Source organism: Argiope bruennichi, chromosome X1, assembly GCF_947563725.1.
Source record: "Argiope bruennichi chromosome X1, qqArgBrue1.1, whole genome shotgun sequence".
NCBI lineage: Eukaryota > Metazoa > Arthropoda > Arachnida > Araneae > Araneidae > Argiope > Argiope bruennichi.
Genome location: NC_079162.1, coordinates 55,323,548 through 55,465,899, shown reverse-complemented (window position 1 = coordinate 55,465,899; position 142,352 = coordinate 55,323,548). Strand labels below are relative to the sequence as shown.

At 29.0% G+C, this 142,352-nt stretch overlaps 2 protein-coding genes across 4 annotated transcripts; one reads left to right on the top strand and one right to left on the bottom strand.

The window, feature by feature from the left end:
* The first annotated feature begins 53,537 nt into the window (after window positions 1-53,537).
* Window positions 53,538-70,076, top strand: LOC129958223 (serine beta-lactamase-like protein LACTB, mitochondrial). 2 transcript variants are annotated; one of them, XM_056070508.1, is made up of 7 exons: window positions 53,538-54,565; window positions 57,413-57,479; window positions 58,193-58,383; window positions 59,219-59,296; window positions 59,919-60,054; window positions 61,284-61,449; window positions 62,330-70,076. In XM_056070508.1, the coding sequence occupies exons 1-7, from the start codon at window positions 54,272-54,274 to the stop codon at window positions 62,922-62,924; spliced, it is 1,527 nt and encodes a 508-aa protein (XP_055926483.1). In that variant the 5' UTR covers window positions 53,538-54,271; the 3' UTR covers window positions 62,925-70,076. The 2 variants fall into 2 exon arrangements, with proteins under 2 accessions (XP_055926483.1, XP_055926484.1); XM_056070509.1 differs by lacking the exons at window positions 53,538-54,565; window positions 57,413-57,479 and adding an exon at window positions 57,482-57,619.
* A 9,699-nt stretch (window positions 70,077-79,775) lies between these two features.
* LOC129958148 (alpha-mannosidase 2x-like) lies at window positions 79,776-132,240 on the bottom strand. Of its 2 annotated transcripts, XM_056070372.1 has the most exons (22): window positions 131,964-132,240; window positions 120,047-120,280; window positions 119,400-119,547; window positions 119,112-119,283; window positions 118,903-119,030; window positions 118,385-118,558; window positions 117,931-118,117; window positions 117,136-117,313; window positions 115,166-115,368; window positions 114,441-114,629; window positions 113,386-113,497; window positions 113,235-113,305; window positions 112,985-113,147; window positions 110,256-110,386; window positions 102,811-102,907; window positions 101,723-101,848; window positions 101,511-101,622; window positions 101,299-101,435; window positions 100,936-101,077; window positions 98,385-98,518; window positions 95,034-95,366; window positions 79,776-82,772 (listed from the first exon to the last, which is right to left on the bottom strand). In XM_056070372.1, exons 1-22 carry the CDS (start codon window positions 132,132-132,134, stop codon window positions 82,620-82,622), a joined length of 3,495 nt encoding a protein of 1,164 aa, XP_055926347.1. In that variant the 5' UTR covers window positions 132,135-132,240; the 3' UTR covers window positions 79,776-82,619. The 2 variants fall into 2 exon arrangements, with proteins under 2 accessions (XP_055926347.1, XP_055926348.1); XM_056070373.1 differs by lacking the exons at window positions 79,776-82,772; window positions 95,034-95,366 and adding an exon at window positions 97,166-97,267.
* Window positions 132,241-142,352: the final 10,112 nt, after the last annotated feature.

Here is a 142,352-nt window from a genome sequence, read left to right as displayed (position 1 = left end):
TGACAATGTATCTTGATTAATGCTAAGTTTCGAAAAATCTCATTGATTTCTTGGAAAATTTCAAACAAAATTCATACATTTCTTACTTTTTTATTATTTACAGGATATCAAATTACTGAAATGGTGGAAAGCAAATTTTAACTTTTTAGAATATTTGGGATTAAATTTTCTATATTAGCTGAAATACCCCATTAAGAACTTACAATACTTTTCGCTGAGTTTTGATTCCATTTTAATGAAATTTGGAGTTTTAAACTTCTAAAAACTTATATAACTAGATTAAATCAGCACGAGTGTTTTCTCCCTTCCATTTTTTAGTGTAAGGACACAATATGGCTCGTAGCGCTATGTAGAGGACCGAATAGGTATTTTGACTTCCGCCCTTCGGAACCAAAATAGGATAAAGAACTTCAATTTTGGTGTCATGAGCACATAACAAACTTCACTAATCGAACTTGTTCCATTTGTGAGTTATCTCATTAACATAAATGAAATCCGACAGATAATCAATCTTTTTAAGGATTTAGTACATATTTGATACACATCTAAGTTCAAGTGATAACACTACATCCCGCATTTCATCTGTCTAGCGCTTTTGAATCATTGTTTTCACATGCAATCGAACGGAACCATAGACAAACTTCTCTTCCACACATTTTAAAGAAAACTATGATATTGGTATAAATACACACGCCCAAATTTCAACCTTCTAAGTCATTGGGTTTTTGAGTTACTGTGTTTACAGACAAAAAAAAATTACTCTTTTTTTTACACAGCAGGTAAGGAGAGTTCCAAAGTTTGCAGATTTTCTCATGGTTTTTATCTTCATCATATGCCAATACTTTTTCTTTGTTTACTTATTATGCGAAAACGCAAAAAAAAAAAAAATTGCCCACGTAATAAAAATTACTTTATAAAATGTTAATAAGCACTAAAACAAGCAATTTTCATCATTATGAAATTTCAAAATACTAATGGTACTTTCCTAGTTAGCAATCAACTGTTCCACAAATATAAAAAAAAGCAGATGTTTTACAAACTCAAAAAAGCAGCTACTTCACAAAAACAAAACTTTCTGCCCCGGAGTTAAAAACATACACGGTTTTTAAATTTTGTCTGGAGAAAAAAATCCTTGGTCAAATTTTTTGAAATTTCAACTTCTTTAATAATATAGGAATTTCACAATCGATAAACTGTTTGAATATAATACAAAACTTCAACTGGTGATAGCAAAGAGGCCTAATGATTGTGTTTATAAGGTTTCTCTGAAAGACCTTATCCAGTTTTAAATCATTTGGGTAGTTGTATCTTCAGTTGTATGAACTAGAACCCCCCCCCCTTTTTTTTATCCAGGTGTTTTTATAGGGGAGTCAGGTCACCAATGAATTGAACTCTTAGAGGTGGTGAGGTATTACATTTTGCTCATCTTCTGCTAAAGAGACATACGTCTTAGGTAAACCTTAAAAACCAACACTAAAAAAACTGCATTAAGGCAATAAAAATATGCCTTGTACAATTAATGCATGATCTACAAATTTGATTCTTCTCCATAGGAGCTCTGAGTTCTTGCTTTACATGAAAAGACCAAATCAAAAACGAAGAAAGACTCAAACAAGACAGTCTCGAATGAGACTGCTAAAAGAAATCGAAAATATTACCAGAAAGCCCCCCTTTTTTTTAAATTAATTTTTCTTCATTTGTTTTTGCTTTTCTTTAGAAATGTATTATTAGAAAATGTGGAACAAATATATATATTATTAATGCGGTTTGCCAGAAATACAGAGAAATATTACAAAAAAAATGACGTGAATCCTCTATCTCTTTAAAAGTCATATACAAAAATTAATATATTCAGCTCTATACTCATCAATATCTTTTAAATTTTTATAAAATTATGAATGATGTGACGTTCTAACTATTTCGCCTTTTCAGAGGAATGTCTCAATTATTTAAGATTATTTTTCAAATTGAACATTGTTTTTTAATCTCATTAATAACCTGCTATTTTCAAATGCAATAGGAATGTGAGAGTTCAGTCTAAAGGCATCTTATCCGAATAACAAGGACGATAAATACAACAAAGCAAACTGAAAGAAATTTAATTTATAGGTTTCATACAAATGGCACTAATATTAATTTCTGCGAAACAATCAAACATCTCTTAAAGACTATACATTAAATTATTAGGCCGATAGAATAAAATTATGTTTAGCGAAAAAAGTACAATGTAATCCAAATGCACATTGGTTGTTTAGGCACCTTTTGTTCAAAAACTAGAACCTTGATCACATCCAAATTTTGTACGTGCCCTTCTGAAGAAAGGAGAAAATAATCATATATTGGCTGGTAACTGAATAAAGGGGAAATTTAGCTGCTCTAAAAAGAAAATGTTCTTTTATAAGTTTTGGAAAGTATGTACAATAATTTTTCAAATAAGAAAAAACGTGGACATTATTAAATTGCTTATGCAGTACTGCTATTATACACATTCGTTATTACTAGTTCAGCAACTACATTGGTAATTTCTTCAACTCTCTGCATTCCAAGTAATTTGCGTTTCCATCAAGGTTTCACTCCAAAAATTTCAGTCTCTTTAAAAAGCAAAATCATTCGTCAAAAATTTCTAGTATAAGACGCCCTTGCCTAAAGCTTTTGCTTGTTTAAATGCTTCGAATGTGAGCGAGACATTGTTATTTCCTTGATAAAAAAATACAAGTAATGCTCGATTTGTTAAAGTTAATACCATAATTGTTAAAAACGTATTTTGGTTTTTTTTAAATGCTTCATGCTGAAATATATAGGCTGAAGAATTTTAAATACTTTCAATTTTATATAAATTATTAGCACATCAGCTTCATTTCCCATCTATCAGCCACAATAATTTTTTTTCCTCTTCAGAAATCGAAACAGCTTTCTGAGGAAAATACATATACCATATATGTGTGCGATCTAATTCACAGAAAGTGCCTAAGTTCCTCTTGTTTAATTTGATTCACCCTGTACTTTAAAATTTAAACAACATCATTTGATTCATGAGTCAGAATGTATTTTGAAAAATGACGTTTGTGATCATCTTTGAATCTTTTTCAAGTGTATAAGACTGAGAAATTTAGAATTACAGATAAGCACTTATTCACTTTTCACACATTAGCATAAATCTTATTAATGCGCTGTATAATTCATAGGCGAAGAAAGCAGGACAATTTTTTTCAAATTCTCTTTTTTTGTATAAAAGCAATAATGATATATCATATCTTTTGAAGATAATACCAAATTTCACGCTTTCTACTATACTGTCTAATTAACAGTTGCTTGAGGAAGCATGGCAAATTTTGACTGATACGCAAATGAGCTCCACAATCTATTTTACAATACTGTTTTAAAAATTTGAGGAACACAAATTTTAAAACAGTATTTTTTAAATGTAATATATGTAATTTAAATGTAAATAGTTTTTTTAAATATATTTACAAAATTTTAATTTTTCGAATGCGATTAAATCTATGGAAACCAAATATAGGTATCTGAATTTGACAAAAATTTAATTTTCCAGAGACCTGAAAAAAAAATTTTTTTTTTTCGTATCTAGGGCTCTCAAATTCTACCAACTGCCGCTGATAATTTGTAAAGAATTTTTATCTCATTTTAGTTATTAATTTATTAAGTACTTAAAAGTGCTCAAAAAGCCCTCTCTTTGCTTCATTTATACGTCTGAAAAGCTGGAGTTCTATAAAACTATATATTCGTGATAACTACTCATGTGCAGGGTGATCAAGAAATAACAAGAGGTGTTCGGAGCCCTGTAGTGCTTCCCTTTATCTTCAATGTCATGTTACAAAGTAGCCGTATAAGCAGGGCCGCCGCGTGGGTATTAGGCGCCCTTGTCAAATTGAAATCTGGCGCTCCTTCATGGGGTTCTGTTGCACTCTTATAAAGTGCTGCAAATTATATGTGAAATACTCTTTTATAGTATTCAAAATTTGACTTTCGAGCTGAAAAGCTTTAAAATTATAAAATTAAAACACGCTTATCTTATTATTTTTTATTATTTCATAAATTTTAAAAACAAAATAATGATAAAACATTTTTTAAATAAAATATAAAAATTGGAAGATATATTCAAATATTGATTCTCCTAGCTTTAGCAGTAACAAACGCTCGTATCAATTCCTTTATATTTAATTTATAAGTATTAATAATTAAGTCCGATAATCTCTCCTGTGCCATGGTAGATCGCATATAGTTTGTTTTATAATTTTAAGTTTTGAAAAACTTCGTTCTCCAGTAGCCACCGAAACTGGCAGGGTTAAAGAAATCCGTAAAGGTATTGCAATATTTGGAAATATATCAGTAAGATATTTTAATAAAATCTCATTTTATTGCTTAGAAAATATAAAATATGCAAAATTGTAAGCGTGTAATTGAAAACTTTTATTTAAGTTACATAAAATTAAAAAACAATAAGTACTATAAATTTTGGTGCCCCCCTGGCACAGGCGCCCTTGTGCGGTGAACAATTTTGTCACCCCCACTCGGCGGCCCTGCGTATAAGCAAATTACATAATAAAGTTTTCAATCGTAGCGCCAGGATTTCCCTTATCGGCGTTTTTTGGCACTAATTTTTTTCTTGATAAATAAAAACCGCATACTTTAATGTAAATGGTGACCGAATTGTGTTATATTTCGCCCAGTACATAACACGCTACAGGGCTCCGAACACCTCCTGTTATTTCTTGATCACCCTTTATTTAAAAAATACCAAAAAAATACTGTTTCTGTGTAACTTAGAAAATCTTAATTATATAGAAATTAATGAAATTATGTAAATGATGAAGGAGTATAATTTTAAATTTTATTTTTCTCACTATGTTTTTCGTTGATATTTACATAGATTTTACCCTACAATCAAATGTTAATAACAATTTTCTTAAAAAGGGCTGTCTATATGCTGCAGATCAATGTCTTCAATATTTGGATTATATATATCTTAAAAAGTATCATAAAAATGATGGTAAGGTGACACATATTCTTAATCAATTTTTGATATCCTGTTAATTTCATTAAAAAATTTCTGCACCAAAGTGCTGCTAATTTTATTAATTTTATAATAAATTATCTACATTAAACGTTGGTGAAAATTATAGGAATATTATCTCTATCCGTCAAATGGTTTGAAGTACCGATATGAAACTTATCCAAATTTTTTATCTATACAGTTATCAATTGTAAGAAGAATATTGAACGATAGATATGTATGCATGCATGAATTATTACCTCATTTATCAAACATTTTGAAGTATTGAAATAAAACTTATCCGTTTTATTTATCTATTCCATTATTCGTTCAGAAAAATGTTGACGGAGGAAGATTTATATATGAATTATTGTGGATAGAAAAAAAGTTTGGACAAATTAGGAAAATTCTTCAGCGGAATTAATATAAATTCGCATCCAATATCCCATCGAAAAATATATCCAGTTTTAATATATAAATAGTTTGAATATAGCAATTGAAATTATAGTAACTATTTTTAATTGCTATACTGAGCAATGTAGGAGTTAAATCAGCTCTTGTCCATTTACTTTTTTCTTCTTGTTTGTCAAAGCATTTTTCAATTGTTCACTTTTAAATATTTGTGAAACTTTAAGCTCAAGAAAAATTTACTGTCTGCAAATTAATTATCATCTGTATGAAAATTCCTGTTTTGCGTGTAAACCCATTATCGTATCGTATAAATGCTTGTTATGTAAAGAAATCAATATTCCTATTCATTAATCATATTGTCACTGTTATAAATGGCATTTCCCCTAACTGGTATTGGAAATTGACAGTTATTGAGGAAATTTGAAATAATTAAATAAAAAAAATGAAAGAATACAAAAACAATGAAAAATATCCATATTAGGCAAAGTTGTCTGACAGTTTTTAATGTCATTGCTTTCTCTTTCCATATAAATAGGGAATTCCTTATTCTTGACGTGCCAGTTCATGCAGCTCGAAATCTATATAAGTTTACCTTACACTATTTTCATAATATTGTTTTATTTTTTGGAGCACTACTGGAATAAATTTTAACTTATATAATTTAAAAATACTTAAAACTTTTGACTAAATTTTTCGAAAGAACGGTAGTTTTAAGAATTCTATATAATTACTCACGTTATGTTGTTTAGGCATCTGCTATTCCATTATATTTCCCATTCTTCAGATTTATCTGAATTATCAAAGGATGCTACGTTGCCATTATGACAATTTCGTTTTGCGAATTGCCGCAAACATTTCACATTAAATTATAGCATCTCATCACAGTACATCCGACATTCTTTGGTAATTTAAAATTAATTTAAAAAATAAACCTATTTTGAATAATACAAAAGTAGTTTTGAAGATATAAGAATATCTAATTACTGCAATAAATGTTTGATATTATTTAATCGTTTTTATGGGTATGATAATTAATGTCAAATGAAAAACTTTATTCTTATGAACAATTCTTGCATTTTTCAAAGTGTATTCAACCGACTAGTCTTAAGTACAAACTCTTTTGTTAATATTCTCGTATTCTTTAGTACAATATTCTGTAGTTTTGAGCAAAAATATTTTGCTATTCTTTAGGATTTAAAAGGAGTATTTACTTTATCTTATTCTACTTCGTATATGAATAAACTCTTCACAAAAATTTTACATTTTTCAGATATTTACGAATGAGGAATCTATAATAAAAAAAAAGAATGCGGGAACTATATCTAAGTGAAAATTAATTGTTTTTATATAAAACATTTTTTATGATGTTTCTCATTTTAAAAATTAATCGTCACTTAAAAAGATCGTCACTTCAAAAATTTCATTTAATCAAATAATGACTGTAGGTTAATAACCTTTCTTACTTAACAAACAAAAAAGGCTTTTTTCAGTTATTATTTATTCAGTTATTATTATTCAGTTATAATAATTTAATTCGTTTCCATAACTGAATTTTATTTTTCAATCGCAAATTTTTATTTCTCCTGAAACCTGTTTCTCTTTTTCTTTGAAAAATTTCCTGGAATATGAAAAAAAAAGCATGAAGAGTAAACATGTTTTGTACTTGTTTTTCGAATATCCCAGAAAATATTTTGATATTTTTTTAGAAAGAACAAAGTTACAACTCTATAGGGATTTTTTTAATTCTGCTTTTTTTTTATTTACCCATCATATTAATGATACAATAACAAGATCTTGAATATCAAGGTTAACTGAACAAAAAAGCTATTGTTCACATCTTCTATAATCATTTATTTTATCTGTATGTTCTATTAAAAATTTTCAATTAGCTATTGACATGGATTGCTTTTTTGTTGCTCTGAATATGAATTTATTACGTTTTTACAATATAATGATATATTTCAAATTCTACAATTTATCCTTATATCAAAATGCCTTACGTCAAAATACAGAAAAATTTTAAAATCGGAAAACAGAAAAAATTAATGCTACAACTATAATCATAATCGACTAATGATATTTTGTTACCATACAAAAATCACATTCATATACAATAATTTGAGAATTAACCGATGTATGCATTTTGCATTAATAAATTGTTTTGAAAAATTTAGCACACACCATTTTGATCTAACAGTAGAGATTTGTTATTTTTACTTGTTTGACATATTAATTTAATTGCAAAAATTTAATAACAGCGAAAATCATATTGAGATGCCAAATAATAAAAATTCTAAATTGAGCGAATAATGTTCTATTTACGATAAATTCATTTTGCGCCGATTGCTTAAAAATACTTCTTTTCCATCGCACGTAGAAGGCAGACACAATACAAAATGAGTTTATGTGATATACGACTGTCTAAGAAAAAATATGAGTATAACAGTAGAAGATTTATTGAAAATTAAAAAAGATTCACTCAAACCAAAGCTTTCCAGCTAAATACCTGTCACCATGTGCTATTTCAACCGATTCTTCATCTGATTACTAATTGTTACAATACAACGAATGTTTCTCAAAGTTTTAACAGAGACGGCCCCCAATTTCTAAAAATGCTTCCATATCTACAAGAAGTTCTACTAATCTCTGATCACTTCTACTTTTATGTTCTAGAAGGAACGTAATCTATGAGTGGTTGATTAGCTTTCATCAATGGATGCTCTGATTAAGATAAATTTACACATATTGAGCGTTTGACCTTGATTTTACTCTCGACCTTCTTTCAGGAGAAAACAGCATTTTTTAATTGTTCAGCATTCTGAAAGCAAGATGCTGACTCATATCATCTCTCGCTCTTGATATATTGTTAACAAAACGTTGTTATGACAAATTTGTTAAAAACTTTTTATTTATGCAAAACATTTGCGTATGTTAGCAACACCTGCTCTGATATTGTTATTTGTGATATTTGACTGTTGTATATCCTCACAAAATGCCAAATATCGCAAATAGTTCCAGCTGTTACATCAAAACCTCGTGTATATTTTACTAAGCACTTGGCTCTTGACTTAAGACATTTTGATATAATAGCTACGGTAATATTACATTTTCGTTCTAGAGCAGAATATCTTTCGAAAATCAAGAAATTATTTTATTTTTATGAAATTTTTATTAGTGAACATATAATACTATACATTTGAGGGAAAAAATGTTTGTGGGTCACCATTGAATTTAGATGGGAGCAAAACAAGGAATTAAACATGAAATAATATTGAAATTCATTGTTTGTAAAATTTACATAAGTTTGTAAAACGCATTGTTGCTATTTTGCAGAAACAGCAAAACTCTGAATAATAATTATTTAATGAAAACATTTTCTTGTAATCCCTTGTATTCTTTAACACAAAATCTTTTTTGTCAAAATTTAATTTTTTCGTATTATATGTAACAATTTTTTTAATATATATATACTTTTTTAACCCACACAAATCATACTTTTTTTTAACCTGTACTATTCATTTTCTATAGAAAATGTCTTTTGAGAAACACGATTTTGCTTTGCTCGGAATCTATTTGACATAAATTTAACGTTTGACAAATGTTTATTTAAATGGTCTCTTAGATTAATGAAGAATTTTCTAAGGAGCCAATTCCCAATAATCCACTAAATGTCTTTGGATCGTTTTATATCACCGGGAATAAGTTTATCTGAATTTTTATGAAAATCAGAATGAGAAAATTTTGATCATAACTGAATTATGTATTCTCATGTGTTTTCGTAAGGATAGAAACCCGCCACTTATTTTCTTACTTATCCAGGACCCAGGAATTCTTATTTCTTAAAATATGAATCGCTGCAATCATTAAAACTTGCCTAGAATCAAATGTTCCAGTACATAATGAGTAATGAGGAATAAAGTCAAGTTATACTAATGATATCTTTATTTACTGAAAAATAAAGTCATTAATTAATGTCTGTTATAAGTAGTAATTCCGTCAAAAAATCATTTTCGGACATTAAGATTTCTGATTAGAAAAGAATTATCATTTGTTAATTATTCTAAAAGTGAAGGAGAAACTGAAAAGTCTAAGCTCTTGCTTTAATTTTAAAAAAAAAGACTTATTAGAAAATTTCTTTTAAAATTATCTAATTCTTGGCATAAATATTAATATTTAACAATTATTGACATTGAATAAGATTTAACGTTAATATTTCACTTTGAATAAAATTTAATAATTGAAATAAATATTTAGTAACCATTTTTTGTTAAGGTTTGATAAAGATGCTTATTTTCAATTTCTGGAAACAGAATATGGTATTCAAAACAAGTAATCAAAATACAGTTTTTTCACATTAAAATGCATTAATATGTTTTTAAAGACAATTAAAAAAGAACATTGTTTGTTTTTCCGAATACTTACATATTTTTCATATTTCTCAATATAAGCAGTAAAAAATTTGCACTGATTTATCATATCAGCTGCTCGCTGTTCTGAAAATGAAAGAAAAATTGGACATTTTAGAGTAAAGAAATTTAAACAATAGAAACTTATAAAATGATAACCTAATAAGTGGTGTAACTTTTTTGAAACATAAACCGACACTTATAATTTTTAACAAAATTTCATGTTAAAATTTGCTGAATTCCTTTATTTTCATTTTTGAAAATATGCGAATACGATATTAAAAGTGAAATATCAAAATAGCATTCCACGGTAACGTATATTAATAATACTTGAATAGCATTTAAAGAAGTGTAATGTTTATTTTTTCGAATGTTTATTTAATGTATTATATTTATCAATATTGCAGTAAAACGTCTGAACTCAGTTTTTAGCATGATAGTATGTTTAACAGTTTTTAGCTCAGTTTTTTAAATGATTAGAATATCACGCTAATTGGGTAGCAGTACCGTTAACTATCACTAAAGCATTGTTTCTAGCATTCTAATTGGTGTTAATTTATGAATTTCTAATGCAAGTATTCGTCAATTAATGAAACAAATTCGATATTCAGAGAAAAAGAATTTCTTCTATTCAATACATATCAACAAGTTACATTCAAGCATTTAGAAAAAATATTTATTGATTTACCAGTTTCTTTCGTAAAAAAAATTCCTTCCATTAATATGAGGTACTATCGGCAATAAAGATTGCAAGGAGCTTTATTTCAAAAAAAATCATGCTGGAGAAAAATTTCTCTCTTCAGAGGAGCAATAGATGGTATTAATTGTCCCATTGAATTTTTTTGGCTACATTCATTGAACTTTAGATGAATTACAACAATTGGAATTCCCAGCCTCTTTGACTATTGATCTTTCGCTAAAGCATAGAAATTTAATACGCTTCTTAGGAATTAGGAAATTTCAAGTACAGATTCTTATCTGAAATTTATAGTACAAATGATTAACAGTTAAGTAATCTTCATTTTCTTGCTTACCAAAACCAGGTTTCACACATACCCCCTCCCCCGTATTCAAGATTTGACACTAAACATCAAGTGGGAAATGTGGTGCCATTGCCCATGTGGACCTGGCTTGGCTTCTTGTAATTACTTTCTTTCCGACAAATGAAGGTGCATTTATCAGGAACATGACTCGTTTCCGACGATGAAGTCAAGGTAGCTACCAAAAAGAGGTTAATCGAGCAATGACATAATTTTTGTGTAACAGGAATGGACAATTTGAACCTGCAGCCTGAAAAAGACTCAGTTTACATGGAGATATCATGGAAAAAATCACATGTTATCAGCATTTTTTATCCCATCTTTTACTTTATAATTTTTATTGCATTGTAATTTTTAATTACTAATTTTTATCCAATTTTGAGTGCTGTGAAAGTTTTGATGTTTTTGCTTTGAAGAATTCTCATTAACTTATACACAAAGCACTTTGATTACTAAAATCTTCATTCTTATTATATTAATTGAATCAAGTAGCAAAACATTAAAATGAGCACAAGCATATTGTAGGCAATCTCTCTCAATATCCTAGGTATGCTATTTTTAGATATAAGAGTTCATTGAGTCTGTTGATATCAGCTTTATTGAAATGATTTCTCAGATACTTTGTAGTACGACAAGGCCAATGAACTGCAATTAAAGCCCTTTGAACCAGTCAGCGTTTAAGAAGAGATAGAGCATCTGAAATCTTTCAGATGCTCTAAACAAGTAGAATTCAATGCTACAATGCTTTTAAAAACTTTTCTTTCCTTTAAACACATAACTATCAGTTAATAAAAAGTCAGTTGCTTTTTTTTCATTCCATTGATCATATACATTCTTGAGGGTAAACTATACCATCTGTAATTTGTCATAACAAGCAAAAAATTCGATAGAATCAGAAAAATCAAACAAATTTTTCACATCCCGAGTTATACACACATCAAAAAATTTAATTTAATTTTTAGATTAACTTGAAGTTATTTTACTTTTTTGTGCCTATTGCAAGAATTATCAATAAAGAAAAGGTTAAATATTGCTTCTATTTTTACATTTTAAGCATGCCAAATTTCTGAAAAAAAGATATCTTCTTGTATTTAAAATTGCTTAGTGTAAAATAAAGTTAAACAATAGCGTTGAACCGGTTGTTTTATTTTTATATGGAATTTTGTCGCTGAATCATTATAATTTGAGACACTGCTGTTTCTATCAGTTTTTTTTTTTTACTTATCCTAATTTCCGTATTAGCAAACTTTAGTTTTTTTAATTTTTCTTCTTTTTTATAATATCTTATGGCCTGCAGAAGTGGTCTCTCGAAACATTCTAGCTTAATCCGTAAGAAATGTAATATCCAACCTCCTCCCCCACCCCTTAATGCATTAAAATTATGGAGCTTGGATTAGGCTGTGAGTTCCACAAAAGTTGTGCTTTGTAGTATAGCGAAGAAAGCCGAATATGCATTTTGGACCAAACATAGAAATTTTTTGGGGCATTTTATTCGACCGATAGAAACCAAACATAGAAATACAATAAGATATAGAAATACAACTTTAATAACAACACATATCAAATTTCATTCATCTAAGCCATCATGTCTGCATGCATAAAAATATACAGACCAACAGACAATCAACCCCTTGACGTATTTGGTTCGAAACTTGATATTGATCTACATTTTAGATGCTAAAACGGTGTACCAAATTTTGCCCATTTAGCTGTATATTTTTTTATGGTTATTGTTTCTTTTTCACATGAATAAATAGACTGATAGACAAATTTCCTATGTATGGCCAAAATTTGAAAGAAATCTACAAATTTGATGTAAAGATTGCATACCATATTTAATCCGTCTAGTTTAAGGCCCTTTTGAGTTATAATATTCACAGACAGAAAGACAAAGAAAGAGAGGGAGAGGGATATAATTCCAAAAATTGTATTTTATGGACTCAAGGAGTTTTGTTTCGTCAAAATACCGAGATGGAATTGTTGATGATTACAATACTTTTTCTTTGGATGCTTTGCATGTGAGAAAGTAAAAATAAGTTTGCGAAGGAATGTAGAGTGCTTTTTTCCCAGAAATCATGTAATAATAAGTGGTTTCAGGGAATACATTTAAATGACTTCTTATCCATCCTAATAACTTTCCAGTGTAGATCTTTATGTATCAAGTAACTGTAGTAAAATAAATCTTTGTTAAGAGATAAGATCGTTTGTAGCAATCCAACGTTAACCTTGGCCAATATTTATTTTATGTTTACAAATAACCTCGAAGTAAAGGTGTAAAGGAAGCGCTATCAGCATTCGACTCTCAAAAACGTTATATCAGGCAATCTTAAAGCAGTGAGCAAACAAAAAAAAGTCCCATTTTGTGTCTTATGCTTGTATATATAAATAAAATGTATCACATATTGCATTAAGTAATGAACATAAGAAGAAAATTAGAAGCCATTTTGACCATTTGATGAGCTCCTTGTACCCACTATCTGCCACAATGTACTTTCATATCTCTAGCAGAGCTACTCTGTCTTATTATCAGTGTTCGTACAGATTTTGATAATGTGACATCGTGTGGTCTGCAGTATTGTTTGATATGCCTTTTCTTTGACTTAGCTCCAGAACCAAAAGACCAATGGAATAGGGTCCGATTAAGGCACTTCTACATGGTAATCGGCTGTTACCACAGACCATCTCATGGTCGCTGACCATATTCAGTAAATGCCTTTTTATTTCTTTTAGATAATGAAAGAAAATAAACAGTTATCATATGCGTTCTATATGAGCGTATTTCGAATGCACGCATTACGAAGAGAAATTGCGAAGAAGCATTCAGAGAAATGGAATGCCAAAAAATATTATTTGCTGCTTTTTGCTGACTTTATGTATGGAGAATGATGTATTATTCAGTAAATGCCTTTTTATTTCTTCTAGATCATGAAAGAATACAAACAGTTATCAAATGCATTATACATGCGCATATTTGTAAGCAATACGTGCTGGAGGAACTACCGAAGAAATGTCAGAAAAATTGAATGATAGAAAATAGTATTTGTTGTTTTCTGTTAACTCTGTTTACGAAGAAGGATATATTGTTCCTAACATGGTAGCACTGGAAAATTTCGTATTGATTTTTTTAATTTCCATAGTTTTTGATACCCGAATGCTGTTTTCCGCCTTCAGAAACTTTGCAAATAATCAAATTCTTTTAAATATTTGTTATTCACTTGACAATATTTTAATCACAGCTTTCAAACCATTTGATATTTTTGATTGATAAAAGAAGATGTTGAGTGATTTCTGACTGCATAATCATGACTTATTTTTTGGTATGTTGTTGTAAGTTCCAAGTCTATAGATTGAAAATCAACTTATCTCACATTTTTAGTCATACTTATGAAACTCAGAATAGTTCATAATTTCTTTCAGATGATTTGCTTCTAAAGGAATGTAATTCACCGCTTTCTTTCAGACAAATAACGACACATTGATGAGACAATGTCTGAAGCAGGTCAGCTAGTAGCTTTGAAATCAATCGCATATAAAAGATTTTGATCAAAATTATCAAAAAAATTACCAAATCATCAAAAATGACAACCGCCCAGTGGCTTGATGGCATATTTTAGAAATCCTGTCAAATAGGATCTTTGGTAGCTTGGCGTCAGAGTCTGGATTTCCAAAGCAGAGGGTGACCAAACCGGCACTCATTTATAATGTTTTTAAATTTATAAATGTGGATGATGAATGATTTCTGATTGCATAGTTAGAATTTTTTTTGTGTGTATTGTTGTAAATTTCTCGTCTATAAATTGGAAATATGTTTTTTTTTTACATTTCTTGATCAAATTGGTGAAGGTCAGAATAGGCAATATTTCTGTCACATAATTTGCTTGTGAAGGAACTGAACACAATTCTTCTTTCAAACATGTAATTGATTCATTGATGTAACGATGTCTACAGAAGTTTTGTTTTTGGCTTTGAATTCAGTCGCATATTGTCTGCTTTAAGTCCAAATTATGAAAAATGGTAACTGCATGTTGGTTTGGGGAATGGCTATCCCATGAAGTAGGATCTTTGGTAGTTTGGTGGAAAAGGTTCGACTTTCGATCCAGAGGAGGACCAAATATACAATTTGTGCAATGGCTTGGTACTCGCTGAATCTTTCGAAATCAAATAGCCGTCCTCCAGTATAGCTGTTTGAAAAAGGGGTGCTTTTTTGAACCATATGCAACATTTGACCACGTTCCAAAATTAAGAGATTAGACCAAACATATCATCAAACAGGTTCTAATGAAGGTATTTGTAAAGTTCTTGTTTAATTTCAACCTGATTCTTTATATTAAGTGACAGATTATTGTGATTTTCAAAACTTATGAAGATGACTAACTAAACACATTTGCTAGTGCCGAGCGATCTTTACTATGTCAGACATATTTGAAATTCTTTTATGAGAAATTATTTTTATAAATGTCCGCCTTGGAAATCATTTTCATGGTTTCCTTATTCTTTAAGAATTGATAGAAAAATTTGGCATTCAAATTTTATGCATTGTAAAAAAAAATCTTATTTTAGCTGATTAGTAAAAAAAATCTTATTTAGTTGAAACAAAAATGGCAAGTAATGTTAGAAAAATATTATAGTTATTTATAAGAAATACTTATTTACAATAACTTCCTTTTAATCTCTTATTTACCATCAATTATATTTGGAATTTCGGAGAATTAATATCAAAACTTCTTTCATATTACTTATATGAATTAATTTATTCTTTAAAATTTCATTTTATTTACATATTAACGCAAAATATCTTTTCTTATTTTAATTCTAGAAAATATGCCCTTTTCTTTTCGTATCGTTTGCTGCAGTTCCGTTTTGTTAGCAGGGCATTTCTCTAGGAAAGGAAGGGGCCCTGCAGATTTAAATTAAGTATTTCTTTCTGAACAGCCAGCTCAATGATGCAAAAAAAAAAAAAAAAAAAAAAAAATGTCATTATTTACTACCATGATTATTCAACTCTATTAACGATCATTTAAGTAATATTTAACGATATGTAAACTATATTTAAATGTGACTGTTAGTTATATCCTAATCACGTGATTCAATTTTTAAAACTTCATTCCTTTCCCGCTTGTTAGTTTATGTCCTTGTATGTGGAGACTCCCTTTAGGTTTAGCCTAACTATTTCCTTCTGAGCTACAGGAAATTCAAACAGAAGACTCATGCAAAGGTTTTCATTCTCCTTTTTTTTTTTTTTTTTTTTTTCCCTACTTGTAACATAGGTTATGAAATATATATATATATATATATATATATATTTAAGCGTAACTATGAGTTGCTTTTTGATCTCACTCATCAATTTTTTTTTCTTTTATTTCTTGCCATCCTCCCTTATGTGTGTTCAAACCCTCCTAAGGGGAAGTACTTTACCGGTTGAAACTAACCACTTCTTCCTCAGTTACAGGAAGTTCAAACAGAGGACTCGTGCTCAAATTTTCATCTTTTTTTCCGTGTTGTAACTTAGATTCACTAGAGAAACAATATTTAAATGGACTATGAGTTGTTTTCTGATCTGTTCTAGTTCGACGTTATCAGATAAAACTGCAGTGACTATGCCACTCTCCCATTACGCGAAATAATGTAAAACGTTAGGGCTGATAATGTTTGTGGCGTGAGAGACGAGTGTCACTTGACATATTGGACTTTTTCTCCACTCATCTACTATCCGTTAAATGAAGAAATGATAGGCCAAGGAGAGGGTTCCTAGATATCTGGGCAAAGTGATTGAAACTTTTTTTTATCTAAGCCACAGGTAGCAGTTTCTGGGGTGTACATGTAAAAAAAAAAAAAAAAAAAAAAAAATGTAAGAATGTGTTTGATTAGTGTGCGTGCTGGCTCAGAGATTTTTTTAAAAAAGATCCAAGATTTTTTATTTCTATCCTGATTTATAAACAATTGTGCTATTATATAATAGTTAAATGTGATCCCATTTGGCAATTTCACTTAAATATGTGAGGTCCCTAAGGAATGATGCTAATCATTTTTGTCTAGTATTTTTTTTTCTTTCTTTCTTAAGGATATTCCTAGTGACTGTGCTAAATCCAGTTCAATCTGATTTTTATATGTGTGATCCCTAAGTGACTATGCTAAATTGAAACCTATTTGACAATTTTTCATAGATGTGTACTATTCTTATGTGACAGAGATAAATGCATCCCTATCTGTTAAATTTTCATAAATATATATGTAATGATATTTTAATTTTAATTCTAATTTCAATTTAATTAATTTCTAAGATTTTATCTTAATTTAGCCCATCGTAACTTCATTCTAAAATACTGTCTTATTCCGTGATCCAATTCCACTTTCAATTTAATTAATTCCTCTGTAAAAATAATGCGCCATCAGTACTACGTATCAAATGAAAATAATATCTTCTGTGCCCTTGAAATGGTGTCAAAGGTCACCACGTTTATTGAATTGGTGCATGGCCAGAAATCCAATGTTATATAAGGTTAGTGATCATTTGTTCGTCCCTTTTTACTCTGCTTTACTTCTGCTTTTGTGTAGCACTGCGCCTTCTTGTAAATAATCATGTTTGTCTCCCGGGAGAGAAGAGAGAGAATAAAACGAAATTAAAAACTACAAAGTCTCTTCACTGCTTCGAACCTGCATTCTACTTAAACCAAAATATGTTACATATTATTTAGCCGACAAGATTCAAAATCTATTATATATATTATTTTGTGTGACAGAAATAGCACAAAGGCATTATTTCACCAAAAATGAAAGACATGATATTTACTATAATAAAAGTTCCATCATTAAAAAAACAAACATTAAAAGCAGCATTAAAATGAAATTTTTATTAGTAATCCAATGAAAAGGAAATTTTGTTCAGTTTATGAATTTTAACTGTCATATGCTTTACTGTCTGCAGGCAAAATCTGAATACATGCTGAAAACGTGTGTTTAAACTTTAATGGTTAAAGAATCAAATAGGAAGGAATAAAAGAACTCAAGGAATAAAAAAATATATAAGTAATTTTACTTTATAAATATCTCATCAAAATAAATCATGATGTTGTATTTTAGAAAAATTCACAAGAAATCTAGAAAAATCCGCACCACTGATTTTGAAAAAAGAATGGAAATCAATTGAAAGAATGTTTTTCAAAGTATTTTTGATTTTCATGTTATTTATAATTGATGCTCGAAATTTCTGTTTGTAAATTATTAATTTTGCTAAATACCTACTCAATATTCATAATTTGAATAAAGACAGAAAGTTAATAAAAAAGTATAATACCATATTTTTAAATGTGGAAAAGCAAACTCAAATTATGAATCAAAATATTTGTTGGCTGTATAAAAATGCACAAAAATACATTTAATTAAATAATTATTTCAACTGATATCGTAAGTTTCTTGAGACAGTGATGATAAATAATTTTTAAATATATCGTATATATTTCATGCCGTGAGCAATAGTAAATTTAATAATAAATTTCTTTCACTGAAGCTGTGGTCCTTCCTGTTTATATCAGGATTTAAATCTGAAATATTTTGTCATAAAAATTTTATTTAAACGTCTTTTTTTTTTTTTGAAAAAAAATATGCATATATCTGGATTCTGTTTAAAGAGTATTTTCTAAATTGATAATATGGGAATATAAAAAGAATATTCACCAAGAAAAAAAACTTATTTAAGAAGTACTTCGTCATAAGAGAATAAAGCCCTCATCAAAGTAATAAATAAATAAGACTGAAATTATTTTGTTAAACAAAATAAATATTTTTATATCAGAAAATCGTTGAGGAAACGTATTATTAGCAAAGTACATATATGATTTCTGACTTCTCAATTATTTTCATTGAAGCGTTCGAAAAAATACCGTTTTTAGATCAAACGTTTTCTAAGAATATGAAGAAAACATTTATTTTATCTTATTAATATTAACCCTCCAATACTCTTAATATAACGATCTGAAAAATGGATCACTTTGACTTCTTAGTACTTTCTAGTTCATGCTGATGTGACACAGTTCAATTGCCGTGTGCTTCCTACTTAAGTAAAAAGGAAGGTTCATCGAGAAACATAGCAGGACGTGCGTTGAATGGTAGAACACAGTGACATTTACCATACAAAGGTGATAATAGATAAATTGACTTCATTTTCTAATATATTCCTTCAAAATGAAAAATATTTTCCTCTCTATATTTTATCCTCCGTGATAATTTTATTCTGTTAAAAAAGACCTCATTTCTATGCCATAAATTAATTACAAAACAGAAAGTAATTTCACTTGAAAATTTACACAAAATTTTTAGACATTTTTAGTTAATGCTTCATGTTGGTAAAGATGGGATTTATAACTGATTTTACACTCAACGCCAGATTGGAACTTTGAAATTTTGTGCACTCGTTTATCACCAGTGAAAACAAACTATTTTTATGATTTTAGAACTTGATTATCTATAAATTGATTAATTTAATTAAAGTTTGATTTCAAACACGTAACGCCACCTTGTTGGGAATTACAGCAAATGATTAATGCAAGATCTTATAATATTTATAATAACTAATTGGAAACCAAAAGGCAGAAAATAATTATAGAAAGGATTTCCTTCTTTTTATAGTACGTAAATAAAAATGCATTTAAAAAACTATTTTTATTCCATTTATTATTCATAATAAAAAATCTGAACAATTTTACAAAAAAAAAAAAATGAAATTAAAATAAACATTAAAATAAAAACTATCCAAATTTTAACGTATTGCTCGTCGGATAAAAGCGTCGCTTCTCCTTATCACCTCCTTCAAATTTTTACCGGAACCTCCTTGAAAGAGGCTTCATCTCCTCCTTATACTGAAGGAGGACTATTGTGATGTATCAGTGAAAGTAAAACAGCACAAAACTAGCGATTACTACAAAGGATGAAATCTTAAATAAAAAATCGGATAAGAAATCTTCTTATAAAATAAACACATCTGAATAAGCAAAAGAAGTTGTGATGCCATGACTATTTTTAAGGGTGTGACAGTTCCGATCATGATGTTTTTCGATGCTATATATATAATGTTTTTATAAAAATTTATTTTATATTAACTTTATAATAAATAATTCATTTTTTTCAATTAACAATGATTTTTTTCGACGAAATAGAACTATACGCTTATTAGTATAATTTTTGGAAGTGATTATAATTTAATCTTGCGTGTGAAGCAATATTTAATGGGATCCATGCGCATATAAATAAATGCATCAATGATAATAATTTCTCTTTCTTTATATATATATTAATGTTGTTTCAATATTATTTTCTATAACAGTCTTTTTTTTTTTCATCTACATTCAAATCCCAAAATACTTTACCTAGATACATAAAAACATCATGAGAAAAATCTCGTCCCATGGTTGATAGAAATATTCAAAATTTGATCCCCTCTTTGCAACTGTGTTAGGCGGATTCTGTATCAAATTTTATTTATTTAGCTTGACTCGTTTGTGAATTCTCGTGTTCATATGCATACTCATAGATATTTAGAAAAAGTATCTTTCCATTAAATTTGTACAAAATTTAAAAAATATCTACGATTTTTTTTGCAAAAATAGCATATCGAATTTTAAATATCTAAATATATTTTTCAGTAATCGCGCACGAGCATAAATGCAAATATGTTTTTAGTTGACTTATTTGATCCAGAATTTAACACAGATCTACTATTTTAGTGTAAAAACTATTTAGCAAATTTCATATGTCTAGTTTGCATCGTTTTTGAATTATTGTGTTCATATGCCCGGATGGTCCTTTAGTGCTATAAAAAGCACAATTTTATAATACTGGCTAGCCTACTTTTTACTTTTCGGCTTATATGATGTTCGAGATCCTACTAACCTCTGATGAACATGATTATAAGTATTTTATTTACCAGATCTTTTTTACTGATATAGGGTTGTAATAATAACTGATGCACACGATCATAAAAAAATTATTTATCAGGTCTCTGTTTTTCGGAATTAAGTGGTCAGGATAACCTCTAATGCTCATGATCATAGGTACTTTATCACAGTTGTGTTCTAGATACGGGCAGTCCAAATAACCTCTGATAAATAGAATTCAATACGTTTTACTTATCAGTATTATATTCTGGATTTAAGTGATCTTTGAATATATTGCATACTACACAGTTAAGAGTCGTGATTTCGTATCGATACCTATCGTAATAAACACTGATAAACAAAAATAAAACAAACATTAGAAAATTGTATTTCATTCAATCATATTTAAGTGCCTGAGATTATCTCTGTTTATGAAAAGACTATACCAATTTTAACAATTTAACCTATTGTTTCTCAATAACATCGGACTGATAAAAGTTCTTGGCTCATGCTATTTTTATTAAACTTTTTAACAGTCATTTTTAACTGAACATAAAAAGTGAACAGGAAACATATTTTTACAAAATATAGTTCATCTATAATAAATGTATACGAAACATAATGACACATTTGGTATTATCTTTGACATGTTATAAGCTTGCGAATATTTTTTGAGATTATTTAATTCTAGAAATGTAGTATGCAGTCGGTGATAACAAAAGAAAATAGTATTTATTTTAACACGAGCATAATTTATTATTCCGGGAAGAATTTTTGTTATAAAAGAAAGATCTTTACCGTACATTTAAAAACAAATGACAGGACTAAATACTCAAAATCTGCTATATTTAATGCCGAATAAATTTTGTACTAAGCACGCCTCCAATAACGTATTTATTTGTTACCACAAAATCTTTTGTAGCGAAGCTAATTATAAATATCTTTATTGTCTAAAGTAATTATCAGCAACATTTTCAGAATTATCGAATATTATTGCCTTACTTTTCCGGAGAATTAAAATTTCACTCTTATAAATGTCTAAACGTGGTATTTTGAATCAGTCTAAAAGTATAACAGTTTTGATAGTCGTCATATACATAAAATTGCAAGTCTTTCGACGTCCTACAGTAAGTTTGTTAACAACCATTCAGAGGTCACACAAGGACCAGAAGAAAGGTACAAATGTTATAAAGTACTGGTAATAAATTGGATCTTCATACCGTTCTCAGATATCATACCACAGCAATGTGAGATCAATAACCTCGGATTGAATTCTACAGACTGTTTGAGTACAATTGACAACCTAACAAATGAAGGCCATAAGGCTGCTCTATCGAAAACGAATTAAGAAAATTATCACTAATGTGAAATGAAGAGATAAGTATTTTAAAACAAAATTAAATGCTAATATTTATTTCAAATGATTACTTTTAGTTCTCAACTACAAAAAAATCTAGTAGTTTTTTATTACTTGATTTTTCTAAAAATTTTGATTGGATAAATCCCTTAATTAGTTTATTATTATGGCTCAAGCTTATAATTTGCACCTTCTATCTAATTAGAGGATCTCCTTTTTACTACCGTTTATTATAGTAGATATGACGTAACCTAATCAACTTGTAAGTGTGAATCACATGTGTGAATCAAATGGCAATCAGCGTATTATCGGGTGTAATGTTTAAATTTTAACTATATCAGCAATAGTTAAAATTTAAACGACGTTGATTTCAAAATAATTACAATAACTTTAAATTTAATTCCTAAAGGAAAATAATGCCGTAATTAATATAAGAGCTGATGAAGTGTTCTTTTTGCTTTCTGGTGTGCGAAATTTAAAGAACGTATTGTAATCGTCAAAAAAATTCGAACTCGAGATTTTAAAGAATCTCCAGATTTCAGACCTCCCTCAGTTCGAAAAACACATTTTTGTCATTATGTCTGACTGTCCGTCAGTCTCTCTGTGAACGCGATAACTCAAAATCGCTTTAAGCTAGAAAGATAAAATTTGGTATATGGATTTACGACAAAATGTATAGATTTCTATCAGATTTTGAACGAAAGTCATTCATTGGAGGTCAGTCTGCCTCGCTGTTCAATTAAAAGCAAATTCAATAACTCCACACCGCAAAAAGCTAGGTAGATAAAATTTGGCGCACAAGTTTAATATCAAATCCATTCATTTTGAACCACATCTGCCAAAGGGTTATCGTCTGTTGATCTGCGCTTTCATATATATGTAAACGCAATAACTTAAAAACGAAATGACTTAAATCAATAAAATTCGGTGTGTTATCTTGTAGCTATAGCTGTAGTTCCGTATCAGATTTTGGTTTCATTCGGTTCGCAAAAAGGCGTTCAAAATGCATACTCACAGGATAAATTCAGTACAAATTTTAGATTTATGCCCAAGTTCTATATTTCGTATTGTTCCATAGTTCCATGAAAAACATTTAGGGTCATAACGAAGGTTTATAATCAGAATAGAAAAAATATATATATCATAGATATTTATTGAAAATACTACTACTGTTAAAAACCACACCCAAATTTTGAAAATTGTTGCAACCAAGTTTAAGATGGCTACGCAACTTATATTTTTGCTAGCGTTTTTACCCAAGAAACTTTATTCACTGGTTTTTACCTATTTGAAGAGAGATACTGGTTATCTCTCTTCAAAGCTCCGATATCGCGACGCCGTTCTAGAGTTACTTCAAATTAACAGGGCCAAATAGACAACCCACGTGCTCATCTCACAAATACAATTTTATTGATGTATTTACTTAGAAAAGAGAGAGGGGCTGAGAAAGGAAAACTTCGATAAGAATATTTATTCGGTACTCTAAATAGCATACATTTTTATACTGTTTAGACAGCTTTCCAAAGATTTGAAAGGTCAGGATTGATAATAAAAAAAAGACAATATATGATTGAACCGATCTCTCAAATTCATACTTGAAAAATCTCAAATTTCGGTCCAAAGAACGTGCATTATCTATACTTAAATGGATCGAGGCATATGCGCGATTTTACTTTAAATTCTTTTACCATGTCTAAAAATAGCTTGGAATCCAAGCAACAAGAAGGAGTAACAATTTTTCCAAATAATAACATTTTAATAAAAACTTGAACTCGTGATAAAATTAATAGAGATAAATTACTTTACATCTTAATTTCGTTATTTAATTAAAATTGTAAAATAATAATAATGTTTCACAATGATAATTTAAAAGTTTCATGCGCTTTGTATTTGCCAATTACAGATGATACAAGTAATTAAGTTGAAATTCTGATCTGCATACAAGAAAGCACAGCTGGTTTTATATTTATTTTGATAGCGACTTTCAACAAAAAAATAATTTTTTAATGTAATTACTTAAAACAGTGTGAAAGAAGATTTTTCTGACTCAGATGGGAATTAATTTCCATTGCATAATCGTTGAAAAATATTTTTTCTGAATATCAGATTCAGGATAACACCAAGAACATATTAATAGTCAAAATCAGATTTTAGTGTAATTAAGACTAATATTTATTAATTGAGTTTTATTGCAGGCTATTTTCATACAGTGAAATAAAACGCGTACTATGAATAATATATTTAAAATGCTCATATTTAACATCAAATGTGCCATACCTCAAAAACCCTTTATAGAAATTATATATGCTTGCGATCAAAAAATTGCCTTAAAAATAGCTAGCATTTTATATGGCTTTTTGGATGCTGATTCCAGAAAAAATAATTAAAACATTCCATCACATACAATTTTATCAAAAATCACAAGTCTAATGTACGCATATTTTGCATATTGAAAAGCAGCGTAATATTATTCGTATGAACTTAGCATATTTAGATTTTAAATACGTTACGATATACAATTTCTATCGAAGAAAGAATTAACTAGTATTTACTTATGAATATGAAACATAATAGTTTAGTAAACATAATAGCAAGGCAGAGAAGACATTAAAATCGGATTACTAGCCTGTTGATGTACTGTTATCATCCCATCCCCTTCCACTTCCTATCATTTTTCCTACCCCTCATCAACGCCTTTCTTAGTTATAAAAAGGATTGTTGTACGATTTTTGAAATGATATTTCATAAATTTTCTCATTCTAGCTGTTGACGATGGTTTGAAGTTGATATCTGTCTTATTTCCATAAAGTTACAAAGTTACCAATTCTCTTTAAGAATGGGATAGTCTTCCCCTTGATCTGGGCGTCCCGGGTTCGAGTCCTGTTCGGGCATGGTTGTTTACGTATCCGTAGGTATCCGTGAGGTATGTGAAAGAGCCCCCCCCCCCCGTAAAAAAAGGTTGTGCAAGTGAGTGTCATTTTCATATGAGCTAGAAGTCAGATTTTTCTCCTCGGGTGCTCAGGGGTCTTTACACTCAGAAGTTACTGCACCCCTCTTTCCTCTGTAACGCGGACACGCTATCATCATCATCAATGGGATAGCAGTGATACGAAAGAACACAGTGATACAAAGGCTAGTCAAAACAGAGGACACTCAAAAATATTTAAAGGGAAAGTTTTATTAAGTAAAAAAGTTAATTAATTAAAAAGAACTTACTCTCCCGGTCTTCTAAAATATTAGACAAAAAAGGAGAACGTTTCAAATATCTTTGTGAACAGTTCTCAGGTTTATGGGAAGAAAAACTGAAGAAAGGGATATTTGTAAGATTTGACATTAGAAAACTAATAAAAAAAGATAAATTTTAGCTCTTAATATAAAATAAATGAAAACAAGAAGTTGAAAATCTTTCTAACTAGCTTTCTTCAAAGCCAGAGACTCATCATACAAATCTAAGATATAGAACTTCTTAGAAGAGATACTATCAAATTTCAAATTATTAAGGTGTAATATGAGATTTGAAGTCCATTTCCTGATTTTGTACCTGGGCTATTTTCCAAAATATTTAGATCCAGTCAAAGAGGAGCACGATGAAAGATTTCACCAAAGAGAAAGACGATATCAAGAAACGTGCAATTTCAGTAGGATAGCTGACTACTGCTGAATTTTTAAGAAACTATTCCTGTTAAAAACTATATTTAAACAGATCTATATATCCTATATTTAAAAGAGGAGAAAACGTCTCTATAATAACTTATACCATTTTCACAAGCTCGTTTATTCTTTAAATTATGATGGAGTTACGGTATAAATACAAAGCATAAAATTATGTTCTGATAAAAAAAAAAAGTCCAAATATTTTGATTTGAGTTATTTGCATCAAAATATGAAATCTTTCTATAAAAAAATTGTGCGATAAAAAAAATGGAAGCCGTATAAAAATCAGTTATCAATCTTAAAATAATTTACTGAAAGGGCTTCTTTTTATAGAACTGTGAAATCGCGTAAAATGTGAAATTGTCAAACGTCACAGAGATAATATATTTAATAATATATTTTAAAAATCGTACAAACAATATCAATATAGCCTTTATATAGAATGCCATTAAAAGTTACTTTGTAAATGGAGTGTATAAGGAATGTTAAAAATATCGTTCTTATATTGAACAATGTACAGCCTATCTATTGCAATCACTTTCGAATTCTGAAGTCGTCTAATTATCCTCATTAATTTAATTCATCTGGTATGGCATCCTATTCCATTAACTAATGAGGTTAGAAAAGCATTTTTTGAATTTTCTGAATTCTCACCTATCTGTGACAAGAATTCTGATTTTATTATCTTGGAAAGAGATAAGAATCACACATATTTCGAATAATTCAGATTTTTTAGTTAAAATAATTTATACCTTCACTTTCACTCCTATCTTGCTGGATCAAATTATTTATTTAAGAGAATAAGGCACAAATATTTTGCATTTAAAAGGTATGAATAAGTTTACATTAAAACAAATATTGCCATTTATATACGTTATAGTAAATATAGTATAAAATTCAGTAGGAATAATATTAACTTTATAAATAAATGATTAATTTTCATTTACAATCTGTTAAAGAATATATCTGTTTTATGATTTATGGAAAATTATTAAATAAGCTTTGATCTATGATAAGCGTAATTTAAAATTTCATAATGATTCAAGAAATATGTAAAATAAACTGCAACCATGCGTAAATAAATTTAATAAGAATATACTTTCTTTTTTTTTTTTCAATTTAATTCTGAAAGTATCTATTAGTTCTGTTCATTTGAATATTCGGAAGTTTTTTATTACTATTATTTTTGTGGTTAGATTTCTGCAATGATCTCTGAACTAAATCCATCATCTTTTATTTATCTTTCAAAATAATTATTCCGAAGTTTTAACTTCTGAAAAGACATTTACTTTTAAAATTCAGAAAACCCTTTACTTGTCTCAAAACACGAGAAAAATTTCACAGACATTTTATTTTCTAGTTGAATAATAATCATAATCAAGTCATTGACAGCATTTCTCTTTCAAAAATTTGATCCTTCACTCGAAGCTGGAAGGGGGGGGGGGGAATTAACACTTTTACCTATCTAACTAGTTTCCTATGATTTTCATGAAAATTTTTATCACTTGTATCTCATTTCTGTCATCATAATAATTTCATGAAGAAAGAAATTATTATGATGTCAATATATATTAAATACTAGCCGCCTTTGGCGACCAGCCGGTTCGCCAATCTTAATGTTCGTTAAAATTTTAATAATTAAATATTTTATGCAATTCCAACTTTAATAGATTCTTCAGCAAAATATTTTAAAACTTCAAATTTTGATAGTCATATAATTCACTCATAATATTATAAAGGCCTTCAGTCATAACGTGATATGTATCTCTCTAATTTTCTGTTACCCCTTCCTAGAATTTATGCTTTAAATTAAAGTGTAAAGGATTAATCTGCAATTAATATAATAATATTTTCTTCTGAAACAAAGCATTTTTTTTAATAATATGATTACTGATAATAGAGTCACTGAGCGTTTAAACTTTATGGGCACTAAAGAATATCTTTCTTAATTTATATAATATCTCAAGAATTTGTCAACAAAATTTTCTCAGATTCATCATGAACGGATCGATTCATTAACAATGTTTCATTTTAAATGCATCAAACACTAAGATAATAAAATGAATCGTTTAAAATAATCGGTCGAAAACAGGTTTAAAAAAACTACTTAAAAAACGATGTACTTAAAACTATAAGCATATACAAAAAATATATAACTAACATAAATACAATTTAATTACAAAAGCATTCAATTAGCCTAAAAATAATTTAAATTATTGAAAACAGGTTAAAAAAAACTACTTAAAAAACGATGTACTTAAAACTATAAGCATATACAAAAAATATATAACTAACATAAATACAATTTACTTACAAAAGCATAGAACTAACCTAAAAGTAATTTAAATCGTCCGTCGATATGGTTGCCATGCCAACAATCAGAACACAATGCGCATGCGTGAATTTTCTTCGCCTTTTACGGTAACGCAAATGCGTGAATTTTTCTACGCCAGTTGGGGTAACGCTATGCAGATTATACATTTTTAATTTCCTTTATTCTGTGTTATTTTAATTCAAAAGTACTTCAGAATGAATCTGAAACATGGATTAATTAACAATGTTTAATTTTAAATGCATAAAACATTAAGAAAATAAACAGAATCGTTTGAAATAATCCGCCGAAAAATCTTAACCCTAGCCTCATTACTGTTGGGAGAAAAAAAGAACTAAAACCTAAATCATTTGGCGTTGATGAAAATGGAAGATTATTTTGGCGGAAAAGTTGGCGGTGGGGAAAATGGAAGATTTGTTTGGCGGGAAAGTTAGTTTTTAATTAATAATTAAAATTCTAATTAAAATTTCAAAAAAAGGGACCCCAGGTGCACATTCCCGACCTCTAAGGTATACATGTACCAAATTTGGTAGATGTAAGTTGAATGGTCTGGCCTGTAGAGCGCCAACACACACACACACACACACACACACACATTGAGCTTTATTATAAGTATAGATATATGTTATAACAATAAATATATATTTAATATATTTATTGTTATAAGTATATTAAATACATTTATAACAATAAGATTAAAATATTTTTCATATTTAACATGAAAATTTCAATAACACTCCATATATCATTTTTATATATAAAGCAAGAAAAGAGTTCTTCGTTTCGTCATCTAATCTATTGCAGGACCATATGAAAGATCTATACTCTAAAAACTATCTCCAACAGATGCCGAGAGGCATGTGTAGTATGCAACTGGAATTGATGATAGCTTTTTCCTGTCTTTTTGATGATGTAATTAGAAGACGCCAGATGGCCTTTGTTAGACACTGTCCTGACGCTCAATAACAACCCCCAGGAATGAGCGAATTCTGCTCAATGAATCATAAAGGCAGGCTCTAAATGTTTGGGGGAGAATGGGGTCTCTGGAGAATTTGCTAAGCTGAGGGCAGGAAACCTTTCATGGTTTCGGATTCTTTTATTGTCATAAGGTTGGAACGAAAGAAATGTCAAGCTTTTTATAAAACATCATGAAAAAAAACAATGATTCTTCACAAAATGTAACACATTATGAGACATTGATAGCTGTGGTAAATTATGAATTGTTTAAAAATGTACAAATGGAACGTTCAGCTAAATTACGAATTGTTCAGAAATTTTTGAATGAACCGTTAGCCGGATTAGGAATTGTTTAAAAGTATATAAATAAATTGTTCAATAGGATTACGAAGTGTTTAAAAAATTATAAATGTATTATTCAGCTGGATTAAATAAGTACTTCAAAAAAGTTCCTAATTTATTTTTTATATATATTTATTTTTTAAAAAAAGCACGTCGCGTGGACTATTATATAAAATACGTACTTTTGAACAGAAAGATTTTTCTTGTATACTTGAAACATCCATACAAATATGCATGTTTTGCATTTTACATCCACTAGGTGAATAAAATCCGTATCAATTTATTGCAAATAATAATTTAAATATTTTGCGCATTTTAAAGAATTATTTACTTGCTTGCAAACCATTTCTACACTTTTACTCTCAAATTATTAATACTTTCAAAAATAATGTCAAAAAACTGATATAGCCGACAGCATTTTATGATGTTTACATAGGGAATTATGAAAATGTTTTCTGAAAAAAAAATTAAATAAACGTTGTAAATTATGCAAAAAATGCTAGATACACAATTACCAAAGTTTATAATCATTTAACTAAACAACATAATTTCAAAATTCAAACAGTAAACAGTAACAAAGGATAAAATTTAGCAAGTTGTAACTGTTTACTTTTGTCCTAAGCTTATTTTTACTTTATTTTACAACCATTCATTTAAGTTAATCTACAAAGATGTTTGGTAGTCTATATTTTGATCTCGAATTTTTATTTGTTGACTGCAAAGCTGTGTAATCAAAAGTAAAAAACAAATTTTATAAAAACATTCTTTTATTATTCTGCCAAAAAGCAAATTTTTTTTATTTTATTTATTTTCTACTTTTTAATCTGTAATTTATTTTTATTTTTATAATTATTATACAATTTTGAAATCAATTTCTTCTAAACGAGGTGATGCCAATGATAGGAATTCATAAAGTAATGAGATTAACCCTTTAATAACAAGTTGAGTTCTCGAAATACTAAACTTTCATCGAGAATGCTTAAGTTTACAAAATTTCAAAGCTAAAGCACATCAGGAAGTAGGTGTAAAATTGATCACAAAATTCCATTCTTTCAAACATGAAACAAGTAAAGTTAAATAAAAGTGTAAAAAAAAATGAAAAATAACCTAGAAATTGAAAAAAATACTTAATAATAAATATTTATTAATTCTTTTAAGTAACATTATTAAAGAAATAAGTTAGAAAAATTCGATCAGTAACAATGATCATCTTATAAGATTGGATATTAAATATACTAAACAGATCCAAATATATTTTCATCAATATATTACAGAATATATTAATTTGGACATTTCTAAGAAATAAAAGGAAAATATTTTTTAGAGTGACCGGTCCTGCCAAAACCCGTTTATATTCATGATTTCACAACTGTTTCTACAGGCCAGTACTATATGAAATCTTACTATAGACTGTACTGTACATTTTTGAAATGTACAGTCTGTATCATTTACTGTACATTTAGAATTATAATAAAAAAAGTCCAAAAATAAAAATATTGTGCTCAGTAAATGATACAGATAGAGCACAGAAAAGTAAAATGTACACTGTGCAGAATTAATATATTTAAATTAAGCAAAACTTCAAACTTAGGCTTGTTTCTAATAGAAACTATATAAACTTATTTTATTGTTCATTGATAAGTAATCAGTATCGTATTGATCGTCTTATTCAATTGGCCTAAATGAGCTATAGCCAGGGACACCTAAAAATTTAGTGTACTCAAATCAATTTTGAGCTGAAAATATTTAATTATATTTTAAATATGACCTCATTAAATATATGACTAAGGCTCATAAACTTATAACAGCCTTCGATTTTGTAATATTACATAAATATGTATATCAATTCAAAAAATATTTGTGCAGAAATGATACATTAGGTAGTTGCACGCTGTTACGTAATATCAGGGTAATACATCTGACTTAGTTCTTTAATCATTCTACAAGGCGTTTTTGAGTTATCGTGTTCATAGACAGTCAGGCAGAGAGACATAATTCCAAAAAATGTGTTTTTTGAATGAAATGAGATTTGACCATTCTAAATCTCGAGGCTGAATTTTTTAACGATCACAATACTTTCTTTTTGTATACTTCGTTCTCAAAAAAGTAAAAGTAAAAAGAAAAAAAAAATTATCTTTATTAGCAAATATTACATTAGATCTTAGTTGCAATTCCGAAATCCTGAAACCATATTTAATCTGGTGACAATTAGTCCTTATTTTGTGCATAATAGCAAAAATAACAAAGATAGCAAATTCCTATATTAATTTCACTCTGTTTATAAACTTATCTACGTTAAAACATGGATATTAAAAAAATATGCTATGCATTTAAGTTTAAAGTTTGTGAAAAACAACTAGCAGCATACTAATTGTAACTATAGCATAAAATAAAAAACATACATGTCTGTCTGAAGATTTCTACAGAAACGGCCATGAAATTATATGTAGATAGATTCTCACACATGTAGATAGTTCTATGTTAAGCTTTGAAAAGGATGGGGAATTTGAAAGCAGCAAAAAATGACCCAAATGTAAAACTCGGCTTTTAACATTTTATCGCCAAAATATATTCTTATATTCGAATGAAATAGCATTAAAACATATAATGTTAAATAAAATAAATAATTAATGGGTACAAAGGAGTAAATATGTCCTTTGTTACATTTTCTCAAAACATTGTTTTTTCAAAATTTCAATATCTTTGAAATGTCCTGGCATCTTAATTTTTAAGAAAATTATATAAAATTTATAATAAGAATTTTCGTTATACTATAAAATAAACCTTGATATTTATTTTACGTTCCGACTACTTTTAAATAGATATAATTCAATTTCAGTTCTGAAAAATACAAAATTCTGTTGAAAATTCAGTAAATATGCATAAAATAATTCCAGAAAATTGATTTTTAAATGAAATTACAAAGTAATACATAGTTTTATTTCAAATGTTTTTATATAATAATAATAAAAAATGAAGTAAATAAAAATAAAAACACATGAAACATCCAAAAAAAATTTAAAATTTCAGTAAATTAAAAAAATGTATTATTTGAAAACAGTTTTAAAAATATTTAACGAATCTATATTTCAATATATGTATATACAATATTTCAAACACTAATTTCGAAATTCGAAAAAAAATGTCCAACAGAATTCACTGTCCTTTTAAAAGTAATTATTCTATTATTGATTAATGTGAGCGAAAGGACTGATAACAAATCCTTAAATATAAGTCCTTATTTAAGTGAAAGCAAAATAACAGTATAATTATTATTATTTTCAGTGTGATGAAACAAATATTTGTTTTTCCAACCAGGCACGGAAGCACCTAAAAAAACAAAGCGATCAGGACAAGGAAGCTAGGATTTGGAGTAACTTCAGACTGTTGTATATAGCGAAATCATGATATAAAAATGTCAGAATAAATACAATAGAGCTTCAATTATTCGAATTAAATGGGGTCAGATCAATTCGGATGATTCCATAAAACTCAAAAATTAAATAAAAATAACGTCAGGTACTGAAAAAAACTTTACTAGAATCCATGAAATTAAGTTTAATAAATGCAAGCTGCAGAAAACAGTAAATTTTGTAATAGAAAAGAAACACGACTGGCTTTTAGTTGATTGGACTAATTGCTTCAAAATGGGTCCTGCGGTTAATGGAATTCACACCAGAAAGCTGTTGATTCTCAGCTCATTTCAACAGTGTTATCAAGGTAAAATTAAGCAGGGCAAATACCCTGAACGCATATTCAGAGGGTGCAAAGTTTGATTCAAGAATTTATCAGTTACTTTTTAGCAAATGAAATATATGAAAGAAAAATATTGTGATCCTCAGTAAATTCAATCTCGGAAGTTAGACGAATCTCCACATTTTAGACCTCCCTCATTCAGAAAAATCTTTTTTGGAATTAAATGAGTCTAATATGGTAACTCAAACGTAACGGATGTAATTTGGTCAAGCACCAAAATTACAAATTCCGATCAAATTTTGAATAAAATACATTTACAGAAAATCCGTCTGCCCGTCCATTAGTAAGTAGACATAGTAACTTAAAAACGAAAAGAGTTAGATAGATTAAATATAGCCTATGGCTCTATCATCATAATTGCAGATCTATATCATTTTTTAAATCAACTCTATCAAAAATTTGACTCTGTGTTAGTCTGTTTGTTCGTAGGTACGTGAAAACTATAAATGAAAAATGTAAAGTCTTGGATAAGTGAAACTTGCTATACATTCTAGTCACCAAAGCTCTACATTTGTATAAAATTTTGAATTTTAATGGAAGAAGAGAATTACTTACATGTATGTCTTAACAATATTACGAAGTATATAATTATAACATGTTATATTAGTAAGTACACCAGAAAACCGGGAAGAAAATACTTTCATTGATTTCTTTTTCTGAATTCCAAACCCTCTGATTATGAAACTTATATATATACTAAAAAATTTTAGTAATAAAACCCTGCTAATCTTAAAATCGGTCCTGAAAAGAAACAACACATTAAATTATGCATGAAGGTTCTTTACACAGTACATGTGTTAAAATTATATAACTATTTTAATTGCTTAAAATAACTTTTATCCATTTTAAAAGAGCACGTCAAATTCACTGACTCCCACTATTTTAATTTCAATTTCGACATTTTTCATTGTTTCTGTTTTCTTCCAAAATTGATTCGTATAATTGGAGATTCGTATAATTAAGTTTCGAATAATTAGAGTTCTACTATATGTCCATAAGTATTGATCTTTTGATGTTAACATTAAGTTGATCTGAACCCAAATTCTACATCGACCTTTATATTTCAATTCTATCGACAGCGGCACTGACTTTTCAACTCTAAATGGCCTTCGAAGGGAATTCTGAAAAGCATAGCTATTATGGATTCATCTTTTAGCAATGAAAGGAGAGCGATTACAAAGAAAATCCGGAAGCCCTCAGCAAGTAATTACTTCCTGCCAGGAGTCTTTGAAGTTCTGAAAAGAGGAGTATCTATCGTTCTGTTCTTTAGAGGGAAGGGGGTACTTTTTCCACTTGTGCAATTCAGTTTCAATTACGTGTATGGGGTCAAATTAAAAGGAACAAATGATCATTAGCGTTGTTTTGCGACGTTTAGCAGTCTTTTTTAAACCATGAGTTAACCGTGGCACGGAGAACAACCATAGTTTAAAGAAGAGTATAAATTCAAACGTGAGATGAAAAATTATAAATTTGTTGAGCAATTTTCTTTTCATTCAGGATGAAATATTTCTTCTAAATAGCTTTTATTCAAAAGTTCTTATTTTCTAAAATTCTATGGGGAATTTTTTTGAGCTCTTCTTTAAGCTGGACTTATTATGTAAAAAATATAATAAAATTGGAAGTTTTATGTACATTATTTTGTAATACTTAATTGCAGCTAAGTAGAAATATAACTTTGTATTCATTCTCCAATCCTTAAGGACTGCCAACTATAAAAATATTTAATTTTTACTTTGAAGTTTTATAACAACAGAACATTATCAAATAAACTTTGATTATATTTGCTTCTTTTTGCATTAAACGAGAAAATAAGAACATCGAGCAATAATTTATTTTGATAAGAAAATAAATTATTGTATAAATTAGTTTCATCCAGTGTTGTGCATTATTAAATGATTCTGAATTCGGGCATTACAAGAATTTATAATACAGAAATCTTTCAATTATTGAAATAAAGCCTTGAAGAATTTATTAAATAATAATCTTATTATTAAAATTGTAGTTTTGTGTCAAATATTGATTTCAATCGGTTGAAAAAATGGTGCTATTAATAGAAATTAAGTTTTTTTTTAACATTGCAAATGGATTTGTGTGTGGGGGGGGTGATTTTTCAATCGATGGACATATATTCATTCTTTTAACTTGCACCATGAAATACAATTTACTATGTAATATCGAATGCTTGGCATTTTTAGACCCTTCAAAATACTGGATCAATATTTTGGTCTTTTTGTAGATGGTGGTGGTGATAGTATATTCGCGTACCAAAATAAAAAAAAAAATGTGATCATTTATTTTCTTTTTTTTTTTTTTTTTTTGCTTTAAAATCTTTTCTAATAATCACAAATATTCGCACCTCTAAAGTCAAATAAACTGTTCTATGAAAGTTTATTTTTCTTCTGATACATCAACAATATTCTCCTTCAGCTTAAGGAGGAGATGATTTCTTTCAAGGAGGTTGCTGCAAGAATTTGAAGGAGGTGATAAGGAAAGGAATACGGTTTTTCAATCGATATAAAATGTTAAATTTCAACCTTCGTTTCCTTTAATTTGCAAGACACGCTTATCGCAAGGATTCTTTTCATATCTTGTTATTTGAAGTGAACAAATTTAAATTATTGGTTCCGACCTCGATGTTTTTAAATTCTTTAGAAACTAATTTTAAAATTCAGCAGTAACAGAAAAAAAAAGAAATAGGGGAAAAAATGCCTAAATTTCGGAATTTAAAAATATAACCGAAGTAAAGCGAAGAGAAATAAAAGTACGCTTGCAAAAGAGTATGGCATGTTTATTATTTAATTTTTATAATTTATTTTAGATTAATTATTTTTCTTTTAATTTCTTTGCGATAAAATGTATATTTATGTATTTACTATAATTCATGCCCCATGTTTACACACAATATTATTTTAGTAGAAGTTCGGCATTTGTAAATAATGTAATAACTAAATGAACGAAATTAAATAGATAAGAACTTAACCGTTTATACTTGACAAAGTATTAGTACAATCCTAATACTTTATAATTCAAAGAATTTTTGTTTTTTACAAATTCCTTTATTTCTCAAATCGGCTAGTAAAATATTTTTAATCAACCTGCATGTAGCTAATATTAGCCTAGTCTGCTACTGAAATACCATCGCCTCTTATATCCACATGGGAGTCACTGCTCAGTTTTCAACTAAAAGGACAATGATTGTCTTTGTTAATACCACTTGATAATAAATACTAATCAGTTAATAATATCAAATCAGCGGGAGTGATTTCCACGAAATTTCCTAATAAAGTATTATCTCCTTCCCCCCATAAAAATTTCTGATCGGATTTTGAGCAAGACCGTGACCGCCGCCAGTACTTTGATTTTTATTTTCAGAGTCCCACGCAAGAGCTTTTTGTGCTCCATTATATAATGAAGAAAACTGTATATTCATTTTGGATCTTTTTTGTTAACCGATTTAAATAAAAATTTAGCAAAAAGATCCCATATCAAATTCTATCTAAGTCTTTGCATTTTTGAGTTATCACTTTATATGTATGCTGATGCAAGATAGACAAATGGTCAACGTACTGGCAAACTAGAAATCAAAATCCGATATGGATCTATACTTTGGATACTATAGTTATATATCAAATTTTATCTATCTAGATCTTAACCTTATCGAGTTCATTTGCATTTGAACAGAAGGATAAACTTTCTGTGAATAGATTTGTTCAAAATGAAAATCTACAAATTTAGTGCAATGACCAGCTAATAAATTTTATTCATCTTTCTCTAAGTGCCTTTGAGTTATTGTGTTCCTAGACAGAGCAATAAACAGCATAATTCCAAAATTCTATGTTTTTAACCTATTTATATGTTTCAAGCGTCGCGATTTTAAAATTCAGGGAGATCTAAAACATTGAAATTCCTCAAAATTTTGAAATCAAATTTTTGACAATTACAATATTTTCTCATTGCATGCTTTATATATAAGAAAGTAAAAATGCAGATCTTAATGTGATCATTTAACCCTTTAACTACTAATGGAATATATACATCCCACTGGCCTTGTAAAAGGATTTTAAACCGTTCTTAATAAAAGTAGCTTTTTTGGGGAGGAAGATAAATTATTTGATCATTATATCCAGTATCTAGATTTAAAATCATTTAGGAAAAAAATTCGAATGAATTTGTCTTATTCAGAACATATTCCCTTTACTTGAGTACAAAATGAAGAGGAAAAGATTTTTAAATACTCGCAGTCAAAGGGTTAAACGAAATTTATCATATATCACATTACAAGATTTCTCGCAATGTAATTTGATTATACTCAGTTTTGGTGCTGTCTTTTAGACTTATCAAGTTTAGGCATCATACAATTTTTACTAACTTTAATCTGCTTAACAGACTATTAACAGGAAAACAGTACTGTTATATCTTCGAATTGATGTTTTTTTATTTTCTGACTGTTAGTAATGGAAGACACTATTTCTTCTTTTTGGCAAGTCATACTGCAAATACGTAAATTTAGACCATATACTTTTTATAGCATACTCTTATCAATGTATAGCACATAACAAGGAACTAATATTTACTCAAATGTCATTTTTTAATAAAAAAATATTTAAATTAAAAATATTGAATTTATGTTGGCAGAGTATGAACACCTTCGTTGCACAAAAATAAAGCTTTAATGGATTTCGTAGATGCTGTTACTTAAATTTTTTTATTTGTTTAAATTGTATAGGATCCAAAATCCATATTCATTACATTATTATTTAATCAAATCGTAAAACGCTCTACATGTAGTTAAATATTTCAAAATGTAATAGTTACTATTAATGTCGATAAAAGTTTCTTCTAAATCGATTGCCATTTATAAATTAACTAAACGTTTATAAAATTTAGAGTTAAAGGTTTGCCAGAAAAAATTTATTTCAGAATCTCAATTTCAAAAAATAAGAAAAAAAAAGTATTTTTCTCTCTATATATATATATTCTTGTTCAAGAAACATTATTGAAACATTTTTGTTACTCTTTTTACTATTTGAAGAATTTGAATTGAGATCTCGCACAATCTAATGCAGCATGAAGACGCATATCAATTTTTTGTTTATAGCTAATACTCGTAAGCACTTGAAAACATTTCGCTGCCATGCGCGTATCAATTCGAACGCTGCTTTTCAGGCATATGTAGTTCCTTTGTTACTGAAGACTGTCCTGATATTTCGCAAGCAGCGAAGGCAGTTATATCTGCTGGTAACAATGATATTTCATTGATCGGAAGTTGAATAGTCAGGTGTTTTCAACATGGCCGCCATAATCGGAGAGCTGTAATCACACGAAAAGGTAAAAAATGTATTTGTTTCGAGCGCAGAAAGGTGAACTCCAGACATTCTTATAAGTGTTTGTAAATAATCACGGACCACTTATCACTATCGTGGCTCTTGAGGGCCGTTTCAATTTCCCGTTGAGCTTTACAAAAACTGGTTTAGAAGGTACACATAATCTGAAAGCCGGAGAGTACTTAAGATTAGCAGTTTATAAACTGACGCCAGAGGATATAGAAAAAAATTGATATCTGCTCAAAAACATACCTATGTATTTTCCCCCTCTCGGAGTTAAGGAGTCAGTCTGAAATCATGAAATAGGCCTACGTAATTATTCTCAGAATTTAAAAAGTCAGATTGAAGTCATAAAAGCTTTTTTTTTTTTTTAAATAAACTAACGCTTTCAAAGAAAAACGATGAATCATAAGCGATTTTATAAGCGTAAGATTAAAGCACCATTTACTCGGCAACGAGTCTAATATCAAAGTCAGGTTAAAGTTTTAATCTATTTATTTTCTTTAAAATCATTCATATACATTCAAATGTACAAAAAGTAACTAATAAAAGTAGGAATTATTTCATTTACCCTTCAATCATTTAAGTCTAATCATCAGACATAATTGTTGCATCAACATTGTATGCCAAAAAGATTGACTTTTTTTTTTAACGTATTGACACTATAAATTACAAAAGTATCCAAAATAAGGCAGGGAAAATCCGATTCTTTTAACGAAACATATCAGCAATTAGTTTTTGAAAAATTATATATTTTTTAATATTTTATACGACCTCCAACTCTACCCGGAACAAAATTGGTTAATAAGAAAATTATTTCCTTTGCTGTAAACAGATCATAACAGAAACCAGTGGGAGTGGTCTTCCTGAAACTTTCCCGCATACTCTCCAATAAAGGTCTTATCCCCCTCCTCGATATAAAACTGTGGATCTTGGATAACGCCACTGATGCTTTGTATGACATTCACAAAAAATACGAATTTACGAAATGTAAATTTTTGACGTGAATCTAACCCTTTTATTGAATCTGTCATGCGAATATGTATTTTGGATGCCTTTTTGCCTACCAATTAAAACCAAAATTTGACATGGAACTGCAAATCGCCCCAAGAAAACATACCGAATTTCATTAATTTAAGACATTGTGCTTATGAGTCAATGTGTTTATATGCATCCGAAAGTACTGACAGAGATCGGTGGCGGACTTGGTTTATAATTTCATAAGAATCGATATTTTAGATGCTAAACCTGAGAACTAAATTTTATCTACCTAGCGTTTTGTAGATACCGAAATCGATTGTATTAGAACAGACAGACTTCTTTTGAATGAATTTCATTCAAAATTTGACAGAAATCTACAAATTTGGTCCCAAGTCCATAAACTGAATTTCGTCTATCTAACTCAAAGCGTTTTTGAGTTATCTTGTTCACAGACAAACAGACGGAAGGTCAGGCAGGCAGACATAATGTAAAAATTTATTTTTCGGACTCAAGGAGATCTGAAACGTAAGGATCCTCGAAATCTCCAGTTCGATTTTCTTGAAGATAGCAATATTTTCTTCTTATATACATTTTATACGAGAAAGTAAACAAGTTACATTCTTGCATCTTTGAAACTGAATTACAATAAAAGTAAATGAACAACTTTTAATATTTTTCATTGTCATTGAAAATGCAATTTATTAATGAGAATAGAGAGTATACACAAACTGAAGCTGACATTCTTTAGGTCAGAAATATATTTTTTTTAAAAATATGACAAATTTTTAGCAAACAAACGTATGAAAAAATCAACAAATATGCTAATAAATATGAAAAGATTATTAAAATAATTCTCAAAAATATGCTACAGAACGAAAAAATAATTAACAGGTATTCAAAACTTTGTTGAGATTATATGAAAAAAAATGTATTACAAATATATTCACATAACTTTATATAGGAAGAGATCTTGTAAAATTCCAAGTAATAGCTATAATAATAATATAATAGCTATAAATAGCTATAATTATAGAAATGTTACTTAAAGAAATTCATAAAACGGTCTCAAACTGTTTCCCATCTATTCCAATTCATAAATGTCCCACAATATTAAAAATGTGTCTGTAACATTATGGAGCTCGTCACCATTAATATCGTTCTTAACTTTAATTTTCTTTTATTTTATGCCAACTCCATTTAGCGGGCGATTAGCATAAACCAATGTCCGAAGCGTGTCTCATGAGTAAAAATCAAGCAGAATAAAATTACGTAATAAGAGGTGAGTTAGCATACTATGATTCTTTTCTAACCAATTTAATGTATGTTGAAACTCTCAGTTTATTACATATGATTGTTTAAGCTTATCTAAATTCATTGGGATTAAAAAAGTGAATTTATTCTAGAATCGATTTGTTAGATACATTTTACAAATGTTTCTCACATTTTATACATGGATACCGTGTGCAAGAGTATATGCAATGAGATTAATGAAATTGAGAAGAAAAGTAAATCATATTCTATGTCTCATTTTGATGTTTCTCACTTAGAAAGTGAGTACCCATCAAACAATTTTAAATGCGTTTTTGCTGAGGGGATTTCACTTAACTTCATTCAATATAATTTTCGAACGGGAAGGGATACAACCACTAACTGAATATTCTGACCCGCCCGTAGGCACACAGGTAAAACTGAATGACCTAAGTGAAAATTGTCAGCCTTCTAGAAAAAAAACCTACTGTGTGAAGCAGTAATAATAATCCTGAACATATGTTTTATTTTACCCTTTTAATTACATCAATATTTAAATTATTTCTTGATTTGAACTTAACTAAGTCATATCACTGACTCTCCGCCCCGTCCGAAGGCACACGGATAAAAATTACTGAATGACCAGACCGCTGCTGCAGCAACACTGGCGGAAACTGTGGTTGAGTCCTAAGTGCGTCACCAGCCACTGCACAACTCTTCACTAGGGAAGTATGTCCCGTCATTGATAGGAGGTAGCCAAACCCCACCTCTTTCTATATCCACCAAAGCGGCAAGAGCCAACCACCATACCGGAAGCTTCTTATTCTCATTTTTGAGATGGAGGGATATAAGAATATCTTTTTGCGATTGTGTTTGGATCCAAAAAAATTTGCTTTCCCAACGGATATAAGAAAAATACGTAGGATTAAATCAATTCGCCCAGCTCAAGGATAACTTCCAAAAATATTGTGCAAGCACAAGTACATTCGTTTAGCAAAAATTAAAAAGCTCACAAAAGAGGGACCTGGAAGCGTAGTCCCCCCCCCGACTATGAGAACATTAAAATAATTCGCCTTTAGAGCTATGCCGATTTTTCATTTATTGAAAAAAATTGAATTTTGGACATTCATTTTTACAAAAAATTCATTTATGGATATCGTGACGATCAAAACGCAGGATGAGCCTCGATACAATGACGGAAAATAGGAATTAATTTAATGAAAATTTAGATCTTTTTTCTCTTCCTTTTTTTTTTTTTTTTTGTGTGTGTGTGTGTGTGTGTGGAGGGGGGGGGGGGACTACCACCTACTTTTTATGAGGCTTGAAAAAGATTTAAAAAAAAAAAAAGATTATATGAATTGAATGTTTGCATGAGAAGAAAGTAACTGTCCGTGAGAGATCGGGGTTATTGTATTTCTTTTCTTTTCTTTTCTTTTTTTTTTTTTTTTGAACAATTTTTGTTAAAATTTCCATAAAGATCTTGCCACTTTTAATATATTAAAATACTTGCTTTAAGCAAGTCATTATGAAATAACTTGTTTTTTGTTCCTTATACTGAAAGATTCCAGAAACTGGCTACTTAACTTAAACATTAAGAAAATAATTAAATGTATAGTATTTTTGGATATTTTTACAATTCAAGAAAAAAAATTTATGTTCTATTGTATTTAAATATACGAAATATCTTCCAAAAATAATGATAAAAGTAATAAATATTGGTTTGAGGTTAGTTTCAATATTTTTATACATTGAGCTTAAATGTCATGTAAATATCTGAACTCCAAATGTTTTCCTTCGGCAACAAATATTAAACATTATGTAATTTTAAACGCCTGTTATAGCATTTAGAAGATGCTTCTGTCAGTAAAAAATTCACTAATTTAAATCTGAGATTTGAAGAAAGTATGCTTAACGAAGCATTCGAACATTGCCTTCATTTTGCAAAACACTTTTTGTTTAATTCCCTCTATAAGAGTTTGTATAATTCCCAATTTCGTAATTCATTTCAAAAATGTACATAACGTATATTTTTTGTAAAGCACTAAACTAAATTCTTGATAAAAATCCATTTAAACGAGAATCCGGGATTTTCAATCCAATGTAATGACTTAAATTATCATAAAATATTTTTAATATTTTTGTTAAATTAGACATTTGTAATCTTTGTATTGTTGCTTATAGCTGCTTTCTATAGTTGCAGTCAAGGGGACGAATGTTGAAGCTTCAAAATAAAATAAAACTTCCTTTACCAAGGAATACAGATATTATATCTTATTACAAGATAATAGATTATTAACAACTAAGAATAGCTGATATTTGAAGAATAATTGTTCCACAAAAAAAAATAAAAAAAATAAATAAAAAATATTCAAACATTATTGGTACTACCTATCTTATTCTATATTCAAGATGTAATCAAGTACAAAAGCAGCAGGGCAAAATTGAGATTTTCATTACGCATTGGAGTGAAAAACTATTTGCATGAGGATGAATATGGTCACATTCTATCTGGAATAGAAGAATAGACTATGAATTCTTTCAGATCGCCTGACAATAATTGAGGTATTTATTACTTCAATTTTAACTGTAGGTAGGAATCTTTGGCTGCGAAATTTTTTTCTTTTTGCGAAAAATGGTTTAATGCCGCTTGAAACTCGTTTTATGAATTTTTCCATTTTTCAAAATTCGGATAAATGTAAATTTAGGATCTTCAATGGCATGAGGTACTGCTCTTATAATACTTCTGCTGTTGAGAAGAATATGTGTAAGCCTTTCAAGTTTTACTCCATTCTCTTTGCATTTACGCCTTATTTAGCCTTACGCCTTAGCTTATTTTTAGCATAAGATTCACCTACACAATTTTCGAAAGCAAGTTTCTAAATTCTTGTTATGGTCATTATGTCGAAAATATTTTTGCAACTTATATGATTGCATCTTACTGTAACTTTTCGCTTCTCTTTTGATGCATCAAGAACTGAACAATCTCAACTGGATCTTTGCTTGAAAACTCTTTCTCATTTTCTTTTACAATGGGTCAATTGAAACAAATGATTTCGATCAGCAGATAAAATTATAAAAATAGTTTTAATTCATAATAGGCTAACCTAAAAATTGAAAGATGTGTTAAAGCAAATGATAGATACCATGGAATATTGATTTTGATTGAAGGCTTAGCAATTTTGTGATTCAACATAACTTACAGCTGCATTAGCCAATAATTCCCGTTTAAATATCCACTTGCCTCTTTTATTATCGGATAAAGGGAGTAACTAATTTCTTATTTTTTTATATTTAAAACAAATGTAATTTTTAAAGTTAGAATGGCTTACCCGTCTTTTGTTGACTGTAGAAATTTTGATGCTCATTGTTCTTAATCGATCATCCGATACTGATCGATCTTTCGATGTTGACTGATTTTGATCCAAATTTCATAACTACGAATCAATCTTGGTAGTATCTCCCAATTTGATTCGGCAGCATTGTTTTAAAACCTGTTTCGGAAAGGGGTATATTTGTTGATAGAATGATAAATCTTTATTATTCGGATTTATTTCAAATTGAATGTGAGTGGAATGTATGAATCGTATTTGATTCGGAGCATGGCAGTGAAATTGGTTCTATATTGAGGGAATTTGTGGAATTTTTTTTTTTTTATTTTATTTTTAAGATAAGGTTTATTTTTATTGGCAGTTTTTCAAACTATAATTATTTTTTATATATTCCTTTTTCATATTTTAACTTTCAGGTTTTAAAATTCAAATTTTTTGATATACCTAAATGTTGAAAGTATAAATTAGCAATGGTATTGATATTCAGAAACAAGCTTTTTATATGAATATTGCTGCTAATTTCGATATTAACGATAATGTACGATGGCGTAATTTTCTTTCATTTATCCATGCTGTTCCGTGATTGCATGAAAATTATGAGATTTTTTCTAAAATTTTTAATGGAGTGAATTATTTTTTCCATAAATGTGCATGCTATTCATGTTTTTACATGTCGGAATAATATTTTCAATCGCTTTTTTATTTCTGAAATTACAAATTGCATTACAATTTTATTAGTTGTAATAATCTAATCTACCATTGAGTCAAAACTCAAGTTGCATATTTAAATTAAATCTGCCACTAATATTTTTAAATAAAAATCAAAATTTATATCATTCATGTACTGAATTAATTTTTTGGGACAAAAGATTTCAAGATTCACTAAAATTATTTAATTTTGCTTGTGAAAAGCAGAAGGCAAAATTTCAAAAACACTCCTTTAGTGAAGAAATGAAATATGATTAATTGTAAAATGCAAATGTTGTTTCGACATACTTTACTGAAAGGATTTCAACACGATTCTTTTTTTTTTAATTCTTTTATTAAAAAGAAAAGAAAAAAATATTTTTATTATATAAAAAGGAAAATTCATCAAAATGAACTGAGATTTCCTTTCATTTGGTGGAGTTCTGATAATAAGAGAGTTATTGGTAATTTATAATTGCAATAAATTAATTGTAAAATCACAATATATCGAGAAAAACCGTTTTATGTTAGACGAAATATCGCGATGATGAAGTTCGGTCATCGCTCAGCCCTATTTGTTGTTGATGAAGTCAAAAGATACCCTGTAGTATATGCTGCATTAGAAAATCCTTTTTGTATGTAAAACATATTGTTTGGCTATGATGAAGCACTCCATCTATGAAACATATTGTTTAGCTATGAAGAAATAAGTGATGTGTTGTGGTGGAAAGGCGCTGCATAAGTGCTATAGTAACACTACTAAGCTAGCAGTAAATAGCGAATTATATCTCTTTTCCAAACCAGAAGAGACTAAAGCGTACCGTGTTGTTTGAAAATCAAATCAGGATTCGAAAACTGTGTAGTAGCTCGATGGAACTTTCTGCGAATTAAGAATGAAATACTATTGATCATGTGGCATCCTTTTAAAAGACGAAAAAAAAAAAATTATAGTGTAAAAATATTTTTCACTAAATTACTCCTTTTTTTTACAAGAAAATGTGTACTAAGTTATATTTTTATCACTTCTGTTGATGAAGTAGGGCATTCTATGATTGATTGCCTTCCTCTGGGGATGAAAAAAATTTCTTGGGGCTAAACATTTCGTTTCAGCATCGTTCTTTTATTTTTATCAACATATGCTCTTTCGGTGTTTTCCTATTTTTTTATTTATATGACTTCTGTGACGTTTTATTTGTTTGCAGTCCCAAAATGGACCTTCTACGGTCTTGAAGGATACGTTATGATATTCTTTATTTAATTATATTTCAATCCTTCTCTTATCAATGTGCAGGAAGATTCGAAATGGTTCCAACATGCTTTAAATGTTGGCGAAGAATTGCTAGCATATCTGTTTTATTCAAGAAAAGATAGAAGAAACGACATCATGAATGTGTTACAAATGGCTTTGCCAATCCTTAAGAACTCAGATAACACAACAGATAATTCCAGACAACACAAACCATAATTACTCTGTTTCATGACATGAAGTAGGAAGAAATACGCAACAATGTTGAACGCAAAATATGGGGAATTCAATGGAAATTAGTGAACAAGGACTCCTTTGTATTATGACACACTTCTAAAAGGATGTACTTTCCAGTATAGTTTGTTGGCATATTTGTACTGAACGTTATGTGAAACTGGTTCCTTCTCAATCAAAGCTCATCGTGCTCAAGCACTTGTTTATAACACTAAAGATGCACTGTTTATCAATAAAGCTGTTTTGTAAATTCCAACAATAGTAATTATTTTTGCATCGTTATCTAATGCATATGATATTCCCAAATCTGTGTTTTTATGTAAAGCTGATTTGTTTAGATATGCTTTACCAATACGAATTTATGGGAGTGTTTTTAAACTCTCTGTTAATCATGTTGAAATAAATTTTGGAATTGAAATAAATATTGTTGAAATAAATTTGTTGAAATAAATTTAATAATTAAAATTAGTAGTGGAAGAAGTGGGGATCAGAATATATATGAACAAAAATTATCCGAAATTAATTTTGAAGATGCTTGTTTTTTAATAACTTTACTTGTACGAATTCAGTTATATACCATTAAAAATCACAAAATTATCTCTTAGAAGTCTAGTTCCTATTCGACTTAATACTGCAGACTCATGAGCTTTAGATTTGTAAAAAAGTTGCTGAAGTGAGGTTTTTTCTCTCAATATCATATATCAGTTTAGTTAACTTACTGGATTAAAATTAAATGTATAAACTCAAATAAAATTACTAAGTGTTATATAGATAATATTATTTATACACCAGAACATAAGTTGAAACTGAATAGAAGCTACCAAAATTCAAATTAACATTTTTCGACTGATGAATTTTATTCTTAATCTTATAAAATATAAGTAGCTGCCAAATAAAATTCCTAACCGCAAAAGTAATCGCTATTTTTATAGATAGCACAAATATGACATGATTTCTAAATTTTAAACATTAGTGTTGAATTTTTAAAAATATACAGGGTATCCCAAAAAGTTGAGAAAACCTTTATTTTTTAAAATATTGCATCTAGGCATGTACTTCCAATTGCAGAGCTTCATTAAATAAGGTGGACGACTTACGAAAACACTTTGGATTCTATGGAGGTTTATAGAAAATTTTAAAAAAATTATACATCCTCCATAGTGTAAAAATTTCAATTTGTAAATTGTTTCATTTACGTTCACCTACGCACACACAATTTAACATTTCTCTCTGCAAAATCTTCAGCGATATGCTTATTTTTAAATTTAGAGGGCTAATCGCAAATTTAGATGAAAACAATTATTTCAGAAAAGCAAATTTATGCAATACTGAAAAGCTGCCATATAAATATTTGTTGAGTAGTGCATCATCCAATAATCATGACTTCAAAGAAATTTGCTAATTATGCGTAATATTGCTCACTTCGATTCGTCAACAGTTGTAGCTTCGACTTTATAAAGAAGGAATGAGAAACTTGAGAAATTGAACATTTAAAACGGAGAAATGCCGGAAGGCCGATAAGAATTTTTGCCGTGAGCAAGAAAATAAAATCCTTGTTCGCCTTTGTGTACTTTCTGAAAGACTGACATATTCAGTAGCGTGAAATGTTTTGAAACGTTGATGATGTGTATTGTATGTAATCGTAATGTCGGCCTAGATGCAACGTCGTTTTCCGCATACTTGGCATTCTTCCATGAAGTATTTTTACAGAACAGTTTGATTATCCATTACAGGATCCTGACTTTCTCTGAGAGGAACGTAAGGATGAGCGTTATTAGAGATGCATAATCCACGATTTTTTGAATAACAAATAATATTGCTATTGTTATTTTTAAATATGAGTTCCAAATATCTTTATTTCAATCATATTATTAATTAAAAATTATTACTTAATATTAAATATAAAATTTATTAATTGTAATTAATACTTAATTTACTAATTTAATTAACGTGTGATTGAATTAATTTATCTGTTTCAGCTTACTTCTTAAATTTTATTTTTTTTCTCAAAACTATTTATTTAATTTATTTATTAGAGTGAACCATTTTCTGGAAAAGATGAGTTAACAATATGTCATTTCTTTAAAATGTTTACTTTAGTCCTATATTCTACCAATAGATGGCGCCAGCAGTAAACATAGTACATGTAATTAAAGTCAATCATATCACGAGCAATTAAAAATGATCTGTATGGAATAGTGCATCATCAAATACGAATATCGGTCACTCCCGTAAAGTGGAGCGGTGACTTCGCACTTTCCAGTGAAGACTCGCACTCTCCGGTGAAATCATCGCTCCGATAAATTTCGGTGATATGTAATTCAATGATACGATACGATAATTCCAATAACCGGTCCGTTCACTTTTCAATCCAATCACAGATTACTTTCGAGAGCTTCCATTGGACAGATCGTATCGATTGTTACTTTCCAGTAAAGTCACCGCTCCGGCAAATTTCAGTGATATCGTATCGATTGTTAGTTTCTATCGTGATCCAAAACCTGTAATCGAAATATCATCAGTAATATCGTATCAAGGATTTGAATCACACCCCTCTTTGAAAAGTATTGATCACTTGTATTTGTGACTTTTTGATATTGGTTACTTAATAACCGCTCTGAAAATATTCGTCATCCCTAAGTTTTATACATGCGATATATAAGTTATCGTCATACACGAACAGTCAATCTAGAGCTCAAAATTTCAAAGAAGGCAATTTAAAGAATATTTCAACGTAATAAGTGGCATCTATACAGTATTCATAAAGTCCATAAACTATTACATCAATTAATTGGACAACTACACGATCGACATCTAGAATTTTGCATTTGAGACCTATTTTAACTGAAATGAAATCCTTCTATTCTGAGAAATGCAATTTAGGTAGATGAATATTGTTTTAATGGAGATAGAAGCATGATTTTTCAAAATTATCATCTTAGGAGCTGTAAAAATTTATTTTTAGTATACCAGATTCATGATCAGTAGCAATTTTCTATTAATGCTTGGTGTAGCAGTTTTTGAAATTTTTTGGTTTCTTTCCATTTCGTACAGCAGTATACTGAATGGTGGCCGATATATTCAATCAGTTTTAATTGGCATTATGTCTGAACGAAGGGATGAATTGGCTTTGGCAATAGCTGTAGATCTCTGCCGAGGAATTCAAAAATAATTTACATTTAATTCACAAATGATGAACTTGATCACATATGTAAATTGTTAAAATTATGCAACTTTGTACAAGTGTCGAAAAGCTTCATTTTCAACAAGTTTTAAGCAATTCAATTAAAATATTATCTGCCCATTTTTTAAAAATTTAATGAATACTAATAAATGCATTATTATTATCTGAATCTGTCTTTTTAATAATCTTTCGTGAAATATATATTATCTCTAAAAATTACAGCAAAAGTCTCGCTGAAACACCAGTCAGAGATATAGAAAAATGGTCTAATTTAATTTATTATCATTTCAATATCTCTGCTAATTTTGTAGATAGAAGCATGAAACTGACCTTATAGAGAATTATAAGAAAAACAAAGTGAACAAACTACAGGATTTTTTTCGCTATTATTAAATTTTGTACCTTTTTAATATTCCCCTATGCAGAAGTCATAGGAATTTCATACATTTCAGTATCTTATTTAATGAAAATTTGTAAGTAGGTCTAATTTCAACAGTCAAGGAAATAAATGCTCGTTCCACATTTTGGGAACATTTTGTATATCCATTAACTGACGCAAGATAGATAGGCATAAGTTTTTCTAAACATTGCTGCTTTATATTTTTTTAAAAAAAATCAAATAATGTGAATTTGTGTTACATTATACATTTATTTTGCTTTTTAATTGAATGCACATATTTTTATAATGAAAATATAAATATATACGAGTACAAACATTTTGAATAATATTAATTCAAATTGATAAAAAAATGTGAACGTTTAAAAATGTTTCGGATAACAATATAATATTAAAATAATTTATCATCTGTATAATATTAATAAATTATTTCAATTAAAATATATATTTTTTATTTTTCTCTCAAATATGTGTGTTTCAAAATAATTATTCATTATGTTCTTCAAAATATATTATTTTATGCATTATTTATCCATTTCTTCATTTATGTATTTCTTTAAAAATACTTTATATACAACGGTAAAATGTGTGAATACCAAAGCATTTTAAATTTTTCAAAAGGAAATTATAGTATCTCATGCATAAACTCAATTAAAAACGTTTCAGTGAAATACCTACAACAATGAGGACATTGTTGGAGGGGACTGGACATTAACTTATATAATGGACATTAACTCTATATAATATTCTAACCATGTAGTATAGGAAAATAAATCGCTTAAAATAAAATAAAATTGTCTTCTAATGATTCCAGTCTGGAAATCTGTATAAAAAATAAAGTTGCAATATTTTTTCCTTTGATTTAATTTCATATTTATGATTAGGGCATTGGCAACTGACTATGCTTATATTTATTCAGAATTAGTACATCTATTTATGAGAATATTGCGCATTTTGAAACGGTTCTTAAAAGTATTTTTTTAAGAAACGATGAAAATCAGTAGATTTACATTTCTTTTCAATAGTATAAAAATACATTAATTTTTATTGGACTTTTAATAAAACTTTAATTAGCCTTTTAAATAATCACACTATTAGAACTAAAATCTAACAGTATTCGACTTTATAGCAGTATTCTTTCAAGAGTATCATTGACCTACATAAAATATAATTAATTTGTAACTTTAAAAACTAGAATACTGTATTTTATGTATTGTAAAACAAAACCATAATATGATTATTAAGTAATAATATGGTCGGATTATCAGATGGGCAAATTCCTAAGGGCCTCGCAACTTCAGGGGCCCCAGTATTTTTCTTTTGTGATATCTTCAGGATAATCAATTTTTATATTTTATTTGATTTTAAAGGGCTGTGTGCTCGAGTATATTGCAATAAAAATCAATTACTATTTCAGCTTCAAAGCATTATTCTTTGAATTTTTCATGTTTTCAGATTCACTTGGAAATGAATGCCCTTAATTTTTTTAAAAATTAGCTTGCTGAATCCCAAGTTAACAGGCCAGGAAAACATTGCATTTGACCATTTGATTTAAATATATTGTAGTTTAAAACTTCTTATGCACGACTGCAGAACCACCACAATATAGAATAATGTTTGGGAAATATTGAACAATATTGTGAATACCGTAAAACACCAAATACCGAATAAACAATATTGTACAATATGTAACAATACTCAAAAGGCACAGAAATTTTTAAAAGCATTAATGCAGTAAAATTCCGGTACAAAAAATTCAGTTACCCTTTAATTTGAGATTTTAATTTGAGACTCATTTAATTTGAGATTTTATTCTAAAGTATTTAAAATATTCGATATTGTGAAAGCAATATTAAAATATCAACATTGATATCGTTGAATAATATTGTGGAAACTATATTGTATTGTAGTTCTTCATTCATCAATGATTATCGCTATTGTGAAGATACTACTATCAATTAGGTATTTACAAACGATATAATAGTTTAGTATTCATTTTTATTGTTTTACCTGATGTGATCAGACAATATGCATACATTTTTTTTATATCTTTTATTTATTTAGTTAGTTACCGTCAAAATTGATATTAGAAAATGAAATAATAATAAATATAAAAAAATTAAAAGAAGTAAAATAAAAGTAATTAATTAAGTATTAAAAAACGCTGTTTTTTAAAAAAAACTTTAGGACAATTTTTAAAATAAATAAAACCTTCTAGAATTATTATATTTAAGCAGACTATAAGGGCCATTCACCAAAATTCTTATTTTACAAATTATTTTATTTCTCAGAATTGAAATTTTAATTTTCATAAATTAAGAAAAAGTAAGAAATTAGTTTCGGAAAGGTAACTTTTTTTATTTCTCATATTATATTTGAATTTAACTTCAATAATTTATTCTAATATTAATTCTTAGTTACAAGTGAAATTGCTTCCACTTCAAATCGTATTCGCAACTCAGCATTTTAAAAAAGATATTGAATTAAAAGGACAATCCAAAATTAGATATAGAATTACAAGATATTCCTTTCGAGCCAAACGCCAGATTACCATACCTGACACACGCATTTTAAGATCTCGCTGGTTTATTGAATCAAGCATCGTTTGCAAACCAAATGCTCAAGCGTTTGAATCTCGAGGTAAATGAAAAACAGAACCATAACAAATTTAGGTTCAAAAACAATTAAATGATTCTCTAAGAAAAATTACGGATTTTTTTCATCCTCGAATATGTAATAAGATAATTTTAAGAATATTTATAGCACTGGAAACTAATTTGATGAATGCTTCTATTAGAATAAAATATTGTACGATATTCCCACGATGTTTTGAATGCCGTCCAATTTCAGAGAGATATCATAATACTGTTGTTTGGCATTGTGTTCTAATAGGGTCCGTCGAAATTATACAATATATCCTCAATATTCATCAATATAGCAAATATTTTACATTTTGCACTATTCAAATATTATAATAAATACCGTACAATATTGTTTCTCCACATTTTATATTATTGTGTGCTTCTTGGCAAAATTCTGAATTAAATTCTGTTAAAGGTAATTCGTAATTAAATGTTTTGTTACTTTAGTTTATTGAAATGTTTGTTACCTAAAACCAGCTTATATGAGTATTAAATTACAATAAAATAAAATAAAAATACTCAGGGTAGGATGTTTGGAAGAAGAAGAATTCTTCTCCCCCTCCCCCCTCTCTATTGAGCTAAAATTTCATTGCCTGTACACCTTTATGTGAAAAGCATTATAATCTGCTGAAAATTTTCAATGTTTTCGTTTCCCCATTGGTAAATTGTCTGTATTTTCTGACCGATGATTGACGCATTCTTTATTATCAATTCCCAGATTGGTCAGAAAAGTAAGATTTCGCGTACTATTTTAAAAGACATCTCTTTGATATTGAATTCAGACAGAATATTGCATTTTGATATCTTTGAGTATTTAATATGTTTTTGATTTTCTTTAAGGTATTACTTCGATATGATAGATGAATTTAGCAATATGCTTATATGTCGTGGGACCTATTTTTACTTTGCCAACTAGGCGTCATTTCTTGATTTATTTTCATTCTTTTTTAAATGGAATTTCCTTTTTGTTTCCTTGAGTCATTTATGATTAGAATATTTAAACGAATTGCCCTTCTTGACTATCAATTTTATAGGATTTTTATATTTTAAATTAGATGCCTATAAATTAGTCGGTGAAGTTGAACTGTTATCGTAATCGTTATTGAAAGCGCGTGCTTTATGTTTATTTTTATTGTTTGTATCGGGAAAAGAGCGCTTCCAAATTCTTGTTTTTTATTTTCATGTTGCAGATGCATAAAAAAAAATCTTTGCATCATTAGGTCCTTTTTATTTTCTTTTTTAACTCTTTAACTGCGCAATAAAAGTAGCGTGCGTTTGGCTTATTAAAGAAAAATCTTTTTATCTTATCAAATCTTTTTGCATGTCTTAAAAGTTTAGTATTAACCTAAACGATAATATATTTCATTTAAGAAATTACAGTTTTTATTACGAAAGTCGAATAATACTTTGCGACTTTACTCCAACCTTCAAAGTTTTAATTCTGCATATTTTTTCCATCTATATTTGAATTCTTACTGTCCTGCGTTATTTTTTTGATTGAGGGACCAAATTTTAAATTTTTGGAATCATTTTAATATTTTACAAAATTATTGCATTCCTTGTAGTGTGAGAATTACGAATTTTATTGCATATCATAAATTTGCAAACTTTGATTCTTTCCGAATTTTTGACTTCATAGTATACCTAGAGAATAAAATAACATTACAGAAAACAATTAGCATCGATAACTATCCATAGAAATCAGTAACGTAATTTATATAGTACAGGAAGCGAGTAATAAATTAATTAAAGAAGCTTTGATTGTCATTGCATTCAATTCTAGAAGTTCTTTATGCACTTACTTCATTAGACATTTCAATCAACAGTTTAGAAGTCAATTTACCTTTAAATTTGTGGAAGAATGTTTCGTAAGAAAATTTATTATTGTGTTGAAACTGTTAGTAGTAAACTATGGTACAAATCAAGTAGACCTTTTTTTAAACATTCACATTCAACAAATGGTCAAACTTTTCCTTTCACACAAACTCTTGTAGCATCTGTTGCTGCCTTTGGCATAACTCTATACATTGCTCATAAAAATAAAATTTCTTGCGAGCTTGACTTGAACCCAAGAAATGTCATCGAAGTAATTGATGAAGATGAACTTTATGATAAAGCTATTAAAAATAGTCGTGATATTCTACAGCGTGTCAAGGTCTGTTTTTTTTTTTTGTAATTTTTTATTTTTCTTTTATCTGAGATTTTGTTTTTTAAATTATCAAAGTGTTGTTTATGATTTTAGAGTTTTATTTTTAAATTTTTTGTTGTTTTGCTTTAAAGATGTTCTTCTCATGATTTGTTGAAGTAATCTTTCTTGATTTATTGCCTCCAATAAAAATTTTACATTTTTAATAGGTGAATTGTTGCATTTATCAAAATTTCATTAATGAAATTTATTGAACTATGAATAAATAATGAATGTTCTTAAATTAGTAGTACCCTATTCAGGTTAATGGGCATTTCTTATTCCATGTGAAATAGCACTTTAAACTATGTCAATTCAAAATACCTGGAATAATTGTACTATGTAAATATATTTCTATATTCTATGTCTTATATTTCTTTAAAATGGTGTTGTATAATAGTAAAGAAATATGCAGTTCTTGGCTTTGAATAAGATTAATATATCATTTACTTAAATAAGGAAATTCCTTTAGTTAAACAAATTGTCCATTAGTTGATTCCTTCTTATTGTTATGGAAATTTTAACAGAAAATCTATTTTTGAGGATTATATAAATCTTGCAAAGTAGAAAAATGAAATTAATGCCTTTCTAACTGTTGTAACATTTACTCCTATAAAATCATAAGGACAAATTATATGCTGGTAGACAAAAATTAATATTATGTAGTTTCTTATTGCAAACTAGTATTTCTAGTACTTGCATGTTAATCATATGCCATTAGCGAACATAGTCAAATTTTAAGTACAAAAGAACCTATTAGCCTGAGATTCATCCCTGGTATGCCGTTTGTACATGATGACTGTATCTCCAAATAGTGATATCAACAAGATTTGCATATTCTGAAAGTTTTTGAAATTAAGTTTTTTTTTATTGCAACTTTTTTTTTGTTACTGTTTGTGATGAGTCAAAATTCATATGCGTTCTCAAATAAAAATGATGCTAAGATAAGTCTTAATATGTAAGCTTTATTTAGAACATTATACATTATCAGAAATAAAACATTTTACAGAAGTGTATTGCTAGTTGTGATAACTTCCAAGGGAAGAGGGCAAATTATAATTTGACAAAGATTAACTTTAATCATGGAAATTTAAAGAAAACAAAAAATATGCTTGAAAAATTTAGAAATTTTGGAAGATTATGAAACATCCAAGTAATTAGTATGTTAATTATTTATGTCATATAGTTTGATTATTACTTAGTATGTAATTTTTTGTTTTGCCTTTAATTGATTCATTAACACTCTTGCATTCTATTAATATGAGTTTTAAGAAAAATTTTACTGATACATTTAATCTAAGAAACTAATAATGTAACATTAAAGTGTCCGAAAATCATTTAATTTATGATGAAATGTTGGGTGATTGTATAAAATAAAATGGAACTAAAATTTAAAAAGGGATATTGTATAGTAAATATCATAAAAAAAAATATCTGTTAAAAACTGATTTTCTGCTTGATATAAAACTTGAATAATTGGTGAGACCAGAATTGTGATGTCTTGATTTTATTATTTATTAACTAGTTAAACTAAATTTTTACTAATTAAATACATTTGTACCAAAGGTTGTTAAGTTGGATTGGTTCATTCATTGCATTAGTATTTCAGTTTACATTGTGCTGTATAATATGCATTCAGAAAACTTTCAAAGAAAATATTTCATTTGTTGTCTGCTGCTCATCATTTGTTCATCAGCTGCGTAAATTTTGCCTTATATTGTTCATGAAATGTAAATTAGGCTCCAACAATTTGAAATAATAAAACTAATACAGATATAATATTTGCTCCCCTTTTGTGAATAAAATCTTATTACATGAAAATTTAATTTTATAATGTAATGCCTCCATTACATTATGGACATATTTGTTAAGATGAAGTTAGGTTTTCATTATTTTGCTTAGAATAATTATTCTTATCTTTAATTCATAAATATTTTTGGGAGATTTAGGATGTAGTGTTAATTTTATAAAAATTATAATGATGGAATAGAATTGGGGTGAAAAGTGTAATGTTTTGATAGGAGAAACTGTTACGAAATATGTCCGATCAAGTTTTAATGATATTAACATTATTGAAACTGACTCTAACATCACTTCTAATGTTTGAGGATGCAAAGAAAATGCACAAAGAGATTTTACCATTATATGTCCTTTTGTGGCCACAACAATTTAGTGTTTTCCTTTACACAAAATTGTCATTTGTTCATAAAACTCTGTACCAAATAATAAATTTGGAATTGTTGAATATGTTTATTTCTAAATATATAATTATGCATGTTAATAAATTATTGATGTTTAAAATGCAAGTTAATCAATATTACTGATATTTGTTTTTCACTTTAACACTATTTAATGCTTTGTTAATTTAAAAAAAAAAAAAGAGATATTATATATCGAATTTGTTTATAATAACTATGTTGATGTTTGGTTATGCTTGTGAGTATGTAAATGATATATGGTGGTAAGGATGTATCATTTTTCTTTGACTTAGGATGCCAGATACCTGTGCACTGACTGAAAATATATCAGAAAATAATAAAAAAAAGAGTTTTAAGAAGGGGGAATGAAGTTCTCAATTACCAGCAGTTAGGAAAAATATGATTAATTCTTTTTATTATATGGAATTTTTTACTAAATTATTGGGCTTTTCTTTTAAGAAGTAACAACTAATACATTATAAATATCTTATGGTATTCTAGTTTCCACGTTAAATTTTAAGTTAAAATTTGATTTAGAATATTTTTAAATTGCTAAAAATTACATTAAAAACTAAAATTTTATGTAAAATTATTTTCATTTCTTGCTTATGCTTTTTAGGATGAATGTGGAATTCCTGGTCTTGTTGTTGGTGTCAGTATTGATGGACGAACTGTATGGAAAGAAGGTTATTGCTGAAAGTTTTTATAAGAAATTTTCCTAAAAAACTTTGATTTTCCATGAAATAATATGATGGCATTCAGTGCTGAATTTTATACCTGATGAAAATATTATGTGATCTGAAAAAATGTCTCTGGCTAGTTAATGGTACTGAAATAATATTTTTATTACTATAAATTAAGATTTTTCTGTTTATGTCTACAAAACTAACTTCCATTATAGTCATTGTAAGTTTGAAGTATTAGCTAAGAATAATTTTGGTAATAGCAATTGAAAATTTGTGAGTCTTGTTGTACAGGTATTTTAAATTCCACAAAGAATAAGAGAGTATGTAATATCAGCTCTGAAAATCATAATGATTTATCTCATTATTTTTCATACACTGGGATAATGGCTTATAGAATTTGTTCTAATAGGAGAGAAGATTGCATTTGGAAAAATTGCTTAAAAGTAGAGAGAAAGAGCGTTACAATGATTTTCAAAAATTAAAATTTTTTAATAGTAATGATATGAAAGAAACTTTGTTAAACTTAAGTAAAAGGATAATAATTTCTTTTAAAACCCATAAACTTTATAAATGTTTTGATATATTTTGATGAATTAGTTTTTATGTTAACTGTTATTTTTTTAAATATAATAATTTTATTTATTGCTTTTTTGAAAAATCATTAAGTACCAAATGCTATTGAAAGGAGATTTTAAAAAATATTATTTTTGTAGGTTTTGGATATGCTGATGTCGAAAATAGAGTTTTGTGTACTTCTGACACCGTTATGAGAATTGCAAGCATTAGTAAAAGTATTACCATGGCTGCTGTTGCTAAATTGTGGGAGCAAGGGAAACTAGATGTTGACAAACCTGTGCAAGAATATGTACCATCTTTTCCACCAAAATTTTATGGTGGAAAACCAGTAATATAAATTTTCATTCTTAATTAAGATTTTCTTTTTAGATTATTTGCTATAATTATTTTAATTAATGGCAGTTATTTATGGTAATGCAGTTTTTCTTTAAATAATCCATGTTTATATCAATCTATTTTTTGGTTGTATTTTTTATTATTTTTTGTCATTATTTCCTTTTGAATTTTACAGTTTTGTGATTTAGCAAAAGGCCATGCTATGATTATGTTGTATAGAATAGTCATCAAAATTTGCTATTCATCATTAAAGAAAAATTATATTGATCTGTGTTTCAATATTCCAATAAAATAAGGATCCAATTTAAAAATTATTGTTCTTTGGTTAAATTATTATTCATTTGTTAAAATTAATTTATTATTATTTAAAAAATGAATGGATTTTGTCAACAAACATTTTTATATTCTGTGTTATTTATTTTACTTTTTTTAAATATCTAATAAATTTTAAATTAAAAAAAAAATTCTTTAAGCAATAACAAAATCCGTTATAAGAAGAAGAAGGGGGGGGGGGAATCCAGAATGAGATTTTTCTTTTTTTTATATATATATATAATTTTATATATATAATTTTTTTTTCTTTATATAAAGTATGTTGCTTTTCTTAGACTTTGGCTTTAAATTTAGATTGATCTTTCTTTACTACATTTAAATTGATAAACACAGTTGTTGTTCGTAAAAACTTGTTGTTTTGACAAATATTTTTATTTTCATGTACCTTTATTAAGATATTCTGTAAAGCTACTATGCAGTATGCTGCTATTGTAATTTTTTTAAAACTAAAATCCTCGTTTGCTCGTCTAATAAATTTTTCATTTTTTATATAGGTTACTATAACATGTCGACAGCTTGTTTCTCATTTGGGTGGGATCAGACATTATTCTGATGATAAAAGTGAACCCAAAGTAAGTTTTTAATGCATTCAGATATGGCATGTGTCGATTATTTTTCATAATTGTGTTATCTATTTTCCTAATTTTTAAAAATTTGTCTTAATCTCTTTAGGGTAGTGTGATTGTACATTAATCTTCCAAAGAAGAAACAAAACAATAATGCGGAAGCATAATTTTTTTTTTGATAAATAATGAATTGCAAAAGCTACAAAATATTAATACAGCTTTGAAAAAAAGTGGATAATTCTTTGTTTTAGATATGTTATCATAAGTGGAAGTTTCCTTTCACTTCTTAGAACCTAGGAAAACCATTCTTCCTATTAATTTTTTTTTTAAAATTTGTAATCTCAGTTTTAGATTGTCCTCTTCTAAAAGTCTTCACATGAAATTATATGTGTGTAAGATTCTTTATCTTTTGATTCTTATATCTAATGCCATTAAAATATTTCTAATAGTTCTGGACTAGTATTCACTCAAACATCTCTCAATCAATGAAAAATCTCTCAATTTTGAATACCTGTATGCATTTTTATTTTGAAAGTTTTGTAAAATTTGGTTTATGTTTGCCATATTGTATCATCATACTGTATTATATATATATATATATATATATAATATGCATTCTGTTTCTTAGAAAACAGATGGGAAATCAAACAACAGTGAAAAAAAAGAAGAAATGGATTTAAAAGAATATTATATGACTACAAAACATAATGATCTACAGTCAGCCCTGGATATGTTTAAAGATGATCCTCTTGTTGAAAGTCCTGGTAAAATATGGTTAATCTTTTACAAAACTGTTAATGTTGTTTTCTTTTATTATATTTGTATTTGTATGATCGATACAATAAAATTTCTGTTGTGTGTTAAGGTGGGCATTCAAGTTTGTTCCACATCATATCAGTAGAGTGGTGGTACTCCATGTCATTCCACTTTTTTATCCATCAATTTTAGCTAATCATCCATGATCACTGTACTTCAGCTTACTCCAATCCCTGTGGTAAACAAATTTGCTAGAGTTTAAGACCCTCCATGTTCCCCTGCCTCACAACTGTATTTAGTGAGCACCCAATTCATATGCCGGAATGGGTTTTAATCATGCATAATTGCCTTTTAGTCCACTTGGGTTTGGAAGCATTTAGCATATATTGAATGCCAAACATCCAGTCTGCATTGGGATTTTTGTGTTAAGGAAATACTAACCGTTTTCAAGAATAATTTTTTTATAGAAATATAAATCATCAAAATATAAATTACTAGAATAACTAGTTTGCTATGATACTATTATCAAAATCTGTTAAATAAATGTAAATTTTTATAATTAAATATGATTCGACCATTTTATTTTTAGTGTATTAAAATTTAGATTATTTGAATTCTGAGAAATCTTCTAAAATAAACTTGTAATCTGAAAGTACTTAATATTTAACATTTAAGATTTGATAAAATTTTATCTTTATTTCTAAATTTATTTTTTTCCTTCTTCATTCTATTCTATTCCATCTGTTAGAGACTTCCTTCTTCCACTTCAGTCTTCTTTACCTTTTTATTAAAATGTATTTGAAATCTGCTATATTTCATTTTTATTTCTTTTCACTAGTAGTACAATTATTATCTTTAAATGTTATTTATAAACTCCTACTATATGTGTTTTTGGTATGGAAAGTTTAGTAAATCTCATACCCAGAAATCATAATAAGCATGCAATATTTTATCATTGCCTACTTTCCAAAGTAATACTAATAATGTGTTAATTTTTAATTAATTAATATTCTTATCAAAATTTCAGAAAAAATCTTAAATATATCCCCCTTTATGTATATTTCTGCTAAATTTGGTAACTTGTCTTATAGTGCATCGGCAGACACACATACTTGCATCCATTATTTATTGAAATATATTTTTTTCTGACATTTAAAAAATATGGTTTGTTATGATTTTACAATATTTGTCTTACATGTTTGCTTGTCTATGAAATTTATTTCTTACTTTTTACCAGGTACCAAGTTTTTGTATAGTACTCACGGTTGGACTCTGGTCAGTGCAATTGTAGAAGCAGTAGCTAAGGAACAATTCACTGTTCATATCACTAAAATGTTCAAAACGCTAGGGTTAAACAATACTTATCTCGATGAAAATGAAGTTTTGATATATAACAGATCAAGGTAAGATCTCAATATGATGTTTTTACTTAATTTCTAACAGGTTACATTAGTGCAGTAATTTAGTATGTTAAAGTACCCATAAAGTAGTTTCAAGTTTCTTCCAGAAGGATTTATTTTATGTGTGTTGAATACAATAAAGTCATGGCAAATCTGTATGTATATGCATTGAATAATAGTGACTTTATTAACAAAAATGTGCTCATAGAGTGAAACAATGAGAAAAAACAAGCAAAGAATAAGAATATTGGCAAAAGTAGTGAATTTGTACATAAATCATAATTTGATGTGACTGAAATATATTTAGATAAGTTTTTAGAAAGAGAATTTCATAAAATTATGTTAATGTATGCTAATCTTCCCAGTTTAGCTATATTTTGAATTAAAATCCTGTAACTTGGTTTAGGTCCATTTTATGATTCTGCAAATAAAAAAATTGGATGGAATTGGATAAATAATTTTATAAGCAGAAAAATTAAGGAAATCATGAACAAAAAATATATTGTTAGTACAGCTGGTTAAAATTTTCGTGATTATGTGTATTAAATACAAATTTCAAAGTACCATATAAGTAACTTTAAAGTTTTTTTTCTTTTTTTCCCCCCATTTAAAATGACATATTCTTATGTTATAAATTCAAGAAGGAGGTCCGAGAAGGAAAAAAATTATTATATAAACGTGCATTTTGATTCTTACTAATATTGCTTTACCGTCTTACAATTGAAATTTTTCTTAAATTTATACAATACAAAATATTATTTTAAATTATATGTAAGTAGGTTTCAGTTGTGCTATATTTATTGTAAAATTTTAAAAGTTCTTATGGTTATATTTTTGTGCACAAAAAATATTATCTCATGCAAAATTACTTTCTCACTTTCAGAAATTACATGAAGAACAAGAAAGGAATCCTAATTAATGCACCTTATGTCGACAATTCATACAAATGGGCGGGAGGAGGATTTTTATCTACTGTTGGTGACTTAATGCAGTTTGCTAATGCAATGTTGTATAGTTTACAGGCTAAAGGTCCAAATGTGTTTTCCAACATCAGTTCATCACTAGGAAAAAGTGCTGAAAGCAGCACTGATAAAGAAGAGAGTAACACTGATGATCAACCTTTGAATTCTGTCGATCAAAAACCACTTCCTGGTTTTCTAAATTCAAAAACAATTGAGGCCATGTGGGAACCTGTCCCACCCGCTCCTAATTATGGAATGGGGTGGAGTGTGCACTTACAAAAGCAAGAGTGTGAATTTTGTAACAAAAGTAAATTTTGTGTTTATCATACCGGAAGTGCTGTTGGCGCTAGTAGTGTGCTACTGATTGTACCAGCAAGAAATAGCAAAAGTAAGCATTTGAACCCTGAGCCTTCTTCTGTACCAAAAGGTACTGTTGTAGTTGTACTTAGTAATATGCACAATATTTCCTTGTTTCCAGCAGCATTGAAAATTTCTCAACAATTTGATAAGCAGTGATTTTTAAACTACTTTTTATATAATTTTAGTCGTTTTTAAAAATCACATTGCACAAAAAATAATCCTGTCCGAAAGCGCGTTAATTATATATTTAGCGATGATTTTAAATATATTGAAATATTATGTTTGTCTTTTAATGATATTGATCAGTTTTTAACTTCTAAAAGATATCTTTCATTCTTATTGTTGGGGGAAAATTGAGCTTTATTTCAACTAAATTACATTATGAAAGAATTAAAATTATATCAAATGAAACTTTTTTTGTTGCTATAGATAAAAGCTATCAGCATTGAAGCACCATAGGATCATTAAAATTTTGGCATTTGGCTAGATATATATTGTCATAGGAGTCAATGAATATATTTTGAGGTGCATCTTGATTAACTTTCATACAATTCCTAACTTAATAGTTATAAATATATCAATTTGAGCATGTAAAAAAAGTTGTTAAAAGTACGAAAATGTCTCACTTTGATTATGTGCATTTTAACTGAGACATTATGGTTTTAAAGAGACAACACGTTTGATGCTGCTTAGGTTATTCAGTAGACATGTCCTTTGCAAAAAGAGGGCCACATTCTTCAAATATATATATATTATAGTTAAACATAACAAATTGAAAAATTTTCATTTCAGATAGTGTATCAATTATGCGTGTCCTGCACACACTTTTCAGATCCTTGATAATTCCTCAAAGTCTTTCTATCACAGAATTCCTATTTTCATTATTTATTTTGATCTGGACGTCTCGGGTTCGAGTCCTGGTTCAGGTATGGTAGTTTCTTACCCTGTGTTCTATCTGTGAGGCGTGTGAAAGAGTCCCCATGCAAAAAGGGGTTGTACAAGTGAGTGTCATCTTCATATAAGCTAGAAGTAAGACTTCTGCCCTCGGGTGCTCAGGGGCCTTTACCCTCAGAGGCTGCTGCACTAACTCGGCTTAAAATCTGCTATGACAAATGCCATAAGTAACAACAGAACCATGTGAATTAAAAAAAAAAAAAAAAACTCTGAGTAGTATGTTTAGTTAAGTTTTTTTTTCTCATTTTGTTGGAAATATTGTAGTTTCACAGACTTGGGTTATTGGATGCATCCATCAAGTCAATGTGATATTATTTCAGCTTTTTACTGACCTGATATTAGCGCAATGTTTTTACTAGTCTAAATACGTCAAAATTTTGAAATGCCTTGATACTCAAATTTTTATTTTTTTCCCCCTTTTGTAATTTAAGCAATGAATAACTCCAAAAATTCAGGTGCCCCCATCTTAGCTGAATTTTATCTAAAGTTCAACCCTCTCTCTGGATCTCAATTGCCTTCATTTGCATGTGATTAGTTCTATATTTATCATGGGGAATCCCTATTTTTCAAAAGTTTAGAATTTATAAACTGCAATTCAGTTTTAAGGCTTACTATATTCTCCATGTATTTTTTTTTTTTTTTTTTTATTTGACGTAGTTTTATCAAAACTTACTTATATGCATAGTTTGAAACCTAAATTTTTGGTACAATATTTTTTCCAAAGTCAATTCATACTGAAATAATTCAGGTAAATTGTGCCTCACAAATTGAAATTTGGAATTCTCTGCACATCTTCCATTTAATATTTGCAGTATCATGAATAGTATATATCTCATTCGCATAAAAGTAAGATTATGCCAACTTACCTTTATATTTACTTGATATTCTTGCTTAACTCCAAAAAAGAAGTTATATCCCAATAATAATAAATAAATATGAGAGTAAAGGGCAGAATTCACGTATCAAAGAATTTTAACTAGATGAATCGCATCACGTATCTACTTGCTACCCTAAACGAACGCAGAAAGTATCTAAAATGCAAATTAAACATGATTCTGAAGAAAAGACAAATCGTATCATAAAAACATTTGTGCAGAAGATTAATCTGAGCATAAAGAATTTTTTTACAGGACTTGTTTTCAACAAAACTTTTACAGTTTACTTTTCTTCTCTTCCTTTGAAAATATAATTCTAGTTTTTATGCTAAAATTTTTTGTCCCTTTTAAAACTTTGTTTGAATTGTTTAATTTCATTTTCTACTTATATTAAAATCCACCATGTTCATGAGAATTATGACGGTAAAAAATGAAAATTGCATTGATATTTTTGAATTTATAATATATTTAATGATTTTTACTTAAATTATTTATTAGATCGATTTTTTTATAAGTTAGCTATTATGAACTTGCAAGCTTCTCATAATGAGATGTTATGCATCATGCAATATAATTTGTAGTTGCATGTTAGATATCATCCAAAATCCCATTTGTCATGAGACTAACCTATCAGATGAATTCTTTCTTTAGATCTTTCACTAACGTAATGCTTTCATTGGCTGGCGCACAAAAATATTCTTTGTGGATATGCAAGTTAAACTTGCTTGATAAAGATATGTATGTTTTATCTTATCATTAACTAATACATGATTGCTCTAGTGTTTATATTAGTTTGGAGAGTCTCGGATTTTTTAGCTAAAATTAAACGATTAATATTTTTAAAAAAGATTAACCCTTATGTTCATTTTGTATAGCATACCATACATACAACTTTATAAAAATATACTACCACTATAAAATAATTTTTAACTTAATTAATAAATTAATTTAAAATAATTCTTACAAATTTTTATATATACATGTTTTTTGCTTTTCTTCAAAAAAGCAGTCTTGCCACGATAAGGGTTAATTAGATTTCATTTTTAAGTATTTATTCCAGAGTTCTCCTTTCTAATTTTCACTATATACAGGATATGGTCATCCTTATTTGGCATGAGAAAGAAAATAAGTTTTTCACCTCTCTGATTATATTTCCTTTGCATACATTTCTATATGCATACATTATCAAAAAAAAGTATTTGGATACATACGTGTTGTATTTTTCTGTGTTAGTATTTTTGGCTCAATTAAAGTGATTAAATTTATTAACAATGTCTTCAGCAGAAAGGTGTAAATTTGTTTTCAATGCAAAGTTCCAAAATGACTTTTGTTGCTTCAAGAATGTAGATGCATTGAATTCAAAAATCAAGTTCATTTTTTAAAACCTTGTTGCGAAAATATGAAGTGGTGGCGATTCTCCTGTGCCACCAAGATAAATCTAAGAGTACGTTTATCCCTTTCAAATGACAGCTTTTTTATGACTGTAAAGTTGAACGTTTTGAGAATAAAACTGGGTGAATTTTTTTTCCGCGACTGTACTTTTGTTGGCTCGTTTTAATGTAATTAGATAATATTTGCTTGATTTGTATGTACAGGTGGTTATCAAAATAATGGAAACACCTTAGATTTATAAAGAATCCTTTATTAGTATAGTATAGGACCGCCTTTAGCATGTAATACAGCTTGTATTCGCCTAGGAATCAGTTCATAAAAGTGTTGAATAGTGTTTAGAGGAATATTTTACCATTCTTCCTGGAGATATTATGAAAGTTCTGGGAGAGATGCCGGTAGAGGATATGGATTCCGTATTGAATGCTCTAAGATAGACCATAACGGTTCAATTATATTGAGTTTCTGTGACTGTGTGGGCCAAGGCAGATGTTTAATTTCATCCTCGTGTTAATAAAACCATGATTGGACAAGTCTCGCTGCATGGATAGGTCCATTATCATCCTGGAAAATTTCATCTCTTGCAGAAAACAAAGTTTGCATCATAGGATGGAACTGGTCAACTAAAATTTCTCTACTTCTCCCCAGTGATCCTTTCTTTCAGGGTTATGATTGATACAGCGGAAAATTACGACATGGCTGCCCATATCATGACAGATCCACCTCCATGCTTGACAGTTGGAAGGAGACAGTCACGGTCATACGCTTGTGTGGGTGTCCTCCAAACGTGCACCCGTCCTGTTGTAGTGAAAAGTGTGAAATACGATTCGTCAGCCCATATTACTTTCTTCTTTCTATCAATCGACCAGGTTCTGTGAGTGTGACACCACTATAGACGATGTTTGTCATTAACATCTGTGACAAGTGGCTTGGGAATTGCTGCTCTGCCATAAATGTTCTGTTTATGAAGGTGCCTTCTAACTAATCGCTGATACCGGAGAATCCAGATGGGGATTAAGCTCTGCGGTCACTTTTGTTGCAGTTTTTCGCTTTTTAGACATTACAATCCGCTTCAATGCCCGTCGGTCTCTTTCACTGAGCTTCTCTTTCCGCCCACTATTTTTCTTTGCTGAGCTTGTCTTCCCGTGCTGTGTGTATGCTGTCATGACTTTAGACACCTTACCTCTAGAACCGCCGAAAAATTGGAATGTTTCGGTCACACTTGCTCCAACTAGACGGGCTCCTACAATTTGGCCTCTGAAAATCTGAGAGGAACGACATTTTACGCTTTTGGAAAAAATCCAAGAATTACAGAATAAAAAAAAAAAAAAAAAAAAGATAACACATACTACCAGAATACATACATTACTATTTATTAAAAAAACTGGCGGCAATTATTATATTTTAATGCTTACGAAGCGCATTCAAAAATGTCACTTTTATTCACAGGTGTTTCCATTATTTTGATAAACACTTGTATATGTGTGTTTTCTTTCCACTCTGTCATCTCTTCGTAATAATAATTTATTTTTTTCTTTCTTTCGATCAGCAACTGTTCACGAATTATTTTAACAAGAATAAAGTAATTGACATGGTATCATTTAATGCAGGAAGTCTTAACTGCACAAATCAAAACAGAAGAAAACGCTTTTTACAACTACTCCCAATCGTATGATTTCGGTCATTTATACGGATTTATAAATTAATATTGCCTTTACAAAATAAAATTTAAAATTTTTTAATAACCTCATACATAGACAAAATAAGTAAGTAAAAAATTTTCCTACGAGATCAATTAATTTACCTTAAATCAAAACTGAAGAAATATTTTTTTTCATTAATTTGCTAAAATGGGGCACATTTACACAGTTCTCGTTTCGGAAGGGCATTAACTGTGCTTATTTAATAGGTTCAGTCTCAAAACTTATGTTTTAATAAAGTTTCTGATTAACTGCATGTTACAACTTATCCCTGTTACAACTTCCCCCTATATCAATAACATGCGAGCACAATTATGAGAATAGCTAAGAACTACATTCAGTGTCACAGCAAAGAGTTGTGGAGGAGGATATAAATATAGCATCAACTTTTTAGTGAAATAAGGGAGATGGTGAAAAGCATGAGAAATTGTTGCATTGTATGTTGAGAAGCATCACCCTAATAAATAAATCTGAAGCGCTTAGCTCCTACTTAACTATAATGGCGCCTCATTTTCGCCAAATTTTAAAGCGTTGGCAAAAATAAATGTGTTTAGATAACTTTCTTGTAAAAAAAAGCATGTATTATAAAAACAACAACATCGTTATTATTGGAATGAAGCGCATTATCCTGTGGAAAAAATTGTTTTGTTTAAAAAGTGTCTCATTAAGAGTAAGATTCGGAAACGAATTATGTTTGTTTAGCGAGGTTTCGCTGTATTTGATCAAAAATGTTTCCTTCTTGATTATATTAAAGCATAAGTATTAAAAGTAATAATGAAAAATATCGCAAGAGAGAGAGAAGAGAGAAAGTTTAATTTCGGCCAAGCCCAGCTTCGAATTGCATCAATTCCAGCGCTTCACTTGCAAATTTTATTGTTTATGAAGTCAACTTTAGACCTTTTAACACTTGTGCCTTGTACATTAAATTACTTTTGATTTTCGGCAGAACTGCGTTCCTCTGAGTCCTGCCTATGTATTACTTGTCTGTTGATCATCCCGCACCCCCCACATACTGATTATCAACTTTTCAATATCGTGAGGTGAGGAAGTGCTATGCGGAAAAAAAGGGGGGGGGGGCGAAATAATTTCATGGGCATTGCAGTTCTTTTAGAAGAGATTCCATCACTACTACTGCTATGCTATCTGTATATTTTGAATTTTTCTCTCCATGACTGATTAGATACTTGCAGTAAAATCCACGCTAACGAAAAAATCCTTCAGTTTCACAACTAAGGAAATCAATACGTTTCAGACTCTAATAGATTAATTGATAGCACTAATGAATATATTCATTGATGTGGCTGCAAAGAGGAAGAAGAATTTTTCAACCATCTTCCTATAACATTAATCACTGCAGGACCTTGTATCGCTGTACGATGTCCATCGAGTACTTAGTCAGTTGTCTCCATTTTGATGATAAAGTTAGTCTTAACCGCAAAAGTGCCATCTGCACCCTGCCATAGCTTCCGGTGTAAGCTAAATAACCCTCATCATCACGATAACACTGTGGCTGAAACCAAGGTAAATCGTAATGGCAATCATTGCTCTCGGTATAAACCCTTCCATCATCGATATGGAGGTAACCAATCTCACACATTTAATTTAACATTGAAAATTTAGAAAAGTGAGAACTAATCACTATACCAGAAGATTCTCATCCCCAATTTTTGTGGCCTCCCGGTGGGGTTCTACTAAAGAAGCGAAATAAAAAAGAATTATTAGCTTTGCTCTGTCAATTACTTTTGTAAAGTATTTTTCATAAGATTTAGAATGATATGAAAACCTGAGTACTATGTCAAGATCGATGTGTTCATAAAATACGACATTTTCGAAATTTTAGGAAAGCAGTCAAATCTATTCTATATCTTCATTAAAGAATTACAGCGATGGCATATCCATTTCGGGGTAATAGAATTTTTTTTTAAATTTATCTAAAAAAGTCATCCATCTATAGAGCGTTTTCTGATATCAATAGTATTTGGTAATATATTAAGTTACTCTCTATGGTGTTAAATTGCTGAAGGCATTGTTAATTTCCAAGAATAAGTAGTTATGTTCAAAATTGTGTCCAATTCTACTGATTTCTTTTAGCGAAGAAAATTCTCTTGAAATAGACTCGTAGTTCAAATATATTATTTATCATGAGATCAGGCTAACTTATTACTTGGCTGTGATTTGCTAGACGATGACCATGCCCTTTTTAAAACTAAATATACTGAACTAAATAATCTGTTATACTCAGATTTTTGTAAAAGTATATATATTATATATAAATTAGTACCTATACACACACACATATATATATATACTACAGTGTAAACATGTGGTGTAAAAACAGAATTGTTACTTAACTTTGTTCTTTCAATCTTGAAAATACTTGTTCTTTTAATAAATTGTTCTTAAAATAAATTTTTGTTTTTATTCATTGTCTTACAGTGGCATGTTATTTAATCCTTTCCGTCTGAAATTAAATCTAAAATGCATAGACAGACAGAAATATAAATGTCTCAAAAAAGCTAATCAACCTCTTCATTCTTCAGTTTTATCTCAATGAAAGATTTAGAAAAAAGATCTACAATTAAAATTGGTTGATATCAAGGTGCAGAAAGTTAAATTATGTTTACTATCAGCGCCTTCACTAATTTTTACTTACTTGAATATAAATATAAAAAGAAGGACAAATTAAATTTAATTTGCGATCTTCGCATCGGAATCGTAAATCTATATAATATTTTGGACGAAATTTTCTTGGAAGTCAATAATTAGGAACCACGTATATCAACTTTCGTAAGGTTTAAGCTTAATTTATCAGGCCATGGTGATAATGGCCATCAAAATCGTGTGCTCCGGTGATTTGAAAATTTTAACCTTTAGGGAATTTTATAAAGAGCAAAATAGATGGCAATACAAAATTACAGTCCGGATTATATGGTGAGGGGGGAGAAAGGTAAAGCGATTAGCACACTGGGAAAATTACGAAGGATTAGTAAGGGCAATCTCTAGATTTTTCAATCGGAAAGCTATTTTCTAACGCATAAATGGATGGCGGCCATTTTTAACGTAAATCAGAAAGCGCCTGTCAAAATATTTGTTCCTCGAAAATGAACCAATTGGAGACTGGGTAGAATTCAAGAATTAATAAAAGGTTCAGATGGTTTAGTCTAGAGTTGTTTTAATAAGAGTTTTGAATGGTGTTATTAAAAGAGGTATTAGTCAAATATGTTTACTTCCAAAAAATTAATTGGATTTATATGTGTATATGATTGTAAATAATATATAGAGACTAACTCATTTGTATAAATGTGTATATATAAGAATTATTTCAGTATTATTTTGTGTAAATTTATATTTAAGAATTATTTCAGTATTTTTTAAATTTGTTTTTACATTTATTCATTTTTTGTAACAATTCTGTCGAATTTATTGTTATGTGTGAAATTCATATAGTGTCTGAATATTGAAATTGTGCAATTTCAAGGCGGGAGTATGTTACGTAAGCATGTTGCCCCGCCTCTCACTTGTAACGCCCTCTAGCGGTATATGTAAAAAACGATCAGTCCTTGTAACATCATCGACGAAGCAGCAACGCCGAAAGGCAAGGCTCAATCCAACTCCCGAAAGCGGAGAAACAATAAAATCTTTAAAATACAAAAAAGGTCCGTCATCATTATCGAACCTCTCCATTCTGAAAAAAAAAAAATTGAGGAAATTCACTTTTTTCTTTCTCAGCTAATGCCTTGAGTGTTCTGGTGGCTAAAAATGGAGCACATTTTGTTCCATATGTCACAGTCCGTAGTCTGTATGTTTCCACAGGAGCAAATGTATTAGATTTCCACAGAATTTTTTGCAGGTCTGCGTCTGCTTCTGCGACCAAAATTTGGCTATACATTTTCTTTATATCTGCACTAAATGCAAATTGATATGTTCGGAATCTTGGAATGATGCAAAATAGTTCCTGTTGAACTGTTCCGCCGTTCAATGAAATGGAATTAAGTGAAACTCCACTGCTAGAATTTGCAGATGCATCAAAAACGACACGCAAGGGTGTTGATGTGCTTTCTGGGCGAAACACAGCATGATGAGGAATATAATATTCGCTATTGACAATTTCAGGAGAATCTAAAATTCGTTCCTTATGATTCAACTGGAAATATTCATCCACAAAAGCCTTGTATTGTATTGCCATTGTTTTATTTTTATCTAATCTTTTCCAAAGTAAATTTAAACGTCTTTCCGCCATTTCTCTTGAATCGCCTAGTGTAGAACGTTTTTCTTCAACTATTGGTAATTTAACAACATATACCTTCCGGTACTATCCCTCTTATGAGTGGAAAGAAAATGTTCCTCACAGTAAGTTTGTTCATATGTTTTTGATTCGACTGAATCATCTGTATTATCACCAGGAAAAGATTCTAAGTTAAAGAAATTTTTAACAGAATTCTCCAGATTATCATTTTTAAAAATTAATCCAGAAAAGAAATGAGAATTTCTGCCGTTGATTGTTCCCGTTACTAAATATCCAAACACACTATTTTGTAAGAAGAGTGAATTATCATATGATCTAAATTTTTCTGCCTTCAATAAATCAAAGAACAACTCACATCCGAGTAATGCATTAATTTTACTAGGAATATGAAAAGTATCATCCGCAAGTTTTATCTCACTTGGGAAGTTAACTTTTGAGATATCAATTTCTTTAGAAGGAGTTAAATGCGTAATTTTAGGCATAATTAAAAATGATACAGTTCTGGAAAAATCATTGTCTTCATTAAAAATGGTAGTGGTTAATTTATTTTTAACGAAGAATTCTCCTCCGTTAATACCAGAGATGGATGCATTAACCTTTTCCCGCTTCAAATCTAAAGAACTGGCCAAATCTGAAGTTATTATGTTCACCGAACTTCCAGAATCCAACAGGGCCTTTATTTTTATTTTTTTGACCAAATGCGTCTTCAATAAATAACTGCGCGGTGCATAGAAGGTTTGAAGATAGTTTCGAGTTACTTGCAAGCGCTGACTCAGCCTCAGGGGTCAGTTTTTGGGGGAACCTCGACGAGCCAGACGGTTCATTGTTTACATAAAGTTGCTCCCCCGCGTCTGGGGGCGTTACCTCTGCTAGGCGCGTACTTAAGAGTTTAGGATCCAGATGTATCAAAGAATTATGGCCTGATTTTTGACAGCTTCGGCAGAGGAATGTGGATTTGCAGGGTGGCTTATGCAATTTCAAACAGTTCTTGCAAATGTTATATTTTTCTAAAAGCTCGATTCTTTTAGTAACACTCAATTTTAAAAATTCAGAGCATCTTTGTAAAGGATGTTCCAATTTACATAAAATACATGGCTTTACATTACTTAGTTTATTCGCATTGAGAAGAAAGTTTTTCGGCTTATTTATTGCGCCTTGAAATTCCTTGTGGAATTTGTTACTTGTGGGGTATTTCCCTAATTGATCGAGTACCATCGCTCTTGATTCTAAAAATTGCAATAGCTGCTTCAATGAAGGTATTTGTTTTGATTGGATGGACATTTCATATGCCTTTCTACTCTCTTTGTCAAGTCTTTCTAATATTATATTTACTAATATAGCATTTGTTAAGTCATTACATTCTAAATTCAAACTTTTTAAACCTCTCAGACTTTTATTTATTGTGTCTGTGATATTTCGTAAGCCCTTTGCAGACTCAAAATTTAATTTTTCTAGTTTTTGCATATTTCGAATGTAAATATCAACAACTGCTCGCTTATTTTCAAAGCGTTCTTCGAGAGCTGCAAACAGTGACTCAAATGTATCGTCACTTGTTTCTATAAATTTAGCTTCACCACGGAGGGCAGCTTTTAAATAAAATAACTTTTGATCATTCGTTAATTCGGTATTATAGTTTATTAGACACATAAATTGATTTTTGAAATTACTGAATTCTTCCATTTTTCCGTAAAACAGCGGTAAGGGAATTTCTGGAAGTTTCGTTTTTAATTCAATATGATTGATATAGGCTTTCAAATTTGAATTTTGATCATTTATATTATGGATTACATTTTCGTTAACATTATAATTAGAGAGTAAGCATTTCAAACTTACCTCTAATTCGTTTCTTTCTTCTTCGATATCCAATATTTCTTGATCGCACTTCTGGCTAAGTGTTTCATCTTCGTCGATTTCTAAATAATCCTTGAATAAAATTTCTAATTCTTGTTTTATTTCTTCCACAATTGCCAGCTTTTGTCGACAGCTTAATATGAATTTATTTTCTTCTTCAACCGTTGAACTACTTTCAACAAACTTTTTAACACTTGTTAGTTTCGCCTTTATCCTTCCACGGATTCTATTTAACTCTTTGGCTTTTTGAGTTTTATTTTTCTCCATAGTTTCGCTAATTCGTCTCCGGATCGCTAGGACCAGAATGGAGAGGTTCGATAATGAGGACGGACCTTTTTTGTATTTTAAAGATTTTATTGTTTCTCCGCTTTCGGGAGTTGGATTGAGCCTTGCCTTTCGGCGTTGCTGCTTCGTCGATGATGTTACAAGGACTGATCGTTTTTTACATATACCGCTAGAGGGCGTTACAAGTGAGAGGCGGGGCAACATGCTTACGTAACACCAATCATTTCCGATCGAATCTACACCAACACTGGCGCGGAAATTTGGACGTCACTCCCCTTTTGAATTCAGATCTATAATGGATGCCAAACGTTATCCTTAGTCTTCGGAGAATGAATCTGCCTAGGTTAATTTGATTCAAGAAAGGGCGGCTCTTTCGAATCCAATTTAGATAAGTTGTTTGTAGTTTTCATTGAGTGTTGTTATTAATTTAGATAAGCTTATTCATGTAACTTTTTAAATGAATTTTCTATAAATTGCCATTAACTAGCTGAAAACCACTAAGTCTCAATACTTCTAGTATATCATTATTAATTTTGCTGATGCTAAGACTTCAGAAAACTTTAGAAACAATGGTTGATCGAATGTCACTATACAGCCACGGGGCTTATCTTCTTGCACTATTACGAAGCACAGATAAGAGCAGAAAAAATTACAGACGGATTGCTAGGTTCAAGTTTACGAAGAGTATTCCTAATATGTCGCTTCATTCTTTTTTTCTAGTATTTATTATAGAAGTCATGAACCCATTCTATCCTGGCCGAGTGTTTGAGCTAGCAAGCCACATAACATTAATGGGAAATGTCTTAGGGTTTACTTCTCAAATAATACCTCTAAAAGCTTTCTTGCCGATATTTTGGTTGAATATATAACTGATAAGTTCACATAAGACAACACATGAATCGTTTTGGGGGTAAACTTTAAATTTGTAAAAATGCTCCTCTAGTAGTGGTATCAATGGGATAAATTCAGCTTTCCACTAATTATTTCCGAACTTTGATATTTTGGTGTTTTTATTGACGGGCTACAAAATGCCTGCTCGCTTTAATTGGACAGAGTGGAATAACCTTCAAGCCTTAGATGACCCTACTAGGGATGACGAATATTTTCAGAGCGGTTATTACGTAACCGATATCAAAAAATCACAAATACAAGTGATCAATACTTTTCAAAGAGGGTTGTGATTCAAATCCTTGATACGATCTTACTGATGATATTTCGATTACAGGTTTTGGATCACGATAGAAAGTAACAATCGATACGATATCACTGAAATTTGCCGAAGCGGTGACTTCACTGGAAAGTAACAATCGATACGATCTGTCCAATGGAAGCTCTCGAAAGTAATCTGTGATTGGATTGAAAAGTGAACGGACCGGTTATTGGAATTATCGTATCGTATCGTATCATTGAATTACATATCACCGAAATTTATCGGAGCGATGATTTCACTGGAAAGTGCTCCACTTTACGGGAGTGACCGATATTCGTATTTGATGATGCACTATTCCATACAGATCATTTTTAATTGCTCGTGACATGATTGACTTTAATTACATGTACACTGTTTACTGCTGGCGCCATCTATTGGTAGAATATAGGACTAAAGTAAACATTTTAAAGAAATGACATATATTGTTAACTCATCTTTTCCAGAAAATGGTTCACTCTAATAAATAAATTAAATAAATAGTTTTGAGAAAAAAAATTAAAATTTAAGAAGTAAGCTGAAACAGATAAATTAATTCAATCACACGTTAATTAAATTAGCAAATTAAGTATTAATTACAATTAATAAATTTAATATTAAGTAATAATTTTTAATTAATAATATGATTGAAATAGCAGATATTTGGAACGCATATTTAAAAATAACAATAGCAATATTATTTGTTATTCAAAAAATCGTGGATTATGCATCTCTAGACCCTACCAGGAATACGTATCTCTTGGCGTCCTTCACCTATTCCGCGGAGGAACATATCTATCCGCCATGATGAGGCAATCTAGAAGGACTTTAGAAGGGACCTTGAACGAATATTGGGGAGTAAAATGAAACGTCATTTTTTTATGGAATCATCCTTGCTATTTTTGAATCAATGTCGGATTAGTTCTACTCAGTGTTTATTATGTAGCCCCTCTTTTCACAACTGGTCAATTAAGCTAATCATTGCAACATATTTTGAACTTAATCTACATATTAAGATTTATTTTAAATTATTTTTTTTTAATTTAGTAACTTTGTGGAAATGCATTTTTGTTTTGTTTATTATTGTTCAATGGCTATGTAGCAAGTACGCCTATATTCAATTTTATTTAAGCAGGGGCTCGATGTCAATAATACTGTAATAACAAGATAAAAATACTAAAACAGATAGGAACCTGAGCAGTGAGACTTGACAGAATGCTAATATTTCATAATTCATAGTTTTTTTAAAAAAAATTCATTTATTTGACAATTAGGCTAATAACATTTATTAATCGACCTACCTGCTTCCCCTCCACCAAACCAGCGTCATTAGATAGATCCTTAGTTCACAAATCTGTTTCTGTTTTGAATCACAGTTTTCCCCGAAATCTTTTTTAACAAAATAAGTAAAGGTTAAACTTCAGATTATGACTAATGGAGATCCCGGTCCAAGAAACAGGAAAGTCCGGGCATCTCCCTCCTTTACTAACTCCATTAAAAGAACAAGTTTGTTGTATCTTTTGGTCACTTCAAGAAGACTTATCCTTTTCCCCTACATAATAATGTAATATAAATTGTAAAACAAAACAGTGAGTATCAATTTAATATATTTAAACAAAAGTATACAATAAAATAATTGATATCTTAAATTCAATCATATTTATATAGCATATTTCTGATAAAGTAAAATTAACATTTTTGATCAATACGATAGAAATTATATTACATTTTAGTGGGGATATAAAAGTTCTTTTAAGTACAATTTAAAGGATACTTTTAAAATGACAAAAAAAGAAAAAAAAAGTGAATGCGGAAAAACGAAAGAAAAAATTACATATAAACATATATTGAAATACTTGAAAAGAATAAAATATTACTTTTCTTGCCTTCAACTGGAATAACATATCCATAAATTTTTCATAATTTAACACCTGCGATACGTCATTTTCAATAAATAAAAATGATCGCTTATTTAAGAGTGGTTGATTCATACTATTACCAAATAATTCTTGATGCGTTTTTGAACAGAAAACGTATCTTTCTACTTGAACTACAAATCATCTCGCATTTCCACCAGATTTCAATTTGAAAGAAACTAAACAAAACGTAACTGAAGAATTTCATTTTGATTATTTTTAACTGCTGTTTGTATTTGCTGCGTCCCCCCCCTTCTTCTTTCTTTCTGATTTAGAAAATATATTGCGATGTTATTCTTGCTCATTTAAGTGACTCAACATTATTAAAAACGGATACTTCCGTTTTTAATAATGTTGAACGATAATGAAAATGAAGGCGTTGATTATATTGATGATGTGACTGTAGAAAAACCGAACTACGAACAATAGAAATAAACGATCACAGTAAATGATTCTAGGTCTCGAGGCAAGCGTCACTTAACATCATATATATTTTTAGCTGTTTGAAAAGCATTCTTGCCTTTGCGGATGTAAAAGAAAAAGCATTAAATACCGAAAATGTACTTTTTATTCTCCAATCGATGTTGATGGTGAAAAGACAAACACTGATGAAAGTACCACCTTTAAGAAAACCGCTAAAGGTTGATAACAGTGATTCAGCGTTTTCACAATAATTAGCACAAGCTATCAGAATCTGGCAGAAATTTTCTGAATCACACCAGGATTCTCTCACGCACTGAAGTAGGAAAAATTCAAGAACTATAAAATTACACATTTTAAACATAAAAATAAAATGACAAATTTAAATTAATTTTCACTAATCAAGACTTGCAGTTCTAAGTTGGCTTCATTGCAAGCATCCATACTGTTAGCCACTATACGGCTGCTACTAAATGCTAGTCTTGCAAACTATTATCACAAAAAAACTAATATCATTTCACAAACACATCCACATTTTAGCTGAAACAAAATTTATTTAATAAATGTTAATTTTAAAAGAATTTTTAACTTATTGCTTACTTATTTAACCTAAAACTATTTGTTTCTACGCTACATTGAAAATCTTTATTCTTTGCCCTTCCAATTAATTCATTCGTAGATATCTGCACTTTGAAATCGCCTCTCCAATTTTCACCCCCTTTTTGAATTTTAAATCATTTAATTCATCTGCGATAATTTCCTTTTCTTATATTTTTTCATCATTTTGAAATTGTAATGTTTATAGTTCATACTTCCTGCATATTTAGATCAGACAATTTTTTTGACAAATAATTCAATTACTTTTGCTATTTGAAAATTTGAATCATCATATTTTTTAAAATTTATTTAAAACCAAACGTTTTGCAACATGTTTCTTCAAGGTTTTCAGCCTCTATATTTATATTTATAGAAAATCTCTTTTCACATTCTGTCTGGTCATGAACTAGTTTCCACAAAATCTTAATTACTTGACACAGATAAGACTTATCTTTTTAGCCATTTTGAAAAAAAAAATCAATTCGATTCTTGGATGTTTCAAAATTGTAAAGTTCTACTGATTGGTAAGTCGTATCATTTAAAAACTTATTAAATATTATTAAAATACAGCCACATTTCTTTTTTTTTTGGGGGGGGGGACTGACTACCGATTTACAAGAATAGAAATCTTTGTCATCTAATTAAAGCAAGAACGGGCTTAATTCGGTCTCTCTCCTCGGATCGAAACAATTCATTCTCCTTGCAAACGCACAGTCGAGAAAAGACTTATCCGAAATTCTACGAATTAAGGTATATTTTAAGTCCTGATATTCATGTTTCAAATCAACACAACTGAAATCGATGCTTCATATAAATATAGATAGCTAAAACTATTTCTAGGGCGATGAGAAACTTATAGGAAACCCAATAAATTTTGCTCATTTTTCAAGGACGGACACACACACACACACACACACACACAAAAAAAAAAAAAAAAAGAACAATTACTTTCCCTCGGTTTTGTGAACAGCAAAATAAAATTCAAAGACCATGGGAATCCTATCACCCAATAATATGAATGGGAATTGAAAAACTAAATTACTGAATTATGTTTTCATCAAGGAGCATTCGCAGCACCAACTCTTCCACAATAATTCATTTTGGAACATTTATTTGTGTCATTTGTAACCCCATGTTTTGAAGTGCACACTACTCTAATTTGGCCATTTTTTAACCAATTTTGCCCCCCTTCACTCGGCATAGTTCTGAAGACAGATACTTTACGGATGCAGAAAGTCTAAGTTATTCCAATTTACAAATTATATAAGAAATTTACCCAAGGAAAAAATTAAGGCAACCTTAAAGGAATAATTTTCATTATAATGAAGACATACAATTTCGCAGCATGTAAACTACAATGTTAAAAAAGATATTCAGCTATACTTGATAATTACAGCGCAGTTAAGTAACGAAAACACTCATGATTAAGCTTAGTCCAAAGCAATACCCAAACCCCTTTTTACTGAGGTAGAGGTAAAACAGATTTTTACCTCTATGCTATTTTGCAATTGAGAAAAAAAAATTCAACAGTGTTAATTTTTTTTGAAAAAATAAGAATAACTTTAATATAAAACATACATTACATAAATAAATAAGCTTTCTGTCAATAATATTATACATTTCACAACAAAGATTAGGATAGTTAAAGTGCAATTTGCAAATATAGAATTTTTTAATAAAGCAGAAAGGAAAAACCGTCTTAAAGCAAAACATTAAAACAAATAATTTAATTTTATTTATAGTTACAATAAATAGTCAGGAAATTCATATATAATCAAACAAGTACTTAGTTTGTTCGAATTTCATAAATAAGGCGCTATTCAAGTACAATCTGTAACCTTAGCAGGTTCATCACAGTTAGTTTATAGCAGTTTGAAATCTGCATATATTATATTATCAAGTGCATTGCATAGCTATTAATTGCATAGATAATAATTGCATAGACATTATTGCATAGATATTCGAATTATATATTTCTCACATACCTATTTTACACAAGAAATTCTTTGTTGGTCATCTAACCAGATATTTGTAAAGATTTCAGAGCTTACAGAAAAAGTGCAAAAATCTTTAGATGAAGCACTTTTAATTCTCATGCTAAGAGAACATCTGAAATTCAAATTTCTATCGTCTAAAATCAGTTAAATAGTTATATACACCATAAGAAAAATGTCTTAACAAGTTAACAATAAAAATGTTAATATAACATTTAAATATTATGAACATCATCCAATTTTTAAAAGTTTTGTACAAATATGGAAATGTTTGTAAGTCTATTTCAGACCTACCAATTCAAAATTCTACACAAAATTTGTATTGCAGTAGAATTTCACACAGACGAATTAAAAAAAAGTCAACATGTTCTATAAGCATTTTTACAATGGAAAATAATTCAATTTCGAAAAAAGAGTTCTTCATATTAAAATTCAAAAAGTTTAGTTTCATTAGTATTTTAGTTATTTTACAAAAATTAATATTTATCATCAAATAAGTAGTCATAACACTCCAGTATCTGACAATAAACATGAAAAAGATACACAAATTTGAATTAGGAATGATGCAATTTCATGTTTTATTATTACAAATAGCAAATATATTAATTTACTAAAAAACGAAATATGAAGAACGCTGTTTCAAGGAATTCATTCAACAAATGCACACAATTGTTTAAATATTTGGCTACAGGTCTTTCAGAATAAATTTAATGCTTAGTAATTTAAAAAATTTTCTTTATAAGAATTGGAAGTATCTAGAATTCAGAGTAGTAACTTTAAATACGGTCTGTCCAATTAATGACTAGATTCTGGTTAAACAAATTCATTATGTACACACAAACCTCTATGTAAGATCTTACCTGAAGGCCTAAAAAGGATATTATACCAAGCCATCAATTTTAAATTCTATGATACTGACATGAATTTCAACAATAACTTTAAACATCTTAAAGTAAATAAAAATTAATAATTCTGCAACAATCTTTTCAGATTATGTAAGTTCAACAAAAACTCCTAACATGCTTTGAATTTTTTAATATCGAATTTTAGAAGACAAATGTAGTTTTGTTGTAGTTCAACTAAGTAACTATAGTTCCATTGATATCTTTCAAACTCTAGTTCTTTAGTGCACATCAGATATAATTATTAAATATTTATATAGTAATATACAAAACTAAAGAATTTTCTAATGAGCTAATTTGAGGGTTCTGTACTTCACTATTCTCCGATTTAATCTTGGATATGCTATCTCATTTGCGAACATTACTTTAAAAATAAAATCGAAATTCTACTATGTTCTATTAGTTTTACAAAAAAGATAATTTTAATTCACGAGATATTTTCAGTTTATCTATATAATGTATTTGACATTCCTAGTATGAAATCCCAACATGATCATTCTTGCTTTCTTTTTTTATTTATCAATAATATGTTTGACTACAATAACATTCTAAAATTCTATTTCAATTCACAACGTTTAGAATCAACAGCTTAATTGAGAATGCGTTCGCTAAATTTAATAATGTAGATAAATTCTCATTTTATAAGTAGTATTCAATAAGTTTTTTTTGAAAAACTCGATATATTTAATATGTCCTTTGGTGTTGCAAGTTTTTTAAAAGCAATAAAATGAAATATTTCCACGTTTAAATTTCAATTGTGTTTTCTCAATGCTTTTAAAAATTAATATATTTAACATTTATCTTTAATGTTATATCTTATATGTTTTTAAGGTTCACTTCATCTAGTTTTTATTTATTTATTTATTTGTTGTTCTTAAGATGTATTCTGTAGTGTGCATTTTCTATTAAAATAAATAAATGATACATATAAATAAAGAAAATTATACAAAATTAAGAATAATTATTATACAAACATATAATAATGAATTTTTTTTTCATAAAACACAAACACACAGAGTTGTTTCTTTTAATTATTTTAGCACCACCTATAAATTCGTTGAAATTTATAACTTCTCAGATGGATGAATAAAGTCCAAAATAAATATTAAATGTGCAGAATGAAATAGGATCGTTTACACGATTTTCAGAAACTATTACAGAAAATCCATTGAAATGGTCCTACTTATTAACTATAAGCACTCAGAATTATCAAAATAATTTTACAAAAAAGTTTTCTATTTATATTTTGATTTCATATTGCCTTGATAAAACATACTTAAACATGATTTAAATTGAAATTTTTTATAAAACTATTTTTAAAATGCGGCGACCTCTCGAACAGATGATCTTAAGAAGAGGTTTGATTACACTTAGTTTTTAAAACGTCTTTGCACTTTCAAACAATTCTAAAAACTCTAACTCAAGAAGTTAGAGTTTCAGTTAAGGAGATATCAAGAGTATTAAAAAAATGCGAATAAATTAGTACTATATGTATCACATGGTTTAATATCTAAGTATAATAAGGCACTGAATGGGTTATCTTTGGCTTAGTTTTAAAGTCACAATTTCCATTGCTGGGAGTTGAATATGTGCATCCCTGGAAAATTTATTGCCAGTATACATTAAAGAAAGTGACACTTCTTCAACAGTATTTCCAAACAAATTAGGAAACATATTTGACACGGAAACCTGAAAAGAAAATGAACAAAACTGTCAATCTTCAGCAAGAACAATTTTACATTAAAAAAAAATAGAGAGAAATTATCAAATTCTGAGTAAAAAGGTTCTACAAAATACTTACAAAAATACTTAAAACAGCAAATATTTTAATGAAATCTAAGCAAAACGTCAAAAATATAAATATTTTTGAAGAAATAAAAGTGATTAGTGTTAGAGATTTAAAGCATTTAATATAAAATTTCAGATTTCAAAAGGATAACAAATAAGAATATATTATATTGTTATCCTTTATCATTTAAAGTAGTAAAAAGTTTATCATTTTAAGTAAATTATGAACTTTTAAAAATATACAGATCACCAACTATAAGATACCTATATACAAAGCATTTCAAGTCTTATAATTTTAGCAATTTTCTTCGAACTGTTAAATAGTCATTTTAACTAACTTCTATAGAATTTAAAAGCAGGAAAAATCAAGTGATTTGTAAAAATACGAGTTAAAAATCCTGACAGCTACTTATTTTGATGGCCAAAAACATTTTTTTAAAAATGCATTTCCTTATTAGCATTTAGGGTAGCAACAATGAAACATTGTAATAAAAAAGACAATGTACTTAGAGCAAAAGTGTATGCATAATTAAGGACATTACATTTAAAGATGTCTTCATTTTATTTGCGAAATATAAACCTTTCATAACATTAAGCACTTTTAATTACTTTTGAGCAGAAAAAAGATGAAAATAATTACTTCAAAAACAATAATGCTGATGTCTTATATACACTCAAAATAGAATAATCAGAAAAATTTGACTAAATTTTATAGCTGAAATTTTTTTTACACGAAAAAGGAAAGAATAAAATAAAAATGATAATTAAATGCTTCATTAAGGCCCAAAGAACCATTGGGCACATCACTTTCAAAAAAGTTATTCCTTCCTTTTTGTTAAATCTGGATAATCTTATGCAATTTAACGTAAAAATATTTTTAAACCACTCCCTACAATCACAATTAGGTAATGGAAAAAAACCTTAATTTAACTCGAAAGAGCTTCTTGTAAAGTGAAGTAACTAAAAGACCTGTTCCTTGGCCGAAAAAATAGTCAGCGAGCATGTTGAAATGATACATAAATAAGGAACAACAGAACAGATATAAGCAGCCTTCTCTATTATAGAAATAAAACTTTCTAACAATTCCCTCCATTTTTTAAAAAAATTTCTTTTTTGAATAATTTTACCTTTATATTCAAATGATTTTGTATTGTGTAAAATTAAAATGTTTTCTATGGTTTTAATTTCTTTTCTTTGCTTATAATAAATAGATTAAGACAATTATTCTTATGAGTGAAAAATATATTTTGCCGTGTTTTTTAAAACTAGATTAACTCAGAATGAAGCAAATTAAATAAGTATTCAAGCTTGTTCATTTAGAAAACCTAGAAAATCAAATATCGAATGCAAACATTTTAGTTCTTAGAAATTAGAAGGCAATATTTTAAATATTTCTTGCAGTATTGCTTTTTATAGATTTGACAAATCACTATTGTATACAAGACATACCGTCCAAACTTTGTATAGAAAGATTCCTCGCTGGGAGTACACAAAAAATGTCCTAAGAATTGTACTTTTATAACTCATAATTTTTCGAGAAAAATGTCATATCTGGTGAACGAAAAAAATTTATTGGAAATATGAGCCTCGATATTTGTATATTTTGCTCAAAATTTCCATGCTGAAAATCGAGGAATCATGCGCGTGGAATGATTATGTCGCCATTTCAATCGTATTTAAAAGGTTACATCTTATATCTACCTGTATTCTTCGCATGGCGATAATGTATTGCGAAATGTACTTTATCTTCGGTCAATATAATGTTAGTACCTTAAGAACCACTCAGAAGTATGCCGGTCGCTATTCACTGCGCCGTTCTCCTGAAGCCAAAATCATCCGCAGATTGAATGACTGATTGAGAAAACTGGAAGCGTCGATAAGACACACAATTTCCACAATAAGGGTGAAAGAACACGCAAGGAGCTTCAGATAGCACAGAACGATGCAATACTGCGGCTGGAGAAAGAAATCCCCGATATGAGCACACACACACTCGTCAGGGAACTGAATACGAGTAACAGTACAAGTTCACTGGCTATTACTAGCCGAAGGACATATAACCATGCAAAACACACACCTAAATGGCTTTCAACGATGCATTAACTTTTGTAAACGATTAAGGCAACAACGTGAAGTCAATACTGTTTTCATTGCACATATCTCGCGGACGGATGAAGTATGCTTCACACGTGGAATCACGTCAATCACAATAGACATATAGGGTCCATAAGATTTCAATCCTTATGCACTCTGCTCGGAAAGACACGAGACCCGTTGGTTTGTAAATGTGCAGGGCAGTACACTAAGCACTTATTTCACCGTGATGTATTAATAGATTTCCTGGATGGCATACCCTTAGCGACAATATATGACCTATGGATCCAGCATGATGGAACTCTGCTGTATTTCAGCTCTCTTGCATGTGATTTGATTGGCTGGATATAGATGTGCCTGGACTGGACAAGGAGATCTGACACTTTCAACATTTTTCTCTCCATAGGCCATCTAAAGGAATTCCCGTTCGGGAATTGTAACAGCAGAAAGCGACTTCTTAGCTGTTCGTCTTCATGCAGCATGTATTTTTGTGGATATAACGTTGTTACAACGTGAGCTGTCAGATATTTCTCGACACTTGCATGTACGCCTCGATATGTCCGGTGGATATTTTGCATATTTTTACATCCTCATATGTAAACATATGCAACTACCGATATTAACCAAACGATACCAATAGCATTTATTTTCATACACTGGACATGATGTAATATTTCTCTTCGAAAATAAAGGATCGTAGAAGTACAGTTCTTCGGGCAATTTTTATGTACTCGAAACACGGAATCTGGCTGTGTAGAATTTACGCAGTCTTAATGGGGCACCTAGTACATATGTATATGAAATATTTGAAACTTCTCCTATTTTAATTATTTCCTAAATAAGCAAAAACGATATTCAAATAAAAGTATTCATATACAAATAGCCAGTTAAATTGATAAAACCACATACCATAGATAAATATACAAAGATTATATGCACATATACAGAAAGATCGGTAAACTCCTTTAAAGCCCTTTAAATTCAAAACAGTGTCTCATATAACTAGGGAAGTAACGTGTACTTATAAAAAAGTGACTATACTGCATTTATTGAAACAAATTACAGCGCACCTAGCCGCTAAATTAGGAAGTCGCAAAAAATAACTAAAACAAAAGAGATCGACCAAAAAATCTAATAAGAAAAATATACGCTATAACATAATAAAAGCACAGGAATAAGTTTCATGGAGTTATCAATAAAACTGGCGGCGATATTTGGGTTAAAATTATGAACTTTCCATGACTTGAAAAAGGATTCATCAAAAATTGAGAAATGTATTCTCTGGTATTAACAAACAATTTTTCCGGATTAAGCAACAGCTAAATGAAATCTAAACAATGAAGAAATAATAATAATAATAAAAAAAAATCTGATAAACGCACTCGAAAGGGAGGGGGAGAGAATCTGAGGATACATTTTCAATTTTAGACAAATTTAATAATTAGTTCAATAATTCTAATCGCAAATAACTCTGCCAATTGCACAGATAACTATGAACTTTTTCTTGCGTTTTCATTATGGTATAGCGTACATTTTTGTAAATGGAAATTTCGGCCGATATCCTTTTTTTTTTAGTTATTGTTTGCAACTTCCTCATTTCGTCGCTAAAGGCACAGTAATCTATCCCACTAAATCTAGCAGTCACTCTACTATAGGTAGACAATACTTTGCTGACTATACAAAAAAGACGGCGTTAGTAGGAAGGCAATTAACCCCCTCGTCGGTAGTCGCTCCTCCCCATCAGCTAGAGATTGAGAATTTCATCGGCAGAAGCCTTTCCTGTTTCGGAGCAGATGTGATGAGCTGGGCATTAACGAATATGATAATTTATAAACCATCTTAATATAATGTTAACATTTGAAATATCCAAGTAACAATTTAAAACGGCCGAATCAATTTTACAAAATAGTCAACAGAGTGTAAGTCATTAAGATGTAGCCTTTTGCTGATAATTTTTGACTGGTGGATTCAGAAATGAACGCGATGGATGTCGACGTTAAGCAGACAAATTTCAAATATCGTTTATTCCAATAATTTGCACTACCTTTGACAGACTGATCGACGAGATGACAAATGAACAAGATGTCGCATGATTCAAACACCATTCAGTTTATCAATTGCAATATATTTGGCAGAATAACCGACTAGGTGGCAAGTGAATAGCATGTTGCATTTTTGCCAGCTTCGTCTTTCTGCTAAGATATCATTATGATATATGAAAAAATTTCATCACTATTTTGATCACCTATCGACGGAATTATTAGGAAAATCGAAGCATTTACATCATTCGTAGTTAAGCTTTGTTTTCCCTGGTTAAGAATTCACTAAATAGTTCAGATAACAATCATCACTTTGTTAATTTAATTGTTACTTCCGCAACAATGAATTAGTAAGTTTTTCTAATCCATTATGTTTATTTTGTTATGCTAATTCTCTGTTTAAAATCTGGTTAATGGTTAAAATAAGTTTAATAAAACATAGGCAACTATTGTCGACATTCTTTTGTAATATGCGGGCAAAGAGTCACATTACTGTGGTAAAATTATGTAAATTCATTATAAATAAATGAAGTAAACAGTGTAATTGTAAATTAAGTTTATTTAACAATAAAATATCTGTTTTGGGCAATCTAATTTATGAGGCTATAATTATTTCATTAGTGAAATATTACCGACTGCAATTGATGACAAAAGATAAGTATATGTGATATAGTAGCTTTTAAGCTCTACAGCAGCATATCCAAGAATGCATTAAGCTTGTTATACAAATTAGTAACCCCAAATTTACAGTTTCCACATTCAGTACTATAAAAATACAATCGGGAAGGTTATCTCCCCCCCCTTCTTTCAATTACTCTTCAGGACAAGAATTATATAATTCCAAGTTCTTCTAAATTTTTAATAAATTTTGAATAAAGGCGTCTTAATAAAATGATTAAAATAGATATGCATATATAACACATTAAGAAAAAACAATACATGCAACTGAAGAAAAAACACTGCGTGTGTGTATGTGTGGAGATGTTAATTTACAATAGCTGAGAGGGAAAAACATACTTAACGATAAGAATACGCCTTTCAAATTGCAATTCAAGATTTAACTGCTTTTGAATAAAATGCATTGGTTTTTAAGTTTATATCTATATATATAACAATTTTGCAGATGCGTGGTCAAAAAGAAGCAAGTTTTGGAATAAGTTTTTTCAATTTATTTTCAGCACAAAGAGCCATCAATTGTACACAGGGACAAAGGCAGAACGTGTTCATTCGTCCCAGAACACAAGAGTAAAAAGACAAATTTTCCCTTCAGTGATTTTACTATAAGATTATGATACGGATTTCTTTGAGATCTGTCATCTTAGGAAAGGAAATCATAGGTATCTTTGAAAGAATGCCGTACACGTTAAGGATTGTTATCCTTATCCTTTTGCTCATGGCATGGGAAACTAAGAAGTCAGCAATTTTGTAGAGTGTGTTAGAAATAATGAAATAAAAAAAAATATGGGGGGAGGGGTTGAATTAGGAAATAAGAGAACATTTAAGAATGAGGTAACATGGGCTAACTGAAAATCAAAATTAAGAAATCAATTAAGATTTAAATTATGAGATATCATTACATGTATATTAGACTAAATATAAAGAATCTAATGTTTATGTCGTACATTTTTCATACTTTACTAGATATTACATGAAGGAATAACTTGCACATTTGTTCTCCAGCCTTCTTAAAAAAAAATCATATCTTTCCGCATTCTATATTAATCGTGTCTGAACAATAGTAAATTTTTGTTCATGCACGCGTACTTATTTACCTCAAACTCAGAGCAAATCTGAACTGCTGCCAATTGTTGCAATCCTTATTAATAAAATTCTTTTACACACATATACTTTTTTTTTAAAAAAAAAATCGAAGTTTTGATTCAATTTAATATTTTTTAATAAATTATTCTGGAATTCTAAAAAGTTTCTTTTATAAAATCTTCTGAATTTAATTTCTACATTCATTTATATAGTCACCATTATAAAGCATACGTTCATTTCCTTAAAATGACACGCCAACTAGGTGCGATCGATACACCGTACTTTTGTTTGTAAGAATACTTTGGCACTGATTCTGCTGAAAGACACATGAGTATGAAGCATCCCGAATAAGTACAACAAAAGTAGCTTCTGGTCATAGAAGCGGATGTGAAGAAAAGAAAAAAAATCAATGGGAAAATATTTCACCAAAAATTCTTCACCTGAAGCCAATGGAAGCTCTAATATTCTTCAGTGTACTGTCGTAAAAAATAAACGACCCCCCCCCCTTCTCTCTGAATTAGAAGAGGTTCATAAAAATAAACACAGGATTTATTTTTTTCATGTTTCTCTTGTGTCCACAATGTTTCATAAATTATTTCTTCTCGTAAAATTATTTACTGTAGAAGCTATGTTTATTTTTAAGAAAATTAACTAATCAAGAAAACTTTTCATGAGTTTCTTGATTTAGTTATTTCCTTTTAATAAGTATTATTTTACAAATGTTATCATAATACAATATAAGGCATTTATAAATTACTGTAGCCTTGTTTGATTAATAATTGAAATATTTTATAAGTATTAAAAAATACCCATAAGATTAAGATTTTTATTAAATTCTATTCAAATTCAAAATAGTACAAATGTATATACTAAAATCTAGAATGAAGCATAACAATATTTTTTTTTAGAATTAGATCACAGTGCAATTAAATCTCAAGAGACTTATAAAACAGAAACAAATGCTAATAATCTTTTGATGGTTAATATAAGATATTGAGAACGATTTTTTAAAAATTTATTTTTACAAATATTGTACCAAATTTTTAATAATGAGAGAAAAATTAGAGTCATTACTGGAATAATAAAACTTGAGAAGCTGAAATGTTTTTGAGTTAATTACTACTTAAAAGGCTTTTATTATATTTAAAATTAATTATTATGAGTTATTTTGAAGCTAAAGAGAAATTATGCCAGATCTCCACATATAATGCAGGTTGGAGTTAAAAATACTCTCGCCCTTTTGGTCTGTATCATTATATGATGCAAAATACCACTTCTACATTAGAGCGTATCAAAACATTTTTTAAAGATTAAAATGACTAATTTATTGATGGGAACATAAAACTAATTATGTATGAATAAAAATTAGTACTGGGATCTTAACCCCACATTTTATTAGCATTTTTTTAATGCTAGAATGTAGTAAAAGTTAATGGGCTGAGGTTTGCAATTTTATTTTATATTCATTACATTTTTTTTTCTTTCTGTTAGTGGATCACTGTTTGAATCAAATCGATTTTAGTGATTAGTTTGATTTGAATGTTTATGAACATTATGGATAGAGAAGATATCACTGCAAGAAAACAATATTTTTAGTGTTATTACATATTTACATCTAAAGTGTACTAAAAATAATAATTTTAAAAAAATAAATCTTAAGCACTCTTTTAATGCGATGAGATTTCCTATTACAATTTCATAGAGGCGGCGGCAGAAGTACGCCGACGGTGGGGCAAAACAAATTTTCTAATTTGGTTTCAAAATAACTCATAATTATTTTTAATTAATAATTAATTTTACATTTAATTAATTTTACGTTTAATTACAGAAAATTAAGTATTATTTAGCTTTTTTTTTTGTTCAGTTACTAACCGTTCCTCTCGCTGATAAAAATTTGCAAAGATATAATATTGTTAAGGAAATTCTGGGGTTTCTTTAGCGATTTGTTGGTCGATGAAATAAACAGTTCTTTATTAGAAAACGACGACTTTTATTAAACATGAAGACACAGAGACGACAAATACGCTGCCGAGACGAACACGGGCAACACAAGCCCACAAAACGGCCAGACAGAATTCAGCAGAAGGAGGGAATCTACGTAGCATCACTCTATGGTCTCTCCAAACGTCTGCGATTCACCACTATTTTTTCGCTTTAACTGTATCCAACTACCGACTCAATACTACACGACTGGCTACTTCACACACGACTCGATGCTGCTTCCACAATAAACACCAGGGCTAGGCACACAGCTCAATACAGCAATCGCTTGAGCTCCACACAACACTTGCTCTTTGCCGAACTGATCCAACTACTCGTCGTTGAGTCTTTCCACGATTATGATTCGTTTCAAGACTCTGAGCACGACTCGATGCTGCTTCTACAACAAACACCAGAACTTGGCACAAAGCTCAACTCAGCAAACACTTGAGTTCCACACACCGCTTGCACTTCGACGGACTGATCCAAATACTCCGCCATCTCTCTCCAGGACTCAATACTCAACTTCTCGATACACGACTGACTTCGGCTTAAGACTGCCGGTCTTTTGTAGCTCCCGGGAGGCGGGCAGAGAAGGTTCTGGAACAATCAGGCATATTTCGCTTCCTATTGGCTCAATCGCTAAAATTCTGGAAGATTCCAGTATTATCTATTTTGTCGCCAAAATCGCAGCCATGCTCTGGGGCCACTGACCCTTAACCCGATCAGCATTCAACAGAGCTAATCGTAAAACGGTCTTTCCAGTGATTGAACCAACCATGCTGGGAAGCAACATTACAGATTCGTAACAATATTATATATATATTTCATTCTAGATAGTAGTGTATAGATAGAAACACAAGCTGAAACACTAAATTGCCTAAATTTGTTGTAACATGATCATGGGGATATTTAATTGAAGTATAACAATGTTTTTAACTATTTTGAATTTGATTCGGACTTAACACAAATCTTAATCGTCTGTGTTTTGTTTGTTACTTATAAAATATTCCAGTTACAAAGAGTTAATCGAACAGGACTACAGTTATTTATAAATGCTAATATTAGATTATGATAACGAACGCAAAATAGTACTTCATGAACTGAAATAAATAAAACTAAAAATTCATAAAATAGTTTCTGGGTTAATTAATCTTCTGGAACAATGACTCTATAATGTATAATTATATGAAAGGAATTAATACATAAAACACTATCGACGTAGGAAAAACCACGAAAAATAATAAATTCTATGTTTATCCTGATAAACTCCTTCCAATTCAGAAACAAATTATCTTTGACAGCGGTATCCTATCCTTAAGAATTTTAGAGCATCCTTCGTTTCAAGTTGGAACTTTTGATGAAATAATTTACCAGGAATTCTTCCTTTTCTTCATTCCCACATTTAAGACTGGAGCTACCCGATTTAGTTTAAATAATTCAAGGTGCTCTACACTCGTGAGTCTTTTAGCGTAACCAGTGTCAAAGCATTCTTGAAAAAATAAGATAAAATAAAAGCGCAGTCAACCGTTTGCGCCAGAATGATATGTTATGCTAAATGACCAAATTATAATGGAAGGCTATATATGACTCTTATAATGGAAACCATATAAAATGAATGTAGAAACTATTCAAAATGTTTCACAAAAAAAACTTTTTGAATCCAGAAAAATTAATAAAAAATATTCGATGTTTTTGCCAAAAATCGCCGCCCCCGTACTTTTTTTTTTTTAACATAGTCACCTACTTAAAATAATTTTAAAATAAAGGTTGTATTAACGAACAGGAATTTAGATATATTTCGAATCCGAGGCGAATAAGCTTGCGTGCACGAACGAAAATTTACTATAATTCTGACACGAAAAATACAGAATGCGGAAACGATATGATATTATTGTTTCTTAAGAAAGCCGGAGAAAATATTTAGTAAATTTATGAACAAGCTTATTTTTTATGTAATGCTTATAAAAGTATAAAAAACATTCAAATTAAACATTAATTTTTCCATGTTAAGTCTATATATGTGTATATTTAGATTCAAAAGTTAATGCATTTTATTCATAAACAATCGAATCTTCAATTTCAACTCCCTTATCCTGACATTTTCGCACATGTTTTTATCGCTGAGTACTTTTCTCCCTCGAAGCTATAAAAAGCTAATTTTCTTCCACCAAAAGTGAGTTTTTCCGTTAGTTGCATGTACTGGTTTTTCTAAACCCTATCGCATACAATGTCGAGTCTGACTCGCACATCGAATTACTAAATTTTTAATTTTTAATCTGCAATTAAATGAAAGAACTAAATAATTTAAAATGTAAAAATCACTTAAAAACGCTTCCACATCTCCAATACTCTTATATCATTCAAGGAATTAAAATAATAATAATTGTCTAAAATAGGAAGAGTCATCTAATTAGGAAGTTTAGTTATATTCGTATGTCAAGGGACTAATGCTGTATATGAATATTCTATTAATAACTATCTTAATCATCGTTTTATCAAACAATTTTATCAAAAGATTATACAAAATTTAAAAGCGCTTGAAATTGTATAGTTTTTGCCGTGAAGAAAAAAATGAATTAAAGAAAGAAACATGTTCCCCGATGGAACAGTTATAATACTAAAGGTAGAATCTGGAAATTTTAGGTACTAAGTTATTTAACAAGTTTAGCGCATATTTTATAAGCTCTCTTAGCGTTACTAAAAAGTTATCATATCACATATATTTATATTTTGTCGTTAATTGCAATTGATAATATTTCATTAGTGAAATATTTGTAGCCTAATAAATTAGATTCCGAAAAACAGATATTTTACTGTTAAATAAACTTAATTTTCAACTATACACTTTACTATAATCGCTGATTTATAGTGAATTCGCGTAATTTGGTTGTATCAAAATAACTCGCCTTATCACGCATATTACATAAGAGTGTTGACAGAAAAGAGTATTTTATTAAATTTAGTTTAACAATTAACCAGATTTTATTCAAAAAATTCTCACAGTGAAAGAAGTGAAATGAGGCTTACAGATTCATTATCGAGGATGCAGCAATTAGATGAATAAAATGACGATTTTTTTTCCGAATTATTCATCGCCCTATTCTTGTATAATAGCTTCAATTTCCCTAATAATTACATCGACAAGTGATCAAAATAGTGGATACAATTTATTTTTTATTTTTTCCTAAGCCCTGATGCAATCTTAGCTGAAAGACAAAGAACAGTGAATAAAAATGTGACGTCTTATTCCTTTACCAGTTTGTTGATTATTCTGCTAAATATAGTGGAAATTATAAGCTGAACGAGTGTCATTTGAACCAGATTTCTGAGACTCCGCGGACTTAACACCGTCGACATCCATCATATTGAATTTTTAGCCGGCAAAATGCGATATCTTATGCACCAGCCACCTTGTTGGTTATGCAGCCAAAAATAGTGCAAATTATAAGCTAAATGAACAACATTTGAATCACATATCTGAAAATCTGCGAACTTAACGTCGTCGAAATCCGACCAAAAATTATCGGAAAAATGCGACATCATATTGATTTGCCACCTAATCGATTATGGTTTTTTAATTATCATATTCGTTAATGCCCAAATCTATCCTGAAGTGATGAAATTTTTTGCCGACGATAATCTTAAACTCAAGCCGACGGGGGGGGGGAGCAAGCCGTTACCGACAGAGGTCCAATTGCACCCCGTACCCCCTTGATAACGCAGCTTCCGCAATTTCATTAGTGCATCTGTGATAATCATATTCGAGATATTAATAGCTTAATAGTACATTTTTTTAGAGTAAGAATTTTTTTCTACAAAAAATTAGAAAAAGAATGCAAACATAGCCATGAGAAGATTGAAATTTCAAATCAGATTATTAAATTTGCATAAAAGATAACACAATAACGAACTGATGGCATTATAAATCAAATAGAAGGATTAGGCAAAATAAATAAATAAAAAATAAGACAAAACCAATTACCTTTTCAAAGTAAAAACATACTCAAAGCTTTAATAGGTAAAATAATAGCGATTTCGTAGGTACGATTTAAAATTATTAAAGTAGATATTCTGTATAAAAACTCATATTAGAAACAAACTTCCTTGATGAAAATACTAAACAAAAATTAGGAAGCTAGTCTTAAAATGCAAGATGAATTAATATAGACAAAAATCACTGAATATTAATACCAGATTTATGAAATTAATATTACTTCAAAAGCATGCATAAAAAAATGTTTAACCAAGTAATAAAACGTGCATAAGAAAATAAATATCCACTTACTGTTCCATTTTGCATTGAGCAATGACCCCATGTTTTAAAATTGCAGTCAAAACCCAAACGATGAAGGAAAAGAGCAGAAGAATTGGAAGGTAAATATAATGCCCCTGATGTACTTGATAACGTTCTTAAGTTTAGTATATGCACATCACAGGGTAATTCAAAACCCATTGGAGTAAAACTTGATTTCAAAGGTGCATCTGAATTACGAAGAACTATATTAGGTTCAACATCTTTGTCAAGTCTCATTAAGACAAAGACTGGATGAAGGAGAGATAGGGAAGCTTGATGTGCTAATAAAGTCGGATATCTAGAAACTTCTTTAAATGGGAGATTCTGAAAAAAAAAAAAAAAAAAATCTACAATTTAGCACTTTTCACCTGAAATGCATAAATTACAAAAGTAAACAATGCATAAACCAGTTTTAAAAATACACATTAAACAAATATATTACTCCATTAATTCTACAAGAAAGTGAAAATTCCTGCCTTCATATGGCTAGCATATGGAACAAACGGTATTTTTGTGAGCTGAAAGACAATAATGCATTAAAATGTTCGTATAATTCAAGAAAATCCAGGTTTACAATATGTGCTTATCAGTCATTAGAAAATTAACAAGGCTACTGAATCAAATATCAAATTAATGGAAGAGGACTAAACTTTTTTGATTAAATAAATCGTGCCTTCTGAGAATTTTTTTTTCGGGGGAAAGGGAATTTAATTTTCCCAAATGCATTAGTACAAAAAAACTCGAATTTATATTTAAACGCGTTTAATGCTCTATATATGATAAAATTATTACTCAAGGAAAAAAAAACCTTTAAAAATTTTATGCATGATAGTTGTTGCCCCATCTTAAAACTGAAATATCTTTCAGTAACAAAGAATAATATGCTCTTTCATCGATTAATGCATGCATTTAAATATACAGAAGTTTGATCAATTTAACAATAAAACTAATTTACACAAAAAGCATTCGAGGCATTAAAAATACTGAAAAATTATTATTTAAAAGAAAATTAACAAATATTTTTTTTTTTTTTTTTTTTTTTTTTTGTAAAAAGTATGGTATGGTAAAATTACGGTAAATTATAGTATGACACAAAAAAAAACTAATGACGCATCTCACTAAGAAACAACCATGGTCAGATAAAAGTTTTATTTATACATTATTTTTAATCTTTTTGGTTTTTATGTTCTGAATCAAAAGAGCAAACTTTCTTTTATGCTTCAATCTGCTGTTCCTTCCATTTTCAAAATTTTATCATTACTTTCTTCTTTGATTTTATCATTACTTTTCTCTTTATTTTTTTTTTTTCTCCAATATTATTTTCTTGCCATCAAATTCCTCCTGGTAGCACTTTGCCACTGATTTTAAATTTTTACACAAGTTATCATCAACAGCAGGCTTCTCTTCATTCGCCATTATATTTTACAGTCTGAAATGAAGAATATGTTTCAATATTCATTCTTCATGATATTTTATTTATTAGATCTGAAATGATTAATGCACTTCCAACTTGAGGACCGTGAAAACAACTAATTATAACTTTTCTCATCTTCCTGAGACAAGTATATTTTTCTATAAGGAATAATTTAGATCATCAAATGTCTATGTGAATAAGTTTACCAGAACCATCAACAATAAAAAACAGTCAGTTTTAAAATCAATTTTATACAGGTGAATTTCCAATACATAAGCCTCTTTAACCTTAATACTTGTCAAAGCATTAGTTACAAAAACTGGCAGCCTTTACCTTTAGCAGCTGGATCAATCAAGAAAATGTACTTCAGTAAAGGACTTAACAGAGGTAAGTTCTTTTGCAAATAATTACCACAAAATTTATAAAGAAATTTTTCTTTTATATAATCATTAGGATAATTTAATATGTTATAATGAGTTCCTGTGCCAATAAACATTTTACTAAAAACCTATAAGATTCGCATCATCATCAAGATAAAAGTTCTTTTGATCTTTTACCTTATAGCAATTTCTGTTTATAAAACAAGATAAAGAATCAACAAATAATTTTTTTTTTCAGACAGATTACAAATAAGCGGCTGTTTAGACTGATACATTTATTCATATTTCTTTAATAGATACAAACTTATAACATAAAAATTGAAATTTATAAGAGTCTTCCTCCCTCAGTGAAACAACTTCTGGGTTATTCTATCTCTTCTTCCCTTTCCATCTTCAGGCATAATTTTTGGAGATCTTCTGAATTAACAAATCTATGCTTATAAAAAGAAAAGATTGTAGAAAAAATACAGTTTTCTCACTGTTACTGAAAAATACATAATACAAAAGAGCTAGAGCTTCAGTTAGATGTAACATGCTAATTGCAGCATCGTAATATGGTAATCAATAGGAAACAGCATTTACTGCAGAAATACACTTCAAGTTTAAAATGTAGCATATTTCAATAAGCCATTTTATAATGTCAGCTGATTATCTTGTATCATTAAAAATATCACTCAATAAATTCTCAAGCTGACAATAAAAAGCAACAACAAACTTCTATTGATGGCATTGTAAGTATGATGACATGAATTTGGATCAATATCTAACAAATGAGGGCCCTTTTTTCCCCTTCCATTATGCAGTTATTCGAAGAATCCTATGAATTCTAAACTCTTTCACCAGAAAATTGTACATACTATTAGTTTCAGGGTCACGTAACTAGCACTTTCGGTCGGTGTAATTTCGCAAAAGAATGATACCCAGTACCCCAAACCAAGTTTCCGGAATTTTTTGTTAGACCATGACCTTGACTTCCGTCCAATTTTCTTTCATCTGATCTCAATTTTGGGGAAATAAAAGCCTATGGCGCATGCACAAAAGTGCAGTTTTTGTTTGCATACTACCCACGTCTTTTGCACTGACCTCACCTAACATATTCACAAAACTTTTAACGCAGATGTGCATCGATCTCAAGAATGATAAATTTTAATTAAAAAAACGGAAATCGCGTTTCTGAGGAAAAGTACAATATCTGTAAATATTAAAATTGTCTCAGTTAACTAAAGAAAAAATAAAGAATAATTTTCAATTATGCAAGCCTAAAATATAGTTAGTGTAATTTATTTTTAAAAAAGTAAATTTGGAAAAAAAAAAAAAAAAAAAAAAAAAGATCTATACTTAAGCTCATTGACAAACCTGAAACAAAGTGCAGTTATATTTTGAAAATAATAAATCATTTTTATTAGCATTAAAATATGTAAAAATGCCAATTTCAGCAAAAACATTAAGTACTCTCAATGAAATTATGTGAAAAGCAAGCCATTTATAACACTTTTCCATAATGAAACAATAAAGTATATTAAAATGAACCGAGGGAGCAAAAATTACTTTGAATTCTGAAGAACGTTGCTCTATCAAAATTCGGAAATAGGCTGATGTGTCTTTATTGTCGGTAATTCCCTGTTGTAAGCCCCGGTTATCATCTTGATTTAACCTCCTATCAAGAAAAACTTCAAACCAACCTGCAAAGGAAATATAATTTAATTTGGTACTGCATGTATAACTTTGTTTCATACCCACAAGCAATATATATTAACATTATTGATGAGTAAAATTCTAATACTCAAATTAGTTTCCATTTAGAATTTTACTGACTTCTGTTATCAATCCTATCTATTAAAAATTGTTACTCAACAATTTGGATGCTGTAGAATTTTAGACAATAACTCCTTAGTTCAAGACAGGTTAAATTGACAATAAAAAAATGAACAACTTTACTCACAAACGATGCAGTTCACATGTTTTTATGCATCTTAAGATTACTTTCCATAAGATTTCATTAACAATCAATCAGAGGAAAATTTAAAACTTTAGGTATACACCAAATCTTTCAAATGACATCTCAATTTCTTTAATTTTTTTTCATGTTGAATTAAATTTCATAGTTTGTGCAATACTTTATAAAAATTTGAAGCCTGAGGAGGCTCTATTTAAACAGAAGAATTAAGCAATATTTCAAATTTTATATGACTAAATTAAGCAAAAAAAAAAAAAAAAAAAAAAAAAAATCAATTGACTATGACAGAGATTCTTTTATACTATTATCTTAACCTAAAGATACATGAATTGTTTCAAATATTTTGCAGCAATAAACCAAAATCAAGTTTATGAAAAAACTTTTCCCTCCTTCTTGAAATAATGAAAGCGTATTAAACGTGTTAGAAAGTGGATAATCAGGTCACACATTTATTTTGCCAAAATTTAAAAAATATTACATCCCAAAAGAGTCGCAATTGCAAGTAAAATAAAGGTATAAATTCTGAATCATTTTTTCAATAAATCGTTACAATTTAAGCGAAAATAAAGAACTCCTGCTAGAGAAAATTTGCTGCAACATTTTTATTTTCCCCCCTTTTTAATATTTAAATTTTCAACAGCATTTTCTTCTATGCTGGAAAAATTATTTAAATTTATGAAATACCAGTTATACAGCTTTCTGACTCACATTTCCCCCTCTTTAATGTATTGTTTAACTATTTTCTATTTGTTCTGGCTTCTTGCACTGTTTTTCTGTTCCATTTTTCATAAAAATTCTTAAAATTCATTTTGTTGTGTGTGTGTGTATGATTTCAAATGTGTGGCCGAAAAGAAGAAACTTCTGTAATTAACTTCCATTTATTTTACACGGGAGACACATTATGCACAGGGAAGAGATAAGATGATGCGTCAGTTTACATGGTGACACCAGAGCAAAAGAGAGACAGATATTTGTCTCTTCAATGATTTTACTATGGGATTCTGATAGGAATTTCTTTGTCATGTGTTGACTTAGGTAAGGGATTCATTCATAGATATCTTTTTAAAAGGATGTAATATAAATTTTTTTATTTATTCACTCCCGGCGTGTAATTAAATGCAATGTTGTTAAACGCGTGTTAGAAATAATTGAATAAAAAGCGGTAATTAGATAAGGAAATAAGAGAATGTTTTAGAATGAAGTTAACATGGAATAATTTAAAATAAAAATTAGGAAATTAATTAGGATTTAAATTAAATTAAGAGATATCATTACACATACACACAGAGAGAAAAAAATATCAGAAATTTTTTATATTATAAATATGAAGGAAAAGAAAAATCATTGATGTAACAATATGTTATGATTAGCACCAAGAGAAATAAAGGGACAAATCGAAATTTGAGATAACAGATTGCACCAAAGTCACATTTTATTTCACAAATGGGAAGTGGCAATCGTCTTCTAATAATTAAATTAAATAATATCCATTTTAAAAATAGATTTTTATAACAAAAAATACTGAAAAGAAAGTATTTAAAAAAAATTGTTCGAATTTCATTAGTTCTAAAATGCATTAGGATCATATCAAAACTATCAGTTTGGATAGAATAATACACTTTTTAGCTTTTACTATACTGTCAAATTAACATGCCTTCGAATATAATCCATGAAATATTAAACAGTTTAATACTTTTTCCAAAAAAAGATGTTGTAATAATAAGGTCAAATGACAGTTCAAACTTTAAAATCTTTGCTTCATATTTAAATTTGAAAAATCGAATGAAGCGGAATATTATGAAATAGGAAAAAGTTGTCAAAAGACAAAGAAAAAATATCTCTCGTAAGATTCTTTCTCTACTGATTCATGTTATGGAGATTTTGGTGTGGTCAAATTTCTCATCCATATCAAATGATAATAAGTAATAACACATGTTTGCATTGTGAAAATAAGGAAGAGAAACACAGACTCACAAATTTATTCTTATCAGTTATATGTCATTCTATCGCATATTCCTTTTCATATGCGATAAAAATAAAATTCGAAAGAAACCTCCATCAGAAATGGCTCATTAGGCATTCAGATGTAGTTGAATATAAAATTACTTTTCATTTAAATGAACAAAATATATATAAAAATACCTGGCTGCAAGCTAGTTGCTCCAATTGAATGAGAAGTAAGAAATGTAAATCTTGTAGTATTGTCTTCAAAGTAAGCCATAGTTGTCAAAGGATAAACATTAGCTTGTATAGGCAGCTTCTTCAAATAACGTCTTTTAATCATCTAAAAACAATTAAAAGTAAAATAATAAAAATCTAGAATATTTAGCGATGATACCAGATTTTCAGCTCATCAGATACTGTTTTTTTTAAACCCCAGAATAATAAATTCTCATAAATAAGAGCTTCCTTTGACATAATATTAAGGAAATATATATATACACCATCAAAGAAAAAAGAAACATATATCTTATCATAGTTAGACAATATTCTTCTAAAATTTACCTGTAGGCCATTTAGATCTGTATAAAACTCTTGCCTTTCATTCGTAATATTTGTGATGAAGCGCATAATTAATTCTTTATTTGTTTCAGATGCAATGTTGATTAAATTATATATTTCAATACCAGCTCCATCAAAACCTAATTTAAAATACTAAATTAGTTATTTAGTATAATAAAACGAATACTAATACACAAGTCATAGAATATGAATACCTGGTGAGTTCTTTAAAGATACATGATGTTCTACTTCTTTCAACATAACTATGACCTCAGACATCAAAGGACCTTCAACAATTATTATTTCGGGTTTGTTGTATTCCACTTCCTAAAAAAAAAATATTACAGTGATGGAAAAAAAAGGCCGGAGGAAAATACTCAGTAGTTAATTTTATAAATGATTTTTGAAGGGGAGGGAAATTATTTACCTTTGCATCTGTATCTGGCAAAAACAGGTATGCACCACTTTTATCCTTTCCTTTAGTTTTAGTTCCATATTTAAGAAATTTAATTTGTAGATCCAGTTCTGTACCAAGATTTACAGATGCAATTTTCTGAAACACATTAATAAAATATTACTTTTTTAATAAATATGATAAAAAATAATTAAAAGCTGACAATTTAAAATAATAAGGATTGAGTTTAAAAACTAAATAACCAAACTTCAACAACTGTTATATGGAATTTCAAAATTATAATTGCTTCAAGTATTCAGGAAAGACGAAATTAAGCGACACAATTTTAAATTTTACATCATAAAGAAATTATACAAAATAGCAATTCTTAACAGAAGGATTGTGATATGCATTTGCCAAATTTTATCAAGAAATTTATTTTTCCCTTCTGAACAATGAAAGCATTCAAGTATTTGCGAAAGAATTTTTCATTAGGGCTAAAATCAATGTAATGTTTAGTCCAAAATTTCATTAAGACTAATGTGTAGAAAATTTCAAAAATGAAAAAAGTAGTTTGATCAGGTCGCCAGAGATTTTATAATATATCATTTTATAAATGAGCCCATCGATCCAAACACGGTCGAATACTTTAGCAATGTCCAGGGAAAATGCAACAGTATCTTAAATGGTTGCCAAAGCTTAGTCTGACCCACTCAGTCATTCTAAGAAGCTGCCCAACAATAAAGTTTTTTCCGAAATCCAAATTGGTATGGAGAGATCAGATCTTCTATATGGTCAAGGTACATATTCATGAATATACACTACATAAAAGCTAATTTTAGATATTCTTTAATTTTATACATTAGATTTAATATCGCAGATTAAAATATTTGTCCGTTTTTGTCCTGAAGCTTTAAGTAATTGGTTTTTTTTTTAAATGTAGACTTTTCTTATTTATCTAGGCTATTCCTTCCATGGCTATTTACTAACACAAAATAAATATATTAAAAAAAAATCTATTGCAGTTTTTGACTTGATATTCACAACAGATTATATTTAATCACCTAATTATTCAGAGAAAAATTGTGACATCTTTAAAGTATGGTAGAAGTTTAACTTACTTTCAGCAAACCATTGGATCCACTAAAATAAGCAGTGAAATAATCAGATTTGATGGAAAATTGATCTTGAGGATCCAAAGGAACCATCAGAAAATCTCTGAAATATAGAATTAAAAATCATTAGCAGATTATGTTTCAAGTTAATTAACACAGACATGACACAGGCTTAGAAAAAAAAAAGCTGAATCTCATAAAGCAAATGAATTGTGACAAACAAATATCCAGAAGTAAAATGAATATTATTAATTGAACAATAAATAAATTTATACAAAAGTGCACGAGAAATTTTTAATATTGTGGAATTATTACATAAAAGAAAATTAACTGATCTCAAGAATAATAAATTTAGATGAAAACGCAAAAATCTGTAGAAATGTGTCATGTCTGTCAAGAATTTTCTTTTACATAAAAACAGTTTATAATTAAATTTGACAGTAAACTAAAAAGTTTGGTTGAAGGATGGAGCAAAAAATTCAGAACATTGGAAAAAATGTCTTTGCTACCTACCTACCTACAAATATATATATATATATAGCAGGCATATTCTTTAACATTACCTTTTATTCTTCATGATGTCATAGAAAGAGTTTCAATTTTCATCCATAATTAAGATTTCTAAGAGTCATGATCGGAGGGAGAAGCAGCCTAAAGAGGAAGTCAGAAAGCAGGAAAAAGAGGCCATGGGAATATCTTGAGTTCATATTAGAATAGAATTTTATAGAGAAAACATTTTTGGTTTCAAAAGCTCATATAACTGAGAAGTTAAAGTGAAGCAGGATTTTTTTTTAAGAATGTGGATAAATTGTAATTATTAGACACTCATTGTGTGCGAGCGCGCGCAAAGATAATTTTGCAGATGCGTGGTCAAAAAGAACAAATTTTTGGAATGAATTTCAATTTATTTTGCTACAGGAGCCGTATTTTGAAAACCGATGATAAAGAGATCCGTCTATTTACACAGGGGTGTTTGTGGGACCCCAAAAAATCCCCTGAAACTTTTACGGACTTATTACCGGCATTTTGGAGTTTCGAGAGGGGGGGGGGGGAAGAAATGAAAAATTACAATTATGAAGTATTGAATGACCTAATTATAAAAGTTCAATGAATTACTTTTTTTGCAAAATTAATAACCATAAATTTTCAAACATATAAACTACTACATTTTATGCAAATATTTTAAATTACCTGAATTAATTCTTTTAAAAAAAATTATCTAATTTCTGCTGCTTTTTTTTATTTTCTGATGTTTGTGGGCTTGTCTTTCTTTTGTGGTGAACTTCATAATTGCAGGAAGGTTGACTTTTATTTTCCTCATTTACAGTTGAAGAAATTTCCTCGAGAACTGCACATGCAGAGGTAGAAGCAGTTTGCTTTTCTGCTAATGTAGAAGGTTTTTCAGAGACTTTTATAGGTGACTCATCTGAAATACATGTTTTTAAGTCCTCTTGATATGTTTTCCAACTTCTGTTCATATTCAGTAAGAGATCTTTGTGAATTGGATCAGTCATTGGATTTTTTGAGCCATATTTTTCACATGAGGTTTCTTTAGAAGCCATTAAATCATATTTAATTGTCTGCACTGCATCTAGGGAATCAATCTTAAGAGAGGTTCTATAGTCAGTGACAAGTGTATCCATTAAGTTGAATGCACTTTCCACTAATGGGCCATGGAAGCAGCTAAGGCAGGCTTTGACCAATTTAGCCAATGTAGGATACTTATAATCATTTGTGAAATCATCTTTTAAATTAAAAACTTTAGACCAATATTTATCAATTGTACACTTGACTTGATTTCCACTTTCATCAGATGTGTAGAGCATTTCTTTGGTGATATCAATATCACTCTGGTATAACCTTATTTCAGCTTCTACTTTTGACTTTTCATTATCACTAAAAATATGGGACATAAAAGATGATAATTTTTCAAAAGCTAATATTGTACTGGTTTTACCTCTTAGCTCTGGATCTAATGCTGTAAAACTAATTAGATATGAATTTTTAAGGGGTAATTTCTGTTTCATATACTGAAATTTCTAAATGAAATTCTCTTGCGTACATAAATAAAAAAATATTTCAATAAGCGAAACGAAAAATTTACACGTGCATCAATAAATGAAACGAAAATTTTACACAGCGGAGAAAAAAAAGTTGCGAAGCGACCAATGACAAGTAGCTAATACGGCGGAAAATCCCCCTTCTCTACTTATTGGCGCCACGCTAGGAGAGATAAGACCTTTGAACCCAGAGTCACGTTATCGCACATCTGGTCGAACGAAGTCTCCCCCTTTTTTTTCTGCCGCGCCTACTTGCCGAAAAGAATCCAGAAGAGAATGTCCGAGAACCGGGGGAATGAGTCATAACTCGCAATAAGGAAAGAACAAAACAGAAGTTTTTCCCCCTTTTTTACGCATTATCACTGCCTTTGGAGAAAGAAAGGAAACGTTTTCACCACACACACTGACCTTGCGTTTTCTGCTTTCAAAGCAAACAAAATTACCTAGATCAAAATAAATAATTCATTATTATTCCTACTTCCTTTTGAACGACGATCCCCGGAAATTCCGGGGATCGAAGTTCAAAATCCCCGGAATTCCGGGGTTTCCCCGGAGCACAAACACCCCTGATTTACATCACTACACAAGCGAAATGTTTTTCCCTATGGTAATTTTACCAAGAAACTGACAGGAATTTCTTTGACAAGTATACTTAAGAAAGGGAATCTTGGGTATCTTTGAAAGAAACGCGTAGACGCTAGGAATCCTTATCCTTCAACTCGGAGTGTGGCAAAATTAAGTGTCAGCAATTTTTTAGAACGCTTGTTAGAAATAATAAAATAAAAAATAGGTTTCGGATCAGAAATATTTAATTTAGAATAAAGTAACACGAGCGAATTTGATAAAAATTAGAAAATTAATTAGAATTTAAATCAGATTAAAAAATATCATCATCATATAATATAAAATGTTACGAATCTGTAATGCTGCTTCCCAGCATAGTTGGTTCCACCATCGGAAAGAATGTTTTACAGTCACCTGTATTGGACGGAGTCCGGTGCCATGTCGAAGGTTCCAGAGCTTGGCGACAAACTTGACGACTTTGGCGCCAAAATAGATTATACCCGAAATATCGAGAATTTTCCCGATCCGTCCAGTAGGAACCGAGATACGCCTCGAACGTTCCTGATTGGTTGAGAGGCTCTTAGCCCCGCCTCCTGAGACCTATAAAAGGAAGCAGCCGCAGCTGCCAGAGTAGTGGTTAACCAGTAGTCGATGAGTGGTAGTCGGAAGCGACAGAAGAGAGTAGGCGGGATCGACGGTGAAGAACTGGTCTTCCAGGGATTAGCGGAGCAGCGACGGAGTCAAGCTAGTGCTGAACTAAGCTGTGCGCTACTGTCTGCAGTAGAGTCCTGTTGTATGCTGCACGTTTCGGCTGAAGATAATCGTCTTCTGTGCTGTATATAGTTGTCGCCTTTGTGCTGTCCTGTGTGTCTTCGTGTAAATAAACGTCGTTGTTTCATTTTCTACTGCTGATTGAGTGTTCTCCACACCATATAACTCCCACTATCCAAACGAACCCCCGGAAATTTCGTAACAATATATAATATGATAAATGTCTTATTTATGTTATTCATTACAATAATTATTTGGTTGGGGATAATTCATTTAAGGTCTCAACCTCAAAACTTTTAACTATAACACCACTTGCCTTTAGTCCTCTTGCTTTTAATAGCTGAATTATTTCTAAATCTAAAAATTTGGATTTAGAATAAGATCAGCTTATCTATCATTTGAAGATATTCATAATTTTGAAATTAGCACTCAGCCAGTTAGCTGGGAATATTGATTGCTGTTATGTGTTTATTTTCAATTAAATCTCTTGCACATAACTTAATGTTCATGGCCTTCCCTAGAAAATATCTTTAAGCATCAAATTGTGAGATAGTAAAGACGAGTTATTTTAATAGTTTCACACCTGTTCTTACCATTGAGTATATGCACTATCAAAAAATAGCGTTAAATTCCATGACATCATGGTAGAATTAAAAATGGAGCCGTCTGTCTCATACATCTTCTAATTTTCGCGATACTGAAACTTCACTTTTTTATTAATCATATAAACTACACAGATACTAAATAAAATTTTTTTTTTTTCAACAATGGAAGAAAAACAATCAAATATTTGACGAAACAATGAAAATTATTTGAATTTCAGTTCAACAATGGAATTTGTTAAAAATTATGCAAATATATATATTATATTATATATATATATATAATGAATAAAGCAAAATAAAACAGCAGAAATTCAGCGAAAATTTGCATGGTAATTAAAGATAACATTTCTTACATTAATAAAAGACAATTCAACTAATAAAAGGAAATTAAACTCATAAGATTTTTCTTATATGAATAAAGAAAATTCTTACATTAAAACATAATTTTTCAAGCATAAGCATTAATTAGTCTGAAAGGGTCACCAAGACCTTCCAACTTTCAATTGAAGATTTGCTAAAAAATTAATATTTCAAAAGTTTTTACAAGAAAACACATGAATTAAAACATATTTTGAAGAGAAAAGATATCAACCATTCAGACTTCAAGAATGAAAACAATTTAATATTTCAAAATATGATTCACATTATGTTTTTATAAATCTAAATCATTATCTAAAATTTTTTTATTACTTTAAATTTTCTAATAATGGAAACCGAACAAAACTATTGGAATTTAGCTCTTGATAACTTGGCATTTCATAAAGTTTATCCACTAATGGAAATTCATATATCGTCAAAATGCGCTTATGTATTCTTTTTTTATAAAGCCATATTTTTTTATAAATATATATGTATGCATGCATGGAAAACAAAATTGTAACTATATATTGATATTGCTTTTTTTTTTTTCGTTACAGAAATGACATTTTAAACCAAGAATAAATTAACTCCTTTATTTATTTATTTTTTTTGGCCTGATTATTTATATCTGCATATTGACAATATCAGTTCTTATGTTTTCTTAAATTATTTTCATTCTTTTAACATAAAGCTCTAGAAAAATTCAATAAATGGCAATTATTAATGGTTTCAATGTTTATGGCCCAACAAAATGACCTAGGATAAAAACAAACATTTGATTTGAAATGATAAATACATATACTGGCAGAAAATACAATAATTGGCAGAAGGAGGAGGGTGTCAAAGATGGCGAAGTCAAAAAATGAATATATCCTATTAAATAGAAAACTGTTATTCATTAAAAATACAATAAATATTTAAGCAAGAGACAAATTCTATTCAAATAAATGAATAGAATTTGAAGGACTTTTCCATTTATTGATTCTATTTTCACTGAAAGGAATAATCATCTGCAATGAAAAAATATCACAAAAAAAAAATTGTTTAAAGAAAATGATACACGGAGCTGGAAACAAAAAGACATTCACTAAGCAACCCTGCCGTCAAAATAAGATATTAATATATCATACTAAGCATTCAAAAGTCCATGGCATTTATGTAAGAGTATTAGAAATGATTTTAGATATTTCTGAAAATACACTGAAGAGCCAGAAAAACTGATTCAGGCATGCGTATGCAAATAAAGGAGATATGCAGTCAATAAACATAATATGATGTTGTCGGTAGCACATATAAAAAACAGGAGGTGTCTGGCAAAGCTGTTAGATCATTTCTTGCGGCTATAATGGCAAGTTATCAATGTTTAAGTGATTTAGAACGGGGATTAATGTCGATACACTAGAGATGGAACGAATCAGCTATGGGGTAGGTATCAAATTTGAATTTTCGAATGCGACAATTTTACGAGTGGTATCAAATCTCAAACATCTGTGCGGCAGGAAAAAAGATTGGAAGAATGGAGCCATCGGCGATTGACGAGCATCCCTATACGAGATAGACGTACAACCTTTCCTCACATTGTAACTTGTTGATGCTGTTGTATTGAAATTCGAGTCACCGAGCGAACTATTCAACGGATCATCATTCATATGGGCTTGTGGAGACGAAAATCTATTCGTTTACTATTTTGACTTCACGGCACAAAGCTTTCCACCTAGCCTGGGACAGGTTATACTGTTAATGGACAGCTGAAGACTCGGAACACGTTGCCGTATCTGACAAATCTCGTTGCCAGCATTATCGGGCGGGTGGGTACGGCGACAAACTCATGAATCTATGGCCTTTACATGTCAACAAGAGACAGTTCAATCTTATAGAATATCTGGTATGATATGGGGGTATGCAGTTAGCGTGATATAAAACCTCTGTTGTCAAGAGATGAATGTTACAAGTGACAGGTACGTAAACATCCGGTCTGTTTACCTTCATCCATTCACGTCTATTGTGCATTACGACAGATTTTGAAAACTCCAGCAGGGCAACGTGCCGTCCAACACGTCGAGAATTGCTCCCCCGGTTATCTACTTTTGACTTTAGACATTTCTCTAATTACTTAAATCCACAAACATAAGTGTTATTGAACATATTTGTGATGCCACAACGTGCTGATCAGAAGAGATCTCTACCATACAGATTTGTGGACTGTCCTGTAGAATTCAAGATATAAATTGCTTCCAGTATACCTTCAGACGTTAGTCGAGTACCTGACATGTCATTTTACGGCATTTCTGCGAGCTCGTGATTCCTCTACTCGATATAAAGTAAGTATACCAGTTTTTCTGGTTCTTCAGAGCACATATATAAAATAAATAATATAAGTAACAAAAATGGAATATAACAGTTAAATATTCATATCTGATTCTAGACTGAGCCTGTTTTTGAAACTGGAGTTCTAAAATTTATTCTCATTTAAGAAATTCTTAAATATATTATTGTGCTATCAAAGGAAAATTGTAATAAATTTTACTTCTCTTCTAGCTCTGGTTATGGCTGAAGAAAGATTTATGGTTATTGACAAACTCCTGCTTTAATTTAAAACAAACAAATCTTAAAAGTTAACAGAAATAGTGAACTTTTTCATAGATCTCCAGTTAAGTATTCTAGAATAGTTTAACTGCTGCAGAGTGCAATGTATACTTTGCTATATTCAACATTTTTTAGTTCCTCCCACCTATTCCTTAAAATTTTTTTTCTATATATCCTTTCCTCGCCCTTGAAGAAAAATTAATTAGTCCTGAGAACCGGAATATTCCAGAATGATTTTTTTTTTTTTTTTTTTGCATCCATAACAAAAGATTTCTGCAATCAACAAAATGTAGAAACATACTATGCATAGCACTACGTATCTTTCTGAATTCCGTTTGGCTTAAAGGAATAAGTATAACTAAACAAAACTAAATGTTTTAATTTGTGAAAACATTGACACAAAATTTTAAAAAATTGCATAACACTCTGCAATAATTAATAATGAGGGCTTTCACAAGGCTCCTATGACAAAAATAATGTAAAAAAACGCAGCATTTCAACTTACTGATTGGAAGGTATTGCCTCAGCATTCATAAATTTTAACACTGCACGATGCGAGATGGAATGCTCAGTTCCCACAACATGAATAGAATATGTAACAAGACTCATGGCAGGCAGCTCAGCATAGAACAATAACTGAAACGCAGGCATTTTTTAACCTTCCATTAGGAAATTTGTAAAACACATTCAATGCATTGTTTTTTTAAATCTTTAATTTAAATTAATTACAAATTAATATGAAAAATTACAGCACAAAATAAAAAGTTTGTTAATGTTAATGTCATCAAATAATCCAGAAGACAATGATTTTTTAAATATACCGTTTTTCATTGTAAATTTGTGATGGCGAAAAAAATTTACATTTTTATCTTTGTCGCATCGCTTTGAGTTTAAAAATCCTGAGCAATGTGCTCAATATTTTGTTGCAAAAAATCTCATTAGTAAAAAAATAATTTTATATCCAAAATGTTTGCCACATCTAAAATCTCATACAGCATTCCCAACATATACAAAAAAGTATTTAAGATACACAAAGTGAAATTTGTTCGTTGTGAATCTATCCCATACACCTTAAGTTTGATTAATTCAATTTGCATGGTAACACAAATTTCTTAACTTTAATATTTGTGATCCAATATCAAAACTCAATGAACATATATTCATGCAGTTCTTTTTGCTGATCTAGAAAGAAAAATTATAACAGTCCATAAATGCACACACATACACAAAAACCAACATTAAGAATATCAAACCTTAAAGCACACATATTCCCCTTTGGACAGTTAACAAAAGTCTTAATACAACAAAAACTATAGCTGAAATGGATTAAATCTGAATTCTGAGTATAATGCAATCCTCAAAAATCGCATTTTCATCTAAGAACACAAAATAAGGTATTTGTATTTACCAAATAGAGGTATCAATGAAGAAAATATGAAAGAAGGGGGAAGGTACTCCATTTCTTCTGAAAATTCAAAGTTAATACTGAAAACTGTAAAATGAATAAACATGCTGAAATATTTTAGATGCAAAAAATACTAATAAACAAATAATAAATATTCATTTATGAACAACACTTAATTAGAAAGCTAATAATATTATAGGGCATGTAACATTCACAAAAAGGCATGTCTGAACATCAACTGGACTGAAGCAACAACAAAACATAATTTATAATATACCATTGCAATAAGTAGACTTTTCCAGCTAGATGAATAAAACTTAAATTACAGAAATCAATATAATATAATGTCACATGAAGTCCTAGGAATAATGACAAAATGAAAATAACTGAACTGCATTGGGTTAGAATTATATTTATAATTATTAAAACACATAAACATAGATTGTATTTCTCAGTATGTAGTAACTGCACGATAAATCTGACCAGCCCATAAATAGAATAAAGTAACTATAGTGAAACCTCATTTAACGAGCACAGCTCGTTCCCGAATCTTACATGTAACGCAAAACAATTTTCTCCCATAGGAATTCATGTTAAATAGGCCAATACGTCCCATTTGTGGGGGGGGGGGAATCCCAATTATAATTATGTAATTTATTACTTATAATACATGTTTTCTCAACAATAAAGCTGTCTAGAGATATTTATCTTTCGCTATGCTTCAGAATTTGGCGAAAAAATACACCATTACATGAATATGCAGAATGCATAGCTATTGCCTAACTATGGTAATGCTTCTCTATGCCTGATACAATAAATTTCCAAGTTATAGGCATCTCCTTTATTTCATTGGAAAGTTTTTGCCCTGCTTAAACTGCTAACTCCTCCTCTACAGAACAAATCTCATCTGCAACAACTTTCCTATGAACTTTTGTTGTGACACAGAATGCAGCTCCATAAACTTTTCAGTACTTCTAGCTATGCTCTTCCACAAACTCATCAAAGGCGTTGCTATTCACTTCTAACCCCATATTCTTGGCCTGAGACATAATTTCGTCGAATCTAAATTCCATGAGCCCTTTCCCAAATCCCTTGGGAGTCCCGCCCAGCCAAACTTCTTCCATGCAGTAATAAGAATTTTCTTCAAACAAGCAATCAGCACAGACTGAACTCAAGATAAAGGACAAACCTGCATGTGACGCCACAAAGTCTCTCCATCACTGTCATGACAGCCATTTTTTTTTTATATATGGTGTTTTGTTCGCTACGCGAATCACTCATTCTGCGAGGTGCTCGTAAAGCGAGGTATGACTTTACAACGTATATAAATATATTTTTATTTATAATAAATAAATGCAGGTGATTATAACTAATAAAAAATTTACCTAGAAAAAAATATTATCAGAATACAAACAAGCAAACAAAATTTAAAAAATTATACGGCGGAGGGGAGAGGGTTAAATGAAAAAGGATATTAAAATAATTCAATATTGGATTTTATTCATGTTATTAGTCCTCTATATTTCGAGGATAATTTTAAAAAATAGAGAGGAAATACAGCAATGTTGCCAATGAACACCACATAAAGCAAACAGTCTTAATAATGCAATGTTTAAAGTTGTCTCTTCCAAAAACTTCAACAAAATAATTACTAAAGAAATATGACAGCTTTAATTTATAAATAAAAAGTCACAATGAAATTTAATTCTTCTCATTTACTGTTTTCTTTAGCACAGAAGCATTAAAATTAAGGCTCTAAATTTTCATATAAAATATTATACCACTTTAGAAGCATAGGAAATTAAATTTTTAAGGAATTGTTGGTTTACCTCATATTCACCTTCCACAATTTTTCGCTTTTTAAACATTGGATTAATTTGGCATGGCACTATATTTTCCAAATTATCTTTGACAATAACAGATGAAGATGTAACCACAACTTTAACAAGTTCATTACGAGAATGCCCAAGTGAATTGTAGAGAACAATATATCTGTAAGAAAAATGAAGAAATTTACAAAAACGAAATTTAAGCAATTAACTCAAAAGTCATAAATTACAAAAAAATAATTTAAGAAACCTGTCTTTCCGTTCATGAGAAAACTTCACAGCTATTTTTTGTGGTAAAGCATTATGAGGCCGATATTCATCCTACAAAGGACAAATTTATATTACATTATATATGGTGATATGTTACATGAAAACAAACGATATAAAAACAAAGAGCTTACAGTCTGCAACAAAGCTATCTGTTCATCTAAAACATCCAAGAAATTTGGTGATAAGAGGTAAACCGCACATTGGCCAATGATATTTCGAAGTTTCTGTAAGGTAGCAAAAATCCTAAACAGAATCAATGTGACTATTTTAGCATGCATACAATAAAAAAAAATCCATGTATAAATGCAGATTTTCATAAAAACTAGTATTTAATAATCTAACGATAAATATTTTATATGAAAAAACTATAATTTATACAACAAAATGCTTCTTAATTTAGAAAGAAAGACAAACTAAGATTCATTTAAAATAAATGTCAAAGCACCAAAAATAAACCAATTAATGGAGGTTTCAGAAACAAAGGACAGGGTAAGAACACACATTTAGTTTATAACTGATTATATTATAAAAAAAATTAGGCAAAAATTATCTTTATTCCTTAAAATGTACTATGAAGTAGAAAAAAAACCATGCATCATATTCCATCAAGAAAAAAAAATTACTGGTGTAATACTGTAGTTGAATTAGCATTCCATTTTAAAGTAACACCAAAGCTATTTTTGGACAGACCATAATAATTTTTAATTGCGGTCAGATGTAGAGGACGACACCTGAGCTGGCTCCCCCCTTTCAAAACTCCCACACCACACCAACTCATGAAATGATTTTCAACTCCTCAATGAGTGGCACAAAACGACAGCAAAAGAGGATTGCTGAAGGCTTTTCATTGTCTAATTGTACTACAGACTTAGATGTATGCTCTTGGCTAAATAACATTAATTCTTCAAAAAAAAATTCAGTTCCATCAAACTTTCAAGAATTTATTTGGTATACATGACACAGTAAACCCAATTTTAATTAATAAATATAAATAAATCATTATCTTATATCATAATCATATAATATAAATAAAAGAGAAAATTATGTTAGGTGGCCAAATTTCTTTTAACGATTTTTAAGATTTAAAAGAAGTACTTAATAGTATCTTAATTTTGCAAAGAAAAAGTAAATGCAATATGCATAATAGGAAAGAAAAAAAAAGTTACATTTTAAATGTAATATTTACTTAGAGGCATAATCAATAACAACATGATCTTTAGCTGTTCCTGTAATGGCATCATGATGCTGGAAAAGACCAAGTGTTCTCCGAGATGTAACAAGATCACCCATCAACACGGAAATGTAGGGCAAAATAGAAGTCATTACTTGTTTATCAATTTTAGCCATCATCAAACTGAACAATATCTCAGCTCCCCTGAAATTAATGCAAGCAATCTGATTAGCATTTAATATAGTTGAATAATCAGCTCAATAAAAAAAAAAATATTAACTTATTGCAGAATACAATTAAATTTGTGCTATAAAAAGAGTCTCAACTATTTAATTTTTGAATTCACTCATGATCTTGCATTGCTGTTAAAATGATTACCTAGAGAAATCGACACAGTATAGAAAAACAAAAAATGATGCACATATAATGTATACCTTTGACGTAATAAAAATTCAGAACAAAACATAAATAATTATTTTTAATATATCATGATCTCAAGTAATTTTCAAACAATAAATAAACTAATATCACATTTTTATGACTTTAAAAAAAGCATTTTAAGAACATTCTGATTTTAATCATTAGAGTAAGTTTAAGCTTTTAAATATTTTAGATAATACTTAAAAAGGAAAATGTCAATGAAATACTCAACCCACCCACTACTCGGATTGATGTACATGTCTAGTTCGAATGCATTTTTATAAGACTAAAAATTTTAAAAATATGATACAAAATTTTACCTTAAATGAGCTTCTAAAGCTCTGTCCATGTTTTTATAAAATGGTCTTGAAGTATAATAACCACTCCAATAATGATCATCTCGATCTGCGTAAGTGAAAAAATCTCCAACAAGAGAGGGGAAATCAACAGGCATGTTTCGATAATCAACACCAGTACTTTTCCTTAAAGAAGAAAAATAATCATCCAATGTTCCAAATTGCACCTGAAAATACATAAAATTATTAGCCTTATATTTGATTCAGAACTAAAATAACTGAAAATTGATCTTGATAATGTAAGCATGCATACATCAAATATCAACACACTGGGATATTATAGGTCATAGATGCTCTCATTAACAATGAACAAATAAATTGAAATTTTCAAAATCTAGTAAATATTTTCTACATATAAAAGGGAAAAAAAGTAAAGGTTGATGTATATAAATATACCAAATATATACTGAAAGGACAGCTGCAAAATGAAACACACATTCACAAAATAAACACTTCACATATCTCATAAATTAAACATAGCAGAATAATGGCAGCACATAATCTTACAGAATACTTGATGATACAGGACTCATAATAGGCATAAATCCTCAGATTTATTATATTTTATTAAAATGAGTGCACTTTAATAATTATTTTCTGCATTGATCTGGTATAATCAAATTATTTATAAGTTGTTTACGAATTTAGGCATGCCAACATTATGAAAACTTACAACTGATGTTTAATGTTCCAAACTAATGTAATAAAAAAGCTACAAAAAATTCTTTGAAAATTATTGCCTCTGGGCTTTGCATGCATTTCAATTTCATTTATTGAAAATACTGGGACAACGTGAATTGCTTATATTTTGACAAAAAATATTCTTAAAAGATTTTTAAGCAATAAGAGAAAGTTTAATTTTTAAAGATGCAAAGAAAATTGAATGATTTAACTAAATTTAAAAAGCAAACTAAAAGAAATCAAAGGAATGTGCTTTTTCTAGTGCCAAGATCCATTTAATAAATTGTTATAGAAAAAAAAAAAATCGGCATTAAAATAGGAAGCAAAACTTAATTTTTTAATCTGATTCACAACTCATTTTTCTGCTGTTTACCTTCTCAATGTTGGAATTGCAAACACAAAATAACAACAAAAAAGATTTGAATAATCAGCCTAAAATGTGAAATAAATTTTTTTTGTAATTTTACTTGTAGGAGAAGTATTAAAACTTTTATACGTAAAAATCTCAATCTTAAGAATATAATTTTTTTTTACCAGTCCTAAATCAAACAGAAGCATAAATTTTTTTGTCATAGTAATTGCAAAAACTAATAAAATGATTATTTGAATGACTTCACTTATTCAAAACTGCTGAATAGTAAAAAACGGCTAACAAACCGATATGGAATTTTGAAAAAAGCAGATGGAATTCGAAAAAAAAATGGATAAGTTAATCAATAATCAGCTTTATTTCATAATATTTCAATAAAATTTCATAATTTTTTGAAATAATGAATGAATGAATAAAGCAGATAACAAAGTTGTTAGAGATTACATAGCTTTCAGAGGGAAAAATAAAATCTACAATAATAATAGGAATCTAAAGTGAATAGCAGCTGTTAGTACTCTCTCGTAGCTCTCTTCAGAATTTTACTGCCACTGCAGTACAGAATTGCTGTAATAAAAATTATTTTAAGTTCCATGCGGGCATTCCATCAATTGAATACTTAAAAAGATTCAAAAGTGCCAGAATTTTCTAAAGTGAACATTCTGAATTAAATTAAATAATGTCTACAAAGATTTTTTTGCAAATATATAAATAAAACAAGAGGAAAAATTTAAATTCAAATTTCAGCGTTTTTTTTTTTTTTTTTTGTTAAAAAATATATTAAAAAAATTTAAACATGCACACTTTTAAAGTTGCAATATCCTTTGCAAGATTTTTTCACGAGCAAATGAATATTAATAATAAAATTATTTTAAAATATTCATACCTCGGCATACCAATCTTCTCTGCCATTAATATAATCAAATAGCTTTTGATAATTATTGAATTGTTGATCCCATTCATGCGCTTTATCATATCGAAAATCGTCTCCAAGTTGAATCATAACAACATCAGTACGAAAAAGCTGCGATTTTTTTCGATACTGATCTAATAACATCCATGCTCTGAAATTAAATGCAACATCTGAATTCAACATAAATGAATTAACTTAATAATCAAAAGATATTAACTTTTTTAAAAAAAGTAAAATGGTTCAAATAATAGTTTTTCCAGTACTATTTAGTAGCTTTCCAGTAGTAACATTTTTAGAGAAAGAATTTATGGCATGCATAAGCTTACTTTCATGAATTCTTATAAATGCATATAAATTATTAAAATGTTAAAAAAGCAATAAATTGCATTCTCCTTTTTTTTTTTTTTTTTTACTAAGAAAATTATTGATTTTTTTTAAAGACGAAAGCAGACAAAAAAATTCTAAATAAATTAATAACAATTTTCAGCAAATAAAAGTTTATGTTTTAGCCTATGCCTGAATACACACAAGCTGCTTTGTTTCATCAATACACATTAACTGAATTTAACTTAAAAAAAAAAAGATTCAAAAAATAAATAAAATAGTTATTCGACATTCATTAGATTTTTTTTTAAAAAATAAGATCTACAATTACAATTCAGGGTGCTAATACATTCTTAACTTTTCACTAAACATTTATAATAATTAAAATAATAAAATGGCTTGCTAGGAAAGTTTCATTAAAATAATTTTCAAATGTATAATTACCTGTCAGCAACATTTTCCTGGGTGATGGGAACTGGAGGAATTCGCCACGGACAGTTTACTTTATTTCCTGGTAAACGTTTAAAATCAAACTGACAACATACTTTAGGATCTGGTCCACAAGTATGAGGAATGTCATAGCTATAGAAAGGCATAGTGTGGCACAAAATATCCATTGTATGATTTTGATCTGAAAAAAAATATAATAATAATTCCATTCATTCTTGACGATATTTCAAAATCTGAACACAACCACAGAAACTGGAAGTTGAAGCAAATTGTTAATAATAAAATTATAACTCTACATATCTGAGAATTTTCTTACATAATTTTTATATTTAAACAGTAGTTAAATATCCTTAAAGGTGATACTTATAACAGAAAATAAATATACTGAACTAATAAACGATTTAAAAAAAGTATTCAAACACTGGAAAACAAATCAGTATAACATTACCCCAAGGTTGCCTCCATAAGAATTCTAATCCCTTATTCATAGCTAGATACTTTTTCATTGAATAATGTACTCTCTGTATAACCATATTATCCAACCCCATTCTTCTTAATAAGTATGCCATAGTAGGGGATAAGCCAAATGGATCGATGGCCCAGCCATTTTTTGGTTTATAATCTGCAACATTAAAACAGAATAAATTAGCAGAAATTTTAATAACAATGTTTAAAAATGCATTGTATTTTACCAATAGAGTCAATAACCCTCTCTCTAAATACATGGAAACATGAATCTGTAAGACATGAACGTATATGAATCTGTAGGCAAGAATAAAAGGATTTTAAGAATTTAGAACTGTTAATGCAGTTTTTGTAAATAAAGATTAATTTAAGAGATTAAAATTGTTTGAAACAATCACATCAGCAATGTACAAGTGATATTGCAAAATAATTATTACAATAGTTACTTAAGAATAAGACAGCATTGGGAAGTATAAATATACATTAGAAAATAAATCTAACCAAGATTGTGCTCTAGCCACTGGTGACCTTCAATCATCTGCTCTATCATAGCAAAATAATGTGCAGTTGCTTCATCATTCATAACCCAACCACCAGTTACTATTTCAAGTTGTCCATCTGTTAAAAGTCTGAAATAAAATATAGCACATAAGTATAGATTAAAAGAAATTGTTTTCGAAACCTAATTAGAAATTAAGGAGGGATATTACTTTTTAACAGCAATTTGTGTATTCATATCAACTTTTTCCCACCATAATGATAAAAAAGATATTTCAGCCCAGATGAATTTTCTTCTTTTATCATCCTTCATTTTTAAAACCATATTATTTAAAATATGCTGTGTTTGATCTTTGAAATATTTCTCAAAAGTTTTTATCCAACCTAAAAGAAGACAAGTAAAAAAAAATTAAAACAAACCATAGGTAAATGGAGATATATTTTGAAACAAACATTTTAAAAATAAGAAATCATTCAGATAAAGAAATACAAAATTATACCTGGATCATTGTGAGAATGAGGAACAACAAAAACTTTGAGCTTTTTTTTATCATTCCATTGACGAGGATCATATTCAATATTCCATCCTTGCTTCCAAACTCCACCATCTTTGTTTTCAAATTCAATTTTTTCATATATATCCAATGTCTGATAAAGAAAATATTTATTTTTAATTTAATAAATAATTACTAACTATGTTAAATACACCAAATAGTATACCAGAGAATGTAAAATTATAACAAATATAATACTGAAAAATAGGAAATGAAATTGAAAAATTAATAATTTTTTTAATCGTTCATAAGTTGACTAATAATTTCCCCATAATTATCAATAATCTTCTGTTGTTAAATTCCTATTCTTCCTTATAATACAAAAACTTTACCTTTTATATAAGTTATCCGGGCATTTAAAGTTTATGAATTAAAACTGATGATATTTGCTATATAAGTACTAATTTAAAAAGATAAAATTTGCTTGATTAAAGAACTAACAGCTTCAATTTTTCTTTTCTCATGTAAGAGAAAGTAGAGAAACGGAAATCAGCAGTGAAAATGCACAGAAAAAAAATGTTTTTTAGCTCTGAAAACTTTATTATTTAGCTCTGAATTAAAATAATATCAATGAAATCAGAATTGAAGCTTACATTTTCATCAGAACTTGCAGATGATTCAAGACACAATTGGCAATCAAATACAGATAAATTTACTAAACTTCTATTTGCTTTTTGCTGAACAGGTCCTAAGAGTGAAAACTGAGGATTAGGTTCCACTTTAATCACATTTCTAACCGTGTCTTTAACTTGGGATAACATTTCTCTGTTTCTCTGAAGTTCTCTTTCCAGATTTTCTAAACGCTTTTCAAGAAGAGATAATTCATCCTTTAAAGAAAAATAAAGCTTAGAACTAAATAAATAACAAAATTTCTCTAAATCAAATTAAACTACATTTTTTCATACAATAACACTGCTTAGAATTTCAGGTTCAAATCTAAAGGTAAATGTCTTTATCTCAGAATGTTATTAACTTCTAGCCACAACAGCATATTAACTTCTAGCCACAACTGCAATATTAATTCCTGTTATGGTTATTAAAGAAATTGAAACACTTGATATCTACAACCATTTACTGTAAATTACAATTTGCTATTTAAGAGAAAAGCATCATAACTAATTATGACATTTTTTTTTTCAAAAATCATTAAAATTTGATGAGAGTTGAATTAAAAGTCCTTTAGATAGTAAATCCAAATTTCAATCTTGGAACATCTTAATAATCAATTTAATGAACAACAAATTCAATTTTACCAGTATGGTATGAATACAGATATAATGATTACATATGAACCGTCAGCCAGAAGCAAACTGGTTACTGTTTACTTAATTTTTTACAGTTATAAATTTAAAATTAGCAGGAAAAAATAAATATGAACCTTTAATAACTCAAATCCAAAAAAGAAAAAAGTAAATTTCACAAACCTAAATTGCAAGTACAAAAACAACTTTCTTTTTTTAATTTTTAATAAATCTCTTTTCTAGAACCAGATGTTGTTGAAACACTGCATGCTCAGGTACATTAGAAGGTCATTCCATTCATTCCAGAGATTGTTCATGGCATTAGCATTTCAACTGACATCAAATAATAGTGAACATTAGAGCAGTGTGCATTTGCTTACAATTTTGTTTTGTGTAGTAGTGAATTGATGACATAATTTAGCCACAGTTCACTATAGATTAAAAAAAAAAAAAAACTAAATAACTCTTGTTTACTCTCATAACACATCCTTACTCTGGATTAATCTTAGTTCTATAGGTTTAAAAATGAAAAATCTGGTATTCATATTAGGTACATTGTCCAGAAAATGTGGGAAGGAATAGTGATGTTTCAAAATCTACAACTCTGCTAGGAGACATCCAGCAGAACTTTAATGCATAAATACAAATTGATATGATTTACAAGATCTGACTTCCCACTATAGAGCATCATCAAATGCTATGCAATCACTAACATTTATCAGTCAACAAATTTTCCTTTTGCAATCATTTCAAAAGCATCTCATTCTTAGGTCCTATTTTGTAAACAGCAAATCATTTCAGACTAGATTTTTTGAAAGAATACCATGCTTTGCATTTGATGTTCTGATTCTACTAGTTTTCAGAAAATTTCTGAAAGGGTAAATTCTTAAAAGTTGTCAGTTGGTCAACTCAATGTCATACTAACAACTTACACATAAAATTTTAAATTTGTCAGTCAAATCCAAAAAGTACAGGTTTTAATGGATTCAATAAAACAGGGTGATACAGTTATAATAACAGTGCCCAACAGACGATGGATAAACCTAAATCTGCAACAATTGGTTTTTTTTTTTTTTTTTTTTTTTTTTTTTTTTAATAATTTCTGGTTTGAATTGTTACTTAAACAACAAAGATTATTAAATAGCTCTTGGAAAATAAAGAAAAATATTTTAAAAAATTAAGAATGGAGAACATATTAAGTATAAAAATATTTTTAAAAAGTAATAATTAATTATCAAATAATAAAAGCAATGTCAAATGATGCATTTTTATGCATTTCAGTAAAAAACAGATCTAAATTGAAAATCCTGGAGACAACATTTTTATTCAAAACAAAAGTGAAGGAATTAAGAGGAATTCATTTGATAAAATAGATTATGAAATAAAGAATATTAAAATTTTAAGTATAAATTTTCAGAAAACTCAAAATAACTGACAGAATTTCAATAGTTCAAAATACATGAAAATAACTTCAAAGAGAAATTCTATATATTATAACATTAATATATTTTGCAATTTGTTTTTTAAATGAAACTGCACAGGAAACTGCCTAATAAAGAATTATTTTCAATAGTTTCATTCAATAGTAATTGAGAAAGAGGCTCTGTGTACATATGCAATATTATGTACTCAAAAAAAAAAAAAAAAATAATGAAAAGCAAAATGAATTTATAAGAATATATCCAAATATTAATGTGAAATATCCCCCAAGTTCAGAACTTAAGGATAGAAAAACTATTTAAATCATTTTTTAAAATCCATAGCACTATTTCCCCTTAGTATTTCAGGTTGTTGCATATCCATGCACTAAATCTTAATCTTTTAATGAGATATTGCACAGATTTCTTAACTGATCACATATTTCAGATCATCACATTTCTTTGCATGATGTTAGCTAGTCTACAGAGACCTCAAGATTTAATTTAAAAGATTTAAGTAGTAATTTTTTACGACAAGTTACCATTTAGCAATAAAGGTTTCTTCTGCTTCTACAATTTCCCTACAAAGTGAATGAATGTTACTTCCATCTTCTTTCTGCTAAAGAAATTTATCAAAAACCATTGGCAGAATTCCAATATTTTTTTATGGCGATGTGCTCAGTATACAGAATCATTGATAAAATAACAAGAAAGAAGGCTTTTTCAAAAATTATTATTTAGATAACTAACAAGAAGTAACTAATTCAATACAATTTTATGCAAACAAGATGGGTACAGTCACTTACCCTGTTTTTAAAATTCTGCAACAATCTGGACAAAAGAGAAAAATATTAACACTGTCTGCACACTCTCTTTTAGAAAATACACAATCAACTTATAAAAAAAGAGAAGGAAAGTAAATACTTGCAGAATTTCAGGAACTGACCATTTCCACCTCTGGAATAATGAAACATTCCATATGAATCCTTGGAAATTTCAATAATTTTTTCAAACATTTATTAAGCTTGTATTTAATACATTCAGATGTAAATATGCACTTAAATAAACTTGAAGAGAAGGAGAAATTATAAAAAAAAAAAGCATAAAAAAAGCTTATTTTGAAAAAATTATTCTGTTCAATAGAAACATCTTCACTTTGGAAATGTAATTAAATAAAAAACTTATCAACTCAAAATTAATTTTGAAGCAAAATCTATATAATGAAATAATACCATTCTTGAACTTGTCGCAGAAATAATCAATATATTCATTCTTAACTGAGAAGATTGTAAACAATAACAGAACTTACAAATAGCAAACAAAAAAGGGCAATTAAGATCTCAAATGAAATATATTAATATATACTAATAATAAAGATTAATGTGGGTGCATGTGTGTTGTGCTCTGCAGCCCAGACCGTTTGGTCTAGAGCTACCAAATTTGGCACATATATATCCTGGAAAATGAAAATGTGCACCTTAGAGCAATTTTTTTTTAATTTTTAATTATAATTTTAATTAAAAATTAAGCTTTATTTTTTTTTCTGCAATAACTTCCAAAAATATTATGAGAAAAAAATTTCATTGGTAAAAATAAAAATTTTTAATGATACCAATTTAATAAATGTGCAAAGTTTTGCTAAATATTAGCAATTTTTAAAAAATATTTTTTTGCCTAATTCCCAAAATTAGATTGCATGTTTCTCTGAAGTTCAAACAGTTTTCATGCATGACTTTCTTTCATTGTTGAATGCTAAAGAAGAATTCTGTTTAATACCTTTGTAATTTACAAGATTGTTTTTTGTTCTGTGGAGTTTGTTTTTTGTTTAAGTTCTATAAATGAGGTCATTAAAAAACAACTATTTTTTAAGTTTTATTTGGCATTTTTTTAAAAATTGCACAGAAATAATAAAAACCTAAAAAATAAATTTCCGTAAAAGATTTTTTTTTAATTGGCTAACTTGAAGAAAAATTTAACAAAAGTTCTATGGGACAATCACAATTTCCTTTACATACTAGTCACATAAATTATCTTTTTTAAAAAAAACTAAAATCTAAGTGAGTGATTGATTGAAATGTAAATATATAATGAAGGTTTATATGTTAGAATACAGATGTTATTCGGAATTTTCCAATTAATTTCTGATATAAAAGGTTATAAATAAAAACTTTTAGTTTAATTTATTAAAAATAGTATATAAAACATTCCCTGAAAATGTAATTAAAAATTTTAATTAGTATTGGAGATATTAGGTTAATGGTTGATCATTTATTTAAAAAAAAATTGAGATAAACGCATTTAAAGTTTGTAGTTACTATAAAAAACATTTCTTCATTAGGAAATAGTCCAAATTCTTCCCGCTAATAAGTCAAACCTTCTTTTTCTTCATATATTTTTTTCACTAACTGTGCTCATATTTTTATTATGTGAACATTTATAGAAATTAATGAGTCTTTTTGAAACACGGATACGTTCCTACTCAATAAGCTTTACACTGTCAGGCATATAACTGCAAATATCCAATAGCAAATTATTTAGTACACTTAATATACCAGCCCCCATCTCCATTAAACTGAAAAATAGTTCAACGAAATGTTGTTTCGAAACTATATTTCATTGCAAAAGCCATCAAAGCTTTCAGTGACAACTCGCACACTGAGGTGAACTTTTGGTCAAATCTCAGCTTCAAGACCGGAGGATTTTAGGTTCGAGACCCGATTCAACCGAAGAACTGCCATGTAAGTGCTCTGCAGCACGCTAAATCGGTCGGGGCCAAATTTCCTTCCGGTAGTGAGATAGTTTGGAAAGTTGGGTGCCGGCCCTTATCATTTGACTGCAGTTCAAAATTATGACATCCATCTTAATATAAACCACTGTTGCTTTAAAACGAGATGCTAATATGACTAGATAATTGGCATTCTATGTCATTTTTATGTAACGGATGCTTTAGAAACTTTTGGTCACAAAGTTTCATGTATACTGGCTTTATAAAACTTTGAGAAGTCCAGTGACTTTTCCAAGTAAAGTTTTTTTGTCTGTTGATACGTGCACCAGCTTTTGGCTGCTGTAGGACGCTGCTCAAGCATAAAATGTTTCATGCAGTGACAAAATGCTCAATGCCTTCAGATTGCATACTTTTAAGGTTTTCAGGATTGCAATTCTATAATAGTTTTGCAATTTATCGATGAAATTATCTATTAAGATGCCGTTTCTTCCCAGTCCTTTGGCTGTATTTGTTTTGAAAAGAAATTTTTGTAAAATCTAAATGAAAACTATATTGTGAACAAATGCTTGAAAAAGTGAAGATGTTGCGAGTTAATATCCAGAAACTAAGAAAGTAGTTTCAAAAACTTGTGGATGTGCACTAACAACATCATTAAAATATTATTTGTAATTAAACTTAAGAAAAATGTTTAAAAAAAAATTAAAAGCTGCATTATACAGAAACTTCCGGCTGTAGCAGCAAACAGCATTTTTTTTAAATTACCTACATCTTGGCTTCTAGATGACATAAAATGAAAAGGAAAAATTGTTTTGAAAAGAAAAATGTTTGAATAAAGATTTATTTATTATTTATTTATTTTACCTACTAGATCGAAAAATGTCATTTTCAACGTCAGCAGTCACCACAATACCCACGTAATTTAGAAGAAAGATGAACCGGATATTTACATTTTTAATAGTCCATTAGAAAGGCTCATGTACACAATAAATAAAGCATATGTAAAAGGCAATTATAAAAATACGGCTCTAATGCCTGATGATTTGGCGGAATCGGGGACTTCAAGCTATATCTACAGGATTTAAAGAGAATTAAATATATCCAATATTCTTAGTTAACCAGCTAGTCGATAAAGGCCAATAGCTTTAAATAAAAAGAAAGATCTACTCTATTGCGACTAAAACTGAGCGAGTCATGAAAATTTGAATATTACCATCTTAATAAAAACTATTTACAGCACTCCAACGACCATTTCAAAGAAGACATGGCAATCACCGCTCAGAATTTTTTCATGGGCTGATTAGCCTACGATTATGAAAAGGATGATAGTTCCAAAACTGTAAAATTAATAACTTCCTAATTCGGGCATATTTGATTGCAGAAGATAAATATTTTTCTTCTTTTTTTATTTAGCAGTTGGAGTGTCAAGCATATTTCGCGGAATACGATTCCTTAGGACCAAGGGATTACATAAAATTAGACTTCATAATTATTTGAAGTATATTTACTGATGGAAATAAAATATTATAACTTACGTTATTATTCACCTGAAAGTAAAATTAAAACTAAGTTCTATGATGACTCAAAGAAATTTTTATTAAATGATTTTTTCAGATATTGCATAAATTGAGAAAATTATTCTGTAGTGCACATGACTTCAACGCCGAACGCTTCTGTTTTCGAAACTTATTTTTACAAAAACATGCTTTTTTTTTTTTTAATTAACTGAAGTTTGATTACTTCAACTTCAATTTAAAGTTCAAATTTTACGGGAGCTGACAGGAAATTAGGCAGGTACATAGTACAACGAAAAGAATGACTTAAGGCTTCTATAATAGTATGAAATTTTATGACTATCACAATTTGATATATAAATATATTTTACTATTAATAGATCAAGTTATGTAAAATATATAAAGGAAAATTAGCATTAATCTCGACGAACCAGATGTTCGACAAAGGTGGCTAGAATTATATAGAATAATTCAAGCATATTTACAATTTGTTCGTTTAAAATCTGAACTAATTAGAAAGTCATTTTGCCAAGGGTCTAAGTTGATGCAAAAATAGTAAAAAATTTTAAAGCTTTTTACAGGTATATTAAAATTTAATAATAAATGCTTATTATTTATGATCATTTTCTTTCCTGAAAAGATAACAAATTTGTAAAATAAAATCACTTTATAATTTTAAAATCATTTCTAACTTAATACTTTTGAAGGAAATACATATATCAAGTTCCATTAAGAATAAAAGAATCGCTAAACGTAGCAGTATTACACGCAGATGTAAACTCATGACTAAAAGAGAAAGACTCACAATAACATTTAAACAGAAACATAAAATTTATGAAACAACATGGTAAGAAAAGTAAATAAGGCATTTATTAATTACTTAGTAAACTCGTGCCGATTTTTGAATAATTTTCTAAACAAATTAATTCTGAATATATTCATTTTAATTACAATTTAGAAGTTCAGAGGAATACAAAATAAATAAAAAAAAATGCCATATAAAACAGTATATCATACTAAACTGAAATTGGGTTTATTTAGATTGTTGGTAATACTGAGGTGTCCACAAAACAGAACTAATTATGTCGTAGAAAAACTGAACAATTAAGCAATTGATACACTGCTTTACTTTTTTTGAATTTTAAAGTTATTTATTTCAAAGCCTGCTGTTTTTCAATAAAACCAGATAGTTGTAAATAAAAATTATCCAGCAATATTTCTATTCAGTGGTTGAAAATAAAAAATATCCAGCAATATTTCTTTGCAGTGACTTTAAATTAATATATTTTAAAACACTGCTACAAATTTTGTTTCTGAATGACAAATTTTTACTTTATTGTAGTTTTGAATTATACAAAATCAAAACCTTTTTTTTTTTCTTCTTCTTTCTTTTGGACATCATGATCACAATGCAAGAAAAATAAATTTGTTCTGTATAAAACTTAATTTGAGAAAATTCTAATATTAGCTAATTTTTTAAACTTTTTTTTAATTCCTTTACAAGATGCTTTATTATAATTTTTTAAAACTCATTTTTATTCTTATATTATCTTATTTTAAACAACTCTATCTTTTCTTTCGATATACATAAATGTATGCAAATACTCCCCAGCTTTTTAATTTTTTTTTCCTGTTTAAATCATTACTATTAACTATAAATGTTTAACTCAATGCACATATTGCTTATTTTATTATTTTGAAAACATGGTTAGAAGCAAGTAAACCATTAACCCAAAAAAATTTAATTTTTGGATAATTAAATATGACGGTTTCATTATTTAAAATAAAAAAGAATTTTAAACAGTGATACAGCTATTTTTAACTTTTATATTAGGGAATAAAAAACTTACAGTCATCTCTATAAATAAAAATTTTAGGAAAAAAAGTTCTCTTTTTTTTCCTGTTTTTATTTACTTATTTATTTTCAAATCCATTAAATAGATTTATAATCCTCTCAGACTAGGAATTCCCAAATGCGAGCCTCGAGTCACAAATCAATTCTTGGTGAGTCACGATAGATCTTGGAAGTCTGTACATCTTTACATAATTTATAAAAATGTGATATCAGCTTAAAATCTTTATTAAGCATGGCAGCAACACCACACACACACAAGCAATATGTATCAGGGCAGACCCCCCCCCCTTACCTAAACAAAAACTTTTTGCTATGAACATTCAAATCAGATTTTTTAAGCATCCATTTCGAATTGATTTGCTATCATTTATTTAAGCATTTATTATGTTTAATAACAAATGTTTCTTTTTTAAAAAGTTCCTTTTGGATACACAAAATCTCTTTTGGAAAAAACATGCATTGTACATCTCAAAAACATTATTTACAACAAAAATGAAATGGTTCATTAATTTGATTCAATTTCTAAAAGGTCAACTGAAGCAGTTAAATGTTAGAAGTGAAAAATTAAAAGTGATGAATCATAAAAATTTGCAAAATTGTTAACTATTATTTTGGTCTAAAAATTATGAAATGATTTAAGATTTAATATGTAGATTTTGTTTTTAGCATGTAATTCATAACATTCTTCAAAATCCATCATTATTTCCATTATCATTTATCTGGAAACTTATTACATGAAACATAATAGTAATTTAAATTCAAAATGCAAAATACCAGATTTATCATTTTGCATACAGCTTACAAGATCTTAATTTGCAGGGAATTACTTAGCTACCATGAAAAATTTACTAACCGATTTACTGAAATACATTACAATTCCGAGCACTAAATGAAATCAATTTTATAATAATTTGAAAAGAAGGTATATTAATATTTTTTACAATATTTGATTTTTACTTAATTAAAATAATTTTTGACATTATATTCTTAGAAATTTTAGAAAATACAAAATTTCCAAAAAAATTTTCTATATTGATTATTTACCCTAATAATAAATATAATTTTTTCTATAAAAGTTTGACAAACATTATTTTGAACATTTTGGGTAAAATATTTTTCAAAAATAAAAATATATGTACATGACAATAGATATTTCCTGAGACAAATTTACAATTGAATTAATTCTCAAGATACCACATATACAAGCTAACAAAGTTCATGAACACTTACCCGAAATAAACTACTAGAATTCTAGAAGAGAGAGATAAAAAATTAATAAATAATAGTTATCTTAAATTCATTAAAGATGAAAGGTCAAAATTCTCTTTCTTAATAAAAGGAAAGATGGTATTAGAAAAAAAGGCATTTGAATAGAATTTCCAGAGTATTGATGGTTAGGCATTTTTCCTTTATTCGAGAAGTAATACTGATGAAAATTGAAAATAATGTTTACTGTTATTTTAAAAAAGATACTGCACTTCGTGAAATCCACATTCAACTTCAAATTTTGTCAGCATTTAGAAATAAAACAAAAATTAATGTTTAATTCATATAGTTACAATATCTGCCCTTTAGATCTTACCACAGCACTATTATATAAATGCTCATTTCCTCTTAAAATTAGACAATGTGCCAAACACAGTTTCTTCTATTTTTAAGTGTTCTTCATTTAATCTACCTATACAGGCCAGTTATTGTTAAAGAATTAAGAAAAATATTGAAAAAAACCATTCAGTTTATATGCTTTTAATAGTAATAATTAAAAAATGCCAGATATAATTGCAATAAAACAAACTGTTTTCTGAACCTCCTTTCAGTAAAAAACAAATGGATAGTAAAACTCAAAGGTATTGCTAACAAAATTTATAAAAAAGCTAATTTTATTGATATTGTAGATTTAGTTGGTAATGATTCTTAATATGCTCAGTTTTTATGCACACAAAAAATAACAAGCATAAGAAATGATATACATAAGCTTATATCCACAATTAGATGAAAGGCAAACAACTGAAAGTTTTGTAACATATATGTTAACAGCAAAATTACAAAATAAATACAAGGCAAAGTACAAAATACATTTTATATGAAATAAAATTAAGAGCAATCAAAAATAAAACTTTTCTTAGTGCAAAAAACAGGTTCATATTTTATTTCCTTTAATAAAAAAAAAAAATGCAAACTTTGTTTCGTATAACTTTTATTTTCCTTTATGTATTTTGAAAAGATGTTTAATGGCATCCCTTTATTATTTTTTTCTAAATAGCATTTTAAATAACTGATTCTTTTTTGTACTTCGCCTAATAGCATCTGTCATTCAACCAATTGCTAAGATATAATGTACAATGCCTAGGGAAAGTTTACAATAGATTCAGATAGTTCTCATATTTCATACTTTGCCTAAAACTGTTTAGCCATTCTATAGATTACCAGAATTTCATACATTACTGGTAACATTTACAAAATAAGGATTTGTAGATATATTTATATACTATATGATTAAACACAATAAATATTAACAATTAGAAATGTATTTGACTTGACACACAACTTTACAGTTAGAGTAAATTTAATAAAATAAATAAAGTAAAAGTTTAGTCAATCAAGTTAATTTTTACTTCTAATAAACATATATCATAACATAATTTGTTATGACAATATAATATCTCAGCATTTAAAACTATTAAAAAGATCAATTGAAATTCGTTAAAATGAATAAATAGTTAAATTCTTGTTGCGTCTCAAGAAAGCAAAAATTCCATTCAAATTAAACCTATTATTTTGGCTATGTTGAATAGATAAACTTTAAAGCTTATTAGATTGTTTCAATGGATTAAAATTTAAACATTTCCCAAAACTGAAATATGAGATTAATACTTCAATTTAATAAGAATAAAACCAATTAATTATGCATTGCATCAAATTTAATGAAGAATGTGGCCATGCAAATTTTCCAAGCCTTCAAATTTCTATTCGCATGATATTTAATCTTTTTTTATATCATGCTGTATAATACATTTATTACACTCAAGTTCACATTAAACACAGTCAAGCATCACATTTCCTTCCCCAAACTATGACAACTATAAACATAAATAACTGATAGATTACAGATTTGTCTTAAATTAAGAATAACACTAAAAGAGAAAAATTCCATCATATAGATCAAAATTCATTGAAGGTGACTATATTTTACAGGACTAACAAAGGAATCTAACACAGAACAAGTATTCATAATAAAGCTGACACAGAAAGAGTTTATGTCAGTCCTCATAGATTTTGAATTTTATTTTTAACATTAATTTTATCTTTAACAGCATTATTGCAAGAAAAAATCCAATTTTTCCAGAATAAATGCATTTTGCAAAGATAGTCTATGCGCTTTATTTTCATGTTACAACTAAATATATTAAAAAAATTTTTTTTAGTTAGCTGCATTATGACTTCAGCCTACCGAAAAGGAATATGAAAAAAAATCAACAAATGACAGATGAAAAACAAAACAAAAATCAGTACACTGTTTAGAATTTCTACTGATGGAAAATTACGAAATATGTTCCTAAATAGGTATCTAAAATTAATTAATACATAGAAATATGATGATATTTATTAAGAACAATTTTGTTTTTTGCATATTTTATTCAAAACACTTCATGCTAGATTATTCATACATGACAAGTAAAGCATGCAAGCACAAAATTCGCTCCAATTTATTTTTAAAAATAACTTAAGAATACAAATAAGAAGAAAACAATCTCGGCACCTTATTTAATTCAGTTCCCTTAACAGTGTTCTTTCCGTCCGGAAATGTAGAATACATCGTCCTATAGAGGAGGTACAGGATCCCAAGAATTAAAGATCCTCTGAAAATGCTAAGAGAAATAGAATGTTTACGAAATTGAAAGACGGATGTCCCTAGTCTAAACCTAAACATTATGACAAAAAAATTTTGAAGCTGAAGATCACAAGAAAAAGTTACTAAAAAAACATTTCACCCATCACCTAAACTTGCATAGTTAGTTATAAGTACATCTTTCAGAAGAACCAAACACAACTTCAAATAACTGAAGTACCAGCTCACGGTAGTGACGTAGAGGATATTGGTTCAAACAATTCAGGATGGCAACGCGCTTGAAATACACGTAGACTGAAAGGTTTCGAGCATCCGAAAACATGATACATTTTTTAAAATTATGTTCGATAAGGAATATCTATTTTTCGTTTTAGTTACCTTTTTACAAAATTCCTTCTTTCAAATTATTCACAGCACAAAATAACGATTCAATATAATCTTTTAACGCAGAGTTTCATCAGAAGTAATCTTCCCTTGAGTTTTCGTACGATATCTCATAACATAACTAGGACTAAACCATATTCAGAAATTCTCTAATGATTAGACAGTAAACAGACTTAATTTGAATTCAGAACTCGAAATAAACAGAACTCGATTATTGAAATTCAGAACTCGAAATAAACAGAAAATAACTTAATTATTAAATCCTAAAAGTCATACAGATTCCAATGTAATTTCTTTTTATTGGGGTGGTACCGGAAAGTAATTTCATATTTGTGCATATAAACATTTGTTTAATACTAATCATTTTTTATAAGTACTGAAGTTCCACAAGGCGTTTTTCAAATTAAAGTGCTTTTTTTTATATATATCTTTCCGATTTGAAATCTAAACAAATTACATATTCGAAATTGCGTTTTAATCAAGTTTTGCAAAAGTATTGACGCAACAAATGTTATAAGAACATTTGTGCAGTTTATCTTCGCACATTAGAGGCACGTAATTCCCAAACATTATTTTGTTGCTTCAGAATGAATAATTTTAATATTTGTGACTCGTCGCCTCGTTCAGGAAGACCAGTATTTCTTAATAATGATATAAAAATGTAATTTTATAATTATTTTTTAAATTTCACAGGTCATTTTTTCATTATACTATATGATGAATATTATGAGGGAATCAATCTTTGTAAATTTTAATTTAAAAAGATTGATTCACTCATAATTTTTTTAAAAAAAATTTTTTTCTTTTGCCGCATTTTTTCTAGTTTTAGAAGTTCAGATTTTTGGATAAATCGAGTTTTTGTAACAGTTTTAAATTGGTCAAGTTCCACTATTTTCATTATTTTGCATCGATTTTTTTCGCATTACTTGCTTACAAGAACATGATTTGTTTTAAAAGATCTAAGTTAGTTCTGTAAATATATATAAGCATGATAAAATAAATAAATCAAAAAATAAAGGAAGATTTTTAAAATAATCCGAGTAGAAATAAGATTTTCTTTTTCTCTCTTGAATGCCACATCATAATAATGAATGGAAATTTAATCTGAGTTGAATTCTGATACAATTTTTTTGAAAACATCTAGAATATTATTTTCTAAATTCCGTAGCAATTTTGTTAGTATAGAATAATGCGATTTTTTTACAGATTCATTTAAATAATGATAAAAAATTTGATTTAAATCTGGAAATTATTTATTTTTATAAATAACGTATCTGATGTAAATTACGTATTTTTCTTTCTAATGTAATACTTTGTAATGGAATTCTGAATAGATGTAATTAAAGAAAAAAAAAACTGTAATGGAATTTTTTACTCTCATCTTTATATAGAAGAGTTTTGAAACTGTACACACGTTTATATTTTTTATGATTATACAAAATTTTAATCTTTTCAGAATTTATTTATTAATGGATCTGTCAGATTATTTAATTTTTTATTCGACTCGCATGATACCGACTGGCAGTGAATTTAGGGAAAAAAAATCATTTTAAGATTCCTTTTTAATATAAGTAAAAGTCATTGTGTCTATGTATGCAAGTATGTATATATATTCCACATCTCCTCTTAAACGACTGAGCCAATTTAAACCAAACTTTGCACACTTATTCGTTAAGACAAGACTGACAGTGCTGTCAATTTTCCGAAATGCAAAAGTTAATTCAATGTTCAATTAATTAAGAATTAACCAAAATTTCACCGTTTTTCTATAATAACTTCAGAAATAATTTTAAAAGGAATGTTTTAATTCCCCCTTAAAAGATAAAATTTTACCATTTCAGTGATATCAATTTTATTTTTGCAAAGTATTTCTTTCGGTTACTAATTTTTTTTAAAACTTAAAAACAATTTTAAAAAATTGTACACACTAAAATTGTTAACTTTGAATTATTCTACCACTATTTTTTTAAATTTTTATTCTTTTTGCCAGGTTTTCATTTGTTGCAAAGTATTGGTTTAACAGTGCCTAAAAATAGGCATATGTCAATTACTGAAACGGAGAATCTTGCGAGCAAATGAAACAGCGTACGTCGACAGCAGCCGCTTCAAGCTGTGAGAATTTATTCAGTATGTTGCCTTTCTTCCACAGTAACTTCGGAGGAAATTAATCCGAAAAAATTACACGACTATAAAATTAAAAATTTAACTTTTTAACAATACCAACTTAGAATAACAGAATTTAAAATTTTCACAATTTTTATTAAATAGTAACTTTATTTTAAAAAATTATTTCTTATACTTATGACTAATATTTTTGAAGAAGTTAATTGAGTTATTGTACCTTGGTAAAAAATCCAAATTTGACTTGAAAAGTTTTTTAACATCTGATTTGATTGATTTCATTTCATATAACGCATAATTCAGTTAGTATAAGTTTAATTCGTTTAGCTTAAAACATCGTTCAATAATCAAGTTTAATAATAAGTTAATAAATATTTTCTATTGTTTTGGCTGTCATTTTATTTTGCTATTAGCTACTTCCAGAGCCTGACTAAGCTCAGTTGCCCCGGGCCCCCACATTAGAGGGGCCCCAAATCGAATAGAAAGTATATTCTACGTTTCCTTCTTTAAATAACTTTTTTTAAACAAAATATCGGTTCAGTGTAAAATCCGTTGTTGATCTTTTTATGTATCTTTATTTCAGTTAATGAAAAGAAAATAATATATTAGTTAAAATAACATTGCTTTTCAAAGACAAAAAAGACAGAGAGAGGCCCCCAAAGAAGTTTTTACCCTGGGCCCCATTTAGGCTAAGTTAGGCCCTGACTGCATTTGCGATCAGTAGGTTCGTCGGAAATAATGCTCTCGAAAATTTTTAATAAAATATTTTATGTAACTTGATCTGTTAATAGCAAAATATTTTTAAGCTTCAAATTTTGATAGTTATATATCTTGTAATATTATAGAAGACTATTGTAGTATGCATCTCTAATTTTCTGTCAGCAGTAATTAGCTGCTATAAAATTTGAACTTTAAATTAAAGTGGAAGTAATTCAATTAATACAAAAATTGAAACTTTTTTGCTGAAACCAAGCAATTAAAAAAAAAAAAAAAATATGAGTACAGAAGCAGAATCGTTTGGCTTTAAGTCTTATAAGTAATACAGAATAAATGATATATAATATATAAATATTAAATAATTTGAGCTTACAGAGATGGCAAGAAGAAAAGGATAATGGCTCAATTGGTAGAAATATTTACCAAATTATCTCCAAAGTCTCCTTTAACCCAGCATCTTGGAACAAGCTAGGTAAAATCTTTGCAACCGGCCATGGATCTTTCCCTTCGTACTTCAAATGTTTTCATATGAAAGGATCGGATAACTATGGCAGTGGTGAAGTGGATAATTTACCTCATTATGAAACTAACTGCCCTCTCACCACATCTTTTCATCTTAAAGAATCCATCCACGGCCTTGAACGAGTCTGGTTTTGGTTTGATTTAGTTATATTAACGTCCCGTTTTGAAGCAACACTAGGGCTATTTTGGGACGGACCTCATAATTTTGAACCGCGGTCAGATGACGAGGACGACACCTGAGCTGGCACCCCCCCTCTCCACACCACACCACACCAGCTGGAGGACGTTTGGTCATGACGGATTTAACGTGCAACAGGTCCTCTTACACGACGGTTCTTCGGTGGAATCGGATCACGAACATGAAATCCTCCGATTCCGAAGCCGAGACCTTACCACCAGGCCACCGCGGCCCTTGAACGAGTCTGGTGGATCAACGTTATGGAAAACAAGATGTCCAAAATCAAAATAAGAAATCACGGGGGGGTTGTGCAAGATTTTACAAAGAATTGATCTCCCCAGAGCCAAGACCTGAATAAATTTTGGTTTCCGACTTTGAAGAAAGTGAGAGTGATATTGACAATGAAGATAATGACAATGTAATTTTTGAAGAAGATATTGCTAATGAGGATGAAATATTAACCCATCAAGAATTGCTTCCTATAATTTATAAAGTACGAAAAATTGTTAAGATATTTAAACGTTCCCCTACAAAAAATGCCATATTACAAAAATATATATTAACTGAAAATAAAACAGAATACATGTTAATATTAGATTCTAAAACACGTTGGAACAGTTCACTCCTAATGATGGAACGATTTTTGAAACTGAGAAATCCAATCCAAAAAGCAATAATCGACTTAAACCTGAAAATTAATTTTTTAGATAAAGAATTCGACTTCATTTGCAGAACTATAACTGCTCTACTTCTAATAAAATTGGCTATTGAGGCATTATGTCAGAAAGATTCTAATTTATTAACAGCTAATGTAACAATAAATTTCATGTTGCAGTCACTGAAAGAACATCACACATCACTATCTGAAGAATTATATATTACAATGAAAAATCGCGCAGAAGAAAGGCATACCGAAATAGAAAATGTCTTACGGTATTTACATAATTATAATGATTTTAAAAATGAAAATGAAAAAGAAGAAAAGAGACTAACCAATTCAAATCTGATCAAGTTTATAGAAAATTTTCTTAAAATTTTTTACCCACAAACCTATTCACATTCAGAAGAATTCGGTATAGTTATCGAAGATTATGATGACACTAATGTCGATAGTGAAAAGGAATTGTCTCTTGAATAAAAATTAGAATTAGCGATAAATAAAAAAAAGTTCAACAAACCAAAATACAATACAGAAATCAGCTTTATCCAAAACCATCTGACGAGAAATCGATTTATTTGAAGATGAGGTATTTAGAGGTAAATACTTGGAAAAAGTATATCGCGCATTGCTAACAGTACCACAACTAGCGTAGATGCCGGAAGAGCGTTTTCGACAGCTGGTAATTTTTGCACAAAATTAAGTTACAGGCTTAATGACAGTACAAATGATGCATTATGTTTTTTAAGATCACATTTCAAAAATTTGTAGTAGTACCACAGACTGAATAGTGATATTTACACTTTTTTGTGATTTAAAAAATTAAGATGTTTCTTTATTTGTTTTGTGATTCTTTATATACTGTTATAATTTACAAGTTAAAAATTATTTTTTGTGATATTTACACTCGCTAATAAAACTGGTAAATAAAACAAAGAAACACCTGTGTTTTCTTTCTTTTTGTAAAATTTCTTCTATCGTTATTAAAACCGGTATCCCGGTATTAAGATCTAAAAAATACCGAATACCGGTATTGAACTTTTGGTCCGATATTGCAATTCCTAGTGGCGAAAAAACAAAACAAAACAAAAAACAATAAGGATCAAGACCACTTAATAAAAAAATTAATGGCAATCGAAAAAATATTGTTTAAGAAATACTTTTTACTTATTTTCATATTTTTATATAAATTCCACAAGGTGTGCATTGTATTTCAATCTATGCCGCAAAGTGCTGTGTGCTGACAAGTACCTTGTAGATACAGTAAAATTTTTAACATTCTTATCACAATAAGCAAGTGAAAGAAATTATCTACTTACAGTTCAACTGCCACATAAGTAAGCATACTCGAAAATTATTAACAATTATTTTAAATTTAGTTGCAATTGATTTTAGATAAAGGTAAAATTATTCAGCTATATTAAGATGGCTAAGACTAAAAATGACTATTTGGATGCGAGAAATGATGAATATGATGAAAAACTGAATATGATGAAAAACTGAATTTGATGTTATTGCATTTTTTGACTTACCATATCGATTAACTCTAACAGTCATTCCAAGATTTTAATAACAACGATTATTCTAAAAATATGTTATTTTATATATTTTATAATCTGTTCAACAAAAACTACATTTGCAATAAGATATTCTACAATATTTATTTGAATTTATATTTCAAAATCTTATTAATTTTCTATACTTTCTATTTTATGGGATTAATCAATTTCAGCGGTACATATATGCATGTTATTCTGATCAGCATAATTAGTCTCTTTATCTTTTGAGAGAATTTTTCCGAACTGAAACAGGCAATTGAGTTCGGAAAATTGAATTATTCAATTGTCGTTGAATAATTTACACTTATTGAAATCTCAAGCTCTTTTCTTGCACACCCTTGCAAATTTTAAATCCGATTGGCCATAGGTTCAGCTACCTTGAGGGGCAGCGACCCCCCTCCCCCTCTTCCTTCTCAACATGTGAAAAAGAAAGCTCAAATTAAAATTGAATAATCACAGTTTTAGGATTCAACAAAAACTAAGCTAACATGAGATATCGTCGAATAAATGATCTAAATGAAATAAATCCCAATATACATATATATTCATTTACCACAAATATCTATACTATTTGAAAATTTTTAATGCCTCTTATAAATACTCCAACGTAAGTATTTTCCTTATTGAAAAAATACTAATTTAAAACTCATATTCATCCTTAAATATTTGTAAAATAATTTATATGAAACGATGTAATTAAGGATGTTAGTATATTTTTATACTGTCTACTAACTTTGAATTAAGTGGCATATATTAAAATTGACTTATATATGAAAGGCTACAATTTGAAGAAATTAAAATATTAATGAAAAGACTTAAAAAATTTTTATTTCTTAGTCACTAGAATTTGAGAGTTAAAATAATAATTTATGACACCTTTCTGTATTTCAGAAAAAATTGAAAATTGAATTAAGTAATGAGACTTTTGTCATTATGAATAAACTTGCACATTTTCGATTATAATTTCATTTCAAAATACTTTAATTTCAAATTCGCACAGAAAAATTTCGTCTGAAGCGATATGTTCCTTTTCTATGCTACGAAAATGTTAGAATGAGACAATACGAAAAATCATGACTCGCAGGAAGGAATTTACAATTCTCTCTGCTTTTAGAGAAAGTTCCAGTAATAATTCACGGCGAAAGTGTTGTTAATATTTTCTTTATAGTCTACAGAAGCTATTGAAACAGCTCGTTATTCCTTGTGAAATATTTTTACAGCTGTTCAGAAGGAAACTGAATGGGTATAGCTTTCTTCACACAATGGAATTTTGGTTGTCCTTCTTCACGATTGTGTTAGAAGTTGCATGCAAAATGGTTGATAAATGATTGAAAGAAGAATAATTGTGCAAACAAAGGAATATGCGAAACAACGAGCTACATAGTTGTAGAGATTGATATTTACCTTTCATTTAGAGATTGTTTGTGTATTCATGAATTTAGTGTAAAGAAAGAATGCAGTGTATATCACGAGTACTAAGGAGATTTTTATTTAAAGTAGACATGAAATATTTGAAAGTATTTTCTTTCTTCAAACATTATAATTTTAGTGCCGAGTGATCCGCCAATCACGCAACCCAAATTTTCCGAAATTTCGGTGATTCCAGCTTAGATAAGAATGTTAAATTTTTCAACAGACGGTGCTACTATTATTTTTCGAGTGACTTATCATTTGAATTTTAATATCAGTTTATAATGTAAGCTTTAAAGCCGCTTGTTTTTGCAATATGGAAAAAAAAAAGTTTTTACACAGCAAAATGAAGTTTTATAGTAAAACATTATCTCTAATGCTTTCTAATGAAAAGCAGTTAAAGAAGTGAAAGAGACTTCAAAAATGTTCGCGAACCTGATAAAACTATTCTTCTTTTGGGAATATGAACTCGTAGCACTCTCGATTTTTTTCTTTTCTTTTTTTAGTTATATTAACGTCCCGTTTTAAAGCAACACTAGGGCTAATTTCGGAGGGACCTCGTAACTTTGAACCGCGACCAGATGACGAGGACGACACCTGAGCTGGTACCCCCCTCTCAGGTGGAATCGGGTCTCAAACCTGAAACCCTCCAGTTCCGAAGCCGAGACCTTACTATCACTGCTTATTTGTCCGTTTGTTTATCTGTTTGGTACAAATTTTGTAATCGATTAAAAACTTTCACTATCGACAAATGGTGTCCTGCTAAATCCTTAACTCACCGGGAAATTAGTTTGAAATCGATTGCAAAATTTTCCGCACACAAGACTAAAAAGCAGAAAAATAATTAATTAAATATATTTTTTATAATAAACCACATATTTGAAACGGACTAAAAGTTCAAAATAATCTCTACTACCTCCACGCTCTCTCTCTCTCTCTCTCACACACACACACACACACACTGTCCTAATCTTATTTATTAATGAGAAATTACAATTTATCCCTTTCATGCATTTGTGATCAGAAATATTGGTATATTTATAAAAGGGACAAATTATAATTTCCATATATTTACTACATATGGATAAAGTAAAATGTGGCTTTTGCTTTTAAGTCTTTGAAAGATTGACGGTATGTATATATGTGTATATGTTACGGCCAAAGTCCGAAGTTCGGCAATTTCGCGAATTGGCTGCCGAATTCGCGTTTTGGCCAAGAGGTTCAGCCAAAGTCCGAAGTACTTGCAATTAATATTGTATATTCTACTTTGGCTGGCCATTTCGCGAAGTGGCTGGGAATCCTTGGTCAAAGCCCGATGTGATGATGGTAGATTGACAGATAGGCAGTAGATCTGTCACCTCCGGTGTGACCGCGTGCACGTGGTAGAAAGGAGGGTGCCACGTTCCTGAGAAGGTCCTGCCAATAGTTATTCGATGTATAAAATATAAATAAGGACATGTCGTAGATGAAATTCGACACAGGGCGCCATCAAAGAAATGTCTTCAAATAATTTTAGCATAAAACTATTTTTCCTTCATATTTGTTTTAATTAGCCCTTATATTTGCTATTTACCTTTGCAAAAAATTTCAGATTTTTTGAAGTGATATTTCGGGAGACACTGTGAACTGGGATCTTTAACATTAGGCCTATGGAGCAGAAAAAGTCTAAGGATCACCCTTAAAGGTAGTTGACAAATTGAGTACTCAATTTGACTTTGTATTCATACACGATGCGCACCGCATTTGCTCAAGATATAATTCGTCATTTTGAAGAGCTCAAATCTAAGATTCTTCACGCTATCACGTTGTTACAGCATGTACGTTCACTGAATAATTTCTATTATGGCTTTAATATGAGAACAGAATAATACGAAATCATATTTTTATATATTACAAGCTTATTTTTAACTCAGAGGTGTTATTTATAATTGAGCTCGTTTCTGAAACAATTGTACTAAAAAAAAAGTACAAAGAAATACTCATTTTTAAATACTTCTTTTTTAAAAGTGTGTAAAAAAATCTGCTTTTGATTTCTTTCTTCCTACTTTGGCCGATCATCCCAAACCACTTCGCGAATTGGCCGCCAAAGCCCGAAATCAAGAAAAGATCGGACATTGGCCGGTAAGTTTACAGCAACGTTGGCCAAAACGCGAATTGGCAGATTTCGGGCTTTGGCCGTAACATATATAATAAGGAAAAAAGAAGAAACAATGTTAACATTTCAATGCATGTGTGTACATATAAATTACTCATTGCATACACTAGTTCGCGGGGGGGGGACTCGAGTACGAGGATGAAAAGTTATCGTGTAACTAAATAAAACCCCGTTTCGCTTGGTGGTACACTAAGAGTGTTGTGACAGCTTAACGAACCCTTTGTAAATAACAGGGCGTTCCTCTTTATGAGCATCTGTGCGCGAGATGTTCGTAATCGGGTACGTTTTGCGTGGTTCTTAGAGTCATTATATGTAGAGGTGAGCTTACCCAATAAACGGATATCTCTGCAACAGGTCGGAATCTTTCCTTGCGATTATTATTTCATATCTGTAATGGTATATATATATATATATATATATATATATATATATATATATATCAAGAAATGCAATGCTTATAAACATGCATTGCCTGACTATACAAAATTAGCTATCATATTTTCAAACAAACAAAATAAAATTTAAAAAACACGAAGTCTCTTGCAGATATCATTGAGTAATATAAATAGTTCTGAGATTAAAAGTCTTAATTCTT

Excerpts from the sequence above, each read along its gene's own strand:
- LOC129958223 (XM_056070508.1), top strand. The coding sequence starts at position 54,272 with ATGTTTCGTAAGAAAATTTATTATTGTGTTGAAACTGTTAGTAGTAAA. Across the intron at positions 57,480-58,192 it reads ACGAACTGTATGGAAAGAAG|GTTTTGGATATGCTGATGTC; the intron begins GTTATTGCTGAA and ends TTATTTTTGTAG. Across the intron at positions 58,384-59,218 it reads AATTTTATGGTGGAAAACCA|GTTACTATAACATGTCGACA; the intron begins GTAATATAAATT and ends TTTTTTATATAG.
- LOC129958148 (XM_056070372.1), bottom strand. The coding sequence starts at position 132,134 with ATGTTTAGGTTTAGACTAGGGACATCCGTCTTTCAATTTCGTAAACAT. Across the intron at positions 115,369-117,135 it reads GAGAAGATTGGTATGCCGAG|GTGCAATTTGGAACATTGGA; the intron begins GTATGAATATTT and ends ATGTATTTTCAG. Across the intron at positions 113,306-113,385 it reads AGATAGCTTTGTTGCAGACT|GATGAATATCGGCCTCATAA; the intron begins GTAAGCTCTTTG and ends TGTCCTTTGTAG.